Here is a 118271-nt window from a genome sequence, read left to right on the forward strand (position 1 = left end):
GGGGCCAATGAGAATGTGCATAACGGTATTGATTTGGATGATATTTTTTATTTCACTAGGGGCTGAGCGATCTTTTTATTGGTATGATATCCCACACTTTTGTAGGAAATCTTTGCTGTTACTATATTTATAGAATAATTATAAAAATATAAAAATTTATACAATCATCGAAGATTTTGGATCAAGCAATCTTTGAGGTGGCACTAGGTCAATGGTTGATTGATGGGTAATCTCATCCTTTGAATATTTTACGTAGAGGTCACATGCTGCAGGAGTCACACTAGGAACCTGATTCCTGAATCACCTTCATGTACATGTAGTTCCATGGTTTGAGGTATCGGTTCGGATCAGTATGGGTCTAGACCGATCTCAATTAACAACCGATCCAGCGAGGCATTAGTGGATTTTTCTACTCGGATTATGCGATCCAATCCGATACGTGTAACTTTTTTGGGGGTTTTGATCAATTTTGTGAAATTTTTAGTATTTTTGACCGATACCAAAAGCCATCATGCAAAACACCATTTTTTTTTATCAATTTTGACCGATGTGGATCAGTATCTGCCTTGACCAATCCTGAGACCGGTCCCCGGCTTACCGACCATGACATGTACGCTTCGTGTACTCCCATCGGTTTCGAGTTTTTTTTTAAAAACTTTGCTTATTGGGCGGCAGGATTTTCAGTTTAAAAAAAAACAACGGAAATCTCATCCAAACGGGCCCTTTTAATATTTTCAGTTTTTTATTTTTAATAAATACCTTGGTTTGTTCGGTTAAACCGGTACAAATCGATGCAAACCGAAAGAGTTTCTTCGCGTTTTACTTCCCGGCCCGGTTTAAATTATGAAGAACGCATCACAAAGAAACCCCAATTTTAGGCAAAGCAGAGCAGGTGCAGAATCCGTAACAGTTCTCTTCCTGTTCTCTCTACCTTTCTCTTTCTGTCTCGCTTTCTCTCTAGTAGTGCTTAACTTTGCTTCTTAAATGGCGACTACTGGAGCAAAACAAAGTCCACTGTTGCTGTTCCATGAAAAAGAGAAGCCATAGAACTTTGGAACAATCTAGCTATGGAAGAAGAGAGGTTCGTCTCCTCCAGAGAGAACCCTAGAAATTTAGGGTTTCTACAAGAACGTGGTCCGGGCACCAGCAGCAATATCAATAATAGCAAGGTCATGACCAATGACCTCCTTCAGAAGCCTCCTCCCCCAGTTCTTGATCGGTTTAGGGCTCTTTTGAAGGAGAGGGAAGAGGAGTTGAGGATCTCTGACGAAGACGATGTTCCGGAGACGAGTACTGAAGACATTGTTCGACTGTACGAAGTCGTTTTATCGGAGCTTACTTTCAATTCAAAGCCTATCATAACCGAGCTAACGATAATCGCCGGAGAACAGAGGGAGTACGGCGAGGGAATTGCGGATGCAATTTGCAACCGGATTCTTGAGGTATGTTGCAATATGGAAGCATTGGGATATTCGGACTTCGTTAGTGTTTGCATTCTTACATGGAATGCTGTTTGCACTGCATTGAACTCTTCATGTTCTAATCTCAGTTGAGGTTTAAGTATATACTTGCCCGTCCGTCACCAGGGGTTTTATAATCTTCTATTTACGAGTAGGAATCTTCGTTGGTTTCTTTGTTCTACTCTTTTTTCCTCAGAAAAAAAAAATAAATAAATAAATAAAGAGAAAGCGACCACGGAACGCCTTAATTATTCTCTTCCTTTGGGATTGATCGGGTCTCCTTTACCTTTCCTCAGAAATGAGGTAACCTCATTTCTTATTATTCCTGTTTATTTTAGTATTCCATGTGGGGTATATCCTATGTTGAACTCTCGACGTCCATTTTCTTCTCTTGTAATTTTGGACTTGGATTTTCAGTTATCTGATGGCTTATTGGGATTTAATTTTGAGTTCTTTTTCTGTCACAGTGATTCTGTTAAGGGGAATTTGACGATGTCATAACTTTTAAAATGGTTAAGAACTCCTAAGAACTCCGTAGTTTTGATAAACTTTGGGCTTTCTGAATTATTATTGTAGTTATTAGTTTCCCTTTTCAATGTTATATTTAGTTTACATGTTATGATCCCCTGCTATTGTAATGGATGAACTTGTGTTCCCACTTGGTCCCAGTGTTCTGCTGTCTTGGTTAGGTACTTAGCCAACATCATGTTCCTAGGAAAGGGCAACCAGGACTAGAGTATAAGCCTTCAAAGGGTCGAAAAGGATGTCTTGTCATAGGCCTGCATGGGTGCTTTCAGAGTGGCCCTTTGTGGATGTTGGCAAAATAGTGAAGTGTTTTAACTTGTGACCAAGAATGATTGTATGCCTTAGCTAAATTTGTTTTTATCAGTTATTATGTCATAATGTTTTTTCTGTTTAGTATGGTACTTAACATTTTGTGTTGTATTTTCTTCCAAATTCGGAATTGTTCCTAAGTTTACAAATGTATGTGCCATTTTTATGCCTGTTCAGATGTTTGAATGGACTGGAATACAACGTTGGCTATGATTCACAAATTTAACAGTATACACTTGAAATTTTGCTGAAGTTTTTCAATATTGCATTATGTGTGGTTCCTTACTTGAGCATCCTTGTATCGATGGAGCTAATCAGATAGCTTGATTCTATAGGCAACACAAAGTGTAGTTTATGTCTTAAAGTGTTTTTTAGGTAGCAACTCCAAATGGAGAATATGGTGCAAAAGATTCTATTGACCTTCAACTCTGCGAATCCACAATTTTTGGCTTCAAGTTCCTCTTTTATACTGTGTGATCATGTAAATTTACATTCTTGTTTTGGCTTTACCAGTGATATGGTGAGTTGAAGGAAGCCATGTAAAATCACTTCCTGAAAGTCTGCCAAACAGCTCTAAGTTTCATGCAGTTTTGACACTGCCCTACTGTTGCGCCTAAACTTGGGTGTCCTTTGGTAGTCTTTGATTTGTTTATGTGTTCTCTGCTGGAAGACCTCAACTTGATGACAATATAACTTTGATTAGATCCCATTTGCATTTGTAGTGATAGTGATTTAGTATTCAATTTGACTTACCAAGGCTTAGTGATGCAGGTTCCTCATAGAAATTGGCTTATTTCTTTAGAAATAGGCCTAGGGTTGGGTTATATACATGTTGGGCCTTTGTTCCTAAGGGTTTTCTATGTATTAGACCACTTTAATGAGCCTAAACTAGGGGTACATAGGTTGCACACGGGATTAGCCCAATACTTAGTTTATTTTTATGTTTTTTTAATTGAACCGGTTTAAATTGGTTGCATCCAATTGGTTCAATTGGTATAATTTAAGTGAAGTGCTCTTATTGGCTAATAAGTTCTTATATCCTATTGGCTAGTTGGGAATCTTCTTTTATTTCAAGTAGTTTAAGTTGTTTTAAGTCATTAGGACTCTATTTTGAGTCTATTTCAGTTTCCTAGTCAGTTTAAGCTAGCTAATAGGTTAGGGATAGGATTAGGCCTTTTCTTTTTAGTGTCTAAGTCTATTTTTGAGTCTTCTGTATAAGTTTGTAAAGGAGGCCAATATTGAAGACGAATTTGATTAATGAAAAAGCTTTTGTTTGCTGCCATAGCTGCTGCTCTGCTCTGTTGAGTGAACCTTGTGAGTAATATCAAGGCCATCTTCTGGATAATATCAAGGTGAAGGGATTGGTGGACTCCGATTGACTCCTTGCATCTTGTAGATCGGGAGGTCCTTCTTCTTATTCAATCAAGCTTCTTCAAGCTGCTGCTGCCTTTGAAGGAGATCAAACTAGTAAGCAACTTTAATTTCCTGCATATATCCTTCCCCTCTTCATCCTCTAACCTAATCCACAACCCCCTCCATCCATCAACCCTAATTCTCCATTAAACCTGCACTCCTACCTCCACTAGGATTCTCCCATAACTCCAGATTTAGCCTTCACTTTCAAACCCTACTTCCAGTCTACATTCCCCACACCACTCCCTACACTCGACCTTAACCCTAGCCCTTTGTCTCCATAATAACCCCTCCATTCCCTCACTCCATTAAACCTAAAAACCTGCAACTCGATTCTGCCCAACTGCAGAATTTTAGAATCCTTCCAAACCCTAATATTCTTATGTCATTAAGGCCTCCTAAACCTGCATATTAAAACCCTATAAACCCCATTACCATAATTTAACCCTAACCCTAATTTCTGCCGTAATTAGCCTAATCTGTCCCAATCGGCCAGCCTTGTTAGGTAACCCTATTCCCCTGGCTCCTAGTGGGATTTCTCCTACCTAGGACTACATCACTTAGTAACCAGCAACCAGAGAAGAAGAAGTGTATAGAGAGAGAGCTAAGCCTAAGTTAACAAATCATCAGAGTTGACAAAAGGAGTCGAAATAAGTCCTTGCATTATTGCATTCCTCACAAAATGACAATTAACCTCAGTGTGTTTGGTCCTCTAGTGATAAACTGGATTACTGGCAATATAGATAGCAACTTGATTATCACAATATATCTTCATAGGTTTTGCAACTGAGAACCCAAATTCTTGAATGAGAGATTTCAACCAAATCAGTTTTCCTACAGTATGTGCTATAGCTCTATTATCAACCTTTGCACTAGACCGAGCAATAGTCTTCTATTTCTTACTCTTCCAAGTCTCAAGGTTACCACCAACAAAGGTGCAATATCCAGTAGTTGATTGACTATCATCTGCAACACCAGCCCAATTAGCATCAGAATCACCCACAATATGAGCGACCGTGACGTTGATAGAGAAAACCTTTCTCGAGAGCCCCTTTAAGATATCTTAGAATGCAACATGTAGCATCCCAGCCCGTTTAGGATTCTTCATAGATTGACTAATAACTCCAACGACAAAGGAAATAATAGGATGAGTAACAATTAAATAGATAAGCTTTCTAACCAATCTTCTGTACTGCTGTTTATCCATGAAATCAGTGCCATCATACGTCCCAAGTGTCAGATTAGGATTCATAGGATTGTTAGTAAGCTTAAGCCTAACATGCTAGTCTCAGATAGAAGATCAAGAACATATTTATTCTGAGATAAACTAACACGCTTGTTGCAACGAACAACTTTTTCTCAAAAAGTACATGAGCAGCCCCAAGTCCTTCATATGAAAATGCTGGTGTAGATATGCCTTGACATCTTCAATTCCAGAAGAATCATTATAAAAAATTATAAGATATGCTGGTGTAGATATGCCTTGCCTCTTCCTCCCCAAGAATCACAACCTCTACCAGGAAAGCCAGTACGATGGCCACAACCACCACTATTTGAAACAAGAGGGGAATTATCCTTGGTGGAAGTAGAGTTAGATTTGGTGAAGGAAGGAGATACAATGTACTGAATCCGATAGATAGCCTCATTAAAAAGGGCATACCCAGTGCAAGAGGCTCCCACCATTGCGGGGTCTGGGGAGGGTCATTATGTACGCAACCTTACCCTTGCTTTCGCAGAGAGGCTGTTTCTAGACTCGAACCCGTGACCACTTGGTTACAATGGAGCAACCTTTACCGTTGCACCAAGCCCCGCCGCCCTCTTTCATGCCTAGTTTGAGAACTCACGAGATCTCGGTATTTCGAAAAGCCAAGACGAGACCATAGGCGATATTAAAAAGTCCAATATCTCGTCGAGATCTCGGATCTCGGTTTCGGTCCACTTTTTTACCCACCTAACAGTTAAAAAGCCCACCTAACTCGACAGAACTCGCCATATCTCGGCGAGTTCTGTCCAAAACCCCCAAAATCCTCTCTTCTTCCCAATTGGAGTACATTCGCATCTAGAAGCATGAGTATAGATACTAGTAGTGAGCATCAGTCGCGGCATTCATCTTAGCCTCATCATGACTATGATTATGGCCAGGAAAGCACCAGTTCTGAATATAGTGCCTATGGTCAGTTTGGCCAGTCAACACATGAGTTTGACAATCAAAGCACTGGGTCTGGTTTTAGGCATATATGCCCAGTCCCATACATGCCTTAATATGACGGTAGCAGTAGATCTCACGCTTCATGGCAACCGTCTCACGCCTCATGGCAACAGCCATACCCTAGGATAGGGGACTTGGCATATGTTGATGACAACTCTTATATGAATGTTGTGGAGCACTATATACAACAGTGCAGCAACATTATGTCATGGGAAGACTATGTGGCATGAGTGGGGACTGAATACATGATTCAATCTCAGTTTATGTGATGATAGTTGTAACATTGTTAAACAATTTGATGTATCACTTTAACATTTCTAATGCTTATTATGTTGTTTTACTATTAATTGAATGTTTTGCTAATTTTCTATTACTAAATTATGTCATTTATGTGTAGAGTAGGGTATTTTAGTACGTCGTCGCCTAACAACTTAAGGTCTGATGTAAAAGTCCTATTTGGACTTTGTTTTTGCAAAATCTGATAATGCTCTAAATGGCCTAAAATAGGCTGAATACCAAGTTTCAGACCCAAAATAGGTCTAAAACCCACCGAGATGAGGCTTCGAGTCGGAAAAAAAAATGCACCAACTCGCCGAGATCTCGCTGAAAAAAGACTCAACTCGGTTTTTTGGGACCGAGATGGCACCGAAACCTGAGTTTTAGTACCTTGCTTTCATGAATGGAATCTTCTTGTCTGCAAGTATCTGGCTTTTGAAAGGTTGAAGGTCAGAGTCCAAACCGGACAAAAATTTAGCCACTAAGAATTCAACATGTTGAGGCTTCGAGATTTCAATATTAGTAGATAAAGGTTGATACACTTTGAGTTCCTCCCACATGCCCTTTAAAAAACTTTAGTAATCACTAATGTATTTGCCATTCTGCCTAAAGGAAAAAAACTTCTCATATAAGTCAAATACCTTGGACATGTTTTTGTTTTGTGAGAAACTCTCTTTGAGTTCGTCCCGAACACCTTTTGCTCTGGTATGTAATATAACATTGGCAGCCACAAAAGGTTCCATATTATTCCACAGCCAACAAAGTACGATGGCATTGTCAACTATCCATGCAGGATACTTGGGAGCAGTCATAGCAGGTGGTGGTTTAGTAAGAAAATCCATTTTCCGCTTTGCATTGATATAAACCCAAACTGCCGAACACAATGTCGTTGGGAAGTCGGGGAATGCAAGGGAACATGATGCAGATCCAAGCATCCGCCAGAAGAAGCAGCAGCCCTAAGATTAGGGCCGAGTGTTGGAGCCTTAGTTTAATTCCATAGTTTATTTTAGTCTTAGTTTATTTCTGCATTCCATGCTTAGTTTATTTTTCAGTTAATTGTAAGACCATGGTTCAATTTAAGTGATTTAATCCTATTGGTAGTTAGGGAATCTTTTAAATTTTAGCTTTTAATTTATGTTGTCCCACCCCTCCACGATTTATTTAGAGAGGGTGATTCATATTTGTAATAGGATTTGGGCCTATGGCCATAGTATTAATAAACAAATCGTGGGAGGCTCCCCCACAATTCAGATTGCAAAAATAACTTTGTTTTATGCTTACTGCCATTGCTGCTGCTGCTACCTTGCTCCTTGTGAGTGTGCCTTGTGAGTAATACCAAGGTGAAGGGACTAGTGGATCTCCAGTTGACTCCTTGCGTCTTGTAGACCGGGAGGATCTTCCACTCATCTCCTTGCATCTTGTAGATCGTGAGAACGTAAATTCTTCATCAAAGCTACTGCCATTGAAGACCTGCTATTACAAGTAAGTATTTTACGTTTTTTCAGCAATCAACCTTCTTCTTCTAATCCTCCAACCTAAACCCTACCTATTCCCATCGATCCATCTAACCCTAGGACATTCACAAACTTGTCCAGTACAATTCCACCATTAGAATCTCTCCAAATTCACACCACAACTCAATTTGATCATTCCCTCCACTCGACCTTAGTTTTAGATTCATCCTAACACTTAAACCCTAATCCCCCTCAATCCCCATTAAAACCCAAAACCCTAAAACCTATCTAGACCAATTCAACCATCAAAATCCTTCCATATTACAACCGAACCATCCCCTCATTGCCCCTACCACTCGATCCAAAGCCCTAGCCCTAACTCCACTTCTAAACCTTAAAACTCATCATTCTCATCTTTCCCAAATCCCAAAACCCGAAACCCTAATTTTGTAATTTTTAAAATCTCACCCAAACTGATCTCCTCCTCCATGAGGCTAAGAAATGTGATAACTGCTTAGTGGGGCACTTTATGGGAACCCGACCCTCCTTCCCCCTTGTAAAAGCTTCTCTTTCGAAGCAATGGACAACAAAGGGCCAATTTGAAACAAACCTGCTCGACAATGGTTTCTTTATCTTCAAGTTTGCTGAAGACGAAGACAAAGGTAGAGTTATGGCTGGAGGTCCTTGGAACGTTGGAAGAAAACCACTCTTTCTCTGGCAATGGAACCGATATCTTCAGCTGCATTGTTTCGATCTCAGTTCTCTTCAGCTCTGGCTCACCCTGGGCTCCCCTTGCAATTCTGATGTAAGGAAGGTCTTAGCGTGGTTGGCTCGGTCCTTGGAAATCCTCTCTATTCAAATGGCAGAAAAAAACTCCAGGATTGCCTCGCCTTTGCCAGAATCTGTGTGGAAGTTCCAGCGGATTCACCCTTGCCAGCATCCATCCTCGTAGTTAATGACGTAGACTTCTCCTTCAACCAGGCTGTTCACTATGATTGGACTCCCCCACAGTGCTTAACTTGCAAAGTCTATGATCATTTGACAGGAAAATGCCCTGATGCTGGGAACGAAGCCACTGATGAAGCTTCTTTTGCTCTACCTTCTTCTACTGAAGGTCCTAACCCTACCTTGGAGCAAAGAAACCCCTCAGTCGAAGACATTGCCTCTCTCCCAACAACTTTTGAGCAGTGCAGCCCTAGCTATGGCCGGAGATGAAGCCGCCACAGAAAATCTTGCCGGAAGGATCTCCTGGTGTCGATCTCTCCCAGGCGTCCTTTTCCCTCTGAGCAACTGGTCCCCCCTGCTATTGCAAATCCAAACCGTTTCTCTCTTCTCCAGGTCGAGTCCCTATATGATGATATAACTTTCCCCACTCCGATGTGCTGAACCCTTGTCTTCTTCCTTAGCCAATCCCCTCTGTCGCTGCTCCTATCAAGCCTGCTAAGCCTGATGACCTCTTCGAGCCTGCTGTTCCTCTGCAATCTTCCCCTAAGTCGAGACTGCTGCTCCCCTTTCACCTCGGTATCACTCACTTTCTAAAAGCATCATCTAAAGGATTCCTTTCCACTTCGCCTTCTCTCTCCTCGACTCCCCCTTCCATTGTTGTGGTCCCCCCCCCTTATCGATTCCCTCTGTAGCCCAGCCCAACTACGGTCCCTCCTTGGCTGGCCCATCTAGTTCTTATGGCCCAGTTCCCCCTCCTCTATCCTCTTCCTCTCTGGCCCAGCCCACCCCTTGTCCCTCTTTGTCTGGCCCATCTGGTTTAAATGGGCCTGTCCCTTCTTCTCTGTCAACCCTTAACTCGTCCCGGATTCTCCTCCTTGCCGCCTCCCCTTCTCTTCATGTTTTTTGTCGCCGTAACCCCAGTTCCCCTCCTTTCCCTAAGAAGCGTACCTACCTTTCCTACTCCCTGGCCACTCCGTAGTTGAATTCGCCTTTCCATTTAGATATTAGAAAAAATGCTCTAAGCGGTGAGCCTATTGACCCGGGTTAGTTGGCCTTATTCGAGCTGGGCTTGGTTCTTTGGATTGCCTGGCATGTTTCTCTTTTTGAGCGCTTTTTGGGTTGGGCTTTGGCCCATTGTCTTGTCCCTGCTTTTTGGTAGGGCTTAGTGTCGGCTTTTGCTTGTATCCTTCCCCCCCCTCCTCTTTTTCCCCCTTTGGTATTTGAATTATTTATTCATCCAAAAAAAAAAAAAAACCCAAACTGCCTGTCTCCAAAGGAGACAATTGGATGCACCAATAAGCTTGATAGAAGTAATTTGAACACTACTGGTGTCGGCTGGGGGTTTTGAGTCACCCATGGCTTGGATGAAACAATAACCAGATAATAAAAATCTGATCTAACAAATCAGATGCAGTAAGAGAATGAACAAAATCTGATAAACAATCAGATGTAGCAGTAACTGATTAAAGTCTGAAAACAATCAGAAGCAGTAGGTAAGACATTAAGGTAACAGAGAAAAAATAAGAATTGCAAGTGATTTCAGAAACCCAGAGATCAGAGGTCCTGATGTGGTCCAAACTCTGGTCGAAGATCACCTTGGGGCTGACCTTTAAATCCCCAAAAGGACGTCCTGATTTGAAGAGTAGATTAATAATGGTTGAAGATCCAAACCTTCCCAGAAAGATGTTAAAACAGAGTAAGGCCAGGCTGATGGAGATGATCAATAGAAGCCCATCAGATGCTTGGATTAGCTTGAAGTTTCAGTCGAAGGTCCTTTGTATGAGCACTAATAAAACCCCAGAATATGGAATAGAATTTGTGGCTTAATGCACTTGCAGATTAGGATCAGAAATCAAATCTGTCCAACAACAGGATACTGCCATGATAATATTGAAAAAGCTTGATTCTTGCATAGATCCTGCGATGTAAAGCCAGATATAGGTAGCAAAAAACCAGGAGACCTTAGTTCATCTTCATATATTCAGCAACTAAGGTATAGCAGCAAAGCTGCTGCAACAAGGAAGAAAACTTAGATGGCTATCAAAACTAGAATCTGATTGGCGATCAACCTTGCTCTGAATTTGTGTGCACTTCCATCGTAGATACATTGTTGTTTATTTCCTTCAACTTGCTCTAATCAATTATTACTGCTGCAGTCATTGGTCATAGTTGTGCATGACCACATCATCCAAGTCAAACTTTCCAGTGTTGGTCATATTTTGGGTATCCCTATGCTGCCTGATTTAGCAAATTTTCCCAGTTGGTCATATTTTGGATGCCCCTATGCTGCCTAATTTAGTCCTTCCATTTTTTCCAAGTATCCCCTTTTTTCCATTTTGACAATCTTTTGTCAAATGCATCATTCCTGTGAATGTGTTGTCTTGTTTCTTAACTGCTCAATATCCTCTTCCTGAAAGTGGAGCCACCTAATTTGTATCTTTCCCTGGATGCAACATTTACACATAAGTTCTTTTATGCTTTCATTCTATGGGCACTATTCTCTTCATTCTCTCTCTCATGGATGATTTAACCAAGTATTGATAATGATTATGTTATTTATCTTTGGCTATAATTTTTTACTATTCTGTTTGTTTTGCATATTCTTGGTTTTGCTTACCTTGAAAGGCATTATTTAAATAAATCTCGACTCTAAAAGACCACTTTGCGCAAAAAAATGCCGAAGGTTAGGACCGTCTCCAAAAACTCGTCCCTCCCTGGACCCCCCCCCGGCATAGGTGGGACCAGCACTGGGTAATGGCCCTTTATTTTGGTTACTCAATGGTCCTGGCTTCATATTTATGTGGTCTCCAGTTTCATCAATAAAAACTGTGCCATGAGCTAACATGACATACAAGATGCACCATGGAACCATGCTTAACTGACATAATCCACCTAGCTAATTCTCTACTCTCTGCCACTACTTAACTACTTTAGAACTGGAAGACTTTAGAATTTTTTCTTCTCTTGTACTCTTGCTTGCATACATACTCACTGCTAGTACCTTTTTTGTTTCCTGGGGCAGGTGCCTGTTGAGCAAAAATTGCCTTCTTTATATCTTCTTGATAGTATTGTGAAGAACATTGGTCGTGAATATGTTAGGTATTTTGCTTCCCGTCTCCCTGAGGTGAGTGGTATATGATTCACAATGCTTGAATTACTTTCTTCAACTGCACTGTGTTTTTGTGTGTGGCTGTGTGTGTGTGCGTGTGCGTGCATGGGTGGGTTTTCCGACTCACATAAATCTGATAGTCCATCCGTTTTGCTTTTGCAAGGTATTTTGTGAAGCATATAGGCAAGTTCACCCTAACCTGTATCCAGCCATGCGGCACCTCTTTGGCACCTGGTCAGCGGTATTCCCACCTTCAGTTCTTCGCAAAATTGAGGCAGAACTAAAATTGTCTTCTCCTGTGAACCATCCGTCATCTGGCTTGACAGTTTTAAAATCATCTGAATCTCCATCTCCTCGACCAACTCATGGAATACATGTGAATCCAAAATATTTGGAGGCGAGACGTCAATTAGAACATTCAGCCATGGTAAAATAAAGACTGAATGATCTTTTCCTCCCTCCATTTGCCCACACCCTACTCTGTACTGAATCTTTTGCATATTTATAAACATAAAAATCAAGCATAGAAGTATGAAATTAATTTTATGTGTATATATACTTGCACAATAATCTACATGCACGTATGTATGTATGTATGTATGTATGTATGTCTTTATGCTTTAGTTTTGTAAAGAGGATGCACCAATTACTGTGGCTTCCTTCTCTGTTATAAAGACACAATCTAATTCAGCCCTTGAACCCTAATTTCCCAAATCAGAATCTAGGGTTAACTAGGCTGTTGGCAGGCCATGGTTTTACAGTGTATGACTAAGGAACTTGGGGCTATATGATTAGTTTTCAGGCTTAGGAGAGATAGATCAAGACACGCGATGATACAAAGGAACTTAACAGGACAAATTAGAAAACAGTTTCTGAAATCAGGCATGCAATACCAACAATCTAAATAAGAATATGATAGTACAAATCCGAAAGACAGATGTATAATTGGATATGTTACTCCAGAATAGAGAATATAATATGGGATCGGCAGAGGAGATGAATGTAAAACTAACAGTTATATTGTCAAGTCAGCAATGACGGAACAGAAACAGAATAATGAACTATAAGTTCAGAAAACAGATTTGATGCTGTTTAGCACTTTTCCTGTTAACAGAATATAAAAGTTAATAGACTGACCTGTTCCAGAGAACCTGATAGCAGAGAGTCTTCTTCAATGCACGTGGCAGGGAATACCATAGTATTAAATCTTGTCTTGGAAGGCCATTTCGAGACTGAAATTTCCGAGATACCGAAATTTCGCCGAAATAGTGTATTTTCTTTTTTGAGTTTTGCTTGGCCATTTCGGGTTGTAAAATGCCGAAATGACCGAAATACCGAAACAAGATGACCGAAATAACCGATTTTTCGACGAAACGGTGCATTTTTTAGACTGAAATTTCCGAAACGAGATTACCGAAATATTGCATTTTTTCATTTCGACATAGCATCTCGTCTCGGCCTGGTCAAAATTTCGGCGAGATTTTGAACTACGGAGAAAACAGATCGAAACACAAAGAGAAACAGGTTATTGCAGGAAGAGAGAGAAAGAAAGGACAAAGAAGAAGAAGAAGAAGAATGGGGAAGCAACAGAGTTGCTGCCAAGGGGAGGGTTTCAAATTGATGGAGGAGAAGGGAAGTGGAATCAATCTGCCAGGTGATGCTGATTTATCCCCAAATTGGGCTTCTTTGCTTAGGAATAAGTCTAGGGTTGGGTTATATACATGTTGGGCCTTTGATCCCATGGGTTTTCAATGTAATAGGCCATTTTTATGGGGCTAAATTATGGGTGGGTTAGGTTATATACATGTTGGGCCTTTGATCCCATGGGTTTTCAATGTAATAGGCCACTTTTATGGGCCTAAATTATGGGTAATAAGGTTGCATACGGGATTAATTAGTGTTTTTTTCTTCCATACGTCGTTTTATTTTTGAAGTCTTTTGTTTTTAAATTGAACCGGGTCGAAGCTGGTCCAACCAGTGGTTCAATTTAAGTGATTTAGTAGTTTTATTTTATTTGCTTTTAAGCAATGTAAGTAGGGCTAGATTAGGACTTTGTACATCCGGCCATGTTTTGAGTCTATTCCTTCAGTATTTCAGTTTCCTAGTCAGTTTAGGTTACCTAATAGGTTTAAAGATTGGGTTAGGCCTTTCCTTTTTAGTGTAGGGGTCTATTTTTTAGTCTTTCATATACGGTTGTAAGGGGGGGGGGCAAGCATTGGGCACGGACTTTGATTAATGAAAAGCTTTTTGCTTCTCTTCTTCTCCATTGAAGATTTTTGTATTGTGTTTGATCAAGGCTGAGGAATCGGTGTTTGATCCGATTGACACCTTGCGGTGGGAAACCCGGGTGGATCGTTTGAAAGAATCGGTGTTTGATTCGATTGACACCTTGCGGTGGGAAACCCGGGTGGATCGTTTGGAAGAATCGGTGTTTGATCCAATTGACACCTTACGGTGGGAAGCCCGGGTGGATTGTTTGGTTACTTTATTGCATTCTCTACTACTGTTCTTCAAGTTTGAAGGTTCTATTTCAGCTTGCTGCCATTAAGAAGTAAGTACAAACCTTCCAAACCTCCAACTTGGATCTCCTCTTCTAGAAGACATATGCAAGGTGATTTTCGAGATCTACCAAACCAACCATCCGATTGAACTTAGATTTTCACCATACCTCCATTAACCCTAATTTGGGAAGTGATTCAAATTTGACCTAATTCCTGTGGTCTGATTTTAATATACTCTCATATTTCCCATTCTGTCCCTACCCCCATTAAAGCACGGTTTCAGACCTTCAACCATAACCGATGCTGATTTCATGCTCAGAATAAGTAGCTGATTTCAGGATATATCAATTCTGAAATTAGTAACCTAATCATATCTCTTAACCTTAGTTCCAGTACCTTATTTACCATAATACCCTCACTCCTACATATTCCACACTCAACTCTATATTACAAAACTCGCCAGATTTTGAGGTATGATATGGGAGCGCCATGGGCCCTTATACTTTTGAGAGTTGATGTGCATGCGCATTTACTTTACCTCACCAATTTATTCCTATGCCTGGCCAACCAAACATAATAGGAAAAAATCATTTTCTTTTTCCATCCCTTGCTTCTTGATTTCAAGATTATGTGTGTGTGTTGAGCTATTATTTCCCATTTTTGTATTTCGCTGTAGATAAGAGGATTAATTCAAAGGTAGGTTCATCTCTTTTTATTCAAGGGAAACAATGCAAAACTCAATTTTACTACTTTTCATTCTATTAAGATTGTGTGTTTTTATTGGCTATGCAAAATTTTGTATTTGATATGCCTTTTTGATGATTTGGGGAATTGTGACTTGTCTATGAGACACCAGCCCACTTTTATTTATAATAAATGTGATATGAGTACAAAGACAATAGAGCCCTTAGGGCAACACCAAATAAACCCTAAGGACATTTCTACCCTTATACCCATATTACAATTTACAACACCTTTTGAGTTTATCCCCCTTTCAAAATTGGTCTAAAATTAAGGTTGTGCCTTCATTTGGAATGTGTTTATTTGCAACACATCAGTACAAAACTCCGTACAGTTTATCAGTGTGGAGTGCCATCGCCCTATAGAAGTAAGTTGTTTGATGTGTCAAACTGATGTCATTGTGACATGGTGATCGTCTGGTAGGAGGGAGACTATTGTGGTACATTTATGGGCATTTGGTTGAAGCAAGGACATTGGAGGTTTAACCACATGATAAATCAAATTCAGTCTTTCTTGCTCGTCTTGATAGCCTTCTCTTGGATGCTTAAATTGGTTAATAATGGGGACAATGTGCAAGCTAAACCTGTTACAGGACTTGTGTATGGAGGAGTTTCTTTCCTTTCCAACTGTACCCAGACTCTCTCTCTCTCTCTCTCTCTATATATATATATATATATATATAAAATTCCCCCTCAATTTCTGCCCTCTATCATTTTCCGCTGACCTCTATTAGTGAATTAGTTCTATATTAAAAAACAAGGGATGAGGAGGAAAATTGTATGACCTTAATTGTTTGTCATTGAATTTTAGTTTCATTCATAGTTATCAAGGCAACGCCTAGGCGTCTAGGCTCCTTGGTCACCTTGGGCGCCTAGGCGGATGCCTTGCCGCCTTGATTTTAGACCCTCTCCAACACCATGGTCGCCTTCCCGCCTTGATAACTATGGTTTCATTATACTTGCCTTTTCAAAAATGAGAAAAAAAAAAGTTGCCACAATGCCCCTAAGTTTGTTAATCATTTTTTTTTCTTTTCTAAATTTGGTTTCTTTTGTTATCATAAGAATATAACATTATGTATGCACGTTTATCAATGATATTGTTAAATACGGTTTGCATAACGGCCTGCAGAATGCATTAGATTTTATATATGTTATTATGTTGTATTATATTTTCTTTCAGATCATCTCAGCTGAAAGCAGAGTAAGACCATCGGATGAGGTTAACTTCAGGTGGTTTGATGGTTGTCCACAGTTACATGCTTGATTCTATCAATTGTTTTTAAGCTCTGATATGATTTTAAAAATTTTGAGATTTTTCACCTTCTTAAGTTTCAAAATGTTGATTATCCTTGGCCACACATCTTTAAAAGACGTGGTGTATTATGTTGGATGTTTTAAACTGTATAATTTTATTGTGATGTTGTCCATGCTTTAAATTGATGCACCGACAGATTTAATTTCTGGTTTCAGACTTGAGTATCATAAGTGCAGAGTTATTATTGGTTACAATTTATTGTTTATCAAGAGCTACCATTTAGGGACCTAAGCTGTCCCTTTCATTTAATTTATTGAGTAGAAGTTTCTCTGGATAATTGAGCAGCAGTTCTTCAATGGTTAAGTGAGCTGAAGTGCTGCATTGCAATATCTGAGTAGGCTATTTGGGAAGCGGTGTGCGGTTCACATTTTAAGTGCTCTGAGTTGCACTGGTCTGTGCTTGCAGATGCATGAAACAGAATGCAATACATATGACAGCCTTTGAAGGAGAAAGGCTGGAGTGAAGTTCCTCAACAAGCCCAACAGGGTGGTCTGGAGCTTCTCTAAAATTTTTTGTGTGCAATTTCAGGCCTTTTTCTTACCATTCACCAGTTCTCTGTATGAATATGTTGTAAAAAGTTGAACCTACATATTAGTTGACCCTATGTTTGCCTCTCATAACACATGGCTAAAAAAATTCATGCTTTCTTTTCTTCTGGGTCTTGCTTTTTTGGTTTGCTCTTTCAAATGATTTCTTATACTGTTAAGAATACCTTAGCAAATGAACATATTATTTTTCCATGTCTATTGACATCTAATTGTGTGATTATCGTAATCTACCAGTAGAACTGATTTATTTGGTTATCCTTGCAGGATATTCAACATTCAAGAGGGGGTTCATCAAGTTTACAGATATATGGACAGAAACCTGCCATTGGGTATGATGAATATGATATTGATCATTCAGATGTCCTGGGAAACCAGAAATTAGGATCGCCTGGGGCTGCTGTTCGTACATCATCTGTTGGTGGGATAGACAGACTATACCCTTCAAAAACTAGACTTACAAGGCCCGCTTCTCCTTCAAGAATTGGGCCTCCTAGGTCTTTATCGCCACCAGCTGATGGGTTCACAACTGATACTTCTCCAGGAAGGGTTGTTGAAAGGGCTTCTCCATCTCATTCTGGAATTGATTCCAGGCTTGTCAGAGTGATTGATGGTGATGCTGATGGGGAGAGGACTGAGTGGTGGAAACGCCGGTCCAATGACATTTATCAGCAAGTAGAAATTTCTAGTGCATACCTAAGTAATGGATCTGATCAGCAAAGTCCAAGAGCTCTAATTGATGCTTATGGAAATTACAGAGGGAAAAACACACTGAGTGAGAAGCCTCTGAAGGTTGGACGGCTTGATGTAAATGGCATAAGCATTAAAACAGATAAAGGATGGCAGAATACTGAAGAAGAAGAGTATGTTTGGGAAGATATGAGCCCAACATTAGCAGACCGTAGTAGGAGTAATGATCTAATGCTATGTAATCCTCCTCTAGATAGCTTCAACGGAAGAGCTGGTTTAGGAAGATCAGGTGCTGCAAGCTTGGAACCTGATTTCAGAAAGGGCAATTGGCCTAGTCGGGGTCACCTAGCAAAGGATGACTGTGCTGAAGATGGAGTTTCTGTCCTTGGTGTATGGCTCTTGAACTTGTTTGGTAGTCTAAGCATCTTTCATCAGATCTTGGTGTTGGATACTTTAAGAATCTGTAATGAATATGATATTTGCAGAGATGTTCTCTATTTAGTATTGTTAATTTGCAAGGTGATTCTTACCTATCAAAAAAAAAAAAAAAAGGCAAGGTGATTGCATAAGTTGTGTATAATCCAGCTCTGTTATCAATTTCGTATTTCAAAATTTGAGATTTTGTAACTATTTACTCTTGTTTTGCATTTTAATTTGTTCTTTCATTCTAAAATGTTTCTTATTGCTTTGGAGGTTCCATTATGGCAGAATTCATTTCGTTTTCTTTTGGAAGATGTGTGTAGTGGATACATTTGTTTTTGGATTTCTATTATTGTTGTTATTATTATTATTATTTTCACGAATTTGCACTTTCTTCCTTTTCTTTGTCTGCCACTGCTGCTGAAAGTCTGGATATCTTTCTTGCAGTTTGGACATGGATCCATGACTAGCAAGAAACCTCTGAGTGGTCCTGCAACTCGAAATGAATTCACTCGGATTGCAAGTTCTCACTATCCTCAGGAGCCTTGGAGTTTACCTCATCACTTCTCTCAGTCCTCCCAACAAAACCTGGACCTAAACGCAAGAGCAAGAACTGGTCAGATGTCATACCCAGCAGGTGGAATGGCTATATCAGCTGGTCAGAAACTGGCTCTTCAGATTGAAAATTTTGCAGATACAGATGGACAATTTCAAAGATTCTCTAGTGTAATGTCAAGAATGGGTTCTTCGAGCCCAGATTCTTTGAACGTGGAGCTTGTGTCACCTATGATGCCAATGTCGACGCTGGAAAAGCATCTGGGACAAAGGCCTCATTCGCCTCCCCTGGCACAACTTCCTTGGCCTCCAGTTAATGTGCATAGATCTTATCCGCTTACTCTGCCCCGTATTCTTCCACAACAGAAGCAAATTAAGAGCCCATTTGACGTAATGGATGTTAACAAGCCAATTCTGAATCAAATTCCAAATAAATCTTCTATGTTGTTAGGGCAGCAAGTGGATGCTTTTGAAAGGAAAGCACATAGTTCAAGCAAGCTGGTGCAATTGCCTAATCAGCAGGTTGGATTGATTTCATTGAATCAGAGAAACCAGGGACAAGCTCCACTCCGGCAGCAGCAATTAATTCAGCCTCAGGATGCTGGGGAAAATTTTGTTCCCTCTGCTGCTCCTCAGGTCTCGTCTCATTTAATGAATCAGGGACACATTCCACAAGGGCATGGCCCTGTTACGAGTTCAATTTTGTCCATTCCAATAGCTGGGGTTCCTTCCTCCTCTGTAACTATACCTAGTATATACAATAGCTCCTTCCATTTGCAGGGTAGAGCCTTGCCTCCTTTACCTCCTGGGCCTCCTCCTGCCTCATCACAAATGGGACCCATGCCTCAAAATTTGGGCCCTATTAGAATGCAGGCACCATCTGGAAGTGCATTTTCTGGTCTCATTAGTTCTCTCATGGCCCAGGGTTTGATTTCATTGACAACCTCGGCTTCGGTAGAGGTACCTCGCTTAATATAATGTTCCGTGTAATTATTTTTCAAGTTTCATTCTTGATATGCAATTTAACATTGTATCTCACACAAGCAACCCATTATTTCAGGATTCTGTTGGAGTTGACTTCAATCCGGATCTTCTCAAGGTTCGGCATGAATCTGCAATAAAGGCTTTATATGCTGATCTTCCAAGACAATGTACAACATGTGGTGTACGTTTCAAATGCCAAGAGGAACACAGTAGTCACATGGATTGGCATGTGACCAAGAATCGGATATCTAAAAACCATAAGCAGAAACCCTCTCGCAAGTGGTTTGTGAGTACTAGTGTGTGGCTCAGTGGTGCAGAGGCATTGGGAACTGATGCAGTTCCTGGGTTTTTGCCTACTGAAGCTGTTGTGGAAAAAAGGGATGATGAAGAAATGGCTGTTCCTGCTGATGAGAATCAGAATGTGTGTGCATTGTGTGGGGAGCCTTTTGATGACTTTTATAGTGACGAGACCGAGGAATGGATGTATAAAGGGGCCGTCTATTTAAATGCTCCTGATGGATCAACAGTAGGCATGGATAGATCTCAGCTGGGACCAATCATTCATGCAAAGTGCAGATCAGAGTCTACGGAAGCTTCCCCTGAAGATTTTGTACTAGATGAAGGGGTATAGGACTCTCTCTCTCTCTCTTTACTTTCTTGCATGCAGTCTTTGCATTGGGGTTTGAAATCTCCCTTTTGTCATTGCCAAGAAATCAAAAAATAATTAATCTTGTCATGAAAGTGGCATGTCACGGATTCAAACTCCCTCCCCCTAATCACACATCAGCCAGCTTTGGGGAGGGTCTTGGGCTTCTAAGTGGGAAGGTTTCCTCCCCCTAATAGGTGCATCTTTAGGGGTGGTTCGACTGGACCGTGAGACATGGTATCAGAGCCAGACCAGAGATTGTGGATGTGGGTTGGGGTCACTGTAGTGTGTGTCCCCCAACGAGGGCCTTCGGGATTGAGCAGGTCACTGCAGTGCGGGTCCCATGTAGGGGTGTGGGTCTCCCTGGCCAGGATGCCAAGGATTGATGGGGGAGAATGTCACATACTCAAAACTCCTTCCTCAATCCCGCATTGGCCAGCTTTGTATACAGTCTTGGGCTTACGAGCAGGAAGGTTTCCTCTTACTAATAGGTGCAACTTTTGGGGTGGTTGAACCGAACCTAGAGAGAGAAGGTGCTTCAAAACTTAATTTCACCATGCTTACCATCCATATTGCCCATAATCATATGATATGACCATTCTCTCTCTCTATCCGACTCCCTTCCCCTTTTTTTTTTAACCTTGATGTCTTATATCCCTTTGCCAAGTAACTGTGTGAGTGTACATGTGTATTACCATGTTACATATTACGTTCATTTCTCAGAAATCTTTCTTGTTAGAGCTACAGCTAATTTAAAGTAATTGTTTGTCTTATGTTATCTACAGGATAAAGAGGGTAATCAAAGAAAAAAGATGCGGAGTTAGAATACCGGCTTTCATATCATCTGTAAATTATCTGAGTTTTACCATGCTCATGGTATGCTTTACTAGTTTTCGCATTTGCTGTGGAGCCCCGCCTACCATGGCATCATGCCAGAATCATGTATATGTAAAGTTGGACTTTGTACCATGCATAATCTCTTAATCTCTTGCAGCAAAAGCTTACAAAAGTTTTCTCCCAAATATCTGCTACCTCATTTTTCTTATTGCAGTAAATGGAGTGGTCTAGCGATCTATTGTGCATTGACGTGCAACATCCAAATTAGAAAGTTTTATTAGGGACCTTATAAGAAAATAACATTTAGATTATGGAATGCATCTAATCATGTAGAAAGTTCTCTGCAAAATTTTATGCTGTTTCTTGTTTCAGGTTTTTGCAGGAGAAGAAATGTGTAGAGCAGTGGTTAGCATAAGCATAGACACTCCATATTATATTGTTTCAAGTTGGTTGATGGATCATTGAATACACCATCAAGATTGGATAGCTATGATTAGGCTGTCAATACCTCCTAAAACTGTTTCTTTTTTTTTTAGTTATGTTATTTTCTGGATCTGTTAAGTACATCTAGATTTGTCTGCCATCAGAGTGATCTATTGATATCTCAAAAACTATTGTCAGGGTTAATTGCTTCACTTTTATGATATCCTTCTGCCTCTAAATTGCACAATTGCCCTTATTGAATGGGATATTATTTTTAGTAGGATTAAAACAAACAAACCTGGAAAGAATCAACTGCAATGTTTTCCATGAAATTCCCCAAGGATTATTGCAGGTCTGAAAAAGACTAAACGAAATCTGATTGTTTTCGCGTGCAAGATGGGGTTCCGAATGCACATACGAATTAAGAATTAATAAGTAGGTAACAAAGAATAGGGAGAATGTTCTGTGTTGTAGTGCAGGCTGTGCTCAGGCACATGGACTTGCTACTCAGGGGGGGTAGGGTGGTCATTGTGCCCACCCCCATGTGCCTGGGCTGCGGCACAGAGAACAACGCCCCCAAAGAATAATTTGAGTAATGAAACAGGAAACTCTTTAATAATGGAGTTGAACGCGGCTTCAAGCTTGTTGATAGTGTTTCAGGCACGTACTTCTTTCCATAACATCATGGACTCGGCATCTTTACTAATGGTTTTTATGATGTTCCTTTTCTGTCATTCACTCAGGCCCTGATTGTTTAGCGAACTAGTTTGCTAGGGGTGGGAAAATTATGGTAAAATACTGACATGATATTGCAACAATTCCACCCACGTTGTTTGTTTGCAAGGAGGTGGAAATGTTGAGATAATGGAGGAAATATAATTAGTACCAGTGTCTGCTGATGAGACAGTGCAAATCCCATAATTTTCCCATCCCATGACTTTTCAAAGTCCCACGAAATATGTGGGATTTTGTAATTTTCCTAGTGAATGCTACAGTAATACATCAATTCTTTATTTTTTCAAATACATGGGATTCACCGGTCAGTAATCCCACAACTCTCCCACCCCATAAACCCCTCTAAACAAATGGGACTTCAAGGATATTTAATACACGTGAAAAGGTTATTTGAGCCGCCAAGGAAGCCAAGCTATCTCTCTTTTTCCACATGAAATTGTCACAATGACCATTTATGTATGAAATCATTTGTCAAACTCATTGGTGCGTATGGGTGTTAATCGGTTTGGTTGAAAATATCAGGGTAGAAAGTAGACCCGTTTATTAAATGGTTATAATATCTCAATTCTTAAATCGAAATTAATTAATAAATGGTTCTGGTTAAAGGGTTTTTAAACAGTTTTGATTTAAATATGGTTCCTATCGGGTTTTGTTTTGTTTATGTTGCCGGCTCGAGTTAATAGTTTTGGGCTCAATTGAAAATGAACTTAAAAAAAAATTTGATGCTACAAGGCTTGAACCACAAATGTTGGGTTTATATTGTGTCTTAAGAAATAAAAACAATTAAAAATAATTACACTGTGTAAATCTATTATAAAACAATAGTGAGTGTATATAACACAATACGACCGACCAGTTTTTTTTTTATTTAATCGGTTTAGTATGTATAATTGGTTCAACAGCATGTTGGTTCGTATCGTTTCAATCAATTCAAAAAATGGCATTTTAGATGATTTCATTTCTTAAAAACCAAAAGCGAACTGTTTAAGTGATGTTTTCACTGCTTTTAAAAAAAAATTTTAAAAATTAATTGATTAATAAACGGTTTATTGGTTCTGGTTTAAATGGATTGGTTTAGTTTTAGTAAATTGTTAAATTGTAATTTGCAAAGAACAAACTTCTCTTTCTTTCAGTCAGGTGCCATAGGGTAGACTCACCACATTTTGAAATGCACCTCACTATTGATAATAGGATTCTAGAATTTAGATTCTCATTATATTAAGCCTATTTAATCCTTACAAAATGATATGATGATGGTAGTAAATAATCATAAGGAAAATCTAAGGATCTGCCCATGAGTTTTTCATCATTGAGTAAGCTTGCAAGATGAAGAAGGCTTATAAAAGTTAGTGTAGAGTTTGGATGAACAACGGATTCATTTGTCTGAAACATTACTATCTGATAGACTATTTCGGATTTCGTCTGATATTTTGCCAAATTAGTTTTCTGTTTAATTATTTACGAATTTGCTAATCATAGTTACGAATATAATAAAAGCCCAATACCATGCATTTTTGCTTGATTATTTACGAATTTGGTAATCCTAGTTACGACCATTAGAGAAGGCCTAATAACATGCATTTTGGTTAGTGCATTCTGTATTGCTCCGTTTAGTTGCAAATGAAACTAAAGGAAGAGTAATGAGATTTTCAAACTTGAAAAAGAAACTTTTCTAATTTTTATCCCACGTGATTATATCATGTACTCCAACTCATTCCATATTTGGTTATTAAATTTCACTTTGCTTCCAAATCCCTTAGATTTAAAAAATAAAATAAATATTACACTTACGTAAAAGATATCATTACTAAATATAGTAAAAGAGTTATACAGTTTATACAATCACATGGGATAATAACTACAAAAGTATCTTTCTTAAGTTTGAAAATTTTTGCTTCCCTTCCCTTTAATTACTCTTGCAACCAAACGTAGCCTATGTACATATTAGTCATGATTGGAAACGTATATTCTCGACATCAAGCAACACTTATATAAAGTGGCTCATTGCACGGACATGATCCATGCAATGCGTAAATTTGGCCCTTTGTCTGTTGAATTTGATCACATGACCTCGCCCTAATCAACTGACAACTTGACTGCATAGTCAGCACCTTTTAGGCTTTTACCTTAGAAATGTACATCTGAAAAACTGAACAATCTGATTTCTTACCACCTGATCTGGAATCTGGATTCAATTCATTTGCATAGTTTGAAATTTTGGTCAAAATATAAAAATTTCGATGGTTTATAGGGTTTTGTTATTATTCGAAATGAGACTATTAATTTACCAAAAAAAAAAAAAAAGGGACTATTAATGACTTGACATGTTTATAAATGTTAGGTTGAAACGATTGAAATACTTAAAATTTCACTTGAAACAATCGACAATTTGTTCAAAATTTCATTTGAAGTGTCAAAAGTCTGTTCGAAAATATCGCACAGAATGGTCAAAATTTTATACTAATTTTTCAATTTTGTGATTATATATTTTTATTTCAATTATTTTTTATTGAATGTCGTATGCTATAGACTAAATTATGTATAAAATATACTACATGAAGGAAAGGATAGAGTTGAGTACGGTGTACATCAACAATTTAGAATCCAAAGTTAAAAGTTCCACTTTTGAGTCCCCCTCCCCCCCCCCCTTCCGCCCCTGCACTATGAAGATTCAAACATATGTTAACATGCTTGAATAGGTATTATGCTCCAATTTCCCTCCATTAATATTGTCTTCATTCATTGGTCTACCTTTTAATCCATTAAGTGAACCATCAAGGGCAATCAAATTTTTTTTTTCTCCAAGCGAGTAAATAATAAAATCATCAAGAGAAAAAGTAATTCAAATGACAATCTTAATAACACTTATTTTATAATAGAAAAATTAAACCACAAAATGATATATATATATTTTTTCCTTTGAAAAACACACAAAATGAAATTTTCATTACCTTGATAAAATGCATGTAAGTGTTGTTAAACGATCATTAAAAAGGCATGCATTCATCACAACTAATGGATACACAATAGCACATTAGCACCATATGTTATTGGCGTGATATCTGTTTCTAAAAACTCATTGCCCCAAGTATCCATCATGCCCTACACCATTTCTTTGCTTTCATCTCTCAACCTATTTGTGTGTATAAACAAGAATTATGATAGTGACAATTGAAATAGCTAGACTAAGGTATTGGAGGAAATCAATATACTACAAAACTCTATTTGTGGATTTATTAGGGAGCGGGGGAAGACATTTTCTTTAAGGGTCCATACTACTCTTACTGGGAGTAGTTCAATGAATCCGGATTACATCCTCGAACATATAGCAACTGGTCTCTTCTTGTAAGGTGAGATATGAACGTGTTCAGTTGTAAACGGATAACACTCTCTCTTTAAACTTCCAACATTACTCATTTAAGGTTAAATATCGTCCCCTCCCCTCTAAGTTTCTTTAATATTAACCCAATCCTCAAATTTTGAAAAATGATAATGCCCTCCTTTGTTATTCCCCTTCCCTCTAAGTTTCCTTAATATCAACCTAATCCCCAAATTTTGAAAGATGATAATGCCCTCTCCTGTTATTTAAAGATTCTATCAACAGTCCCCTAAGTGACTAATTCTATTAAATCAGCATATGAAAAGACGATATTACCCTCGTCTCTAACTTCAATTCTTTCATCTTTCCACCACGGCTGTATCCACCACCGTCACCATCTTGGTAGGAACAGAATCACAAGTTTGAGAAAGGCTCGCCGGTTTCTCCCCTAATTTGTTTGAATGAAAAAAAATCGTTTTTGATAGAAAAGAAATGACATCTGTGTTTCCTCAACCAATCTCTCTCATATAAACACAGAAGGAAGAAGGAGAATAAATCACTTAAAATCTGAAATCCATGAGACTTTGGTGAGCAGGGAAAGTGGTCCTAGCCATTCTAGAAAAACAATCAACATCAATCTATGAATTATAAGAACACTAGTGCAAGAATTTCACCTGAAAAGCTTTAGAAATGACATCGTCGTGAAGGGAAACATGGTTCCGGCAATTATAGCAACTATACAAGCGAGGCCCAACCAATTCCGCCATCGAAGAAAAAACTTAACACTAATTTGTTGGACAAGTGTGTGTCCATCAAACCCGGTTCAGTCCGGTTCAACCCGGTTCACCTTTGTATTGAACATTTATACATTTTAGTTTAATATTGTCACATGCGATATAAACTTTTTGAGCATTATGTGTCCGTAAGTTATACTTAAAATGGTAGTCACGACTAGGGTTTGGGCTGGGCACCCTTATCATATGGTCGTCGCATTGGGTATGCCTAGACATGTGATGTCAGGGTACGAATGCGAGTGCTCACATGTTTGATATGTGCATTGACGAAGAATCTACTTTGTCGATTCCCTCATGTATTACTGCCAGATGTAGGAAGGGATAGACATGTGTCACCGACACCCTGTACCTGAGGGAACCCTGTCACTGCAAAGTGTGATCGCATTCTTTGGTTCATCAATGACTGATACTCAAGCGAGTCAAAGTCGGTGTTTTGGGAATGCGTGAACACTTTGTGAGTGAAGGAGTTATCCAATACGGTCACCACTGCCCGATTGGGGAACACCAAGATAGAGACTGTTTGTGCATGGTCGGATCAGAATCTGGATCCAGTACTATTTTGGAAATGGTTTTGCAAAATTTATTTTACATAAAATGATACATTATTTATAGTTATTTCAAATAAAATGTTTTATCGAATTTTGCGGGACCCGATCGGATGCACAGACGCTCTTATATGGACATGTACTATGGATTGGGGTTTGGCAGTACATGTGTACATGCCCTAGATTCCATAATGATGGTATTGATTAGTGGGGGGTCGTATATGATAAATTGTTATCATATAGGGAGTTATTTGGAATTTGCTAATTTAATTGGCTCTTTATTTAATTAATGGATTTTGTGCTAATTGTAATTATTCATTAATAATTAAATAAAGAATCTAATTAATACTTTCCCTATTAGATTCTACTTCTTCACCTGTGTAGCACTTTGAGTTTAAACAGAACTGCCAGACTGAGAGAGAGAGAGAGAGAGTCAGACTCTCACTAGGGCTCTATTAAATCTATCTAGGATTTAATTATACCCTATTATTATAAATAGGGGACCATAAAACGCAGAAGCGAGAAGCTCTCCACATTTTTGGAGCAGACACTCTCTCTCCTACATTTTTGGTTTCTCTCTCTCCCTCTTGTGATCTCTCTTCTTCTTCTTGCTTCTCTCACCTGTGTTTGAGAGTTAGGGTTTGTGAAACCCTAGATCTGTGCTGAGGAGTTTGAGGGCATTTGGGATTGGTGTGTAGAACCTTGGTAGCACCATTGGAGGTTCAGATCTGTTTGCTTAGAGCGCTCATTGGAAGAAGAACTACTGTCTATTGGAGGAGCAACACTTGAGGCTCACCAGGTTAGCAGTTCTTTATTAATTCCTTTTGTTCATTGATTATTAATATTTATGGGATGCGAAAGAAACTCGAATCGATTAATTTCTGCTACGCATTCGAGTATGGGATGGATCCCTCTTGCCATGTGATGGACTAGAGACAAATTTCTCCGTCCCTATTGTGATAATTAATTTTATGGAATGCAATAGGGAAGGAGAAACCCTAATAGGGATGCACCAGGGTTCCCATGGGCGACCATGGGAAACCCTAAAATTTTAAAATGGGGCACCCATGGGACACCATGGGCTAACCCAGGGCGTGCAAATCCCTAAAGATAAATATCTTGGTCTCCCTAGGGAACCATGGTTTGATCCCTGGACCGTTGTTTGGCCAACAGTGTGGTATCAGAGCCACCTTTCCCACCCATGAATATTAGATAATTAATGGTTAATATGATTATCATGAGTGGGATGCAAGTTGGCATATGGGTGGTTAGGATATGGTTTTTGTAACAACCTTCCCATGTGCACATGGGTAGTTACAAGGTTGTTAGTGTAACAACCTACCCATGTGATGATGGATTTGGTTTGTTTTGTTTATTCCAATTATTGAAGCATGTATCCAATTAGGTTGTGATTACTAATTTTTATTTTAAAATTTTTAATCATGTTCTGTATGTGGGGGGGGGGGGGGAGCGCACGCTACCAAGCCTCTGTGTACGCCCTTCCCCATGAACCTACCCTTGTGCGCATCCCCTTGGCTGCTGCAGCAAGCTTGCGGTCGCGGGCCTGCAGCTACTCGTCCGTGGGCTTTAGCCTACGGCAGAGCAGCCGCCCGCAGCCCAAGGTCTGTATGTGGGCCCTGTGCCTATGGGTCGCGCAGGAGTGCTCGACTGCGCAAGTGGGCTGCATGCACCCCCTTGTTTTCCCTCCAGTTTAACAAAAAAAAAAAAATAGATTTTTCAAAATAGAATTTTATTATTTTGTTTTGTTTTTGGAGGATGATGATGGGTGAAGAGATTCCCTATTTACCCACTTGCAATTAAAATGCGATTTTAATTTTATGCGCTTGGATACATGATATCACATGCGATGCGGTGGTTTAATAATTGAAGGAATCCATGTTTTAATTTTTGGTTCACTTGCTTTAATGCCCATGCATGAAATTATATTATGATGTGATTATGGGAATGACATTCTAATAAATGGATGGATTGTTTATGTATGTGATACATGGGGTTATGGATGAATGTGATGTTTCTCTCTCTCCCCCTTTCTTTTTTATAAACAAATGTACTCCACCCCATGGGCAACCCAAATGGTGGATTGGTTTCTCCATGCGGGGTTTCTTTATTATTATGGAAAAAAAAGTGTATAGAATTTTTCTAGATTTTCATTATAATTTTAGAGGAGTTAGGACTCCCAGGGCATGTAGATGGTGATCCACATGTGGCGCTCAAAGCTTATGGAGATGCAAGTCACCTACTTTGAAGACGTGATTGGGCGGAGGAGATGATCGAGGCGTGGCATCCATGGCATGATAAATGCACCCAAAGTTATTAGTTTTATTTTTATTGGGAGGGTTATTTAATTGTTTCTGATAAAAATACCGTCATCCCATAATCACTTTTAATTAATGTTGATTAATTATGTTGTTTAAATCTATCCATGTATGTGAGAGTTAATTAATCCCTCTTTATTCACAATACATGTATGATATGGACTAGTCTTAATCGGTAGACATGTCAATGGCCTCCTATTGAAGATAAATGTAGAAAATGTGTGACATGACCCCGCATAAGCCGACAGGACATTGTCAGGACCTCTGTCACGCATTTATCTATATTTACCTCCATCTAGATACGTTAGGGTATGGATAGTGAGAGGGCACTGCGACAGTGGGCCATCTTTCATGATTCCATGATTCTAACTAATGCAATAGGTAAGTACATGACTTGGGTGTATGTCAGCCGACAGGATCTGGACATGACACCCAGGTGGCCGAAAATATTGGAAGCCCATGAGGCGGACAGCTTAGTCCACACTACCATGGTGTGTATAATGACTCCCGACAGGGTAAGTTATGCATGCAAGGGTTGTAGATATCCAATTCATCTTTTGGGTTATGAGGGAAACCCAAATCATGAAAGACCATTGATGTGTGTGTGCTCAATTTATTATTTTCAATGGTCATTAATTAGCATGTGGTTATTTACTTGTGCATGTGTAGATTAATATACGATGGCTGCCGTTAATTCCAACCTGTTAACACTCATTAGCGAATACAAACTTAATGGTACAAACTATGTCGATTGGTATCGGAGCATTAAGTTGCTCCGATCTGAAGGATGACACGTTCTAGATGAACAAGTTCCTCCTCAACCCAACCCGAACGATTTTGAGGCAAATGAAGAGATGCAAGGGTTCCTCATGAGGGATTCCAAGGCATCACTCTATATCCTAGGATCGTTGGAAAAATCAGTTGTAGACTCAGTCAAGGATATGATATACGCACTGGTGGGGGTAAAATGGATAAGCTTGTTGAATTGTTCAACAGGCAGTTGACACACGCACATTCTGATGCGGTGAGTCAAATCTATAACTCCAAGATGTCTCGGGGACTCGGTGATGGATCATGTAATGAAAATGATCAATCTGTTTGAAAACTCGAAATCCATGGGGACCGATTTCACTGTGATACAAGACTGATGTGATCTTAGCGTCACTCACTTCGCCTATGCACCTTTTAGGATGTCCTACAAGATGTCTCGAGAAGGAGATGGAGCTCACCGAGCTTGCTAATGCCTGGTAGAGGCCAAGCGTCCTTAATAAAGGACAAGGCTGAAGTCAATGCAACTGAGGCAAAGCCTTCTTCAAATGGAAAGAAGAAGAAAAAGGGAAGTAAGGGCAAGACCCTGAAAGCCAAGGGTGGGAAGTTTGACAATAAAGGCAAAGGCAAGTGCTTCTATTGCAAGAAGGAGGGTCACTGGAAAAGAAACTGTCGTGCTTACCTGGCAACTTTGAAAGACAAGAAGCCGGATGAAACAGAGGCTGCTAAAGAAGGTACATGTGATGTTCACGTTCTTTATGAGTCTAATTTGTCTTTTGAACCGACCAATTCTTGGTTGATGGATAGTGGATCCACTGTTCACATTTGCAATGATTTGTAGGGGTTCAAGGAGACAAGGAACCTGGAAAGAAATGAAGTGCGTCTTCGGATGGGCAGTGGAGCTGAGACCATGGCGTTGGCTATGGGAACTTTTATTTTAAATTTTAGTTCTGCTAGTTTAGTTTTAAAGGATTGCTATTATGTACCCTCTTTCAAGAGGAAGATAATTTCAGTTTCAAAACTTGTTTTGGACGGATATAGTTTTTCCTTTAATTCTAAATTGATTATTCGTTTTAATAATTCCTTTGTGGCATCCGGATATATGCAAAGTGGTTTGTATTTTCTAGATTGCCCTATTAGAACAAATGTTGTTTCAAATGTTGATTTGAAACGGAAAGCAGCTCCAGTGAACTCAACATATCTGTGGCATCTAAGATTGGGTCACATTAATGTGGACCGAATCAGTAGATTGGTGAGGGATGGGCCCTTACAGAGTCTGAGGGTGGAACCATTCTCCACCTGTGAGTCATGCCTTCAGGGCAAAATGACCAAGAAATCCTTTAGCAATAAAGGTGCTAGAGCCACAGATCTGTTGGAGTTGATACACACTGACGTGTGTGGACACATAAACATACAAGCAAGATATGGGTATGAGTACTTTATCACGTTCACCGATGATTACTCTAGATATGGTTACATATACTTGATGCGTAGGAAATCGGTAGCCTTTGATAAATTCAAAGAATTCCAAGCCGAGGTCGAAAGACAGCTCGATAAACGCGTCAAGTCCTTACGATCAGATCGTGGAGGGGAGTATCTATCGGATGAGTTTAAAGAACATCTCATATCCCAAGGGATAGTTAGTCTGCTAACTAATCCAGGCACACCACAACAAAATGGTGTATTTGAACGATGCAATCGGACCCTATTGGATATGGTCAGGACGATGTTCACTTATAGTGAGCTACCTCTTTCTTTCTGGGGGTACGCTTTAGAGACGGCGATATATATCTTGAATAGGGTTCCATCTAAGTCTGTAGCCAAGACACCCTTTGAGTTGTGGAAAGGGCGAAAGCCCAGTATTCAACACCTTAGGGTATGAGGTTGCATAGCACATGTGCGAAAGCAAATGCATGACAAGTTAGAATCCAGGACTTCGAGATGCTATTTTTTAGGCTACCCCAAAGGCACGATAGGCTATTATTTCTATGACCCAGTTGACCAAAAGGTTATTGTAAGTAAACATGTCACATTTTTGGAGGAAGAAATGATGATCCGGAGGTCCGAACCAGTAGTCATAAAAGAGCTATTAGATGGCTCAGAAACGTCACTTCCAGAAGTGAGACCAACTGACATACCCGTTGAAATACCAACACCTGAGGAACCTCGACGCAGTGGGAGGACTATTAGACCACCCACCAGGCTATGGAGGTGATAATGGTAGTGAACTTGGTCTTACTATATTACCAAAAAAAAACTTGGTCTAACTACATAAATTTGTATTTCAGAGAATCATAAATGGCCAAGTTCTTTAGGGTATTAATAAAATTCTGAGCTCGGTTCCCTTGGTTTTTTGTATTGTCATGTGCATTCCTTTCGTCATTAAGAGCTCTTTGTATTGAAATATTGAGCTTCCTGGACTGGGTTGTCATTTGTTTTTTTTTTTTTATAGTACGTGTTCTCTCTCAGAAGACCACTACAAAACTAACAAAGTGCAAGGGAGAATTTCCTACCCTGATTTTCTGTTGTTTCATTAAGCGAAGGATTTTGATTTTTTGGGTTAAATCCTATGGGTTTTGTGTCGCATCTGTAATTTCCATTTTAGTAGTTTTTTGGTTCATTTCACCTGCTTTGATTTCATAAAACAGATAGTAGTAAGTCCTCAAGTCTGTCTTGAAATCCAACTGAGTGATTAAATTGATCTTGGACTTATTTGCAGGTATTGAGCTGAACCATCTTAAAAATTGAAAGTGGAAATTGTGCAAGTTACAAACAATTCTGAGTGCTACATTCTATATATAGAGGTGTCAGATAGCTTATTTAGTTTAATTTATTATTGGACAGGTTTGATAATGCAAGTTAACAAGGTAACGTCCACGACCTTGACAGTCAAAGGCAATGCTTTCTGGACCGAAAATCGTATTTAGCGGAAGAGGGAGAAGCTGAAGAATGAAAAACGTTTAACAACAAGAAAAAGAAGTTGAAAAGAATGAAAAATCTTGGAACAATAGCTATGCTTCGATTTCAAACTTAGGAATTCTGTTTCTTCAAATTCAAAATCAATATCTCTTGGTTGTAACAAGAAAAAGAAGTTGAAAAGAGATATTGATTTTGAATTTGAAGAAACAAAATTCCTAAGTTTGAAATCGAAGCATAGCTATTGTTCCAAGATTTTTCATTCTTTTCAACTTCTTTTTCTTGTTGTTAAACGTTTTTCATTCTTCAGCTTCTCCTCTTCCGCTAAATACGATTTTCGGTTCAGAAAGCATTGCCTTTGACTGTCAAGGTCGTGGACATTACCTTGTTAACTTGCATTATCAAACCTGTCCAATAATAAATTAAACTAAATAAGCTATCTGACACCTCTATATATAGAATGTAGCACTCAGAATTGTTTGTAACTTGCACAATTTCCACTTTCAATTTTTAAGATGGTTCAGCTCAATACCTGCAAATAAGTCCAAGATCAATTTAATCACTCAGTTGGATTTCAAGACAGACTTGAGGACTTACTACTATCTGTTTTATGAAATCAAAGCAGGTGAAATGAACCAAAAAACTACTAAAATGGAAATTACAGATGCGACACAAAACCCATAGGATTTAACCCAAAAAATCAAAATCCTTCGCTTAATGAAACAACAGAAAATCAGGGTAGGAAATTCTCCCTTCCACTTTGTTAGTTTTGTAGTGGTCTTCTCAGAGAGAACACGTACTATAAAAAAAAAAACAAATGACAACCCAGTCCAGGAAGCTCAATATTTCAATACAAAGAGCTCTTAATGACGAAAGGAACGCACATGACAATACAAAAAACCAAGGGAACCGAGCTCAGAATTTTATTAATACCCTAAAGAACTTGGCCATTTACGACTCTCTGAAATACAAATTTATGTAGTTAGACCAAGTTTTTTTTTGGTAATATAGTAAGACCAAGTTCACTACCATTATCACCTTCAATCTCTTGGTTGGTTTACCTAGTTATTTATCGTGAGCTGTTATGGAAGAATTTAGCGAGCTTCAAGATTGAAGTTAAGTTACTGAGTGTCTCTTAATCACACATTTCTGTTGAGAATCAGAGGAATTTTATTGTAATCAAAGGTGATTCTGAATGCGTTATTGGGTCTGATGGATTACTATTAACTTGATATGGGTTTCGTAGCTATGCTTGACGATACTCTTAAACTTTGGAATTACTTGTGTGTTGAGGTTTTCAAAGGCTTTCTTCAATCTATCGCGGACTGCCTCTTTGAATACCAAATCCATAAATCATCCCAACCCATTAAAGCCACATCGAATTCTCCAGCAACCATTCACCGCCACACCAAATCCTCCATTAGAGCCTATTAATCCTATCTTCCTCCTTTACCCAAATCCATCTTCCTCACTTCATCATTTCATTACCTACCACTTTCATCATTCCAATTTTCTCTCCACAAAACCTTTTGAACATATTTAGTAGCCTCCATTGCTCAAATCCATCATCCTCACATCATCATCCATTATTTACCACCATTATTCTCTCCGCTAAACCATCACCATTCCATTATTGCCGCGCATTGTAGCAATTTTTATCATCCCTTGCATATTATGGATTGTAATGAAGGTCACCAAGACTGTTGTTGCTGATTTTAACTAAGGCAATAAGTTGAATGAAACCAACTATGACATATGGTATCGTAAGATCAAATTCTTATTGAATGGACAAGAAACAAGAATGTCTTGAACACCTGACCTCTGGGATGACCAAACCCGATGAAGGTACTACCGTCCGTCACTGTCAAGACAAAGAGGCCTATGATGCTTGGTTTAAGAAGGATCATAGTGTTCTCTTTATCATGTTAAGCTCGATGCACGACGATCTAATTGACCAGTATGAGAAGTGCGAAACTGCCAAGTTCATGTAGGACCAGGTTAAATTAGACTGCTGCGGTATATCCACTACAAGACTACGGGCCATGACCTTGAAGTCTGAGATGTATCGTAAGGACCCTAAGCACACCATGACTGAACATCTTAGGGTTGTGAAATAACATCTTTGACACCTTGCTCTATGACTTTTGCTTCGGCTTCAACAACAGAACCTAGTGTATCAAAATCATAAGATACATAAAACATCTTAAAGCTAACAAAACAAGAAGCAGCCCAGCCAGCCTCATCAGTGGAGTGCAAGAAACTTCTATCGGTGATGATAATAATCTGACCAGCTATTGGATTTGGTTGGAATGGATCTGTGAGGGGATATGTAACACTAACAGGTACATGCACCAGGTTTCCATGAATATGATTAGTGGTCCAACGTGAAATTAGTTTTACTAGGTGTAAAGGGTTGGGCTTATGGGATTTAAAAACAATGCAATTTCTCTCATGCCAGGTTAAAAAAATAAAACAATGGAACCAAGAATAAGAAAAGATTGGAGGAGGTTAGATTTTGAAAATTTTGGGTTATTAAATAAGAGTCCAAAATTAGGTCTTTCAAAGATGAAGCAACCAAAAATTCTGGTCTATGGTCAACAAAACTTGCTGCCCAGATTTATTTTGCATATGAACAACTAAAAAAGAGATGCCAAAAGGATTCAACATAAGAAGAACAAGAAGGACACTAAGTATCCACAGGAAAAAAAAAAAATAAAAAAAATCTGAGTGACGTCTCTCGTGAGCAACCCTTTATTGATGGATTTCCGGAGAAAAAAGTTTGAACTTTGGGTGGAGCTTAAGTTTCCAAATGAAGTTCCATGGGAATGATGAGGGAATGGCATGGTGAGAGTCTTGATTGCGAGTGAGAAAATTGGCAGTAACTTTAGATGATAACTTCCTTAACTTACTCTGAGCACAAAACACAACCCAATGAAGTTGACATTTGTGCTTGTAGTACTTTAAATCTGAGACTCTAAAACTTAAAAACATGAATCCTGAAACTGAAACATGAAACCATGAAAAATAATGACATGGATTCTTAAAAACATAAGGGAGAAAACCCTATACAAATCATCACTCCACTTGACAAGAATTTAGAGAGAAAAAACCCTATACAAATCATCACTTCACTTGGCAAGAATTTAGAGGAAGACGGGAGGTATCGCAGGTAACGGCTTGCCTGCAATATATTTTTGTATTTTATTTTTCTACCATAGTCCAATCTCATCAATGACTGCCTCAACTACTTCAAGAGGGTTCTACCAAAAGAAAAAAACTACTTCAAGAGGGATCAGGAAAATGTCATAATATGTTAATAGGCTAGAAAATATCATTTGTTACATAAACATGTATGTATGATTGAGCAGTTTCCCCCATTATTGATCTTTCATACTTAAAGTTCTGTTGATTTAGTCATCTCATATATAATTTTGCATGCTTTATAGTGCCATTGATATTTATGGATTAATTTATCTATTGAGATTAATAGTGAAAGTTGCTCAAAGATGAGTCCTGAGGACATGACAAAGTACCAAGAAAATAGTGAACAAATTGCACAAGGGAAAGAAACAATGAAGGATGTTAATGTTTTAGAGGAAGCTCAAGATTCAGAAAATGTGATTCTTTTAATGAACATGACATTTGAAATCAGACAATCAAACATATGTATTTTATAATTCATATGCACAATAAACTGATTTTAGCATATGAAAAGGCCGATTAGAAAGAACCTGAATATATATTCTTTAACAAAGAACATTTGAATGCTCCAAACAAGATCACCAAAGAATGGATAGGAGGATTCTTAATGTGTTAAAGAGTCGTCCAATCACAAGAACTGGTTATAAAGCACGAATGGTGGTTAAACTCATAAAGGATAGTAAATGGTTGGCCATTGATGTTGAATGTGAGCACAATCACCCTCTTGTATTAGAAGATAAAAGCATTTTTACATAGATCACAGAGGATTATAGAACATGCACAGACTATTAAAATTGTCATATTGAATAATTCAAGGATTTTACCCACCGAAGGTTATAATTTTTATGTGAGGAAGCTGTAGGATATAAAAATCTTGGCTTTACAAAATTTGACAACAAACATTATTTGGGTAACAAGCATGCTTCGAGATGGATTGCAAAACCAGATGGATAAGCCGATAAAGGTGAGAGATATCCATACTTGTTAAGTGCTATGGCGAATGTGTTCACGGTCCCTACTTGACGTTAAAATGTGTGGTAATAGAGGTAAATCTTGGACATCAAGTTCTCCAGCAACTAGAACACTATAGGTTCTAGTGGTGGCGAATGATTGAGACTAAGAGCAAGAGAGAAAATATGAGAAAACACGGAAGAGAGAGAAGACGTAGGGAAAATTATCTCCTCTAGTTCTTACCCGGCCCAGGTCCCCAGTGCCTCTAAAAGAAGTCCTTGCATGGTTTGGGCTGGGTTTTTATTCAATTCAGTTTTTTAAAAGAAATCTTTGTGCGGCTTCTTCACTCTCGTTCTCTGTTTTCAAAAACAACCCTTGCCCGACTTAGGGCTGGGTTGGGCTTGGGTTGAGCTAAGAGGACTCATGATTGGGTTAGGGTTTTTGCTGGGTTAGGGTTTGCAAAAACCTACCCCAACCCGGCCCTGTTTCACCCTTAATTCTAATCACTTTTCGATCAATCCCGGCATGAATCGACCGATTCTCTTTCTTTTCCGTTCACCTTCCAACCAATTCCAACTGGAATCTGTCGGAAAGTGATCAGAATCGGTGGCTTTTGTCCGATCCGACCGACTTGGATCAGAATTTTGGCTCTCGATTCCCGATTCCGTGTCTGAAACGTTATTATCTGACTTAATTATAATTTATAAGCGGCAACAATTTCGCTTTAAAATTACAGGAAAAAAAACAAAAAAATCGCATTGTTTGTGTTCTGTGAATTTTTCTCTCAAGCCTCAGGGAGTCTGTGATCGACTTCTAGGTTATTTCTTTGGTTGGAAACTTTGTACTTTTTATAAGTCAGTTATACGATCCTTCCTTTCCCGCGTTAGATTTCACTTACATCAACTGAAAATCTCCTCAACGGTCTCTCAGTTAATTCATCGCTTACAAGAAGAATTAGAATTTAGTAAAAAGAGGAAAGCTCTAATTTAATTCGGTAATGGCAAAACCAAACGATCGGGACAGGGATTGGGATTTTCATCTGAGATCGTTATCCATGAATGTTAGGGATTCTTCTTCAGTAAACGACCCAGGTTCCGATCCATCTGTCTTGCATGCTGTATGTTCTCTCTCTCTCTCTCTCTCAATCTCTTTTCTCATCTCAATTCATCTGCTCACCGGATTTTCGTCCATTGAAAACCTTTGATTCTGTCAGGTGAAAAAGCTTCATGAAATGTGTGAGGCCGGGAACTCTGAGGATTTGGCCGCTAGGGTGTATCCGCAGATGAACAAGCTCTTTCAACGATCTGTGGCATCTCTGTCTCAGTCTCAGTCGCAGACCTCTAATGGAATTCTGTTACTGGTACGCTTTTATTTTTCTGTCTATCGAACCCTACTGTTTCTTTTATCTAAATTCCATCTGTTTTTAACCTGTTTCTAGCCTCGAAGTAAGTCTCATGGTTCTCTTGAATTTGTATTTCATAGTTAGTCGCAGAAGAATACCCCTGCGTTGGGAGGGAGTGGGGTAGACATATCTTAGGACTCCTTGAAACAGTTCAATCTGTAGTCCTGATGCAAGCGGGTGCACCGATGCTACCACTACATCAGTTGTTAAAGCTTTTATAGCCATGTGCTTGTGTAGTACTTGGCTGTTTTTGAGCCTAAATGGTCAAGCATGCTAGTACAGAGGGCGGGCCTTGGTGTAACGGTAAAGGTTGCTCCATTGTGACCAAGTGGTTACGGGTTCGAGTCTGGAAACAGGCAAACAGCCTCTCTGCGAAAGCAGCAGGGGTAAGGCTACGTACATTATGACCCTCCCTAGGCCCCGCAGTGGCGGGAGCCTTGTGCACTGGGTTCACCCTTTTTTTTTTACAAAAAAAAAATAAAAATATTAAGTCCTTAACTGCAATCAGAAGTTAATATTCTGGTGTCAGCTTATTTCATAATTGGAGGTTGTCAGTTTATCTTAACTTTCAATTGTGCCCATGATTAAGATGGTTCAATAATTAGGATGTTTAGTTCTAGTATAGGCTCATGAGCAATCATATCTCTATACTATTCCATACTTATTCTAGTATTTTATTTTTTCAGATTTTCCAAAAAGTCTTGTAAATGCTGATGAGTTTCAATGATGCAAGAAAGACCTGTAAACTAGGAAAATTTTAGTGGTTGGGCAAAAGTTAGTCAATCTTCTGGGAGAATCCAAACATCATTATTGTACCAATTTAAGCTGGGGTGACCAGTTTACTATGTTAATAGACTGAGCATATATTATGAGTCTCAAAAGGAATGATCTCATCTGTCTGTCTGAGTACATTTTAATGTAATAAAGGACTTTATGCACCTGATTGGTGAACAGAGTATTGAGTTGAGTTTAATTTCTTTATATTTTTATCCTGTTACTATCCTATCAATTTTCTATTTCGTTTTCTACTTTTTTTTTCTTGTTTAATGGACGATTATTCTTAGAACACAGCTTCTATTATACTTAAATTCTTTTTTGATTGGAGGATTATTTGGTTGTATTCATTTGCTATTTAAGGGTACTGTTATTCTCACATGTTCTATCAGCCTATTGCTTCAATCTTTTTTTAATTGGCTGAATAGTTGACCACAAGTGTAAGCTTTTAATTTCCTTTGACTGCTTGGTTGAGGATTGTTTCTGGAAAGCATCATCATTTCAAATATTTAATTTCTCTCTTGTCTTGTTTTACTTTCTTTTCTATTTGCTTGTTTTTGTGGGATTATCTTATGGGAATTATGTAGTTGTTTAAGAGCTAATCCCTCTTATTTTCAATTTTATCAGGCCATTCTTCAATTCTTCCTTGACTTTGGGGAGGTGGTTCTACATGATGCTGATCCTAGCCTAAGGACATTTTTCCGTTCATGCTTAAGCCGGTAACTGTTTTAAACTATGAAATAGTCATGTGTATGAATTATGAAAGATGGTTGTAATAGACTATACTAGACTAGACTGTATGACTCTATTAAGACCTCAAAACAAGGGATATCTAACAAACTGGAAACTCCACAGTACAAATAATGGAAACACTATGCCCTTTGATAGAATACCTTTACATGGAGGAAATATGCATGATTTTCTTTTTTGGTAAACATATTTGCATGATTTTTATGGCTTGACTGTGGATATGTCAAATGCCCTTGAATGTAAAGGTCAGCATTTCTTGCAAGATTGACACTAGAGTGTGTATTCGACTTGTCTGATGAGAAAATGTTTTATTTATGGAGATGACTGGACATAAATGTAAGTATTTTTGATAAATAAATGAGAATCTTAAGGTATAAATTGTCTCTTTATGTATTTAATGTTGTTTTTAGAGAAGACTCGTCTCCTTGTAGCTGCTTTTTTTGTTAGTGTCTCATTGTCTATTCTGAATTCAACAACTAGGGAACCTTAGTGGATTGCTCATCATGATTGAGACAAATTGGTGCAACCTACGTTTTTTACTACTTCAGGAAGAAACTTGACTATGTATGCTATGAGTTTAAAAATCTCTGTTGTGGCCTTGCATGATGAATGGAGGTTTTGATTGGGTTATGATGCAAAAATCAACCAAGACAGGAATTCTAGTATGGATTGGAAACTACATTAGGTCTACACTCCACTTCATAGAGGACTAATATAACTATGTTAGTCCGTAGTCCAGCCTTCAAATCAAGAAAAGCAGGCTTAATTCTGATGAAACATGTTTCGTTAGTTTATGTGAGCTTTTATATGAGTTTAAAGTCCTCTGGTTAAGTCCAGGACTTTCAGACAAATTTACAATACTTTCTGTTTTAAGTCTGTTATTTTTCTTTGTTGAGTCCAATCAGAAGTCAAGAGTTAAAGTTCAAGTAGGAGTCAATTAAAGTATCAGAATACTGGAAGTTTCTAGATCCCTATTCGTAGTTGGAGGTGTTAAGCTTTATAAATACAGTTCTGGATGGCTTGTTTCTAGTTTCGGACATTGGTTTTGAGAATTGGTTAGAGAATTGATTGTGGTATTCCCTGGGTCTCAGCGAGGTTAGTTTACTTTTGTTGTGCCTTCTTTTATGTTGCTATTAGCCGCTATATTGTGTTGTACTGCCACTATATTACTTCATTTCATTGTTCCTGGTTGTGGAGTTCAATCACAGGTCAGAGATTTCAAATCTAGGCTTTATTTATGTCCTCTTGAATCATGTCAACCTGAAACAGTACTACTTCACTAATTTATGAGATTCTAGTTAGTTATCATAGTTCATATAATGTCAGACCAGTTTATGTTGGTTTCTGATTTCCCCAGGCTGTGCATAATCTGGTTATCGGTTCTTGCATTCTAGTTCAAGAATCTAAAATTATTTTTCTGTTTTAAGGTATTTCAGTTCATTATCATATGCCTTCTTAATTTTTTGGATTGAGCTCACAGCAGAACTCAATTGGTTCTTCCCTGTGGAGTTTGAATTCTCTTTAAATCCTTACAGTAGTTTTTCCCTCAGTGCCACTGTGTTAATCTTTTGCTAGTCTTAGCATTGTAGGAGTTGTATTTAAGAACCCTCTTTGATAAGGTCAAACTGAATCTAACTCTTTAACTTTCTTGTCAAACTCTCTTCAAAAACTTTTGGTATTTAGTGTTGTCACAGTTTTGTAGGACTAACCCCAATGTTTTCTGTAGACATTGAACCAACCATTTTCAGTCTTCTTTCTAGAAAATATTTTGAATGATGTATAATTATTCAGTAGAAGTTTGAGTCAAAGAGCCTTTGTCTATGCCTCTATGTTAGCGATTTGTATTTAAAATCTTTGACAACACCGTGTTATCACCAGAGTCTTTTTGTGGTCTTGACCTTGGTTGCTTTGGGTCCCTAGGTTAAGGGTTGTAACCTGTTGTGAGTCCTGCTTTCGCATGGTCCTGGGAGGAACAGACCCGAGTAGGTCCTAACCAGCAGCATTTTTGTGTGAAGTGATCTCCCATGAAGCTCAGATCCAGATCTTCATGCGGTAGCCTGAACTTTTACCATGCACCAAGGTTGAGTTAAAAAAGTGGTTGGAAGTTATCTGCAAGTTTGATCCAGTTGACTTTTTCTTCGCTCATCCGGATTTCCATATCCTCCCCCTTTTTTTTGCTAGCATTGGATATCTTAATTTGTCAAGATGCTCTTCTTATCACTTATTTGATTCTTTTCTTATGAGAAAAAATGTCTATTTATGGAAGTGATTTGTTTACATGTTCCTTAGCGATTTTGACCTATTTCTGTTTTGCAGTGAGTTTGCAGATGCCATTGTTGCTGAGGCAACCCTCAATTTTCTGAATATGAACAAGAAAAAACTACTAACTTCCTTTCCTACCTTACTCCCTCAGGTATTCAGAACTTGAAAATGGACATGTTGTACATAATTATTATAAATGTAGGAATGTATTATATCAATACAGGGATATTGTCTAGATGATGTCAAACATGGGTACTAGGGAAACTTGTACTGGTGAGTATTAATTAGGGTCTGCTGCTTGTATTAGGGAAATTTCTGTCTAGAACCTGACCTAGTTTGCTATCCCCTTATTCCCCTGTAATACTTCTTTCCATGAATAAACCAAAGAGAGATTTTAGGTAGAATAGAAACTCTTTGCGACTTTTCTTCTTTTGAAAGGAGCATTTACTTTGGACCAATTTTAGTATCTAGAAAGGGGGTAGACATGGGGATGATTTGTCTTATCAGCTTTGTTTAGATGGCTTGGCCACAAATGCAGAAGAAGCTTGAAATTAATGCAAACAGTAGCTTGTTTCATCTTGGAACTTGTAAATGAAAGTGATCGACCTCCTTTCCTTTGTTATAGGGGCTTACTGAAGAACACTTTATCTTGACAATTTGAATGCACATGGATGATTGATGCAGATAAGTCATCTAAAGGGCTTATTTTATTGGAAATAAGACTTGGGTTGGGTTATGTAGGTGTTGGGCATTTGATTCCATGGGTTTTCTTAGTAATTGGCCAATTTAATGAGTAAATATGGGTAGAAAATAGGAAAACGGGATTTACTTTATTAGTTTTGTTAGAGTCATGTTTTGAGTCAGTTTCTTTCATTATTTTAATTTCCTATTCAATTTATGTAACCTTATTAGTTAAAGATTGTGTTAGCAAAACAATTGAATGTAATTGCTTGAATGATCTCATCGATTAGGCAAGCTCTTTATTTATAATAAAGAGAAAATTACAAAAGGGACAGAAATACCCCTACACTAGCCGACTCTATAAGAAGAGCAGGCTAAACCTATTAACATAACAAATAAACAACCTAAAAGGCTCAGAATACCCCCACGGTATTCTGGTGTACATAGTCCAACACTCCCCCTCAAGCTGGAGTATACATATATCAAAAGGAAGCTCCTGCTTGAACTAATAAGAAAAAAAAAATGCTAACACTCCAACATTCTAACACTCCCCCTCAAGTTGGCGCATATAAAACGCTAATGCCCAACTTGAACAAAATAGCAAGAAACAGAGTTGCAGCAGAGTCCAGCTTGATACACTGGCGAATGGATGAAGCTCCCAAATAATCTTGGACATAATAAATCTTCAAGAACTAGAGAGAATTGATCTTCAAAACCTGGACAGACTTGATCAGCAAACCGGGACAGGATTGTTCTGGAAAGCCTGGGTAGGATCGATCTTCAAAATAGAGTGAATCACCAATCTTAATAACGGCAGAAAAAGGGCAGACACAATCTTCCAAAAAAGGCAGCTTTCATTGATCTTCAATAGCTGTCCAGTGATGAATCTCGGATCGTCACAATGACATAAATTCTTGAAGATTAATAACTAGGGCAGCAAGCAGCAGTGGAAAAACCTGAATCAACCCAACTGTAAATCCTCAAATAGGCAACAACCAAATATCTTTAATACTCTTCAATACTTCAATCTCCCCCTCACTGCAAATTCGACCCAATAACAAAAGATACCCGATGGCAATGGTGGAAAAGCTGATCTTCAATCGTTTGCACAAATGTTCCTGCAAGTTTCTGCATTTTCTGCAATGTCTGCAAGTTCTGCAATGTTTGCAATGGAATTGTACAGAGTCTCCCCCTCACGTGTAGTAGTACACGTGGACAAATGACGGAGATGATGTAATGGATAATGGCAAAATTTTAATTTTTCAGAATTTTCCAAAGATGCTATGGGTAATTAAAAAGGAAGGAATGACAAATTATAATTTACCAGAAATTTTCAAAGGTGTCATGGGTAAATACCAAAGGTTTGGGATTTGAAGGGAATTAGGAATATTGAAAGGAGACGGAGTTGGAAAAAAGATGGCATGGCTGTAATTTGGTTGAAATCCATTTTTAAACACAATCCAAGCCAAAGGGCAAACTGGTAATTGAAAGTAAAATAAGGATAAAGTGGAATAATAAATCAAGGGGAGGGGTAATGTAAGAAAAACAAAAGTGCATGGGCTTTAATGGAGGGGCAAGATTGGAATAAAATAAGGCAAAACCAAGATTAACAAGTAACGTGATACTTGGAAAATAGGTTAAAGTAACGTGATATGGGTATAGTAACATAAGATGGGGGTAATATGGGAAAATTAGGTTAAAATAAAATAAAAGGAATCGTAGAGAAGGATGCTATCTTCTTCCATACGACTCAATAGAACCAGCAAATCCAGCGGAAACCCAACATGATTTAAGAGTTCTCTCTCTTGCAAGCTTGGTTCAACCTGAAATTTAAGATGTTGTAACATAATACCAGGGCCTATTGATTCCCACAATATTGAGTCCAGAGAATAACGATAGAGTTGAAGTGGTGATTCTGAAATCAGCCTTGGCAGAAGTAGCAACTCAGATCGAAACCAGGGAGAAACCGTAAACCAGCAAGTGATCGATGCAGCCAGTCAAAGAAGAACCAGAAAAAAAATAGTTCGATATTTGGAGAAATCAATCCAAGAGAGTGAAAATCTTTGATAGATGCTGTCCATGGCTGCTGGAATGAATCTCCAATAAGAACAACCAATCTCCAATGCAAAAAAGAGACTTGATCTTCAAGGGAATTGAGACTCCAAAAAATGCAGGTGAAGAGGGGCAACTGCTACCGCAGAAAAAAGAACTTCTTCAAACCATTAATTGATGAAGTCGAGTGTCTCTCTTGATGGTAGAAACTCCTCCAAAAAATTACAGCAGCAGCAAGCAGCCCTAACCCAAAAATCGATGTGTCAGGGTTTTGTGAAATTCTGAAAAGAGAGATCGATTGGGGTTAGGGGTCTTCAGAAGGCTGGAGAAGGTGGATAGATGCTGGGAATGGTTGCAGAGGAAGCTCCGACAATGGAATATTAGCCTTCAATAGTGATAGGGATCTAATCTTCAAAAAATTCTGAAAAACTCCAATATCGAGATGGTTCTAGCAGCTATCGAGCAGAAATTAGGTTATGAAAAAAAGGATAGGTAGGTTGAAGGGCAGCAACAATTCATTGGATCACCTCATTAATGCTGCCCTCTTACAAGGATGAGAACCAAAAAAGAAGAAGAAGGAGAAGCCGAGAGAGAGAGAGAGAGAAAAAACGGAGGGAGAAGAGAAACGATGGTGAGAGGGGTGTTCTGTAACCCTAGATCAGATTAGGAGGCTCTGATGCCATGTTAGGAGAACAATTGAATGTAATTGCTTGAATGATCTCATCGATCAGGCAAGCTCTTTATTTATGATAAAGAGAAAATTACAAAAGGGACAGAAATACCCCTACACTAACCGACTCTATAAGAGGAGCAGGCTAAACCTAATAACATAACAAATAAACAACCTAAAAGGCCCAGAATACCCCCATGGTATTCTGGTGTACATTTTCCAACAGATTGGCTTAGGCCTTTCCTTTTTAGTGTTTTTTTTTCAGTCTTCTATATAAGTTTGTAAGGGGCTACAATCTTGTACAAGAATTTGATAATGAGATTGAGAAAGAACACTTAGTTTTGTGCTTTGCTCTGTGAGAGTTTATGATGAGAGACCAAAATATGGTGAGAGGCCGTGGGTGAACGACCTGAGTCTGAGAAAGACTACCCTATCTTCGTCGTCCCTTCTTCGATTTCTTGTTTATTTTGTTGTTCTGAAATTTCCTGCAAATCTGAGAACCGATCGAAGTATTTACTGTTACTGATGGCATACTGGGGGATGAGGCAATAGTTTAAATTAATTACATATAAAACTTTATGAACAGTTTAAGAATGATAATGAACTGGTACGTATCCATCCTGTGTATATACTGTTACAGGTTAATCTAATCCAGAAGTTGCTATCTTGGTGGAAGTTTTCATAATGGTGTCCATGTTTTCCAAAGTCTTATCAGTTATTGTTGCATCATTCTCTCTGTTCATATTGGTTAGTAGGTTTTGTTTTTCAATATATTGGAAATAGTTGTGCCACTTGATAGGGACAGTAACATCATATTCTCCACATCTCAAGTCCATTCATCAATGCATCTTTCACTTTTGTTAAATCACAATCTATTTCTCCACTTTAACATATCAGTAGGTAATAGCTCTCTGGAAAAATAACTTGGCTATTGAGCGTAACTTATCAGGGACACTTTTTTCTAGAGAATCAGTCATGACTTACTGTTGCCGATGGATGCAGCATATCTATGTGTCTTGGTTGATTTTCTGTAAGAGTGATAGTGATAGTTCAAGAATTCTATCTAATTTCTGGATGAAAGCTGACCAGCAGTAAGGAAGATATAAATATAGATATTTCTCGTTAGATAGTTTCATAGTTTTTTTTTTTTCCTTTCCAGAATACTTCCTAACTTATTTTGCAACTCATTGTTTGAATTTCCTTTAGACATGTCATTTGTCATTTCCTGATTGTAGTCATGCTTTTGCAGTTCTTTCCTTTGTTACTAAAGCTAATTGCTTGGAATGGAGAGAAGTAAGTTCTTTCCCTTTTCTTCTGGATAAAGAATCCACCCTTTCTATATACTATTTGCGTGGATGGGAATATTTCCTTCTTCTGTAGTCAATAAATTCTCATAATGATATGCGTGATGATCACATCATGTCTTCCTTATCCATTTTGAGTTGCTCTATGTCATGTAACCATCGCCATACATCCTCTGACATTAGGAGGCATTGGGAATATTTTTTTTTTTGGGTTTTTGATAAATGCCCCCTGAAAATACCCATTTGTCCAAATGCCTCCCTACAACTTTTCTAATTGCAAATGCCCCCCTAATTTGGGATGTTAAACGTTAGTTTCAGAGAATCTAATGACCAAAATGCCCCTCTGATTAAAACCCATCAAAATTAAAGAATAAAATGACCAAATTGCCCTCATCTTCCCCAAATGGTTTAGGGTTTGAAACTGAAATTTTTTTCCCCAAATCGTTTAGGGTTTGAACCCATCTGATTTGGGGGAAAAAATTGAGGGGAAATTATACCAAAATGTCGGACAATTTCGGACAGCTTGTGATCTTGAGGGGAAGAGAAAAAAAGAGCATGCGAGTTGGTGAGAAAACGAGATTACTGCACTATGTGGACTTGAACTTGACAAATCTCTTGCTTTCCCCTAGAAATACTTCTGTTTTAGTTGAGCCAAATTCCCCGAAATTGGCATGTGGTGAACATTTTTTGAACACTCTCATGCTCTATGTGTGGGTCTCAAGAGAAGAATTCGCAAAGTGGATCCCCAGTAGAGGAGAAGAATAGGAAATAATAGGAAACTAACAGAGAACAAACTGTAATAACAAAATAAGAAGAAAACATGCTAAGAATAGAATTCAGAATATGGAAACCGAAAATTCCAGAACTAAGGGAGTATTTCAACTTAGAAATCAATAGAATATAGTAGAAAAACATCAACCACCAAATTTCAGATCAATCTGAACTGGAATAAACTCGATGGGAGAGAATTCCTTCTAAAACAGGGTATCACCTAAGACAGCAAAGATCTTGAAATCACTGATCAGAATTTTGAAGAATGAAAAAGGAAAAGTAAGAAATAAAAACTAAAATAGGAAGGGAAAGAAGTCCACCTTATTGCTTGATGGACTCCACCTAGGGGGTACTTGAAAGTCCACTGTAGTTGGCTTTGCATCCACTCAGCTCTCAATTGCGGAAAAACAAGATTTATTACTTTAAAATTTGTAGGGGAGGACTATGGCAGTACATCCCTAATTCTCAAACAATCCTAAACTAACTTGGAATTTGACCTACTACTCGGAAAAACAAAATTGGACCTGCAATTGACTCTCCTACTCAACCTACGACTCTTAATTAAGTAACATAAACTGTAAATAAATAGCACCTGAAATTCCTAAGGATTCATAGTCCTCAAGGCGTTCAATTTCGGACAGCTTGTGATCTTGCTTTCCAGATGGGCTCGAACCCTAAACGATTTTGGGAAAAAATTTTCAGTTTCAAACCCTAAACCATTTGGGGAAGATGAGGGCAATTTGGTCATTTTATTATTTAATTTTGATGGGTTTTAATCAGAGGGGCATTTTGGTCATTAGATTCCCTGAAACTAACATTTAACATCCCAAATTAACGGACTGGACCAAAATGCTACAATGTTTTGAAATTAGGGGGGGGGGCATGTACAATTAGAAAAGTTGTAGGGGGGCATTTGGACAAATGGGCATTTTCAAAGCCCTTTTTTTTCACTTAAATTGAAGTGTCATAAATCCTCAAGTATAGATAGTGGGTATTTCTGCTAATTATCATTAATTTCTTGGTTATATAAGAAACTGTGATTATTGCCGGCTAATATAATACTCTGAATTGATTCTTGGCCGCCTTCCCCTTCTGTCTGAAACTTCTTGTCTCAATCTTCACAAATCATGTCCTGTCAAGCTTCAACTAATCTCCTAGTTTACTTGTCCCTTAAAATTTTATTGATGTATGACAATGAATTACAACCCTTCTGGAGGTTATGACTCCAAAACCCACTACGTACATCAAGCAGTTGATGTAATTTCATTTTATCAGTGGGTCGCCGGGGCTGGGGGGCACCTTAAAAAAGTATATTTACTCATTTCTGATCTCAGCACCTCATAACTGAATGGGGGCAAATTCATCTTTCAAGCAATTTAAATTACTTCATGTTTCAATGTTTGGTGTCAGCAGATATGGATTACTTTAAAGGAATTACTTATGAAGGAACTGATATATCATTTTCTTCATATTTTGTAATGATTGGGTAATTTCATTGGCCTTACATTTTGACCCATTCTGATTTTGATTCTGAAACCAAACTTGAAGATTATGTACTTTATGGTTTTTTATTTGACAAACTACCTGATAAAAGTTTTCAATTATAGAAGCTAATCCTGTTGTGTTTATTTTTTTCCAAGTAGATTACTAGAATCATTTCTGAAGGTTTTTCCTGGAATGATGTCTCCTGGGACATTTCTTCCACTATTTCCATCACTTGTGGACATGCCAAGTGAGTTCTTTATTTCCTTCTCAAACAAACTATTTCTGTTTCATCTTCAATGATCTCATAATCTGCTGATCCACTCATTTTGAAAAATTTTCTTTATGTATTCAATATAAATTACGTATATGTTTTTGTCCCTATTTAAATGTCATCTGTGCATCTACATTAGCTATATCAGATAACTCTTTGATGCTTCTTCCTGCAACCACGTTCATTCTTGATCCACTAACCAGCATCTTGTACCAGCCATTGGGTTCACTTTAGTTGTGTACATTAAGGTGCATAAACCTGAGGTCTAATCATATGCCATTTTCGTTTCCCTCTTCAACTAGGTCTTCTGGGAAAAATGATCTTAAATCATGGGATACCATCAGGTAGTCGTGCATGAGTGGTTATGAAGCAATGCTAACCCAAGCCTGTAGCTAGAAAAATTACATTCCGACTGGGGTTAGAACTTAGAATAGTGTGATGAATATGAAACATATACTTGACAAGGTTGGGCAATTGTATTGCCTGACATTTTTTTTTTCTTTCGGATTTTAGGTTTAGATTATGAAATTTAGGCTTTCTTTTGTTGCAGACAATACAACAACAACAACTCAGCCTTAACCCAACTAAATGGGGTCGGCTACATGGATCCTTACCCTCCAATCGGCTCTATTCAAAGCCATACATGATATAAGTCCTAAGCTGTGCATGTGTTTCCTCACCACTTCTCTTGGAGTCATTTTAGGCCTGCCCCATGGCTCTTTTAGCTCCTTCAATCTGAATCAAATCACTCCTCCGTATTGGAGCATCTAAATGCCTCCATTGTACATGACCATGTCACCTCAAACGATTTTCTCGCAGTTTATCATGTATCGGAGGTACTCCCAAATCAGCTCTAATTTCATCATTCCTTATTTTATCCTTCCTACTTTTATCACACATCCATCTCAACATCCTCATCTCAGCTACACTGAGTTTACCTATATGATGTTTTTTAAATGCCCAACATGTCGTGCCATGCATCATAGCCGGTCGTATGACTGCCGTATAAAATATTCCCTTAAGTTTTAAAGGAATACGTTGATCATACAACACTTTGGACACACCTCTCTACTTCATCCATCCTATTTTAATTCTCTGTGTAACATTGTGACATCATCCTCTATTTCTCCTTTATTTATGATTGAGACCAGATACTTAAAATAATCACTTTGCGGGATCTCCCTCTCATCAATATTCACCCCCTCATTATCCGTTCTAGTGTAACTAAGTTACACAACATATATTCTGTTTCGCTTTACTTATCTTAAAACCTTTTGATTCCAAGGTTGATCTCCATAGTTTCAACTTGGCGTTAATCCATGCTTTTGTTTCATCCACCAAAACAACATCATCAGGAAAAAGCATATACCAAAGGACCTGATCTTGAATGTCTCTGGTTAGATCATCTATGATACACACAAACAAATAAGGGCTTAAACTGATCCTTGGTGTAATCGTGTAACCCAATTGTAATTGGGAATTCAGTACCTTGACCCCTCACCATTCTTACACTAGTTACCACACCATTATGCATATCTTTAATTATTTACTTGAAACACATCTCTTCTCTAGTACATGCCAAATTAACTCTCTAGGGACTCTGTTATAAGCTATTTCTAGGTCAATAAAGACCATATGGAGATCCTTCTTGCAATATGTAAATCTTTCCATGAGTATACTAAGTAAGTAAATGGCTTCTGGCATTTATTTTCTTGGTATAAAACAAAGTTGGTTTTCCATAGTAATTGTTTCTTGTCTTAGGCGAGTTTCAATAATTCTCTCCCATAACTTCATGGTATGACTCTTTAGTTTATGCCTCTATAGTTATTACAGCTCTGAATATATCCTTTATTTTATAAATCGGAACCACAATGCTTCTCCTCCATTCATCTGACATTTTCCTTGTGCTCATAATCTTATTACACATCTTGGTTAGTCAAGATAAACCACGTAATCCTAAGCTCTTCCACATTTCTATCTTCTAGATCAGGTGCCTTGACTACTTTTATCCTCCTTAAAGCTTCTTTTACTTCAGACACCTTAATTTTTCGCATATATCTACGACATATGGTGTCTTGACGAGTAGTGCAACCTTGTGGGATACTAGTACTCGAAGTGTTTTCATTTAGTAAGTTGTAGAAATAATTTTCCCATGTCTCCTTAAGGTCTTCATCGCTTAGTAGTACTCTATCATCCTCACTTTTAATGCATCTAATATGGTCAAAGTATCTAGTCTTCCTCTCCCTCATTTAGCTATCTTATAGATAGCTTTTTCCCCTTCCTTTGTGCTAAAATTCTTATAGATATCCTCATATTTCTTTGTCCTTGCTTTTCCCACAATATTTTTATCTTCATGTCTAGCAACTTTATACCTTTTTAAATCTTCTACATCTTTAGACCTTTGCCATGTCTTAAAATTAGCTTTCTTAGCTTTAATGGTTGCTTGACCATCATCATCCCACCACCAAGTCTCCCTAGATGAATGACATTTTCCTTTCAATTCGCCTAGGACATCTTTAGCAACCTTCCTAATACAAGTAGTCATCTCGTTCCACATCGTATTAGTGTCCCATCAAAGTACCACCTTATCCTTGGGCAAATAATCTCACCTTTTTTATGGTTCAGCGTAATGAGACAAATTTCCATGACCACTAATCTATGTCAAGTGATTGCACTTCCCCCTGGTATAACCGTACAATCCTTATGTAACAACCTATCGGTCCTTCTAGTTAGAAAGAAAGCTATTTGACTACTATGATGCCTACTTTTGAAGGTAACTAAATAATCTCTCTTTTAAAAGTATGTGTTTACTATGGTAAAATCATAAGCCATATCAAAATCTAAAACTAAAGCCCCCTCCTCATTCCTCTTCCAAAATCATATCCTCCACGTACTTCATAGCCTCTACGATCTCTCCCAACATGTCCAATCAGATCTCCATCTCACCCTATAGTAATCTTCTCTCTTTGACTAAAACCTTGCACTAAATAATCCAAAATTGTATCTTACTACTTTTATCTAATCCAACTTGAGGTGCTTAAGCGCTAATTATATTGACAACCTCTTTCTCTAGCATAAGCTTGATGGATATAATTCTATCTCAAATATTTTAACATCCACCGCATCATTTTTTAAATCTTTATCCACTACCATGCGCACTCCACTTCTATTACTTTTATCCCATGTATACCAAAGTTTAAAGTCGTCCAACTCCTTAGCTTAAGCTTTTTTAAAGTTATGTTAATGTAATGCCCCCAAATCCGTCCAGGAGTTTAGATCATTAACGGTCCACAAGATCTATGTCTTAACGAAATAGGAATCGGAGTGTGAACGAAATTGTTAATCACCATAACCTCAAAATACAGTAGCAGCGTAGCTAAACATAACCATTCAAATAACACAGTGGAAGTCTTTTAATTCAAACTATAATCTGTGATCCAAAATCCCAAAGTCTAACTATTACATTGTCTCTTAACTAAAATTAAATCAAAGATTACATCCTTCAAAATTTAAACCAAAAACAAATTAAATACTAGTCCATAAACCAGAAGTTTTGTCTCAACACGTCACATCCTCATTGCTCTCAACATAATTCTGCTTAAACCTAAGAGGTTCTTCATTTGAAAATATAACAAGGGGTAAGCCAGGGAAAGCTTAGTGAGGAAACGAAACAACTTCATATGAGCATTTTAAAAACATGCAACAAACAAACTCAAAGACATACACATAGAATATCATACAATTAAATAGCAATAAGCAGAACCACATAAATCCTACTTAAGTTTGATGTAAGAACAAAAAAGAAACATCTATTCAAACACATCGACATCCAAGGTAACTTCATTCATTATGCTTGTAAAGGAAATATACCAATGCTATGCTAATGATATGCAAACGTGCCTGCACCGTTATATAGGTCACAAAAAAAAAAAGGATGTCTGTACCGTTATACAGGTCACCAAAAATATGCCTTCACCGTTATACAGGTCATGAAATTAAATATGCCTACACCGTTATACAAGTCGCAAAGAAAATGCATGCACCGTTATATAGGTCGCAAAACAGAAAATATGAATGCACATGCACAATTCTAAAAAATATCATAAATTGGAGGTTTGGGCAAAACCCAATCGAAAAATACAGCAAAACAAGCATTCTGATTTTTATTTCCAGATTTGAATGCAATACATGCTTAGTTTTTGAAAACCAAACATACAGGTTTGTAGACATGATTGAAAACAGCAATTTTAGAAGATTAGGAGAGTTTTTAGTATGAAAATAATAGTATGCAGTTGTGTAATTCCACTCACTGATAATGTAGTTCCAGATATGAATTCCATGTCGTCAAAACCCTCCAAACAATTCTCAACTAGTGTTCTAAACACCAATCAATAGAACCAAAACCCGAAACAGAATTCAAGAACCCACTCTAGAATCGATGGTGCAAACCTTCCTTCAGCCAATCACCGCCTTCTCAGACAAGGTGCAACAACACCAGTCTGATATTAATCCCTCCTGCCCTTGTTGACAGTAGCCTTCATGATCAATGGGCAGTAGCAATTATACATCTCAATGAAACAGCAGCTGTACAGTATCATTTTTTCTCTATTCTATTCTTATACATATTCAGAAGGGGCAAGAAAAAAAAGATCTGAAACTGCAACCACGAACTGTGATCAATTCCTGAACATCACCAACACCCGATCTGTATGGCCAGATTTCTAAGAACTTTTAATCTGAATTTGCAAAACTGATTCATTCACCGAGATACGTTTGATCTGAACTCCTGATACAGCCAGCCCTTAGTCCTTTTTATTCCTTTTAGATTTCTGCAACTTCTTAGAATAGAACTTCATGAACATAGGTATGCAACATCGGATTGCAGCAGGATATACTGTCTTCTTCTTTCTCAATTCAACTTTGAAAGCGCACAAGGGAATAATGAAGAGGTGCAGCCGGTAAGCTTTCTCTCTCCTTTCTTTTTTTTCAAATCTCTCTACGTTTTCTCCAGGATAGCAACATGCACAAGAGCACCCTCTCCCGTTTTCTACCTTCATTCTTTCTTTTTATCTTCTCTTCTTCTTCCTCTCCTTTATCCTGATCTCTCTCTCTCTCCCTCTCATGGTTTTGCCAAAAATCATGGGAGCTTCTGCCCACTTTTCCAGGTGTAACCTCTTTAAGGAGGTAGTAAACGTCTCCTATGATTTCTTTCCCAAAATCCCAATCTAGATCTGATTTGTTCTCCTCCAATCAAAATATTTCAAAAGGAATCTTTGTTTTAAAGTTTTTCTTTTTAAAAAAAATATGAATACACTGATTTGTCATTTTAATCTTATCCAAACTACTTCCTTTGCTGGGAATAGATTCCATTAGGTTCATCTCTCTTTCTCTCTCCTTAGATAAAAGATTCTCTTAGGACTAAGTTTTCAACCAATAATAGGTTGACACCTCACCCTAGTCCCTCTCATCAAAATCAAGTATGATTTCACTCATGACTATCTAAATCGGCCAAGAATAATATTCCTCAAATAATATTATTTTATTATGCTGGAATAATTAAATAGTAAAATTGTTAAGCCCGTTCACACTAAAACTAGATCAGACTTCAGATTTAGCCCAAAATAGGTTAGGGTCTGTTTGGTTTGTACTACTTAGTAATTAAAGCATTATTTAAGTAGTGATCTATTTATGGAATCATTTATTAAATTATTTATTGTTGAAAATTCCAATAATACCCTTCTGATTTTCTCTCTACAGAAAACCCTAAAAAAGGTATTTTTACCTTTGTTGGTAAAACTTTTAGAATAACTTCTGGGAACTAACCTTGACTATATATTGACTTATTTCAGCCTAAAAGCCAGTAAAAATACAATTTTAGGCAAAGTACTTACCCCTGATCGGCTGTCTCAGGGCCAAAGTGCTCTTAGGGCTTTTCTGGAATCAGCTGATCCTTCCATCACTTCTACAGGATCTACATAACAGGCCAAGCTTTAAATTAATTCCCCCATTATGCCAGGATATTGCAATTAATCCTTCCTATCCTCATAACATCTATAAATCATAGACTCTTACCCATCAAAGATCTTATGTTCTAAGATGCTAATCTAATCCTACGCTTTTGGACTAGCTTATTTACCCACATTCATCTTCGTGCGAAAACCCTTGCTTACTTGTCATCGCATCCGGGCACCGACCGGCATGTCGCTTGCCAGGGGACGCCCTAGCCCCTAGCTTACCGTTACTTATATTCACTACACCCGGATCAAAGTGTAGCGTGTCACTTCCGGGGGATGCCCTTGCATAAGGTCAAAATATAAGCTTCTGGGATCCATGTAAAGGGGTTTGGCTATTTGGTGCCAGCTGCCTACCTGACATACCAAACCTCCTCCTTTATCCAGGCTTGAGACTGGCAGCAAAAACACTGGCGGAGTTTGTTTCAGACAATAATGGTCAATAAATGTTGGTTAGGGTTGGGGGAATTGAGAGTAAAAAGGAAAATAGATGAGTATTAAGTTTAATATGTATATTTTTTAGATTTTATGCTTCATTCACACTTTTGAATGGTAGATGGGTTTTGGCGATTGTACATGTTGACAGCTCTCTATGGCATTAAACACCTCAGGACTGAGGTAATACTAGCATGTATTTTGACACTGAAAGAACAATCCAGGTTTATGAAGAATTTGATTGATGATCATTGCAAGGCATTTGTTCTATAAAACATGGATGTGGGTGGGGTGGGGAACTAATTCTCAAATCCTGGTCAAACCTACAAACTAATATTCTTCACTGAATTGTTGCCTGGTTCTTGACCTTTTCATGCTTTAATCTTTGCTTATTTTCAATTTCCATCTTTTTATATGTTCTGATTTTTTTGCACTGTGTTATACCATCTTGAAGTAGCAGAGCTTTATTTTGACCCATTTTCCCACTTTTAATAACCAGTACTGGTAGTGGCATTGGAAAAGGTGGAACGGAGCTCAGGGCCACTAATTGGTAGTAGCATAGCTTCGATCCAGAAGAGTACGGCTCCTGAGGTTATCTTTGGAACTTTTGAAACTTAAATGAATGAACTGTAAATTTAGTAATTTGATGTTTATATTGAGGTTGTGCTTTCTTTTTCTTGGCTGCAGATGCTTCTTGCACTCATGGATGAAGCTTATACTGGCTCAACCATAGAAGATAGAGGGGGTGACTCTGAATCTGAAGATAGCAATACTATAGCTGTTGCTGATTCTTTATTTCTAGACCTTCTCAAGGATGAGAATGATGGCCTTGCTGTATGATCCTCTCCTTTAACTAAAATTCCTAGTACTGATTCTGATGCATCTTCAAGAAACATAGTTCTTTGCACTTTTACCCGAAATATTGGTTCAGAGTCTCTTAGGAAGCCAAATGGTTTTTTGGCATCAGAAATCATTTTCTTAAAGAATACCTGAACATGTGGGGATTTTTTCTTTGCACCTTTGCAATGCAGTTTTTCTTATTGGCAGTCTTTTTGGATATGAAGTCCATGGTTTTTGAAAGAGTAAAGTGCCCCCTCCTCCCCCCCCCCCCCCCCCAAACAAAAAAAATCCACATTTTAAGGATTCTTATCCAATCGCTAAAATGATGAAGAATTTTTTTCTTCAGTATTCCCTCCCCTGAAGTTTTTGCCTCTTGTTTTTTTACCTGACCATTCTGTTTCTTTGTTGGTTTGTGGGACCAGAAAAACCATTTGCTCCTTATCATATACACATCCCACAAACTCAAATTGGTTCTATGGTCCTTTCCTAATCCTTCTCCACATTCGACAATACTTTGCCCTAACTTTGGCTGCACTTTGGCAATGGCAATCACCCTAAAGATGATGACACCTTGTTAGTTTCCATCCTCGAAAGGTCTAAACACCCATTCCATTGCCAGAATTGGCAAGGCACCACCAAGCTTTTATAAAAAAGACAGCAGCAGAATGAAGCATGGAACAGAAAAAGATCAGTAAGAGGTCGATTTCATGTGAGTGGGCTTGAATCCAAGTTAGGAGAATGCAAATGCAACCTGTGATATTAGGAAGATGAAAAATTGGCCTATCCCTTCATCCTTGGACGGTGTCAGTATGCCACTTGCGAATTTTTTTTTCTTTCATTTTCTATATCACTAGTGTTTAAGATGAACTAGCCAAGCCATTGCAGTCAATGAAAAATGTCCCATTTCTTTTTAGTCAGTTAAATCATTTCTGAAATCTATTAGTTACTTATGTCCATTCATTAACTTCCAGAGTTCCAGTCAGTGAGGTTTGAAACAGCTCATAACATTTGAGTTGTGTTTGTTGGATGTTACTAATGATGCAGACTCAGTGTATGATGGAATTATTATTGATAACAAATTATAATAATAGTTATTTGTTGTTTTATTTTTCCTCTTTAATTGTGTGGTTGAAATTAGTACTTGATAATCTAATGTTGTACTTCAGGAGCGCCATTGGACTTCTTCAGGGGGGATGGCTGCAGTATTACAGGCTGCAATTAATACCCCACAGTCAGAGAGACTAAAACAAGCACTCAATATGACACCTCGACTTCTTGACATGTATTTTGCTATAGCACTACGTGATGTAAATAATTGTACGTTGTTTCCTTGCTTTGTTCTTTTATATTTGTAGGACATCTGCTTTCTTGTCTCACAATTTTTTATCCTTGCAGAACACACTTTTCTGTTCAGTGTCTCAAAAAACTTGATTAAATTCTGAAATATATTTGATGACTGTTGCAGCACTTATTTGTGCATTAATTCCACTACTTATGTCAAGAATTTCCACAATATTTCCAGAGAAGGTTTTCTCATATGAGGTGCGAAGATACTTCTTTTTGAAGTCCGAACCTAAACATTTGTTGTATTATTTTTTGTGCTCTTAGTATTGATATTTTTGTTTTTGACTGATAAAAGAAGTGCTCTAACAGATAGAAATAACTGTAGTGGTTCTCAGCAATCATTAATCAATTTAAAATAAAAAAAGCTTTGTTACCTGCTGGTCAGAAAAGTAGGTCATGCTCATTCAAAAGGCTATGATGAAACCTTGGATTATTTAATGAAAATTTCAGGCCTTTTGGTGATTCCGGTAAAAGTTGTTGGTAAATAAAGTATATGCTTGGAATACTCTCTCTCTCTCACTCTCTCTCACACACACACACACACACACACTTTTCATGCATCGGCCTAGTATAGCTTAGTTGTTAGTAGAACAGGGTCACATTATCTCCTTAGAAAATGTTCATGACTTAAATGTATCCAATAATCTCACAGCTCAACCCTGCCCAAAAATGGATTGCCCAATCCAGTTTTATGTTATAACAAATCTTGGCCAAATGCCAAAATCAATGAAAAATTAACCAAAGAAACTTTTGAGTGGTGTGTATGCCTATTGCCTAGTCTAACACCCTTGGAAAGGAAATGAATTTTACAACGCAGACTTGTATCCATATTTGTTTTTTATTATGAATTTAAGTAATCTCAGTATTAAATGCCTAATTTGCCATCAGGGGTTTCCTGTGTGCTTGTAGGCTGAATATATACTTAGATAGTCTGTGTAATGGAACTATTGTTGTTTCAGACTGCGGATTCTGCAACTTGTTTTCTGATCATGGGAACCATTAAGTTTTACAATTCCTTTATTTCCCATCAAATCCATGTAATATGTCATCTGAATTGTTATTCTTTCTAGATGCTTGGAGTTCTTCTCATAGTTATCAAGGCGTCGCCTAGACATCCAGGCTCCTTGGTCACATCAGGCGCCTAAGCTGGTGCCTTGACGCCTTGTTGGTGTCACCTTGATTTTGGACCCTCTCCAATGCCTTGGTTGCCTTGCCGCTTTGAAAACTATGGTTCTCCTATTAACATCTAACTAATATGTGAGGCTTTTATGCCAGTGAAATGAAACTTCTGAAATGTAGTGCATGTTTGCAGGTCCGGAAGAGGCTGTTAGAATTCATGCTAGCTGCATTTCAACAATCTCCGGATTTCATTGCACTGTTGAAGGTATTTTCTTTGTTGAGTTTGCATCTTGACCAAATAAGTTGGCTAGACCTGTAATTGTACATTTGGTAGTGATGATCTGAAAAAAGGGTAAAATGGCATGTCAACAATGTATTGTTGATCTGGAATTCATTTGTGCATTGGCACTACTAGAAAGCTATGTGATTCTTTCCCTCTTTCGATTGATAAGATTAGTTTGACCTGTTTATGATGCTATAGATGAAAAAATTGTGGGGCATTTAACGTGCTTTAAGATATCCTTTCATATCTTTGGGCATTTTTTCTACTTTCTATCATATAAGTGCATGGTGGGGACATATAGACTAGGCTTCATAAGCCATCTTGTCTTGGGCTCCTGTATCAGGTTTCTGCTCAGGCACATTCTAGTCTCTTCCCATCAAGATCTTGATTAATTTTGACTATGATTAGGTGAGCCAAGCCTGAAAGGCCAGCGAGCTAGCTCACCTCATTTTTATTGCTTAGTCAGTTATGTTTCTTGGATGAAAATCCAAGAGTTTCTATTTTTTTTTCCTTGGGGGGGGGGTGGAGGTAATGTAGTGAAGTGCATTTATCAGTGTATGGATGCAGGTCTATCTTTTCTGGCTTGTGGGGCTAACATAATGGGATCGTATGATTTTTTGATTTGGTTTGGTGTCAGTATCTAGGGTTTAGTTATTAATTTGGATTATTTATTTATTTATTTTATAAGTTTATTCATTTTACTGCTAGTAGCTTAGAATGGGTTGAACAGGTTGACCCATTTGTATGTGATCCTGGATTGAATTTCCACAGGATACTTGGGTCTGCTTCCTGACCCAACTCAGATCCACATTTTTGGGTGCATACCCAACCCAAACCCTATTGGGTCCTACATATGTATGGGTTTCTATTTTTCCTGCTTACTAGCATTCAAAGCCAACTGTTTTTTTTTATTTATTTAATACATACATAAGCTGTGTGGGATCTGGATCTGAGTCTGATTAAGATCCAACGAGTCCAACACTTCAACTTGGATCCAAAAATGTGGAGTAAGTTGAGTACGTTGATCTTGTTCCTGGTCCTCTCAATTTAATGCTCCAAGTGCAGGCCAGTTAATTATCAAATGCATAATTATCATAATTCCAGCCTACAGGGTTAGTTTGGGTTTGCCCTCATTTTCTTCTAGCTGGACAACCAGAAGGTGTTATTCTTGTTGTGGGAGTTGATCTGTTTATTGTGTTCAAGTCTAAGTGGGATTTCCAAGCAGTAGGAGTTGAAATCAATAGTGTTTTACATGTAGGGTTATGAGCAAATTATATCTTCAATTCAGTAAAATCCAATTTATGCACTAAATTGTGCTGGCCTGTGCATCTGATGGCTATCTTCTGTTTAGCCTTTTTTTCTCTGCTTAGTAAAATTGTTCTTTGTTGAAAAAGGAATGAAATAAAATATACAGCTAAAATTTTGTAGGATTTTTTTTTTTGGGGGGGGGGGGTGGACAAGTGACCTTTTCTTCTCTTGCTGTCACTATTTTATTGGTTTTCTGAAATGCAACCTACCACCCTGATTAACCATAAATAAACCTTAGAAACCTACATTCTTTGTATTCCCAATTTAAAAACTTCAGATTTCACCTTCAGATTTTCACCAAAAGTACCCAGTTGCACTATGTATATTACAGGAGAAATCAAACCTGTCCCAACTGCACCCTAGGATTTCCCGCTTTTTCTTAGACGTTTCCATCGAAATGTCTCTCAAAATCTCAATTTTAATCAACTGATATTCAAGGTTTTTATATCTTCTTTGGTGTTTCAACAAATCATAATTTATCTGTATTCTGGGGGATTTTGTCCCCGGCTTTTTGTTTATGAAGATTATTCATCAGGTGAAATCCATCTTTGTGGTCATCTTATTGTGTTGTTCATGGACTCTGATTTGAACAGTTCCTACGTGTGACATAGCACTCTAGAAAATCCAAGTGAGAAACCATTTCCCACACATGACAGCTTGGAAAGTGCCCAAATTTAATGGACATTTTTTTCACATGATCATATTTGTTATATTGCAGACCAATCTGATTTCTTCTCATGCTGTAGTATTGGTTTCAAAATTGTTTGTAAAAGCCAGTTCTATGTGGAATTATTTTAACAATGGGGAACTTTCGTAACACAAGAGTGAAGCCCCATACATGGTGGGTCATTTGATAGAGATAGGTCCACAAATTTGGCGTGTCCTATCCATGGAGTTACCTATTTATCCAAAAGGGTGTACCCAGTGCACGAGACTCCCGCCATTGTGGGATCTGGGGAGGGTCACAATGTACGTAGCCTAACCCCCACTTCATGGAAAGGCTGTTTCTAGAGACTCGAACCCGTGACCACTTGGTCACAATGGAGCAACCTTACCATTGCACCAAGGTCCACCCTCGGAGTTACCTATCTATCCAATGGTCAGAAATCCAAATTGTCTTGTCCATGTGGCAAACCGTAGAGGGCTTGTGGGAATGGTTCCTTCAAGGGGCATCTGGGACCCCTTTTTCCTGATGAAGGATATGGCAGATGCAATCTCTGATCCACATCAAAGGTATCAAAATGCATCTGTATCTCTTGTAAATTGTGCCTACTCCAATTTTTAAAGGAATATCCAAAGTTGCAATAACTACAGAAGCATAACACAATGAAACTTTCGGAGAAGGTTATTGAAGCCCGTTTGAGAAGAGAGACTCATATCTCTATGAACCAATTTGGCTTTATGCCTGGTAGATCCATGACAGAAGCTATCTACTTATTGAGGAGTCTTATGGAAAGATATAGAGATAGCAGGAAGGATCTCCATATGATCTTTATCGACCTGGAAGAAGCCTATGACGAGTCCCTAGAGATCTAATCCAAAATGTTCTAGTGAAGAGGGGGGTGTCAAGTGAATATGTGGATGTTATTAAAGACCTGTATGAGGGAGTGGCGACTAGTGTGAGATCTGTGGGAGGTCAGGGTAAGGAATTCCCAATCACGATTGGATTACATCAGGGTTCAGCCTTAAGTCCTTACCTTTTTGCGCTTATCATGGACGATATAACTGAAAGCATTCAAGACGAGGTCCCTTGGTGTATGCTCTTCGCCGATGATATCATTTTGGTGGATGAGACAAAAGAAGGGACTAACTCTAAGTTAGAGCTTTAGAGGTCAACCTTGGAAGCACGAGGATTTAAGATTAGTAGAACGAAGACGGAGTATATGATGTGTAATTTTAGTCACACTTCGATGGATACTGATATGGTGCGAATTGATGAAAAAGAGATATCACAAAGTGACTATTTTAGATATCTGGGGTCAATCATAAATAAAGAAGGTGACATAGAGGATGATGTGTCACAGAGAACTAAAGTAGGATGGATGAAGTGAAGAGGTGCGTCTGGAGTGCTGTGTGACCGACATATTCCTCTAAAGCTTAAAGGAAAGTTCTATAGGACTATTGTTTGCTTGGCCATGATGTATGGGGCAGAGATGAGGATGTTACGATGTATGTGTGGAAAAACAAGGAAGGATAAAGTACAGAATGAACATATAAGAGCGGACTTGGGAGTTGCCCCGATCAATGACAAGCTCCAAGAGAGTCGTTTACGGTGGTATGGCCATATTCAACGGAGACCTAGTGATGCCCCAGTAAGGAGGAGTGATATGATTCCGATTAAAGGAGCTAAAAGAGCTAGGGGCAGACCTAAAATGACCATAAGTGAAGTGGTGAGGAAGGACATGCATAGTATAGGTCTGGTCCCGAGTATGACCTCGGACAGAACCTATTGGAGGGCAAGGATCCATGTTTTTTTTTTTAAATTTTTTTTTTTTTTACCCCGAATATTATCTGGGACCCAGGACAGCCCCTGGCATTTTATTAAAAATCCAATCATATCTGGTCAAGAATTACAGGGAGGGACATAACCCGCCTTACCCCAACCCAGGATACAAAAGAATCTCACTCTCCTAAAAAATAACCTGCACAAATTTTCCCTTGACCCCAAAAAAAAGATTCTATGTACATAGAACTGGTAAACCCAAAACTTCTTCCCTAACAATTATCTTTAATCCCTGTGGAATGTCAGACCAAGAACTAAAAGTTGTACTTGATGTTGCATCACAGGCATAATTGGCCAACCAATCAGCCGCTCTGTTGCCTTCCCTGAAAGTGAAAGAGACCATAGGCCGAAGGGCTTCATACAGTGTCATTATCTCATGGAAACAATACCATGCCTTCCAAATGTTGCATCTACCTCTTGAAACACAATGCACCACTAAGGCTGAGTCGGAGTTAACATGAAAATCAACAAAACTTCTTTCCGCACAAAGCCTAAGGCCATCCCTTAAGGCCTTGAATTCCGCCATGGAGTTTGTACATTCCCCATAAAAGTTAGCAAATGCTGCCAGGACTTGTCCGCTTTCATCTCTAATAATTCCCCCTCCTCCTCCCAGACAAGGATTACCCCTACACGCACCATCCACATGGAGTTTGACTGCCGAAAAAGGAGGGCACCAATAAACTGCTATAGGAGCTTTTAAACGGGGGGAAATAGGAGCAATATTAAAAATTTGTAGAACAATCTTGTCACTAACGGAAAAAGCTCTTTTAGCAGAGCTAATAACTAGCATCTCCTTCACCCAATTTTTAACCACCTCCCCAATTAGGCTAGCAGGTCTTGGTCTCCCACCGTGTTTCCTGTTATTCCTTTCCTTCCACAATTCCCAATACATGAGAGATGGGATCAAACCCATGATTTTACCACTAAGCCCTTTCCACTTGGCTTGCTCTTGCCAAAATAACATACGGGTCCTAGCATCTTGGGATGAGTATCTCACCATATCAAAAATTAAACAGAAAAACTGCCACACCTTGGATGCTGTCACTCCCTCCACCAAACAATGTGAGGTCGATTCACAAACAGAGGAGACACAACAGAGGCATTTAGAAGCTAAAGGAATACCCAACCCCTTCAATGATTCATCAGTTGGTATATCCCCACATAATAGCTGCCATGAGAAGAAACCAATTTTAGGGGGAAGCATGTTGCTCCATATCCATTTAGCAAATTGTTTCTAAGTAGCAAAGTCTCTTACCTGATTCCAGACAGATTTAGTAGAGAAGATCCCATCAACAGTAGGAGCCCAAACTAATCTATCTTCCTTGTTTGAAAGATAAAACTTGGCATTCAAAATACCCTCTCTGACTTCCTGAGAATCAATCTGCATCAAAACATTGTTGTTCCAAGAGCCATCCGCTTGCAATACTTCTTTAACTCTAATATCCAGGTCAAGATTGATCGCTCCATCAAAATGATCTAACAGGGGGCCCCATCCTGACCAATTATCTAGCCAGAAATTAATGTCACCCGTCCCAATGAGCCATCTAGAGTTATTTATCAATAGGTCCTTGTACTTTAGAGCAATCCTCCATGAAATCGTTCCCTTCTGCCTTGGACATGCCAGAACAAAATACTGATTTTGAAGAAATTTTGCCTTGAAGAAAGAGCACCAAAGGGACTGCTCCGACATGATTTTCCATAAAGCCTTCAAACGCATAGCCAGACTAATGTCATTCAATTTGCGTAAACCAAGGCCACCTTCATCTAGTGGCCGAGTGATCTTTTGCCACCCCACCCAATGGCGCACTTCCCCCACTCCGAGTCTCCCCCATAGTTGTCATGGCGTCTGCGGCTGGAGAGGGCTGCATGGCAACCTACGCCATGGCGACCCTCTTTGATTTCTTCCTCCGACTCTCTTTCCCTCTTCGATTTCTTCTTCTGTCTTCGATTTCTTCTTCCCTCTTCGATTTCTTCTTTCCCTCTTCAATTTCTTTCGATTTCTTCTTCAATTTCTTCTTCCTGTCTTCTTTCCCTCTTCGATTTCTTCTTCCTGTCTTCTTTCCTCTTCGATTTCTTTCGATTTCTTCTTTCCCTCTTCGATTTCTTCTTCGATTTCTGAATTTTCTTCTTAAAACTTGAGAAACAATAGAGAAAAAATAAAACATGGCTTGAGTATACATCTATTAACACATTAAAAATAGAGAAAATAAAAAATAAAACATGGTCGACATGCTCGCCATGGCAACGCCATGGCGGCGACATGTCGATATATCGACGTGACACCCCTCCACCGACTTGGATCGCCGTGACGCCGTGACAACTATGGTCTCCCCACAGAAAATCAGCACAAATCATAGTTGTCGCGGCGGTTAGGCTACCCAAGGTGGTGGAGAGGGCCAAAGTTTAAGGCGACACCAACTAGGCGCCCAAGTCGACCAAGGCGCTTGGACGCCTTGGCGACGCCTTGACAACTATGGCACAAATACTATTAAATTTCTTTACAACTGCCTTTGGTGGTAACAAAGTGGCAACAATGTGAATTGGCATGGAATTCAAAACATGCTTCAACAGAACCACTCTCCCTCCAGCAGATAACAATTTTCCTTTCCAACCTACCACTCTCTTCCATATTTTTGCCAAAAAATCATCAAAAAAGGAAATGCGAAGACGCCCCGAATACAAGGGAGCTCCAAGGTAGGTTATGGGCAGCTCCTTTTTACTAAAACCTGTAATCCTCTCGATGAGACGACACCTACCGTCCTCTACTTTTTTGCCCACAATGAAGCAGCTTTTTTGCCTATATACAAGCTGCCCTGAAGAAGCCTCATATCTGGTGATGAAGCCCATGATTTGCTTTAGAGAAATTTTCAGGCCCCTAGCCAAAATTATTGTGTCATCTGCAAAAAGACTATGTGAAATTCCAGGGCAGCCCCTAGGGAGATGGAAATACCTCGCCCTCCCCTCCAAGAACAAAGATCTTGGGCAAGGATCCATGTTGCAGACTCCATTTAGCTGAGATATCCTGCGTGTTGGGCTTTGCCTTTTTTCTCTTACTACCTTTCATCTTTCTTTTATTGCCCATCTTCCATTTGTCCTTTTCCTTTGTCATGTCTCATCTCTTTCCCCATCCCTATTCTCCTATCTTTTTTTGATCTTTTGTTTTTTAGTATAACTTTGGTTTTCTCTATTTTGTTTTGTTTGGATCCATGTAACCGACCCCATTAAGTTGGGATAAGGCTGAGTTTGTTGTTATTGTTGTACATGCTAGTGATATTTTTAAGAGATTGGGATGGATTATTTTGTGATGATGTTTTCTAAAGATTGGAGGAGAAGCATTGTAGTTCCGATCTACAAAAATAAGGGTGATATTCAGAGTTGCAATCACTATAGAAGCATAAAACTAATAAGTCATACTATGGAACTTTGGGAGAAGATTATTGAAGCCCGTCTGAGAAGAGAGACTCATATCTTGAAGAATCAATTTAGTTTTATGCTAGGTAGATCCACGACAGAAGCTATCTATCTATTGAAGAGGCTCATGGAAAGATGTAGAGCTAGCAAGAAGGGTCTCCATATGGTCTTTATCGACCAGGAGAAAGCCTATGGTAAAGTCCCTAGAGATTTTATCCGGAATGTTCTTGCGAAGAGAGGGGTGTCGAGTAAATATATTGATGTAATTAAATATATGTATGAGGGTGTGGTGACCAGTGTGAGATTTGTGGGAGGCCAGGGCAAGGAATTCCCAATTACGGTTGGGTTACATCAAGCATCAGCCTTAAGCCCTTATTTGATTGTGCTTATCATGGATGAAGTAACCAAGAACATCCAAGACGAGGTCCTGTGGTGTATGCTCTTCGCCAATGATATCGTTTTGGTGGATGAGACAAAAGCAGGGATTGACGCTAAGTTAGAGTTGTGGATATCAACCTTCGAAACAAGAAACTTTAAGATTAGTAGATCAAAGATGGAGTACATGATGTATAACTTTAGTTAAACTATGATGGATAATGACATGGTGAAAATTGAGGAGAGAGAGATACCGCCAAGTGACTATTTTAGATATCTGGGGTCTACCATAACAAAGAAAGTGACATAGATTAATGTAGATGGGGTTCAACTAAGAGCCTCTCTACAGTAGGATCGAAGATAGGTTGCAGCAGAACATCAAAATAGAAACTGGAATCAGATTTAAAAGCTTAGTGCGTAGAGACCAAATCAGCCAGCAGAACTTCACCTTTGATGGGGTGAAGAAGGTATTGAGGGGGTTGTATGCTCCAAATATAAGCCAGTTCTAATGGCTGGTTGCAGAGTTATGATCTTCACTAGTTGCAGCATGAATAAGACTGGTTGTTAAGACAATCGACTGCTGGTTTAGGAGATTTATTGTATCTCTCAGATCTGCATTCAGGCAGGCTTTAAAGGCTGGTCAAGTGGGGTTCTTGAGTGCGTGAAACAGTCCTTCAAATCTCACCCTGGTTGAGAGGAAGGGCGCTGAGATTAGGGTCTTCGAAACAGCAGCAGAGACTAAGAAACTGATGCAGCCGCAAGTGTGAGAAGTGGTCTTCTTTGCCTCTGAACAGAAACAGCAGATTCAGTTGATGTTTAGGATGCTTTCTAGGTCGTCACAGATGTAGAAGCAGCACTTGGTTGCAGTCACACAACAGCAGGAACAGTAAGTAATCGAGTAAAAGAAGAAAGAGAAGATAGAAGAAGGGTTCACAAGAAAGAGCTTACCAGTTACCTATCTTGGAGCACCTCTTTATACTGGGTGGCTTCGGGTTAGTTTTTTTGAAGATTTTTTTGGCTGAAGTGTGTAAAAAGATTGCATGTTGGAAGGGGAAGTTACTAAGTTGGGTGGTAGAATTATACTACTCAAACATGTGCTTGCTTCAATGCCAATCCATCTTATCTTGACATTGGAAATCCCCAAGACAATTGTTAGGAGATTTGAAAGCTTATGCACAAATTTTTTGTGGGGTGAATCAGAATGGGGACAGCGGCACCACTGGGTGGGGTGGAGAAAAGTGTGTAGGCCGATCCTAGAAGGAGGCTTGGGAATTAGACGACTGGAGGACATTAGCACATGGCCTTGCATTTGAAGGGTTTGTGGTGCGTTTTGTCGGCAAACTTGTTATGATGTTCCTTCTTCAGGGTGAAGTTTCTAAAGAACGAACATGTGGTATTAGCAAAACCGAGACTGGTTGGATCTATTTCATGGCGTCGGGTGTTTCTTCATAAAGAACTTCTGCTCTCAAACTCACGCTGGCTGATTGGAAGAGGTGATGTTATCCTTTGGCTGGACAATTGGTCAGGTTGGGGGCCCTTAGTTGATAGGGTCAATGGGGTAATCCACTTGGATCTTTCGGTCAAGGTGAATACTGTGCTAATTTCGGAAGGGGAATGGAATCAAGACTTTCTTTGCAGAATTGACTCAGATTTGGTGCGCAATGAATTGCGAGAGGAGAAATATTTCATCGCAGCCAGCCAAAGATCGGCTGGTTTGGACTCCAACAAGAAACGGTAACTTTTCAACAAAATTATTGTGGAATGTAGTGAGAACCGTCTCGGCTGAGAAACCCTTAGCTAAATGGTTGTGGAACCAGACGGTTCCGACAAAATTGGGTTTCTTTTCCTGGCAGATTTTGTATGGGGGTGTGGCTACGGATGATGCCATTATGAGAATGGGTATCCTGCTTGCCTCTAAATGCCTATGCTGCGGATCACCAAGATGTGAATCGACGTCCCATTGTCTGGCGTGGGGGGGGAGGGGACTGCCTCAAAGGTATGGTCATTTTTTTCTCAGTTGATGGAGGTAGAGGACGTCCCTCTGCAGGATGTGAAGAGCAAGATGCTATTCTGGCAGAGGGACATGCTAATGGAAAAAATAGATGTGGAGTTATTACCGGCCTGCTTCCCTCCTTTATAGTCTGGGAACTATGGAAAGAACGAAATAATAGAAGGCATGGGGAGAGAGCACAGTCGGCAAGTTTGATTGTGGAAACCATTAGAAGTTGGATTTGTGAGGTTCCCATATACGTCACTTTCACAAAATCGCCTGCATTGAAGGATCGTTCATCCTTGGTTTCTTTGGTATTTCGCCTCACCCCCCCCATAAGGAGGAAGTCGAAGCCTGTGTCCTGGTGCACGCCTTTTAACATGGTGAAACTTAACATAGATGGTGCCTGCAAAGGAAACCCAGGGGTGGGTGGTGGCAGGGGTATCATTAGAGACAAAGTGGGGGCGGTCATTGCCGCCTTCTCAAAGTTTTATGGCTTAGAGCGTTGGGTGATGGTCTAAAGCTATGTGCCAGGCTGGGTCTCACAGGCGCCTATGTCAATTCAGATTCGATGGCTACAATCCAAAGCATCTTCAATGAAAGGTGTGGGTCTTGGAAGGGCTGGTACTGGTTTCATGAAACAATTGAACTTGTAATGTTGCTCAGGCCAATGATCTCTTTTACATACAGAGAAGGGAATAGGGCAACAGACTGGGTTGCTAACTTGGCATGTGCTTCAGAGATGGACATGGAATTTCAGGGTGAACAAAACTTGCCACTTGAGCTTCGGAGGATCACACGGGAAGATGCTATTGGTTTACCGGTATTAAGACAATGATCTTGTATATTCGGGATTGGGGTGTGAGAGGGTTTTATATTGAGTGTTGGAGTGATTTATTTGTCTATATTGGGTTGGGGAAAGGTGGGCATGTCCCCCCTTGTATCTATCATTTTTTGGGATTATCTTAATAAAATCTTAGGGGCCAGCCTGGGTCCCAATGATTATTCGGGTTTAAAAAAAAAGATAGAAGAAGAAGAAGGGGGGGTAGGGGGATGGGCTTTCTCAGCCCTGGATCTCTCACCCACAGCTATCCTAACTGTTGAAACAAGGATTTACTCCCATAATCGATGGCAAGCTTGGCCAGAAAAATTCTATTCTTCAAAATTTGTTCTTTCCTTAGATAGGGGCCTATTAATAGCTTAGGCAAGCTTACAATAAAAAGAGACTTTTTTTTAAAATAGAAACTAACTGAAAATAGAAAGTAGGGAAATAGAAACTACTAAAACCTAACTAAAATAGAAGGTAACTAAAATTAGAAACTACTAAGGCTTTATAGTTCAGCCACATGCAAGAATAACTAAAATAGAAACTAATAGATTTTTAACTAAGTACTACTAAGAGAATAGTTACAAAATAAAATCAGATCTTCAAGTCTTCTAGCAGCTGATCCTCTTTCTTGTCAAAGCTTAGATTCTCATGTGGTACCAAGGCAAAATAAGGGGCTGTGGCACTGTTCATGTGAACAGTGTTTTGGCGTCTTTTTCTTCATATTGCAATCTACATCATAAATGATGATGTGTCACAGGGAATTAAAGTGGGATGGATGTAGTGGAGAGGTGTGACTGGAGTATTGTGTGACCGACATATTCCTTCAAAGCTTAAAGGAATGTTCTACTGGACTGTTGTCCGACCAGCTGTATGGGGCAGAATGTTGGGTAGTTAAGAAGTGTCATATAGCGAAACTATGTGTTGCAGAGAATGAGAATGTTAAGATGGATGTGCGGCAAAACTAGGAAGGATAAAGTGAGGAACGAACGTATTAGAGCTGATGCGGGAGTTGCCCCAATCAGCGACAAGCTCTGAGAATGTCGCCTGAGGTGGTATGGCCATGTTCAATGGAGGCCTGGGGATGCACCAGAAAGGAGGAGTGATCTGATCCCAATCGAAGGAATTAAAAGAGCCTGGGGTAGGTCTAAAATGACCATAGGAGAGGTTGTGAAGAATGGCATGCATAGTCTGGGCCTTGTGCCAAGTATGATCTCAGATAGAACCTATTGGAGAGCAAGGATCCACATTGTCGACACCATGTAGCTGAGATTTTTCTGCTTTTCTGGGCTATCCTCTTTTCTCTTACTTTCATTTTCCATTTCTCACTTCTCTTATATCTTTTCTTCATTTTTATTCTTCAGTCCTCTTAGTTTCATTTCCCTTAGTGAGGACCTCAATTTTCCCTACTTTGTTTTGAAAGGATCCATGTAGCCGACCCTATTTAGGTGGGATAAGGCTTGAGTTGTTGTTTGTTGTGGATGTGATGCAGATCCAAGCACCCGCTAGAAGAGGAAGAAGAAGAAGCCCTAAGATTAGGGTCTAGTATTTGGAGCCTTAGCTTATTACATAGTTTATTTCAGCTTTAGTTTTCCCATACTTAGTTTATTTTTTAAGTTTAAATGTCACTTAAATTGAACCGGTTCGGCCTTGGTTCAATTTAATTGAAATAATCATATTGGATATGGCTATTAGGTTGTTATTTCTTATTGGTAGATTAGGAATCTTTTAAGTTTTTAGTTTTAAATTAATTGTAACACCCCTTCCACGATTTATGTGAAGGAGATATTTAATTTGTATTAGGATTTGGGCCTTAGGCCATATTTTAAATAAAGAGAATCGTGGGAGGCTCCCCCACAGTTTAAATTAAAAAAATTTTCAGTCATGTTTGCATGCCATTGCTGTTGCTACTCTGCTCCTCAGTGGGTGTGCCTTGTGGATCTCGAGGTGAAGGGATTGGTGGACTCCGATTGACTCCTTGCATCTGTTAAGATCAGGAGGCTCTCTTCTCTGCTTTCAAGCTGCTTCAGGTTGCTTCAAGCTGCTGCTACTGGATCCCTGAAAATCCAGTAAGTTAATTTAATTTTCCTGCAACTTTCCTTCTTCTAATCCTCCAACCTAACCCTAACCCATCCCCATCGTTCTCCATTAAACCCTAGTTTCATTAAGCCCTAATTTCCCTATTCAGCCCAATTCCCCCTTCAGTTTACTTTCAAATTTCAGCCACAGCTCCTACTAAGCAACCCTTCCACTCGACCTGAACCCTAGGCCCATCCTCCCCTCAAAAATCCCTAATTCCCCTCAACCCTACTAAAACCCAAAACCCTAAAATACTGCCTAGACCTATCTAGCCATCCAAAACCATTCAAATCACAGCCAAACCTCCCCCTCACTGCCCTGAACACTCGACCTATAAAACCCTGACCCAAGTTCCCATCCAAAACCCTCTATTTTCCTATTTCCCAAAACCTGAAACCCTAACCCTAATTCTTCTGATTTTTAATTCTCCACTTAAACATCAATCAACCCTCATTGTTAGCTTCCTAAAAGTCTGCCTAGCTTTACTAATAAAACCCCACCCCATTACCCTAAACCTAGCCCTAATTCTGACCTAAATCCCCAATTCTGCCCCAATTGGCCAGCAGATTACAGATTCTGATTTTACCTGGCTCCTAGTAGGATGTTTTCTAAAGATTGACCTGGTTGATCTTACCGAAAAGTTCAGTATGATACAGATAATGTCTCCCAATGGAGGGCTGGTTTGAGAAACTGATGACAAATGATTAGGGCCTTATTTTATGTGCCGTCACTTATGCTGCATTTTATCATGACGATCTGTACAACTTACATAAATGTCAAGACACTGCATGTGTTAACATGTTACAAGAGATAGATTATTACTGATTGTGTTTTTTAAAAGAAATTGTACAAGCCTTCAGCTGGTATTCTGCTGCATCAGTTATAAAGATTGACATGGGTTTGTTGTCATCAGGCATTACCTGTTACAAAGTCATATTTCTAGCTTTGGGTAAGTTTGTGAAAATACGCCAGTTGTGTTATTTATGACATTTGCAGGAGTAAATTTGTTGTCAGAGCTTTGCCCCTCCTGCAATGACAGTGTTGATAAAGCCCCTTGAAATTAAGTATACATAACAAAATGGAAAATGAAATTGAAATCATTTTAGTCATTCTATAATTTGTATTTTCTATGAATAAACTGATGGATGGACTTTGTTTTTCTTACTGCTACAAAAGTTGTCTCTGGCTTCCTTTCTGTTTGTAAGTTTCTTTAATATGATAATGCAGTGGTAACATATCTAAAATCCTTTGCAGAAGCCCATCATTGACAGACTTGGAGAAGCTTATGACAGTCCTGCTAAGGTAAAATAATTATCGTAATTTTGCAAGAGATGCATGCATGGACACATGCACAAACATGACATGATTTTCATTCAATTCCTGTTAAACAACATTTTTTGTTCATGAATTTTTTCCTTTACAGACGGAATTGGCATTACAGTTGTGTTGGGCTATTGGGGAACATGGAGGTGGAGGTGGATCTCATAAAGATGTAGCTCGTGAGCTCTTTGAGAGCCTAGAATTGCTTTTGTATGAGAATCTTTCGTCCAGGTTGGTGCTATAGTAGACCATGCCATCTGTATTACAGAATCTACTTGGTAATATCAAAGGTTTACATGGTTTGAATATTTTCTGTTTATTTATTTGGAAGTCGTCCGGCTCTAAGTCAGGGGTCAGCTCTCGGCTCAGGTGGTGCAGCTTTCAGAAAATCATTGCAGGCTAGGCTTCTGTGTTTTGTTGTGACAGCCATCGCAAAGCTTGCTACTTATCATCGTGAGTTAGTACCAAGGGCACGTGTATCTTTGGCCAAGGTATGCTCATCATTTTCAAGCCAAAGGGTAAAAATCTTATAAAAAACTGGGTTATAATATGTTTTATAATTTTAATTAAAAGAAGTTGCATAGATTTGCATTACAGGTAGCTCGATCTCGGAACTCAGACACTAGAGTTTGGAGGCGTGCGCGGGATTATTTGGGGTTAATGAATGAACCAGCAATTTGTTTGTCTGTTTTGGGACCTTCTGGTGGAAACCTGCAGAATCCTGGCACTGTCAACTGGAAGGATGGCAGCTCAAAGATGATAGCTCATATTCCATTTTACATACTAAGTGGCCAAGAAGGTAAGCGATCAGCCCTGTGATGATGCATTGAAAATAATTATGAAAAATACCTGTATGGGCCAAGGGACCTGGATGCTCTCCTAGGTCCCTGGCACTTGCTTTGTGAATAGCATAGCTGCCTCTTTTTCAAACTTCATTGTTAATTATAATTTTTGTAAAAAGGAGTACCCAGTGCACGAAGCTCCCGCTACTGCACCATTAGGTTGCAATAGAGCAACCTTTCCATTGCGCTGAGGCCCACACTTGTTAATTATACTTATTCAGATACAGTGACCAAAGAAAAATTACAATGAAAATTGAAGCATAATGAATAATCAGATAATAATGATAATGATTATAAGAAAGAAAAGACTACGGATGAGCACACATATTCAAAGTAGATAATAAATTAGAGAAAGATATATAGAATGAAGTGATACCAGAAATAAAAAAGGAAGTGATTTGACTTGCGAGAAATAAAAAAAGGAAGGGAAAAGAAGAAAAAGAAATATAGGATTAAGGCATTAGACATGAAACAGAAGTAATGCCAAAGGTAATGTAGTGTAATTATATCCTAAGTCAAAATCAGGTGGTCAGATGGACTCAAAACTCAGGTCGAGTTCTGTTCTGAGGGAAGGAACCCTTGCTGAAAATTTCAAGTCAATCTGACGGGGGATCTGAAATTACGGATCAATTCTAGGTGCACTAGAAGAAGGGTCTGACAGTCAATTCACAAGTCAGAATAATACTCAGAAAACAGAGTTATATTAACCAATCGATTCTGATCTTATGACATCAATCTCAGCAATATTAATGCAATAGAAACAGTAGCTTGATTAACAAAGTAGATGAGTAGAACTTCAGTTAAGGAAATAAAGGTCAGAATAGGAATTCTTAAATATATCCAGATCAGTAGGTCTGACCAGTAAGAACTTCTGGTCAAAGGCCTCCTTGAGGATGAAGAACAATTCCTCCAAAATTAAGGTTGATCTGATGGCCAGATGATGCAGTAGCACTTGACTGGTTGGACCAGCATGACCGAGTTTGGAAACCCAAACTCAGACAGAACCGGTCCAACTAGGGTTGGAAGTAGTTTAATATTTATCTTTATTTTCTTATGTTTGTTTTGAGTTGGATACATAAGAATAGGCTAGTTTACTTTAGAGTTGGATTGCAACTTGTAACCCCTAGTCCTCATATGCTGCTTTCTTTTTTATTAAAAAAATTAAGGGTAATTAAACACCAAACGTGAAATCTGAATTCCTTTAAAACCATTAGAGATTGAATTTTTTTCTGTTTTGATAAGGTAAGATTGTAATTCAAAAGTAGAAAGAAAGAAAGAAAAACTAAGGTTAATCAATGAGTGAGATGATCAGTGAAGGATCGGATACACAGAAAAATTTGATCAATGAGCTAGATGATGCAGCAAAGGTCTGATACGCATAAAAGTATAGAACTCATTACATAATTGAGAAAAGTACAGTTTTCTCAGTTTAATATTCTCATAGCATTAGCAATTCACATGAGGCATATGCCTTTTCGAGGTGCACATTCAAAAACGCACATTTTTAGTAATTCCCTGAGGCATACCTTTTCCTTGAGCCCTAACTTCTGAAAGAACCTTTAAAACCTTTAATTTGGACTGTCCATATAATCCCTCTGCCTAAAAGTGTGACGGGCCATATAGTGAAAGACTTCCAAACTAATTATGTTTTAAAGTTTAAAACATGAAAGTTAAATGAGAGGTACAATGCATTGAAAAAGAGAACAGCAATATATGAACAAGAGAAAATTCATCGCTTTTGTTTTGGATGGAATTATTGCCTTCCCCTTTTTTCCTTTTCTCAATAAGCTTTCCAAATTGATGGACAGGGACACAAAATCTATAGGAAGGGTTGAAGGGGTTGAAGGGGCTTTCTGAACTTTGGAGAAAAGGTGGCTTTATGAATTTCTAAAATAGTTTTTGATAGTGAGAGAAACTTTACCTGAAAAGTTGGGAAGGAGATACTTGACCCTTCTTCACTTACCCCCCCCCCTCCCCAACTGAAAGTTCTTGGTTTTTAGGACAAAAACGTCTTATCCCAACTATAATGCCATGCATTCTCTACTTCCCACTTGCCTCATTCGCACCTCATTCTGCCACCCCCTATCCATCAAAGTTATTGATGCTGGCAATAGTAGCCTTCTCTCTGAAAAAACACAGACAAACACACACCATGGGGGGGGCGGGGACAGAGTAGAAGTTTGTTAGCCTTGGTCATTGATGAATCATTGGAAGAAGGGGGATAATTGGGAAGTGGTGGTAACGGGAAGAGAACTGGGAAATGTTTTGGAGTAATGATATGAGGTAAGGTTGTTTTTGACAAAAAAGATCTTGGAGAAATGACGTCATATCTGTCATGGGGCACTAAAAGCAGGAACTTCGGTGGGAAAGACAACTCAGGCAACCACTCTGCTCCCTCTTTTCTAATGGAAATTCCCAATAAGAGAACTTTTAGGTAATTTTCCCATAGTGAATATAATCTTAGAATACATTTGCTTTTTTTTTTCCCAGTTCTTTAGCTTCCAATTTATCAGGTCCCAGTGTTTTATCTAAAAATGTGTGCTCGATAACCTTGGAGATTACAATCCTGTCACCAGCTTTTACTGAAAACAGGCCTTGTCCTACTGATTATGATTGGCTTCCTCCTGCTCTGCTATCGCACTCCATCTAGAATCATGTCTTCCTTTAAATTACATATAGGTCTTTGTTTTTTTTATTTCACTGTTCCCTTTGCCCTTTTGGATCCTTCAACTTGCCCCATATCACTCCTGACAGGTGCAGTCATTTCTCTCTATTGCATATGAGGAATCCATCTTATTAATTTACCCTCATCTTGTCACCTGTCGGTTCTATCCCTAATTTCCTTTGAATATATTCATCCCTAATTTTATCATCTCTTGGCTTGCTACTTATCCATTTCAAATTGCATGAAATTAAACTATTTCTTGTGTTTGTTCTGCGCAGAAACTCATTTTGCCAAATTTTAATATCTTTTTTGCATTTTATTCACTTTCTTTTTGCAGGTCCACCTTTCCATGATTTTTCATTTTCTGATATATTACCAAGTAGATGACGGCACACCTTTTAATGGAAGGAGGTATGTCTCTTTGACTTTCCAGTTTAGATCTTGATAGATTTTTCTCCTATCCGAAAAGCATCCTTTGCATGCCTCATTATTTGCAAAAGCTAGTAGTGAACCCAGATTTTTCTAAAAAGGACATAACATCCATTTTCCTCTTTACGGAGATTTTTCAGATGCACTGCTCTTGGATTCAGTAATATACTGATAATGATCAAGGTACTGGATGATACTTGCTGAATTGACCAATTGCAAGCCACAATGCGGCCAGTTAATGTCAAAATATAGCTGAGCATCTAATGTCATTGATTTTTTTTTTTCCTATTTTTATATATGCTGGGTGGTTGAAAAGAAAAACAGTAGAAATATATCGCATGGATTTCCTTGCGCATTTCAGAATTTATTGTATGACAAGCATACTCAATTGTAATCTTTTCCCAACAGACACACAAAGGGGGTTGGGGTGGGGGGGGGGGGGGGCGGCTAGTATGGTGTACAGATTTTAAATGTAAGTTTTGGATTTCGCAATTTTGTACTGTGCTTTGCCAGTTCAAAGATCTTTTTTTTTTCCTTGGGGAGGGGGGGGGGAGAGTTGTTTCATGATCTATGTACTGCCACATGGTAGGTTAGATGGGGTTGAAATGTTTTGGACAGGTAGACCGACAGTTTCTTGCTCACATATTGAAGTTTTGGCCACAAAGCATAGAAAATTTCAGGATTACAGAGGGTGCATAGACATATATGGGAGGACATATGATTGAGTTTTGAGTGATTCATGGTCAATCTATACTATTTCCTTGAATTATCCAATAGTTAAAATTGCCAAAGCACCCTTCAATGTGGCACAATTAGGTTTAGATTAGGAACCTTTTTTGCCGGATCTGGCTCCTGTCCTGCAGTGGTGGGAGCTGGAGCGTCCAGCCCATGGAAACCACCCAAAAACAGGGGGTGGGGTGGTCATTTCACAGGTGGGGCCCAGGACCACCCAACCCCTGTTTTTGCAGTCATTTAGCTGGGCTGGACGCTCCAGCTCCCGCCACTGCAGGACAGGAGCAAAATCGTTTTTTGCCTCTTCTTTGTTTTGTGTTAAAATAAGTTAATGGCACTCCTGACTTGGGGTGGTCGGGTGGTTTGTAATTCCTGTGCTTTCCTTAAACCTAGTTATGCTAATCGGCTAACTGAATGACCAGAAATAATGTTCTATTGAATGGCAAAGGGATCTGATTTTGGTCTAGTTGGTAAAAAGAGATCCAGTTTTCCAATTGAAAAATAAAAATGCATTGCAAACAGCTTTTTACCCCTTAGTTTTGCCACAGTTCAAGAGCGGAAAATTATCTCCTGCAATTCCCTACCGGAACACTAGAGTTGGACTCACGTTCACATACATGGAACGTACAAGAACAGTTCAGTCATTTAGATGGAATCCACTCCATGGGGTTCCCACAGAGAGTATTTCATTTAAACAGCTGTAAGCTGTTCTCGTACGTTTGAACACTCTACTCGGGTGGCGGTCACCCCCTTCTTATTAGAGGCACTAGGGGAATTGGACCAGGTAGGGAATTACAGGGGATAAAGATTCGTTCAAGAGCTGCCAGTGATTCAGTGAACCAGTTAGACATAAATAATCGTTGCTCAACAAGCTTGTCTAAAATCCTGTTCCCATTAGTGTAATTTCCATTTAAAACCCTATCTCATATTAAGCCAAAAGATTCCATGTATGTGCCAAAAACAAAAAAGGAAGGGAAATTATGAGCGCTGAGCGCCACCCATTAACGTGTGCCTATATTTTAAAGTACACCCACTAATTATCATTATATCAACTTTTACCAAACTAATTACACATCCCATACGGTTAGTTAAGAGTTGTTAAGTGATGATGTCAGCAGTTTAATATTTTTTAAAAGACAATTCTGCCTTTCTTGGTGGGCGAAGTACTTAATCTACCATTTCAATTAAAACACCTATAAACCTTCTTCCTCACACTCAGTAGACCACCTTGGAGAACATTCATTGCAACCTATTGTCTTCTGAAGAAGAGACTTACTCAGACAACCAAAGCAGCCTGGCATCAACCGATGAAGCTCTATAAGGACCCGACAACCATCTTTCTCACTCGAGTGAGTATAGTAGATGCCCTCAACCAAGTGCATGTGTCTCCAAAAAACCACCAGTAGAAGAACCAAGCTATCTAATCACCGTACTCTAGTCCACCTTCCTCAATGGTGCTCACCCACTTAAGGGAGAGGGTGATCTCCATGCTCTTAAGCAAAGGAATGTGGGAAAACTAGCATCACTAAATATCTTACCTGATTTTGAAGGTGTTAAGCTCATATTGGGTCCTATCAATGGAGCAGCTCTAAAGCTGTATGTAACTCCACCGGCAGAAGATGCATAAAATTTAGGGTAAATTGCTATTCCCTCCCTTCGATTATGCCTTAATGATAGTCCCTTCCCCTGCAATCCTGCATATTGAATAATGACTCTCCACTCTCTTAAAATCGAAAGATTCTATCAACCGTACCCTTAAGTGATGACATCAGCTTTAATGTTAAATCCCAAAATACCCTTATATAATGTGATATTCCAAAATTACCCTTCTTCTTCTTCCTCTTGCAATCCCACCCTCCCCCATCCCTCTGCTACCTTTAATACTTCAAGAGATGATACTACCCACATCCATAGTGTTGTACCCAGCTTCTGGAATGGGCCATCTCGTCTCCATGGTCATGAGGATCTGGTTCAGACATGGATTCAAGAATGGATAAACATGACCTGCATAACTCCGCAGAGTAGGAGCGTATGAAACACAGAAACAGAAAATGAACTCCACAGAATAGGAACGAATGAGACACAGAAACAGAAGATGAACTCCATAGATAGAGAAACTCCAAAAACCATAACTTGAAACTCAGATAAATCAAAGGTGAAACTGATGAAAACACAGAAGCAACTCAGAAAACCCAGACCAGGAAACTCAGAAACGGAACTGAAAATTGAGAAGAGGGAAAGGGAAGAAAGGAAAGATAAGAAGGAAACGAAGGGAGAAAACCCATATCAGAATCTCAATAACAGAATAAGCTATTGAAGAGGAAGAAGATGAAGAAGAAGAATAGGTCTACTTTTAATTGGTAGTCAACCAGGCCTAGACTGAGGATGACCTTTTCTCAGTCTCAATTCCTTAATTTTTATTTTTTTTATTTTTTAAATAAGTGGGTGGGGGGGCCTTTCTTTTCTATTCTTTTTTTCTTTAAGCCGCCAGATCAGGGGAGCAAAATCTCACAATTGAAAATGATTTTTCAAAATTTTAATGAGAAAGTATTAAACTTAGAAGATTTGTCTGATATTGATATTGATTCTTGAACTTCTGATATATATTCCATGAGGCAAAGATCATCTTGGTTTGAAAAATGTATCACCAAAGGAACAACTTCAGCAGTGAAGATCCGAGGTACCCCATGGAAGCATCTCCCTTGCTTCTCCAGCCATGAGTACAATATCACCACTTCGAACGCCTGATTTCCAGTGGAGCAGAGGGGTGGGGCCAAGGTTCAAAATCCAGGTATCGGATTCGGGATAGGTCATGGCCAATACCTTTTCGGATCGGGATCGGATCAGTCCAAATAGGTCAGGATCGGTCAAAAAAACCCCCGAAAACCCCCCACAATTGTTTTTTTATGGATCGGGTCATGTATCGGCCAGAGTTGATTGGTGTTGTGATCTAGGGATCGGATTGGCTGATATTATCTGGATCGGATTGGTTGGTATCGGTAAAAAAAAACTTAAAAACTTTGAAAAAATAAAAAAAAAATATATTCAGTTGGATCGGTCAAGGATTGGATCGGATCAGCCGATCCAACTGAGTTGGGCAATCCAATCAACCATCCAATCAAACCTTATTGTATCGGTCAAATCTTGGGATCGGCCTCGACCGATACCGATCCGATCCTGCCAATATCGGCCGATCCGATCCGATACAATACCTCAAACCATGGGTGGGGCAGGTGGAGTTATAGGAGGAAGAAGAAAGAAGTGTATGAGGTTAGAGATGAGGGTATTATTGTCTTTTTCATTGCATTTCTAACACCGTCAGCCAATATGAGTATGGTTGATAGAATATTTTCATTTTAGGGGAAGAAAGTGTCATTATTTAATATGCAGGGGAGGGGACTATCATTAAGGCATCATCGAGGGGAGGGGACAATAATTTTCCCTAAAATTTATTAAGCTATAGAATGGAGGTATAGATGATACATGGTATTCCTCAGTTCAGTTTTATTTCTTGCCTTCTTATGAGAAATAGATGAAGGCTCAAAACCTTAAGTGCATTTCTTGTTTTTCAGAGAAATGATGTCATTATGTTTCCCTTCATGATGACGTTATTTCTAAAGCTTTTCAGGTGAAAGTTTTGCACTCATAGTTTGAGGTATTGGATCGGATCGATCGATTTTGGTTGGATCGAATCGGGACCGATCGATCTCGATACTGATCTGATCCAGCTGTATGAAGGGGGTAAAAATGTAAAAAAATTAGTTTTTCTTATAAGAAAATAGGGACAAAGTATCATATTTGCCCGAGTTTGGACAATCCCAATCTGTATCGGTCAATACGATCCGATCCAATCGATACTGAGATCACGAACCATGTTTGCACTAGTGGTCTTATAATTTATAGATGTATGTTAATTGTATTCCTGGGGTTTGGAATGGCTAGTGCACCTTTTTCTCACTTCCCTCTGGAAATATTTATGGAACAGAAAGGAGGGAGACGATGAAAACATTCACAACAACTAGGGATTCCATGTGAGATCAAGAGCAGCCACTCCAAAGCCCAATGGGATTTAGATTTAAGGGCTTTTTACTCCTTTTTTTCCTTATGTGTGTGTGATACAAAGAGTTGGAGGAAAATAAAGATAGAATTTCTTCATTCATCCGCCCAAAATAAGAATTTGATTTTTTCCAAACAAATTATAATCTATGCTCTAATTTTCCCCCTTTGGAGCCACTATTTTTTTTTTTTTTTTTTTTAGGGGTTGGGGGGATTTTTATTTTAAATTTCTAGGGACTACTATAAGTTGTGTCTTTGCTGAACGATGCATTTTTGTTCCAATATTCTTCGAAAACATCTTTAGAGGAGAAACAGGTGAGACTTTCTGTTCTCTCATGCGATGAACATCATTGTGGGGCCTAAAGAAGACTGGCAGCTCATGACTCGCCTTCACACCGTTGCAGATGTCTCCTACTGAATGCCACGAGGTACTGGGTTGGAAGTATGAGCGAGCTTATGAAGAAGAAACACAGAAATACAGGGAAGGAAAGTTCATACTTGAGAAGTCAAAGATTGTCAAGGAGAACTGGTAGCCTCGTGTGGTACCTGTTTCATAAGTCTCATTGGTGGTGCAAGTGTTCCAATGCGGTGAGAGTAGGAGGGGAGCATCATTATGTTTTCATTTTTATTTTTCATGTAGAAATGATGTCATTATGTTTTAGTGTAAACGGTTTTGGTCAAAGGAATTTCAGAAATTATCATTCAAAAAAAAAAAAAAAAAACGATTGATATTATGGTAATTACTCGGTGTGCTTTAAAATATAGGCAAACGTCAAGGGGTGGTACTGATAATTTTCCAAAAAGAAAAGAAAAGGGAGGACATAGAATGTCCTTCCTGGGATACCTTGAGAATGGATCATCTACACGTACCAACAGGTGAACGTACATATGAGAGCCAATCATCTGTCTTATTTTTGCCATTTATAATGGGAGGACGGGTTTAAATAGAAAAAAAATATTAAAATATGATTGGCTCTCACAGGTACGTTCACCTGTTGATACGTGCAGAGGAATCGAACTCGGATACCTTACCTTTGGAATAGCAAACCTAAACCTTATATATAAGAACGTTGGAAGTCTTTTGAACTTGTAAAGTGGGATGAAAACTAAGCAATGAATCCAGTCACTTTGGCCGACTGGTTAAGGCGTGTGCCTGCTAAGTACATGGGGTTTCCCTGCGAGAGTTCGAATCTCTCAGGTGACGAATCAATTTAAATTAGTCTTTTTATTTCACCTATGAAAAAAATACCTAAAGCACAAACCATGTAGCACTATGTGGTAATCTGCACGCTTAGTTATGCCATAGGGAAAAAATAATGATGTAATCCTAAGTGTTGGCTATTAATAAGGAATGGTAGTGCGGGCATCTAACAGTGCACTGCAGTGCGGCTCTGAGAGCTCGACACATGAAAGAAGCTTCATCTAACGGTGCAAGCTCGATTGAAGGCAATGTTTTTTTTTATTCTCTTTTCTTTCTTCTCGAGCTCAACACTGTTGGACGTCGACTCTTCCACATATCGAGCTCTCAAACCCATATTGTAGTGCACCACCAGATTAGAGCACTGTAAATAAAGGAATTTTTTCGTTCTCATGTAGTGGTATAACCTTCATTTGTGTCTATGCACCCCTGCGTTTAGACACAAGGGATGCAAAATGACCATACCACCCCCATGAAAAGGTGAAAATCCCATCTAATGATGCTTATGTGCATGCTCCCATTGACCCTATACTGGTGTAGGAACCATGCAACCAGCTAGCGTTTTGTTGCCCAAAATGTACTCATTTCTGAGTCTTTGATCACTCTTGACTCTTGATTCCAGTATCCCACACTTTCACTCTCTAAGTTTCAATCTCACAGTTCTTCACACGACTACAGGGTCAAGGGAGGCCAGAGAATTAGACGTCTCGTGACCATACCCACCTAGCTAATTCTAAGCGTATGACGGCAGGGATAAATGACTTAATTCACATAATTAACACTCAAAATACTCACTTGCATTTAATCTTGTCACCATCATAACATGAAATCCTGAACCATACACCATTGCTTCAGCAACTCGATCATGACTAACTTCGGCTTCTTTATTCATAGTCTTTTGTACCTTCTTGGTGGTCTAGGTAGTAGGAATTATTATTTTAATTTTAATTGTCCCACATGATCTATTATTTTATCTCTATTATGTTACTAATTAATTAGATTGATTTATGGAAATATTTATGGAAATACAAACACTACCAGTTTGAGGATTAGAGTCCTACTCTAATTAGCAATCAATGATGGGAGGAATGCATCACAATATCTAGAATGTTTATCCTCTCAATTACACTGTCCGTACTTTACGTCAAGTACATCTAATAGAGGGAGGTGGACCCCACCTCGGGCGGTGTGTTTGGACAGGGGGTAGGATAGTCATTTCTGCTTCCTCTGTTAGATGTAGTTGACGTCAAGTACGGGCAGTGTAATTTAGAGGATAAAGATCCCAATATCTATATATAGGAATCTAGGTTCTCCTCCTGTCTCAAGTGTTTCATTTCGGCATCATTATTGAGAAACATTGATGGAGATTAAGAGAGAGAAACCTAAAAGCTCCACTGTTCGTTTTTGTTGAAGTGATTTGAAGACGATCGTTGCCATGGCTAGTAAAAACGAAGGTATCATCGCACAACATACGTCGGTGAGTTGTATGAGTCGATCCTCTCTTTTATGTTTGTGATTCTCTAATGCATTGGTACTTTTAAATTTGAGCCTATTAGGATATTAATCCCATTGCACATAGATTTTTTTAATTTATTTATTCATAATCTTTTGCACCTTCTAAGTGGTTTAGATTTTTGCACTTGCATTCAATTTGCCACATGACAAACTTTAATTGGATTGATAGTGAATAAGGGTCTATCAAAAAAAAAAAAATAAGAGATAATGAATAAGGGTCTGTGGGATCTGTTTGTCCAACCAAATTTCAATCTCATATGAGTCATCAAGTGGGAGAAATATCTCTATCAACCAAAGATTCCAACTCCCTGTTAGGTTTTATATTTTATCTAGAAAGACTTAATGAGTTGATCAATTGTGTTTATTTGACTCTCTTGTCTTCATGTTCAGGTTGTTTAATGAACATTAGAGAAACCACATTACTATACTTTTACAGTATAAAATAAGGGAAAAAGAACGTTGTGTGGTAGCGTGGGTCCGATGTCCAGACATATGAGAGCGCAAAGTTATCATCTCATCCCTATGAAATCAAAAGTTCCATCCATATTGATGTCTCTACACACACTCAGCTCTCATTGGCCCTTGTGCTGATGCAACGACCATGCAACCAGGCAGCGATCTCTTGCCTATAAATATATGGACCTAGTTACCCTTCACTGCTAGTGAAAAAGAAGTTCCTTCACCATGGCCATCAGTATTAATGTTTGATTGCATTAGGGAGGAGTAGCTTCAATTTTGGGAGAAAGTTCTCAGTGGGGGAGTGTGCGCCCTATGCCTAGACACAGAGGGGGCCGAAATGACCTCCCTGCCCCATGAAAGGCAATAATGACTGCCTTGTTGACACTGTTGAGCACACTCCCATTGACCCCCCACACACACACACAAATGCCACGCTCCCCCATAGCAAACTCTTGTCCTTTCAATTTTGTAAAGCTAGAGAGGGTGGAAGTGTAATAATGACACAACTCCAATTGTGAGTTCACATCACCATAGGAGAAGGAATTCCATCTATGCTGGTGAAGGAAAACTTAATCCAAATAACAATATGAATTTTGAAATATATCTTGGAAGATCAAATTAAGAAATAAAAAGCCTCTCTATGTATCAAGTACCAAGTTTCGGATACTTTTTCTTTTTCCATGTATGTCCAGTGTCCTTTAATGACCACAAAATTATAAATCACTCAATGGACATGCTCATCAAAGTGCAAACATGAAATAAATGTGCTAGTGGAAATAGCGAAGATTATATAGAATTGCTATCACGACGTAAAGAAGGGACTAAGGACCAAAAGGTGTAGGGCATCAAGGCCATATCTGATTTCCTAATCTTAAACGTTTAGGAGAACACCTATTCCAAAACCTTATATCCATTTCACCAGTTAGTTTTTGATAGATTTTAGGATCGAGTTTCCCTCCACCAGCGCTGAATGGGATTCTATTCACCGAGGGGTGGGAGAGGACGGGAATCGGTATCCAGAGGGTATTTTAAAACATACTAAAACCCTAGGATGATGGGTGAACCGACATCTATGGTTGGAGGAAAACTTTATCCTTGATTTTCTATTTCTAGTTACTAAGCTCGATCTCTTCACTAGTGACAAAGCCTCTATCTGAGAAGCATCAAAATTGATGAGAAGAGGGGCATGGTAGGAAGAGAGCCACTGCATGTTAGTTAGGAAGAACCCTATTCAATCTGGCCCAGTTAGACCTTGCAACCTCTCGCGCACTAATTTTGCCTGAAGTCAACATTGTTAAGACAATTCGCCCGTCGGGCTGTTTGCTTAAACATGCAAAGAAAACCAGAGTACAATAATGAGCAAAAAAGAAGATGCGCATACTAAGCAACCAAGATACATGGCAGGGAAGAAAGAAGGAAGGATTCTCAATCTAATAAAAAAGACATCCAAGATCTCCCAAAATAGGAATCAAATTAGACACAATATGGTATCATAAGTTGAGTTTCTACTACCATAGTCTCTATATTTATAAGTATATCCTATATCGGATCTGCTATTAATGGAATAACTATGAATATTGATTCACCTTATATCCACTCCATATTAATCCATCTTCAAGGCTGGCACTTAGGTGTGGTAATCAGGGGATGAGCTTATAGATGAAGTCATTGGACCAGGAATCATCATGGTTTGAGGTATCGGTAATGGGTCGGTCAGATCGGTCGATTTGCATCGATATCGGCTCTGCCTATACTGATTCCTAACCGATATCATATCAGTGGATTGATACAGACTTAATGGTAAAATGATTTTTTTTTTTTTTTAAAAAAATCAATTTTTAAATAAAACCAAAGGGAAATCCATCCAATACGAGCCAACTCGGGTACACGGCCGATATCGATAAAGATTAAATCATTGCATCAAGATAGCTCGTTCGATTAGCATCTTTTGCAATAAGATTTAATTTGGAAACCATGATTAGCTATTTGAGAAATGAAGAAAAGGATTTTTTTTGTACTGAAATTGAAGCCAAGTCTATAATGTAAGCAGGTGAGATCTCCCACCCCACTGACGATTTCATCAAAAGCCCACACACAACCAAAGGGGGAAGAGAAGAAAGGTGGAGGAGAAGAAACAGATGAAGATCGACTCTGACTCTAATGAAAAACCCTAACCCAAAACAGACCCCTAACCCTAACCCTAATTTTCTAACCATAACCATGAAAGAAGAAGAAGACAAGATGGATTAGTTTTCTCTCTCTCCATGTTTGTTGTTGGAGGAAGTCAATACCCGAACCAACTGCCCTTGCAAGGTGGTGTGAAATCTTCGCAGCAATTGTTTCTCAGAATCCTGACAAACACCACGAGGCAAGGATCATACGAGGTGCGTTCTTGACTCCCATCTTTTTAATACCCCTGAAATCTACACCCACCCCCTCTCTTTCTTCTTTCTTTGTTCATCCTTTTCTTCATCAGCTGCAACAACAACAATAAAAAACAAGAATAGTTGATGAGAGCGACTTCTCAAAACCCTATCAGGAAATACAACAAACAGTTTATAGGCAATGGTTCAATAGAAACTGAAACCAATTTTGGAAAACCCTAAACCAAAGGGAAAGAAAAAGACTATTTTTTGGGCAAAAAAAGGGAGGTCCAGATGAACCCTTAGATGGCACTTTCTATAGGGTTTTCTAAACCTAATAAAAGATCTAATTTGCATTAGTGATAGAAAATCAAACAAAACATTCATAATAGCTCAAGTTTTTTCCAACCTAGACCCACCTGTACAAGGCAGCCTTTACAGTTCATGCATTCTCACATGAAACTGCAGCTTTAATTCTATCAACAGTGCAAGCAATGAGACTGTTAACAGTAGCCACAGATCCAAGAGAGAGTTTTGCACTTGGAGCTGAATCCACCAAGATCTGAAATGCAACTGTGAGAAGAGATCCACCAGACCCAACCTCATCATTAACTATTCCTCCATGAATTGTTGGTCCATCAGGTAGTATAGCAAACCCTGATGGTAACAGAGCAACATAGTCTGGATCTCCACCATTTAGTACCACATTCATAGCAACAATGTCAACAGGAGCGTAGATTACATAAGAACCCGTCGAATCAGTGCAGCTCTCTTGTAATATCAGCATGTTGCTTTGGCTTGAATTTGCACTCTATAAAATTAAAACCACAAAGTGAGATTAATGCTACAGTTACTTAGATGCATATGTGAGATTAGAGATATAGTTATCTTACATTCACACGCAGTAGAGAGACACAGTTGCCATGATCACGACCGTTTGCAATGTGCGCCATTTCTTGCACAACACCGCCATTTGAGAGGATATCCCACTGTGATAACAAGAAGAAATACTAGGAAAGCAAATTAGAAGCTAGTATTTATAGAACCTGAACTTTGGGAAGGGAAAATATTTCCTATTTATCATTTGGTGATTAAAGATCCACTGGAAATTAGCATCTATCACTTGATCTAAGAAATGCCAAAGTGAAGACTCAAAACTAATTGTGGACAAAATCACTACAATAAATGGCGGCGATTGCCAAAGACCGCGACTAAATGCACTCTATGGCCGTGGTTTTTGCAAACCATGGACAAAAGCACTACAAGAAAAGTGCCCAAATAAGGCATTTTGGGCGGCGGTTGCCGAAAACCACGACTAAATGTACTCTATAGCCGCGGTTTTTGCAAAACGTGGACGAAAGCACTACAAGAAAATCGCCCAAATAAGGCACTATGGGCTGCAGTTGCCAAAAACCGCGACTAATTAATGTACTCTATGGCCGCAGTTTTTGCAAACCCTCGCTGAAATATGTACATATGTGAGGCAATGTAGATTTTCAATGTTACTGTTTATGTGCTTTTATGTGCATTTCCATGAACAAGATTGCTTATAACATTTAAGTCAGCCCCAATCTCCATGTGTGTAGCCAATGTAGGTTCTCATGGTTACTCTTTATGCGCTTTTATATGCTTGATTAATGCATGTCCATGAACAAGATTGCATAAATCTAAGTCTGCCCCAATCTCCTTGTGTGTATCATGTCCACACACACACACACAGGTTGTCATGGTTACTCTTTATGTGCTAGAGAATGCATGTCTATGCCTAATTAGGTATGAATATCAGTGAATTTTGGATAGGTCAAAGATATCCAACTCTTCTTTTCTCCTGATGAATTTCCTCAGTTGGCATAGAACCTTACTGTATTTATCCTACTTATTGTAGACTAGTTATATATGCATCTAGTTGTTTCCTACATATTACTGAATTAAATTTCCACACACTACAAAATGGAAAATTTTCTTTAACAAGATGACAATCTCTCTTAATTCTTTCTTTCTCTTTTTACTGATTATGTCATTTATGCAACCCAAATAAATGTGTTTTGCTTTTAGTTGTTCTCTATTTATGGCCTATGGAATGTTTAACTTATCCAAGTAATAAAAGGGGAGACTTTCTCTTGCAAACTCTCCAAGTCTTCTCTTTAATTTCCTGCTTTTTCCCTGATAGGATGTGGGAATATGTTCTTATCATTCCATCTGTTTCTTTTCATTACAGGAGAAGCCAAGAAGTTTGGAACATAATCTGAATATATCCCTAAAACAAATTAACTGCGATAGTCCTAAATGATCGAAATATTTTGTATGAATAATTTAGAATCAGAAAAGAGAGCTAATTGTAGAGTCTTTATATACCTCACTGCGAGAGTTCTCATCGCGAAGGAAATGAAAAACTCTATTTGGTGGGACAGGAAGCCAGAAGGAAGTGGCGGCGCTCAGCACAATACCGGGAGGCCTCCCTGGATCGTCTACGCTTTTTCTGGTCATGACCCTTACATCTTCAGCAACACTACCAGATAATGTAGTCCATGTATGAGCAGTTGAAGCACTAACACCAGCACAAAAGCTTATAACCATCCTCTCAGCCAGCTTCAACATACTCTTTCTTCCTTCTTGACTTGTTATTACTGTCAAGCAAGATAACAACAACAGTGGTTAAATATGATTAAATGAAGAATCAAGATTCAAGACCACAGATCTTATGCAATTTCAGTTTTGCAAAAGAGGAAATGTATTTGTTATTATACCACCAACATCTCCAGAAGGAATATTACTGGCCATTGCACTAGCCAGACGTTCGCACTGTCGATCTAACGTAGCAACCCATCGTTTCGCACCAAATGCAAGTCCGGAATTAACTAAAGGTCTGTATATGTTGTGAACTGCTCTATCATCAACTTCTACATGTTCAACCCAGATGACCTAGAAAAAAGTTTCAAAATCAAACCAATTAGTTTACTGAAACACTTCTTAAATTGTATAATTGAATTGAAATCATACCAAGTAAAATCACTCACCTTTGAGTACCCATTTGGCATTTCTTGAATTAAACAACCCGAAGGCCTTCTTCGACATTTCGTTCCTGGGTTAGGCCGTAAATTGTCCAAGGAAACATCAACCACTGCCCAAGTTCCGTCGGCATGTTGCTTACAATACCTTACAAAGTAACTTTCGCGCGTTGGAACAAGCGGGGAGGGGACTTGGAACTCTGCTGTCATCTGAAGAATTAACACATTTTAATTTTTAAGTATTGTTCTTAGTTGCCAATGTTAATCAGGACATCAAATAATGAGTTTAAAAAATATGGAATCTTTGATACCACTTGAAGAGCTCCATTGTAGTTTCCTGCTACACCAGTTGATAGGACTTCAAGTGTCATGCCTCTTGAAACAATGCCAGAGAAAACATTCACCCACTGATTCTGATTATCAAAAGGAATTGAGAAACAAATTTTTCAATAATCATTTGATGATAAATAAATAAATAAATAAATTTTTACCCATAAGCAGATGCACCTACCACATCCATGAGGATCTCAACAAGGTTAATGTGATTCATGATAACAACAGCAGTTTCCCTAGAGGCTTCAGATTTCAACCCAAAGGGTTTTGGTCCAATTCCTCTAGGGAAGTTCCTTATATATTCTTCCTCACTTAAAATTTCAGTAGTAGCATCAAGGCCAGGAAGCCACAAGGGTTCCCCAAGTTGAGCCATTCTAATCAGTTCCTCCATTGCTGCAACAGCAAGCTCGATGACCATCGGCTTATCAGCCTCAGTCGGTGCGGTTATTGATCTAAGTAGATCACCTGCTCCATACATCTCCGCTCCGGCATTGTGAACTCCATAGTTCCCAACACCTAAGTCAAGGGGACGGGCGCCTTGAGGGTTGAGAGAAGGGAAGGGGATCATAGCCGACTTGCCTCCCACATATTTCGCGGCAATGCCCGAAATCCTATCAATCTGCAACAAAATAAAGAGAAGTTCAAAATTGAATTCAAGATTTCAAATTTCATAGTAATCAAAGCAAAAGCGAAAGCTAAGATGGTGAGAAACCTCTTCTCTAAGTCGAGCATTCTCAATCCTCAGATGATGTTCATCGAAAGACATCTCGCCGATAGTAGTTGGGCCTCCACAGTTAGGGCATGAAGCATTGCTTAGGGCTTCTTTGTACCTCATGTTCTCTGTCCGGAGCTTGTCGTTCTCGTTTCTCAGCTGTGTATTCTCATGACGCTCATGTTGGGTCTAAAAAGAATGGAAATCGCAAATAAACAATCGCATACAAGAAGAATAGGGTTACAACCTCTCATTCTAACACATCTCTCGAATTAGCACAACAGAGATAGACTAAAGATTGTTGACTACAATATTGTTATAACGGAAGCTTCCTTCACTTCAGTCTTTCCTAAAAGAGGAGAGAGAGAAAGAGTAGGAGAAAATATTGCAATTTCATATTAAGAGAACATAGACAACGCCTGTAATGCGGTCAATTTGAGAAGCGGTTTTCATGTTTAATTACCTTCATTTGGGTTCTCTTATTTTGGAACCAAAACTTAACCTGTAAAGGCTCTAACCCTAATTCACGGCTAAGTTCCTTCCTTTGCTTGTCATCTGGATGAGGACAATCTTTGAAAAATCTGTGGAAGGAAGGAAAGAAAACGTACCCATATTAAATAAAACTACATAATAAGAAGTAGAAGAAGATGAAGAGAATAAAACGTACGATTCCATTTCTTGGATTTGGTGTTGAGTATGGCGGTGGTAACGCTTCTTCTTAGGACGGTTAGAGGGATCTTGATCATCGCCGGAACCACCTTCAAGATTCTCACTACCAGATTTGCTCTCAAATTCTTCATCTCTGATCAGCTTCACCATATCACTTTCTGATGGGTTATGACTCATCTCCATAGGAAGTTGCTGCTGCTGGTGCTGACCCTCCATAAGGTTTGGCTGAAACATCATATCCACCTAGCTTTTTTAACAACTATAAAAAATCTTATTAAGAAAAAACTGACTAAGAAATAAAAGGTAAAATAGAAGCAATTAAGAACTTTTTCACCCATGCAGGACAAGGTCTCTCTCTCTCTCTTCTCTCTCTCTCTCTCTCTCTCTCTCATATGTTAAAAATACATGGAATGTGTATGGAAAACTTAAAAGAAGTAGACCAAACTTTCTCTCTCTTTCTTTCTCTGTATATCTCTGGAACCCATGAAGAGTTTCTCGAATATCGAGAAGGATTTAGGTTGAAACAGTTAAAACCCCTATCCTAAAACCCAAACGCTATTAATTCTTAACAAATAAGCTCTTTGACAGAACTTAATTAGAACAACAAAGCAAAGCAAAGCAAAGTAAACACCAAAATGAAAAAAAGAAAGAAGAAATCTTACAGTCCCTGCTTACCCAAAAAAAGTTATTATTGGTCATAGTATCAGAGAAACGCAAACTAGAAGAAGAAGAAGAACAAGAAGAAGAGAAAGAACTCATGAGAGCAAGATGGAAAGAAAGAAAAAGAAGGAAAGAAGAAGAATTGAAGGCATGAGAGTGGGAGATTTAGGCAAAGAGGGAGGAGAGAATATATAGAGTGAGAAAGCCGAACCTGAGCAAGTGAAAGACCCGAGGTAGAGCCAAATCCATTGTTACCCATCACCGGTGGCACGTGTCTCGCTGAAACCATCATCCCTGCAGGCATATTCTCAACTGCCCAAACCCTAAAACTTCATACAAAGTTTTCACACTTTTGACTTCCTTCTTTGTATTACAGAAAAACCTAAGAAAGAGAAAAAAAAAAAAAAAAAAAAAAGAAGAAAAAAAAAAGAAAGATTAGATTCTCCTCTTTTTGTCTGAACCCAACTATCTAATAAGATGATGAACACGATTTCTGCCTGACAATCCTGTTTTCTTTTTCTTACGTGCCAAACAAGAGTTGACGATTTTTTGAAAAGGAGACTCTTTAACACCAAAAGAAAGGTAACGCCCACGAAGATCTCGGAGGATTCTTTCAAAAACGTTTGAGGGGATGAAAAAGCAAGAAATGCAGAATTAGGAAAACAAGGCTTGTAGGGTCTATGGAAGATCAAAGGAGATCAGAGATTAGTCAGATCTACTTAGTTAGGTTATTTGGTAACCGGAAAACCACTTTTATGGGGTTCATCTCTTCAATAGTGGTTTTCCGGGTGGTTTTGATTGAGTTTTTTTTTGCTTTTGGGTTTATGGAGAAGAGACAGAGAAAGAAAAAAGGAAAAGGCTAACCATGCAGGAAAGAGTTAAAGGTGATGGAGGTTAGAAAGTAACAGTCAAAAGTGGGAGAAAAGAAAAAAGATCAGAAACTGAAAGAGGAGAAAGAGAGAGGTTAGGGAAGATGGAGAGAAAGGGAAGGAGAAAGATGAAGAGGTGTAGAAGATGTGGCAGTGAGGAGTAATTGCAGAGCATAGAGAGAGGGTGCAATAGCATTTATGATGGAGAGGTGTAATTGCAAAGGAAAGAGAAAGAGAAAGAAAAGTTTTGGTATTTAATTTTCCTCAGCAAGGAGATTATGGTGAAACGAATGACGGCTACCAAACACCCTCAGCTTTCAAACTCCTCTTCCCTTTCACTACCCAAATTTCCCATTGTATTTTCTTAAGCTTCTTTGCTTTCTAATCCTTCTTGCTAGCTAGAAATACAAAGAAGTTAATGAAAACGAAATTGGGAAGAGATAAAACTAGAAAGAAAAATATATATATCCATGCTTTAATTTTTTTTCTAAATATCACAAGATTAATTTGAGATTTGTGACAATAATAATTCGTCTTTATTTATTTACGGACGTAGTACAAAATCATTATTTTTTTTTTTTTGCTACTCTAAAATCATAATCATAGAGATGTATAAAAATACATGTAGCTACATCGAGTAATGAATATGCATGGAATGTTGCATGATACTTTTACGATTTACGTGGAGTGTTAGATGATACTTATACGACATACGTGGAGTGTTGAATGATACTTACACGACTAATTACGTGGAGTGTAACATGATACTTTTACAACATAGATACTTTCTTGTCCAAGATTTGGGGTACAGTCGATCCCGATGTCGTGTAAAAAATTTATTTGTTTGAAATCATTACCAAGAGATAGAAGAAAATTTTGCGTTGAGTGAAAGCACTTAATTAAATTGCTAACTTTGCATGGTTTGACATGTATCTTGATGTCGATAACTTGTAGATCGATTGGTTATAGTAATTATTTTCCCAAATACAATGTATTTGTTTTCTCAACTTACATGGAGTGTTGTGTGATACTTCTATGACAGGTATTTTCTCGATCGAGATTCAGGGTACAGTCGATCCCGATGTCATGTAAAAAATTACTTGGAGTGTTGTATGATACTTCTACGACATGGATACTTTCTCGACCGAGATTCGGGGTACAGTCGATCCCAATGTCGTGTAAAAAAAAATTTACTATTAGAAATTAGGGCAACGGATCTCTACTTGGTCGCATGGTCTCTACACAAGTGTTTGGGCCAATGGGATAGCGCGTCTAGGTATCTACTCAGGGTACAGAGGAGTCATTCCATGGTGCCCTGTGAGAGGGCGTAGGAAACCCCACCAAGTAGAGATCTTTTCCCCATATTATATATATAACTCTGTCTGGGAGTATGGCCTACACCAACACTCCCATGAGTCTATCTCTCTCTCCGTCCCCCCATATGAAAAGACACCTCTACCCTTTGTTTTAAGGAGGAGAGAGATAGACTTAGGTGAATGAATGTATGATTTTTATATGTTCCTAATACCAAGAACTCAATTGCATCTAATAAGAAAAAAACACTAAATATACCTTCTTTTTCTGAATGTCAAGCAATAGCTAAAAAGCCAATTATAACCATATTATAAGGTTAAATTATATTTGGGAGAAGAAACTAAATTTCATGTATCAATAATTTTCATATGGTTGATGCATCCATACTAATAAATATTGTGCAATTGGATCACATAATTTAGACGAAGAAATATAACTATCACCACTGAAAAAATTAATAATGAAACTCTCTCATGGATTGATTAATTGATAGCTAAAATACAAAAATCAATAATATTCATGTGGCCAAAAGATTGAGCATTATCAAATACATTGTATTTGAAAAACTAATTACTACAACTAATATTCTTATCCATTTTATTACCGACATCAGGATACATGTCTGACCATGCAAAGTTAGCAATTTAAAAAAGGGGAAAATTACATGATTAGCTACTTTTGGGTTTTCATTTACAAAACTGTCCACCCTATGTTTGAGTTAACAAAAATAGACAAAAACAAGTTAAGGTTTACAAAACTAGACAAAATAGTGTCTCTTCTTCCCATACTTACTTTTTTAGACATTTTTACCCCTGTCATTGCCTTCTCGCCTAGGCATCCTCCGTTCCCTACAACCCTACCCTTGTCCCAACCACCGCCATTCTCTGCTACTCCAAGTAATAGAGGGGAAAAAAAGAGATTTTTTCAGAGGGGAACTGCCGAGGAAGGAAGGAGAGTCACTGTTTTGTCTAGTTTTGTAAAACTAAACTTGTTTTTGTCTATTTTTGTTAACTCAAACATAGGGTGGACAGTTTTGTAAATGAAAACCCAAAAGTAGCTAATCATGTAATTTTCCCTTTAATTAACTGCATTCACTCAACTCAAAAGTTTCTTCTTTCTTCATAATAATTTCTAGGGAAACAGATCTCTACTTGGTGGTGAAGGGAAAATACATTGTTTGAGCCACCAAGAGAGGGTACACTCATGGTTTTAGTGCATGGTATCGGAACGGGTATCGGCAATACATAAAATCGATACGATATCGATACGGTATCAGCCTAGATCGATTGTATCGGATAAAATTACCTTTAAAATTCCTTAAAAAATGAGTTTTTTTGACTATTTTACCCCTTGTCTGTACCGTTCTATCGATACGGTATCGACACGGTATCGAAATTGGTGACTAACAAAACCGATACATATCACCCGATATGGGCAATACAATACCGATACTTAGAACCATGGGTACACTATTATTCTCTCTCTCTCTCTCTCTCTCTCTCTCTCTCTCTCTCTCTCTCTCTCTCTCTCTCATCAAATGACACTGCTATCCTTCTATGTACAAACCATTCTTCCACACCTCATTAATATGCTCCCCTATACCGCTTGTTCATAGAACACTCTCTCCTAAATCTATTCATGTAATTATGGATGAGAAATTTAAGCAATGAAAAAATAAATTCAGAGAATAATTAGGAAAAAGTAATTTTTAATGGAAAGGAGGGCAATTGAATGTGTAAGGGAGAGAGTGAAAGAATGTGAGAATGTAAGCATATATATATTTAGATATGTCATTTTCTTCTAGTAGTATCAAGGATTGGTGGGGTGTCTCTTATTTGAATTAGGGTTTTGAATGTGAGATTGTGATATGCTTATATTGGATTGGCGACCTTAGTGGTGAATCATGGATGTAATAAGGAAAATAGGTGGGACCAAGTTAAGATTCTTAAGATGGACCCCAGACCTTTACCCTACCCTCTCTCTGCCCCCATTAAATGAGTCTGAGCCACACAGGCCCTGCATGGCAATCCCCCATTTACTACGTTCATGCCCCGCTTGCAACCCTACTACCCTTTTAAGAAATTAATTTTTTTCTCTCTTATCTTCATTTTAACCTTCAATATATCCAACAAGTCAAAAAGCGGTATCCGTTGTATCGGCCGATACATCTGTGGTTCCCAGGTAAGTTCTAGGCATTAAATGTTCTTTCTTTTAAAATACACCACATGATCATTCTCTCTCTCCCCTCATATTCTTCTTTTTATATATAACGTCGTAATCAGTGAATGATGACTTTTTCTTTTTCTTTTTCTTTTTGTCAATTTTACATTCCTAACCCATTTACTTTAGCCAAGCCCTAGAGCCCACCCATACTGTGTGATGGATCTTTCTAACTACTCAAGGTTATTCTCGTCATTTCATCCTCCAAACGTTGACCTCAATCCCTTTCGCTCACGTCACTCCTTTTCTGTACTACTATTTCGTTGTCCCGAAGGCATCTGGATGGCAAGGCCAACCATGAGGGTCAAACCCGAGTCCGTCTGCATTCTGTACCAGCCTTACGCCCCTACAAAGGGTGTCAAACTGTAGGTTCTTCGGTCTGGTTTTGTGAACCTAAGGTGTACACTACGATTCTTCACATTTATTATTATAAAAATTTAATAAATATAAGAGGGTGTAGAGTATCCTGCCTAATCAAAGAAATCTCTCTGAAAACTTGTTAAAGAGTTTGGTTTACAAAAACCAAATTCAAACCAAGTTGGTTTTCTTTGTTATTGATTTCTTTTTAGGACTGATTTTCGTCTTCAACCGGTTTTTAAAAACTAAAACCAATATCAAGCTCATAATAAATTCAATCAGTCGGTTTTGAACCGGTCTCATTTTGACAACCCTAACACTTACGGCCCTACCCATTGTTAGTATTTGGCATAACGAGGAACACTATCACTATAGTTTGGAATGATGATCAAATTAGGGGGGTGTCAATGTTGGCCTCAATAGGTCTAACTAGTTAAAAGCTGAAAATGGATTGACATGCAAGTAACAGCCCGGTGTCTAGCTCGATTATGAACCATTCGTCCTTAGTTTTTGTTGTAGCCTAACGATTGCTCGATTAAGATCGACCAATACCATTATTTGATTGCTAACCAACCATTTTTAGACCGATTAGCTGGTTTATAGCCTGACTAACCCTTCGACAATCCAATCGTAGTCTGATCAATATGAGCCCGATTATGGATCAATGATCAACTAACTGAATAGAAATGTGTCATACGTACCTTGCCTACAAGGTCCGATTAACTAAACGTTTGATAACAATGTGATGCCTTAAATTGGTGATGATTGATTGGGCCAAACCGAAACTAAAGGGCCCAACCGGTTGATATCCTAGATTCAAAATGCATAAAACAGGGTCAGATTATGGCTGTGAGAGAGAGAGAGAGAGAGAGAGAGAGTCTTTAGATGGGTCGGGTTACAGCCATTAAGATCCGAACCACTTTTCACTATCAAGATATGTCCGAAGTGGGCCCACTCACCATACAGCGAACGTGGCCGCTAATTGATTCACAACCTCACCGTTCACACAGATCAGTAGAGAGATCAGTAGAGTCAAGAGTGTCTTAATGGTTATGGACTTGCATCTTTTTATGGGAAGTTGGGGGTTGGAGGATGGGAGGAGGATGAGGGAGCACAAAATTTCATATTCCAAAGGGTCCATCAGAACTCAGAAAGCAAAAGCAGCACATGCACACCAAGATAGATTCTCGGTGCTGAGGCTGCTGACAGTGTAGTCTGACCATTGTCCATCACCAGCGGCAACGCGTGACGTGTCAAATTATATGTCAGATAAGTGAACAGTAAGGGTATTTTTGGTACTACATCGTTGTAACTTCTGCTATTTACAATAAATGCCCTCTCACATTTTTCTTGTTCCGTTTTTGACTTTTTTTTTTTCCACTGGTGGACCGGTTCTGTTCGTTTGGTTTGAAACTGTGGGAAGTCAGAACGATTGTGTATCGGTTTTATTTTTTTCTGAAGTTTGTTGGAGTCAACGAAGAAGCTGACTGACTCACTGCGAAAATCCCGGATTTACGGGAAAGTTAGACTTGAAAGAGTCCTCTTTTGGCCAATGGATCATCTGCATGTATTGAGAGGTAACCGCGTATCCGATTTGTTTCCATCAATACTCCTCTTTTTCTTGTAAATAACAAAAATTGGGACAGATGGATTACCTCTCACATGCACCTGCACCTGCACCTGCACCTGCATCTGCACGTCCGTGTAGAGGAATCGAACTCAGGTCCTACCCATTAACATATATCGAGTGATGACTGTATGTACAACAAGGATTTAATTTATCGTATCGGATTCAATATTAGGCACTCTGATACAGTTAAAATACTGATACATATAGGACTGTATCAGTTGAAAATTCAGAAAAGACCACCTTTCGGCCAAGATTAATGAAATTTTAAAAAATGTATCGGTTTCCACCAAAAGGTGGTCTTTTTTAATCTTCGATCGATTCAAACTCGATTATATATGATTGATATTGTAGAAAATGAATAACGGAGAATTGTCTAAGATCACTTATCTGTTGCTAATGATTCTGCAATGGAGAAATGATGTATCCAAGATGATAACAATGGTTGAGACATCTCTTGGCACTATCCTAAAGACAGTATTTGCCTCCTTTGATGTGACCAGGTAGAAATTCAAACACTGGCTCCAAGATATAACAGTCAATGGCTTCCTCCATCCAACTTGCACTAGTCTGATGCGCGTTGTCAAGTACTTCGGGATTGGGTTTTAGACCAACAATATGCAATGCAGACGGTACAGAAAAGCTTCTAAAAATAGGGAAAGAAAAGAGTATGTGAGAGAGAAAGAGAGAGGAACCACAAATGACATGCTTTGGGCTATCCATTTCTCCTCTATTTATAGTGGTGGATGCATCCCGTCAGAATTTTTATCACCTACGGTTCCCCTGCCCGGTACGGTTCCCTAGTGCCTCTAATAAAAGGGGGGTGGACCCCATCCGGGCAATGTGTTCGATCAGGGGGTGGAATGGTCATTTCAGCCCCCCTATGAGAGGAACCGCACAACCGTACCGGTTAGAGAACCTCAGGGGATAAAGGTCCATCCCGTCAAGGCATAACGCAAACACAATAGAAGATAGATGGGCTAGACGGTTCGGTTTTCAGTCGGTCCCATCATACCCCAGTCCAAAACCAATCCAATAAGGAGCGGTTCGGTTCGGTTCGATTCGGTCCAGGTTCTTTCGGTTGATCTTAACAGCTCGAACTAGGTTTTGACACCCTTACAAATGACTCTCGAATCCACAAGATAAAAGACAAAGACGAAAATGTCAATTTTCAATAGTTTTCAAGCTGAAGATTACAAACCCTAAAGAGACCTTATATAATAGGTCAAATACAGTTCGAAATACAAAAAAGTGTGCTAAAATTCAAATTTCAAATTTCAAAACTTCGGCAGGTTTTTTCGCCTTAGAATCGAACCTAAACGGTCAAAAAACGCATGTATCAGCGTTGTTGGCCTTGAATCCTAATTAAAGAGTTCCTTGAGATCGTCGATTTGTTATATATGATTCACCCTATTTCTTTCTAATGCTTCCGACCACTCCGGATGGACTTCTACTAGTCTCAAATACAAGTCTAATATCTCCTCTACATCAAGGCACCCCATGATTGAGACAGATCATTAAACGTAACATATAATTTATCACTCTATTCGGGTAATTCCCTATTTATCCAACAATCAAAATGAGCAATAACTACTGTACATGCATGGTTATTATGGTTGCAAATGTCAAGCACCTTATCCTTATTTTAGAAGCAATAATGTCAACATATGTAAATGAATCCAGTACAAATGGGGAAATCATATATTCTAATAAAAGACAAGGGGCAGCAAATATCAAGGTCAAGCTTGATCGTGCCCTAACAAATCTTTCATGGAGATCCACCTTCCCAGATGCTGCAGTGTTAATTAAACCAGCTATAAATTCTGATCATAACCCACTTGTAATTGACACTGAGGGTGGAAAATTCAAAGGCCAAAGACCATTTTGTTTCGAATCGATGTGGTTCAGACACCCAGATTGCAAAAAAACTGCCATCACGGCATGGACATCAGCCACTATTGCTTCTTCTTCTCCTGTGCTTTATCAAAAGATGGCAAACTGTAAGCCGATCTGTCAAAAGTGGAATAAGGAGTCATTCGGTCATGCACAAACAAAGATTAAAGGTTTGCAACATGAACTTCTTATTTTGCAACAAGGTCCTAACTCAATTTCTAGCCAGGCTCGTGAGGAGGAGATTATTAAGCTTCTAAATGAGGAGTTAGCAAGAGAGGAGGAAATGTGGAGGCAAAAGTCATGTTTGTCCTGGGCATAGCTAGGGGACCGCACTATGAAGTTCTTCCATATGTCCACCATTCAAAGGCGTAGCAATAATAGAATCCTGCAGCTCAAGACTTCAAATGGGACTTGGACTCAAACAGAGGCACAAATCTATCAAGAAATGCACAAGTACTACAACCACATTTTTCTATCAGAAGGGGTGGATCAAGGAGCATTACAACAAATTCTTCTCTCTATTCAACCACAGGTGTCGGAGGAAATGAATGGCAAATTATGTGCAGCTCCTACAAAGGAGGATATTCAATCAGCTCCATTTGCAATGGCGCCCTTGAAGGCACTAGGTCTAGATGGGCTTCCCCCTGCATTTTTTCAGAAATATTGGGATGTCACTCAGGAGGATCTTTTTACTTTTGTTCATGACTTTTTCACTACAGGGCAATTACCATCTAAATGTAATGAGACTCTCTTATGTCTAGTTCCAAAAAATTCTAACCCTGAATATGCAGAGCATTATAGACCAATCAGTTTATGCCCAGTTGTAGTGAAGGTTGCCACTAAAATAATGGCAAATCGCCTCAAGGAAGTCATGGATTTGCTAATCTCTCCTACCCAATCAGTTTTTATTCCAAACAGATCAATTTCTGACAATGTCTTCGTCGCTCATGAGATCTTCAATTATATCAACCACAAGAAGAAGGGCAAGAAGCATTTTTTGGCTTTGAAGCTAGACATGAAGAAGGCATATGATAGGGTTGAATGGTCTTTCTTGAGCAGCTCCTCGTTCGATTCGGTTTTTCAACTCACTGGGTTCAGATGGTCATGTCCAGTCGTAAGTCTGTATCATACAAGTTGATCATCAATGGTGGCATTCGAGGAACGGTTATACCATCGAGGGGTATACGATAGGGGGACCCACTATCTCCAGCATTATTCATTTATGCTCTCAGGCCCTTAGCAGTATTATATCAACCCCGGAAAGTAGTGGCCTTCTAAGAGGCATTCAGGTTCAAAATCGCACAAAGCAGATTTCTCATCTATTTGCCGACGATTGTTTATTATTTTCTGAAATGAAGCTGCAAGAGGTGTGTCAATTGAAGCTTTGCTTGGAGACTTATTGTAAGGCTAGTGGGCAAGCGGTGAATTTAAGCAAATCTTCCCTCTCCTTTAGCCCCAACACACCACTCCGTTTTCGACGGTGGTTTTCCCGCATCCTCAAAATTTCTTATGATAAGAGCCCATCCAAATATCTTGGCGTACCTACGGAATTTGGATTGTCAAAATCTTCTCTATTTAAGGATATTTCTGAGAAAACAGGGAAGCGGCTAAGTGGTTGGAAGCAACAACTCTTTTCTTATGCTGGTAAAGAGGTTATGTTAAAATCTGTTGCCTTCTCAATGGCAAATTATGCCTGCTCACAATTCAAACTCCCTATCTCACAACATGATTACCTTCGGAAAGCAGCAACAAATTTCTTTTGGGGTGATGGTTCGGATAAAAGAAAGATTCACTGGATCTCATGGTTGAGGCTTTGCCAATCCAAGGAGAAGGGTGGCTTGGGATTTAGAGATCCGGCCTTACATAATAAGGCTCTTTTATCGAAGGTGGCGTGGCTGCTGTGGAGCGATCCAAACTCTATGTGGGCACAATTTATCAAAGTTATCTATTTTCCAAATAGGGAATTCTTGCAAGCAAAAATGGGTTCTAACCCATCTTGGGCATGGCGGAGTATAATGGAGGGATGGAAAGTGCTTGAGTTAGGTCTTATATGGCATATTGGCAATGGTGAATAGGTGAACATATGGACAGATCGATGGATTCCATCTCTCCCCAACTTTAAGGTACAACATGCCCCTCTTGTTGATTGCCCTTTGTTGAAGGTGTCAGATTTAATAGATGAGAATAATAGATGGTGGAAGCATGTTCTCTTGGACCTTTATTTCCATCCCTTGGATAAAGAGGCCATTCTTCAAATTCAACTGGGACTTTTTCCATCTAATGACTGTCAATTATGGGGAGTTTCAAAGAACGGTATCTACTCGGTCAAGAGCGCCTACCATCTCTTGAGTAACCAATGGGTGGAAAAGGAGGAGAGAAATTCCTCATCTACAACCTTGCCGCAGTGGAAGGAGCTACCTTCTTCAGTTTGGAAATCTATTTGGAGTTGTTCCTCTTTGCCAAAAATTAAACACTTCCTATGGAGGGCTTGTGGTGATGGTATTGCTTTTGGTGTAGCCCTTCATCAATGGCAAGTTCCAATTGATAGGCAGTGTTTATGTTGTGGAGCGGCTGAGGAAACAAATGAACACATTCTTTTGTATTGCCCCTTTGCACGGGCTGTGTGGCTTGGCAGTAATTATCCTCAACGTGTCCCTGAAAATGTGCGGTTATCTGGGTGGATATCGAGATGGTCTTCTCTTTTTTCTATGGGGAAGTCAGCTGCTAAGGAAGCTATGTCCCTGGCTTCATTTATATCTTGGCATCTATGGTGTTCTCGGAATGCTCTATTGTTTTCATCTAAGGCTGATTCTCCTAATGATGTGATCTTATCAGCACATCGCACATGCACTGATTTTCTCATGGCTTCCATGCCTCCTCCAAGGTCGTCGGATTCTCTGTTGCCTTCATCAACCTCCATGGTCTCAACTTGGACGCCCCCTCCTCTTGGTAGTTTCAAGCTCAACTGTGATGCCTCTTGGAACGTAAACAAAAATCAAAGCGGTTTGGGTTTTCTAATCCGAAATCATCTTGGTGAGTCTCAGGTGGCTGTATCAACCCCTTCTATGTTCAACAATATTTTGGTTGGAGAGGCAATGGCTATTAGGAATGGATTACTCGAGGCTCTTTCAGAAGGAACCTATATGCTAGTGGTGGAAAGTGACAACCAAGAGGTTATCTCTTATCTCCGTGATTTCACGAAGATTCCGACTCTCTCAATTAGGCCGATTGTTAGTGATATTAAACATCTGGTTACTTATTTTGACCATGTTTCATTTCAATATATTCAAAGGGAAGCCAATGCTATGATTGATTCCCTTGCCAGGAGGGTTCTATCTCTTACGGATAGGATAGTGTGGCCCAATTCCAATCCCTATGTTTCTGTTGATTCAATTTCAGATCCCAGGAGTGTCATCCGTGTTCTTCAATAGTAATTTGATTTACCAAAAAAAAAAAAAACCTGTGGAGATAAAAAAAAAAAGATAAAGGAGTCATCAAGATAGTAAATGAATTATATTTATGCCACAACATAGAGTCTTGTAGCTGTTAAGGAAACACTCTACCCAAAAACAAAAAGGGGAGGGGGGTGGCTGGTAAGGAAACATCTCTTCGTTTGAAACATTGAGCAAACACGAAAAAACTTAATAAATTATGGGAAGCAGTTTTCTGTCCGGGAGTACGTGTGGTCTACGCCAGCACTCCCATGTGTCTATCTCTCTCCTCCTTAAAACAAGGGGGTAGAGATGTCTTTTCACATGGGGAGGAAAGAGATAGACTCATGGGAGTGCTGGCGTAGGCCACACTCCTGGACAGAGATATTTTTCTCATAAATTATTTACTAGTTTGGTAATTTTACATACTTGTAACATTAAATTTTGTATAATTTACCAAAAATTAATTAATTCTTTATAGGTAAAAGTAAAACATAAAATTTTGTAAGCTTGAGGGAAAGGGAAAGAGAGAGAAGGTAGACACACATGGAAGCAGAAGATAGGGAGATTTCATTTATTTATTTGGGGAGTGGGAGAGATTAGTTGTAATTTAAAAATTAGGTTAGTCCAATGGTACAATTGAAAAAAATTAAAATAGAACGGTCCTCTTTTCTGTTTGATCAAAGCATGTTTTGAAATCAAAATTAAAAGCGAGGTGGTGAAAATTGATGATAGGTAAATATCAAAAAGTGAAAAATTTAGGTACCTATGTTTAATCATAAATAACGAAAAAGATAGAGGATGATGTTGACCGTTGCATGAAGTGGAGGGGTGCATCGAAAGTGTTGTGCATGTGATTGTTGTATTCCTTTAGAACACAACGGAAAATTAAGTTCACCATAAAAAAATGAAAAGTTTATAAGAAATGTTGTATGATCAGCAATGATGTATGGAACTGAATGTTGGGCAGCGAAAAAGCAACATATAAATAACTTATAAAAAGGAAGATAGTTCGATCTCTAAGCAAGTGCCATAAGAGAGCGCACCAATGAGAAACGGTGAAATAGTTTATATATAGGGGTAGAGAGATCATTTCATGTGAAGAGATACACACACGTATCGATAATGTACTCTCCATGTGCAAAAATTTTCCGCTACCCATGGACGTTCAACCTCCAAACTAGGGTCTTAATTACTCCCCCCCCCCCCCCCCCATAATACGGGGTCCAACATACCCTTCCCACCATTTCCAAACCCATCCCAAGGACACTTACACCCATTCTCTTTCAAAGGGAAACTAAGTCCAAAAACTGAAACCACACTAAACAATTTTTAGAAAAAATCATTTGATTTTAAAAAGCTACAATTATATCAAACTATTTTTAGAAAATCATGTGGTTTTATCTTTTTAAAATTGTTTGATTACATTGAGATGTCATCATCTTACGTTACTCGTGTATATAAAAAATCATTATGATAACTGATACCTATTACATTGTTTATCTTCTCATTTAAGTTTGATTGGTCAAAACCATATGGAACTAGAATCAAACCCGTAAGTGACCTAGATTCAACAGTGTATTCAACTAGGGAAAAAGAACTCTGTCCGGGAGTGTGGTCAATGCCAGCACTCTCATGAGTCTATTTCTCTCCTCCCCATATGAAAAGAGATATCTGCCCCCTTATTTTGAGGGTAGATATAGACACATGGGAATGCTGACATAAGCCACATCCCCAATAGAAAACTACATTTAACCATTGTTGTATGTATCACAACATATTAATTTTGGTCCCCATTTGCTTTATAATCAAAGCTAAGACCATGTGGCTTGTGATGAAACTTAGTTATTATGAAGGTGGCCGTATTTTTCCAAGGTACAATATATGGACCATTAATATATCCAGCTGTTATAATTGCAACTATCCTATATACCATTTAATGTTTCATTTTCAAATACTATTTATTAATCGATGTACATTATAAGGTACTTACAAATGAAATTTTCTCTGGTTAGTGGGACCCACAATCATGTGGACGTGGCAATACTGTTCCATGATATAAACAAGCGTTGAGATGGGTTAAGTCAACTTCCATTAAGATGCTTGCCTTTGATCACAGATGTGGACACCATGAATCACTCGATTGGAATTTGATGTGGCAATCAAGAAATTGAACGGTTTTGATGTAACTTGCATGTGGAGGACAACCTCACTGAATCAGCACTCTAAAATTTTATTTTATTTTATTTTTTTTTCGGAGACAGGAGGGGTATCTGACTTTACGCTGACTAAATCCCCCCTGGGCTTGTACATGACCCCCGCGCCACGCACGAACCGGGAGCTTCTGGGCCCTAGTGAGCCTCAGGTGGGTGGCCCGAAGAAATTATGCAGCGGCGAAGGTTTGATTACGAGACCTCGCTTCCTGAGCACTCTAAAATTATATCTTTTGAGTAAAGGGAAAAGGTTATCTGAGCAAGCCGCGTAGAGGAGAGCACCGATGAGGTGTGTGGAAGTGGTTTTATACATAGAAGGGCAAGAAGGTCATTTTATATGAGAAAGAGAGAGATAGAGAGAGAAGTGTTAGTGTACCTTTTCTTGGTGGCTCAGTGAACCTTTTCCTGTTAAGTTAGGGTTGTCGTTCTTTGAGGGGGAGATGGCCCCTGCACGTGAACTCGAGCCAATGAGCTAGTGCACGTTGACATCATGGGGGGCAGGAAGGCCATTTTGTCCTTCTCTGTGTCTGGCTGTGGGTGGTACACTAACTCATAGATAACTTTTCTCCGTTAAATTATTACAAATTGAATTATTGGAAAAAAGATCCACACACCATCAGTGTGAGGATCTTTTGCTTTACCATCTCATAGGGATGTCAAGTTTCAGCCCGAATTGGTTGAACCGATTGAAACCATTCAGTTCAGCCCAGATCGAAACGGATCCTTATCGGGTTAGTTTCGATCTGAGCTTTTATGAAACCTGTATAATCTGAAACTGACCGGGCAGATCGAGAATATTAGAGAATTGAACTCGATTCAAAATGGGAAAAGATTCAACAAAAATACATTTCTATATACATATATATAATACAAAACCAAACCAGTAGGAATTGAATAATGGGCCGTTAAGAACCCATTAAGGCACCCCAAAAAAAGACCGAACCAGACTAAAACCATAACGACGATTGCTTAATGATTTGGTTCCGGGTTGACATATTATCAATCTGGAACAGGTTCAACCTGATCAAAACCAGACCAAACCAATCGATTGAGACCCATACCCTCTCACATCCTAACCATGTCAGACCATACGGGTCCATCTATTATTGATGAACTATTTCCCATATATACCATGATTGGTGTAGCCTAGAAGATTTCTCCACAATGACGCATGAGTGAGTGAGGAACCCTCTCCTAATATTTATATGGGAGCAAGAACGTTAATCGGTCCTGCACTTAGTGTGATGATCGCATTAGACATAGAATCACCTTGAAGCACTTGAAAATGATCGCCTTACCCACATTGCCATCTAAAACGCACGACCGAGTAGCATTCTATTCCCCTATTTATATTGATGACGTGAACCTCAAAGAAGTATCATTCTCGTGCCACAATAAATGTTTTCTTATTAATTACCTAAAAGAAATTTGTGGTGTCATTGTTTTTGTAAGAGAAATCTCTTTCAGGCAAGAATTTTTTGCCATTAAAGAAGCAATCCCTCAATTTATTATGAATTTATGATGGGTTTCAACTTTCATGAAGAAAGAAAGAATGAAAGAAAGAAAAGAAAAAAAAAAGTGGAAGTGGGAGTTATTATTATCTTCTACCTCTGAGAAGGAATGTAGGCATGTCTCACTCCACCCATATAGGAATTTAGGGTTTATTTGTGTCTACCATTAACGCCATCATTTTCTTGCAACTGCCTTTGTTTTGCTTTAATCTGCACTTTTTGTTTTCCAATTGGAAGATATTTAAGATAACCCTTTTGTGATCCCCTTAATTAAATTCCTTATTAATGTATATAGTTGGTCTTATGAATTCTATTATTAATGAATCTTGTGGTGTTGGTCACTATCTTTTGACAATTAAGAGTGGATTAGACAGACCTATTTAATACTATATACATGATGCTATGTTGACATGGTTTATGGAATTGGAATTGGATTTATAGAATCGGTTTCGTTCAAAATGATAAAACCCCCTAGTAGATATGCCCATGCGTGTTCCCTCATTGGCTCTTGAGCTTGCATAGGGTCACATGCACGATCAAGTAACATCCTTCTTCCTTTTGTTTTTTAAAGACTCAATTTTGTGGACAATGAGAATTCAAAGTCCACTGCGCGCTCTAATATTATATTTCAATTTAAACAAAGTTTATCAAGTAACAAAGTAAAACTTCTAAAAATCAAAACTATGAGAAAATGTATAATAGTGGTCTGAATAACATAGATATCATTGAACAAACAAGGGGATGCATGCAAATAAATCGGAAGGGGGTGAGGGGGTGAGGGAGGATGGAATATACTTGAAGGGAGTGGGACTACTACGAAGCTATGTGACTCCTACGTACAGCAGTGCGGAGGTCAATGAGAGCGTGTGTGGGGCATCTAATAGGGGTAGGATTTTTCATTAACAGGGGCAGGGTGGTTATTTTGCCCTTCCTATGTCTGAGTGCAGGTGCCTCACAGCCTAACAACTTTCTTTTTTACTAGGCTTCGTTTGTTTCGGCTTGAAAATTTTCACTTCAAAAAATTATAGATGTAAAGTTTCAAATGTTGCATCAATTTCAACATGTAAAATTTTGCATTTACAAAGTAAAATTTGTCGCGCAAAATTTTTCGACGCTGAAACAAACTGGGCCTTAATTGAATCAAGCTCTACAAATTCTACATGTGATTAATCCAAACCATGTCTTTTGACTTTTTTCTATCTAACAATCTTTATAGCCACATTATCTGCCTATGCGACACAACAAGAGTTGATCACATGACAAAGGCCTTTCTAGGCAGGCTGCTCAAAGGTCATTTTGCCTTTTTAAATGTTCGTACCTCAAGCTGATCAAACCTATCTCTGCGAGTAAGACTCCTCTCTCCTTGGAGGCATCCACCCACAGCCCAATGAGTACCCCATAAAGCATCCGATGGCTGGGCTGCCTGGCTATCTCTGCACATTGATGAGCCTAGAAATACGGATCAGCTCCCCCTATGTAAAGAGTAATAACTCTTTACATTTGGTTTCATGACGACACATATCATTTTTTCTTCCACAAATGGCCTCTTTAAAGTCTAAACACTCTTAATAGGAGCATGGAGAGACATTTGTGGAAAGCAAAATCGACACAAACCATACACGAAGGCTTCACATAAGGAGAGTTGATCCAGAGTTCCAAATTTCACATTGATAGCCTGATCTTCTACGGAGGCGTTGAGCTCCTTTGTAGTATGACATGGTGTGTAACGCACATCCAACGAAGATCTAATCCGGAGTCCACATTGATAGCTAGCCAAGCTTCTACAGTTCTACCATCAGTACTCTTCTACAGTTCTACTATCACAACAAGCTAGCTTGTACCTATATAGTCAGATACATTTATATCACAACAAGAGATGGCCCCAACTTTACATGAATGCTTCAACTCAAAACAAAATTAAAATGTCCTTATCATATTAACTTTATGAAGGAGGTAAAAAATGACACCCTTCGATGTTATTTTGGTAAAGAAAAGGTCTTGTTGAAATGTCAAACACATCGGGTGTGGTTTACTAACTTATAAAATGATAACATTAATTTGCCTTGGTACATGACCACAGAGAAAGTTATTCTCCACCGTGGGTGAAAGTAAGCTCATGATCTGGGTGAAAGTAAGCTCATGATCTGTTCTTACCAACAAAAAAAAAAACCCATGATCTGTTTTAATCGGTTTCAATAGAAATCTTTTTATTATTATTAGTAAGAATGCACGTGTGACCATATGTAGATTCTAAGTAGAGATATTAGAGAGTGGAATTAACAAAATACCTTTGTTACGTTCTAAACAGTGATAGAGAGATAGAGAGATAGATAGAGATACATATATAGATATATTTTTACTCCCATTTTTTTTCAATTTTAAAACCATGAATTTTAATTAAAAACAAACATAAAAATGAACATTTTTAAATTTAAATAATAATAAATATTATTAATTAAAAATAATTATTAATACTAAGGGTACCCAAGATTAAGAAATTATAAAAAGGAATGACCTATAGATTACGAATAGAAAATTAAAATTTTAGATATGAATGAAGGATAAAAATGGTAATTGAAAGATTTGTTTTAAATAATAATAATATTATTAACGTTAATATTAATTAAAAACAATAATTATTACTAAGGGTACCTAAGATTATGAAATTATAAGAAAGAATGACATAAAGATTAAGATTTTAATAATGTAATTTTAGATAAGAATGAAGGGTAGAATAGGTAACTGAAAGATTTACCACTAATTAAAAATAATAATTAATACTAAGGGTACCTAAGATTATGAAATTATAAAAAGGAATGACCTATAGATTAAGAATAGAAAATTGGAATTTTAGATAAGAATGAAGGATAAAAGAGGTAATTGAAAGATTTGCTTTAAATAATAATAAATATTATTAATATTAATATTAATTAAAAACAGTAATTAATACTAAGGGTATCTAAGATTATGAAATTATAAGAAAGAATGACATAAAGATTAAGATTTGAAGAATGGAATTTTAGATAAGAATAAAGGGTAGAATATGTAACTGAAAAATTACCACTAATTAAAAACAATAATTAATACTAAGGGTACCTAAGATTATGAAATTATAAAAAGGAATGACCCATAGATTAAGAATAGAAAATTTGAATTTTAGATAAGAATGAAGGATAAAAGAGGTAATTGAAAGATTTACTTTAAATAATAATAAATATTATTAATATTTATATTAATTAAAAACAGTAATTAATACTAAGGGTACCTAAGATTATGAAATTATAAGAAAGAATGACATAAAGATTAAGATTTGAAGAATGGAATTTTAAATAAGAAAGAAAGGTAGAATAGGTAACTGAAAGATTTGCCACAACGTGCTTTTATATAATAGTACGATAGTATGATTAGAGAGAAAGAACGCCACCTAGTTGTGCCAAACACGACGCCCCTGGACCCTGACACAAGGGCATGGAAAATGATCGTCATACCCCTGGTCATTTTCAGGGTTCCAAGGGGTGTGGCGGTCATTTCGCGCGCCACTGTGTTAAGGCGCAAGGGCAGCATGCATTGCGCGATTCTAATCATAAATAGAGAGAATCTATTCTTAAATTGAACTACCAAATCAATTTCTTATTCTTGAAATATTTTTAATTGATGAAATAAACAATTTCAATTTCTCAACAAAAATCTTTTTGTTAACTTATTTTAAGAAATCAATCTAAAATTGAAATAGAAATCTAACCAAAGAGAGTTTATAAGCCATTACCTGACCCTATCTTGCTATTTGAATTCCTAATTATAAAAGGCAAAAAAGAGGGATTAACAATTCCTCGAATAATTTATTGTAATCGATTTCCATTTTTTGACCAAATTTTCCTTCAGTGATGGTCAAGTGAGGATTCGATCAATGTTCATACTGTATAGCGCAATCTCAGGAGGTATATTCAACTAGAGGAATATTTTAGGGATCCACATCCTCTACTTCCAAAGCTTGTACTTCTATCCTACTTCCATGAGCTCCTAATGCGCCACCTGGCCTGACATGCATCTAACGGTTGAGATTAAAAAAAATTAAATTTTTTTTAAAAACCTCATGACATCATGTTTGAACCACCTTAGACCCCAAATCAAACCCACCCGACTGGTTCGGCTCATCAACCCAAACCCATTTCACTCAAACTCACACTCAGCTAGGGTTTCAAATCGATTTGTGGCCATCATCGTCTTCTTCCTCCCTCTGTTGGATGCTAAAGACGGAATCTCTCTTGATCTGGCTTAACGTAGGTCTTCTCCACTAAAGACTCGATTCTCTCCTACTTCTGAACTCTAAGCTATCTTCCTCCTTAAACATTGACCCTAACTATCATTGATGCCCGCTTCTTGCTTGTATCGTGAAGCTCTATTCGTCGTTGGTTTGGGAACTCTAACCAAGGAAGCTCTGTTCGTCATTGAGAGGATAAAAACCCTCTCTCAAGCTACTCCGATTACTCTTCTTCTCCTTCCTCCTCTTCCTCCAACTACTCCATAACGTTTCAGGAGTGGCTGTGAACTATGGCAGAGATGGGTTCTTGATTTATCTTTCTATCGATGAAAATTGAAACAAATTGAGTAAGGGTGGGTTTTTGTTCTTTTTTCACTCACTAAAAACAAAGGAGCTGCTGTGAGAAGTAATCTTAGAGACTTTTTAACTTTTAAGGACTGGGGTTTTGTGGGACTTGATAAATGTGGAATTCTATTATTTTTCCTCCTCCTCCAACAAATGACGATGGTGTTGGGTGATTATTCATAACGAGGATTTAACAAATGGAGTGAGGGAGGTTCTTTTTGCATCCTGTGCTATAGATGATTTGATCTGAACATTGAAGGGGTGGGCTTCTCCTGGAGATGGATTTGTAAATTCTAGTTGCAAGAATTGGTCATATCTGTGATGGGTTGTTTGGTTGAAATGCAAAAGAGATGCAGAAAAAAGTATGTACACTGTTATAACTGATTCAATCTGTAATTGAAGATGATGACTATGTGTTTTACAGAAGTTGATTTTGATTTTGAGCAGTGAAGTCATGTAACTTTAAACAAAATTATAAGAGAATCAAGATTTAAATTTTAGGTTTACATGGATGAATGTCAAGAGAGTTTGAAAGCCAAAACATTTCAGAGGACTAAAAACTAAAGCAAGTCCAAGTCTCCAATTTCGATTTAAGAGAATTTCCTGTAACATTTGTACAACCTCAAGGGATCCGTTCTTAGAGAGGATTAAAATACTCTCTCTCTCCAACCCTTTTTCTCCTTCCTCCTCTTCTTGCAACTTCTCCATAACGTTTCAGGAGTGGGTGTGAACTATGGTACCCTGGTTCACTAACCGTATCAACCCCTTCCTCCTTGCCACCTACATTGTCGCCAAGGGTGTGGGAAGAGACTTACCCAGGATAGAGTCTGTGGGAAGAAGACGATGATGGCCCCAAATCGATTTGAAACCTAGCTGAGTGTGAGTTTGATTGAAACAAAATGGGGCGATGGAGAGGTTCTCCCGAATATGGAGCAGTGGAGAAGCTCTGCAACTTAGTTTTAGGGCTTCTCGTTCGAAATGAAATGGGGATGAGTGAAATGGAGATGGGTTTAGTGTGAGTGAAAATGGTTCGGTTAGAAGTAGATTAGGTTTGAGTGAGATTGAACCGGTTGGGTTGGGTTGTTTTGGGGTTTATGGTGGTTTAGATAGGTCTCATCATTAATTCAAAAAAGTTTGAATTCATTCAAGTACAGCCGTTGGTAATCATAAAGATGGAAGTACAGCTGATGGAAGTAGAAGATGTGGATCCATATTTTAGGGGGTAACGTACACGTACCCCCCTAGAATGCACCCAATATTCTGCGTACCCTATTAGCGGCTCAATATTCCACGTACCACCCTTCAATATTCCACGTACCACCCCTGCTTACACCCCAAATGCCACACAGGTGCAATCCGTTAAATACCACCGTTAGATGACAATATTTTGACAATTTTACCCTTTGCTTCATTTTCTTAAATCTGAAAGACTTAAATACCCTCACTTATTTGTTGCCCAAAACTAATTGAAAATGACCAATTTACCTTTTGTTTTATTTTCATAAATGAAAAGACCTAATTGCCCTCACTTATGTATTACCCTAACCTAATTTGAAAAGACTATTTTACCCCTAAATATTTGTTCCTAAAAACTCCAAAATGCCCTCATCTTCTCCAAATCATCATCTTCTTTTACATACCCACCACCACCACTGCCACCTAGCATTAACACCATCACCAAAGCCAATACTACCACCACCACTCACCTAGCATTAACACCATCACCAAAGCCAATACTACCACCACCACCCACCATTGCCGTAGCCACCACCACCACCCACCATTGCCGCAGCCACCATCACCACCACCACCACCCACCATTCCAGAAATCGAATCCTGATTTGGGGGTAAGAAAAAACACAGATTTTTTTTTATTTATTTATTTGTAGATGCAACAAAGTAGCACCACCTCTGTTCGCTTAGTTCTTTCCTTGTCAATGCATTTAACTTAATTTTCAGTCTACAACCAACACAATATCTTCTAAAGTAACAATACTAATCTGTTACACCTGTAAACAAATTCTCATAGTGTCACAGTAGGAAACAAATTCTTCTCTTTACTCTGTTTTTCTCTCAATATCAATTTTTCTTTTTCACATTGTTTCCCTTTCTCACTTTTGGAGTTTGGTCTTTGAATAAAGGGAAGTAGAGAGGTTAGGACAGAGAGAGAGAGAGAAGAGCAGAGCCTTCCACTAAAAACCAGAGATGGAAGTATTAGAAACTCTGGTTTTATCTGGTAACAGAACTTCCAAATCTTTCCATTTTGTGAAAGACTCATCGCAAATCACAATTTTTTGTTTTCTTCTCTTGATCAATCATTATCTTTTTAGTTGTTTTCTTGCATTGGACATCAAGATTAGTTCAGAAAAGTTGAATTTTAAGTATATAAGTTTCATCATTGGGTTAGGGTTTCATCGAATTGGTTGATAAGAGGGTTAGGGTTTCATCGAATTGGTTGATAAGAGAAACCTGTAAGGAAATTGATTTGTTTCTAGAGAATTTACCTCGCATTTGTCTTAGAACCCAAAGCCAATGGTGGGTGGTGGTGGTGGTGGTGGTGGGTATGTAAAAGAAGATGATGATTTGGGGAAGATGAGGGCATTTTGGGGTTTTTAGGAACAAATATTTAGGGGTACAATAGTCTTTTCAAATTAGGTTAGGGTAATACATAAATGAGGGCAATTAGGTCTTTTCATTGATGAAAATAAAACAAAGGATAAATTGGTCATTTTCAATTAGTTTTGGGCAACAAATGAGTGAGGGTATTTAAGTCTTTTCAGATTTAAGAAAATGAAGCAAAGGTTAAATTGGTCAAAATATTGTCATCTAACGGTGGTATTTAACGGATTGGACCTATGTGGCATTTGGGGTATAAAGCAGGGGTGGTATGTGAAATATTGAGAGGTGGTACGTGGAATATTGAGCTGCTTAGGAGGGTATGCGGAATATTGGGTGCAATCTAGGGGGATACGTGTACTTTACCCTATTTTAGGACCCTATGATGGTGGGTTTTCCTTAACGGAACCATGGAAAACTTTGTCCTTAGAGCTTTAATTTTAATTCTAAAAATTAGAAAATAGACCATTGCTAAGCAAGTCGACATTATAGACTTGCATTGCTCTTGGATGAAAAAATTATTACATGAAAAAGGTTACCAAACATGTAGAGACTAGAGAGAGCGCGTTGTGGCACCCATGTTGCAGTGCTTATCTTGAGGAGAAAAAAGAAACATATTATGGGTTTTTTCTTAATAAACTTGCAAAATTAGTTGCTCTTTTTAATTTGGCAAAAGTACTCAATTATTTAAATTTCACCTTTTTCCGTGTCTTGCACCATTTTAGTGACACAAGAATCTTTGACGCCCTTTTGGACTATCAAATAGAGTTTTTAAGGGATTTTTGTTTTTAGGGGGAGGGGGAGGGGGAGGGAGAGGGGGAGGAGGGGAGTAGCATGATTCTTGCACCCAAACATAAAGAATGCAAAATGACTATTCTACCCCCATGAAAGGTGGAAATGGTCGTCCTATTGATGTTTCTGCACACGCTCACATTGGCCCTCACACGTGCACAGGGGCCATGCTCCCCCCACAGAGAACTCTTCCCCAAATTTATATTACTCTTTCCTTCCCCTTCCCGTGCCTAATTATTAATATAGGTATCAGGATTTGTATTGGTCTCGACTGACACTGATGTTGATATATAACAATCATAGCTTTTTCCTTTTTTTTTGGTGCAATTCAAGGGCCGATCGACCATCAACTCCATCAGGGCCCCACAAGATGGCAAGCAGAGGACCCACAAGGGGTCAAATAGTTAAATATGGTACCCATAGCTAGGCTCCATTTCTTGAAAAACAAATAAATGTGAACTAAATGTCGCTAAGAAAACTTGAACCACCGATCAAGCTTCTGACTCAGGTCTCCCAAGGGACAATCATATCAAGTCATATTGATCAATTTTGCTCTCAATTTAAAAAAATATATATTTTAAACAAATATGATCTTTCCACCATTATGGGATTGACCAGGTGGCCTATCTGATACCGATTTGATTCCATGCTCCCAAGTCACATCATAGGGAGAAGTTTACATGCATTTACTTTGGGGAGTGTGGTTATTTTAGAGGGTAGGCCGTAGGACTGTAGGAGGCAATACCCAACTCAGTAATTACAAGATGGTTGTAGCCTTCTTCCTCGTCAGTTTTACAGATTCAAAGATATTGGCAACCTTTCACTTAATTAAAAAAGAAAAAGGTTCCAGCGCTTTACTAAGACTATTATTTTGCACATGATCATTGGTGTGATGTGGGAGATTTCTTTTATACCGACAGTATGGTGACCACTCCTCCCACTTAAAATTAATATTTATGAAATTAAGTAATGGGCAAGACATCTCTACTTAGTCGCATGGTCTCTACACAAGTGTTTGATCAATGGGTGAGTATGCCAGGGTATCTATCTAGGGGACAGAAACGTCATCTCATAATGCCCTATGAGAGGGCATAGAAAGCACCACCAAGTAGAGATTTTTTTCTGTTAAGTTATATATAAATACAGGATAGAGATTTTCCATGATGCTAGAGTAGAAAAACACACTAATGAGAGGGCAGGAGACAGATTCGTTTACAGGGACGTTCACATTTTGTTCGATAAGAGTATCAATGTAGATCCACAACTCATTACCTGAGAAGGTGTGGGAAGGAATCCCAATCTAGTATCGTCGGGTTCTTATCTCATAGATAAAACAAGGACACCAAAAAAATAATTGATTGATAATTCGTTACCTTATGACATCCAAGAAAGCTTTCATATTGCTAAATTTTGAAATAATAGACAAATAAAAGTATGGGAAAAAGATGGTCACGCTACTAATCCAATTTAAGTCATATTTGTGTTGATTAAATGTTTTGAAAATTTATCAAAATGTCAATTTTTTTTAATTGAACATGAATTACTAAAAAAAAAAAAAAAATGTAAAATCTTCATAAATCATAAACTATATGTTTGATATCAACCATCAAATTTGACATGCGATATATCCAGAAAACTCCACATCTTGATGCAACTGTGAAAAAACTTTGAGTGATGTGCGGCAGTTGACCTCTTTCTTCATTTATTTATCATTTATTTTTACTTTCGTGCACTTAATTATGTTTATCAATACGAATTTGACATATTTTTAATCACTGAAATAAATAGAATTAAATCTAACAGTTAGAATCAAGCAATCGTATTGATTGTGTTGTATGAGATTGGTTGAATGCTTGAGAATGGAATTAAATCCAATCGTTGAAGTTGTCAGATTTTATTAATTATGACTCGTTAAATGCCGGGTCATGAGGATCCTCTACCCCTAGGGCCCTGCCTTACTACATTGCCAGAAGAGAGGATGAAGAACTAAGGGA

At 38.6% G+C, this 118271-nt stretch overlaps 3 protein-coding genes, 2 long non-coding RNA genes and 1 other non-coding gene across 12 annotated transcripts; 4 read left to right on the forward strand and 2 right to left on the reverse strand.

Annotated features, from left to right (window-relative positions):
• Nucleotides 1-869: 869 nt before the first annotated feature.
• Nucleotides 870-21115, forward strand: LOC122640347 (polyadenylation and cleavage factor homolog 4-like). Of its 4 annotated transcripts, XM_043833509.1 has the most exons (8): nucleotides 870-1442; nucleotides 11614-11715; nucleotides 11864-12127; nucleotides 17069-17881; nucleotides 18359-19102; nucleotides 19247-19426; nucleotides 19527-20075; nucleotides 20882-21115. In XM_043833509.1, the coding sequence occupies exons 1-8, from the start codon at nucleotides 1068-1070 to the stop codon at nucleotides 20918-20920; spliced, it is 3066 nt and encodes a 1021-aa protein (XP_043689444.1). In that variant the 5' UTR covers nucleotides 870-1067; the 3' UTR covers nucleotides 20921-21115. The 4 variants fall into 4 exon arrangements, with proteins under 4 accessions (XP_043689444.1, XP_043689442.1, XP_043689443.1 ...); XM_043833507.1 differs by having other exon boundaries at nucleotides 18359-19426; XM_043833508.1 differs by having other exon boundaries at nucleotides 17069-17878; nucleotides 18359-19426.
• A 4907-nt stretch (nucleotides 21116-26022) lies between these two features.
• Nucleotides 26023-44910, reverse strand: LOC122640351. Its single transcript, XR_006329644.1, has 3 exons — nucleotides 44901-44910; nucleotides 37820-37824; nucleotides 26023-26188 (listed from the first exon to the last, which is right to left on the reverse strand). It is a non-coding gene; the product is annotated as an uncharacterized LOC122640351 (long non-coding RNA).
• On the forward strand, nucleotides 37765-77536 carry LOC122640349 (AP-5 complex subunit zeta-1). 3 transcript variants are annotated; one of them, XM_043833514.1, is made up of 17 exons: nucleotides 37766-38038; nucleotides 38135-38281; nucleotides 39725-39816; nucleotides 42164-42260; nucleotides 46762-46805; nucleotides 49231-49319; nucleotides 56289-56380; nucleotides 56477-56623; nucleotides 57796-57946; nucleotides 58095-58171; nucleotides 59286-59357; nucleotides 73122-73169; nucleotides 73291-73418; nucleotides 73519-73678; nucleotides 73785-73986; nucleotides 77032-77106; nucleotides 77274-77535. In XM_043833514.1, exons 1-16 carry the CDS (start codon nucleotides 37919-37921, stop codon nucleotides 77079-77081), a joined length of 1716 nt encoding a protein of 571 aa, XP_043689449.1. In that variant the 5' UTR covers nucleotides 37766-37918; the 3' UTR covers nucleotides 77082-77106; nucleotides 77274-77535. The 3 variants fall into 3 exon arrangements, with proteins under 3 accessions (XP_043689450.1, XP_043689449.1, XP_043689448.1); XM_043833513.1 differs by having other exon boundaries at nucleotides 77032-77105; nucleotides 77264-77535; XM_043833515.1 differs by lacking the exon at nucleotides 73122-73169 and having other exon boundaries at nucleotides 37765-38038; nucleotides 77032-77105; nucleotides 77264-77536.
• LOC122640352 lies at nucleotides 38467-39159 on the forward strand. Its single transcript, XR_006329645.1, has 3 exons — nucleotides 38467-38500; nucleotides 38832-38870; nucleotides 39010-39159. It is a non-coding gene; the product is annotated as an uncharacterized LOC122640352 (long non-coding RNA).
• A 5497-nt stretch (nucleotides 77537-83033) lies between the features above and the next one.
• Nucleotides 83034-83115, forward strand: TRNAS-GCU. Its single transcript has one exon. It is a non-coding gene; the product is annotated as a tRNA-Ser (tRNA).
• Nucleotides 83116-87459: 4344 nt separating this feature from the next.
• Nucleotides 87460-93176, reverse strand: LOC122640348 (homeobox-leucine zipper protein ROC2-like). Of its 2 annotated transcripts, none has more exons than XM_043833511.1 (12): nucleotides 93040-93176; nucleotides 92167-92393; nucleotides 91963-92080; nucleotides 91500-91688; nucleotides 90966-91406; nucleotides 90766-90867; nucleotides 90464-90664; nucleotides 90194-90368; nucleotides 89802-90073; nucleotides 88340-88435; nucleotides 87866-88257; nucleotides 87460-87559 (listed from the first exon to the last, which is right to left on the reverse strand). In XM_043833511.1, the coding sequence occupies exons 1-11, from the start codon at nucleotides 93130-93132 to the stop codon at nucleotides 87889-87891; spliced, it is 2283 nt and encodes a 760-aa protein (XP_043689446.1). In that variant the 5' UTR covers nucleotides 93133-93176; the 3' UTR covers nucleotides 87460-87559; nucleotides 87866-87888. The 2 variants fall into 2 exon arrangements, with proteins under 2 accessions (XP_043689446.1, XP_043689447.1); XM_043833512.1 differs by having other exon boundaries at nucleotides 87534-87545; nucleotides 87862-88257.
• Between the last annotated feature and the right edge of the window lie 25095 nt (nucleotides 93177-118271).

Source organism: Telopea speciosissima, chromosome 9 (genome assembly GCF_018873765.1).
Source record: "Telopea speciosissima isolate NSW1024214 ecotype Mountain lineage chromosome 9, Tspe_v1, whole genome shotgun sequence".
Classification (NCBI taxonomy): domain Eukaryota; kingdom Viridiplantae; phylum Streptophyta; class Magnoliopsida; order Proteales; family Proteaceae; genus Telopea; species Telopea speciosissima.

Bases quoted from the DNA above. Each gene is read 5' to 3' on its own strand.
- LOC122640347 (XM_043833507.1), top strand. From the start codon at position 1,068: ATGGAAGAAGAGAGGTTCGTCTCCTCCAGAGAGAACCCTAGAAATTTA. The intron at 11,716-11,863 runs GTGAGTGGTATA...TGCTTTTGCAAG, and splicing joins TTGCTTCCCGTCTCCCTGAG to GTATTTTGTGAAGCATATAG. The intron at 19,427-19,526 runs GTACCTCGCTTA...CCATTATTTCAG, and splicing joins CAACCTCGGCTTCGGTAGAG to GATTCTGTTGGAGTTGACTT.
- LOC122640349 (XM_043833514.1), top strand. From the start codon at position 37,919: ATGGCAAAACCAAACGATCGGGACAGGGATTGGGATTTTCATCTGAGA. The intron at 56,381-56,476 runs GTTATCTTTGGA...TCTTGGCTGCAG, and splicing joins AGAAGAGTACGGCTCCTGAG to ATGCTTCTTGCACTCATGGA. The intron at 73,679-73,784 runs GTATGCTCATCA...TTTGCATTACAG, and splicing joins CACGTGTATCTTTGGCCAAG to GTAGCTCGATCTCGGAACTC.
- LOC122640348 (XM_043833511.1), bottom strand. From the start codon at position 93,132: ATGCCTGCAGGGATGATGGTTTCAGCGAGACACGTGCCACCGGTGATG. The intron at 92,081-92,166 runs GTACGTTTTATT...TTCCTTCCACAG, and splicing joins CAAATCCAAGAAATGGAATC to ATTTTTCAAAGATTGTCCTC. The intron at 88,258-88,339 runs GTAAGATAACTA...TTAATTTTATAG, and splicing joins TCTCTCTACTGCGTGTGAAT to AGTGCAAATTCAAGCCAAAG.